Consider the following 120,014-nt stretch of genomic DNA (forward strand, 5'->3'; position numbering starts at 1 on the left):
CGGCAGGAAAGACTGCTGGACCCTCCCACTCCACAAAGTGTCTGGCCGTCAACCGTGAAACACAGAGCTGTCCCGCACTCCTCTCGCAGTGGAGGAGCCCGCCGGCACCTCCATCTCCATCCTCGCCCCCCCCTCCGACCTCCCCCCTCCAATTCCACGCTCCCGGGCTCCCAGCTCCCACTCCCAGTTGCAGCGCAGCGGCGGCGGCAGCAGAGGAGGAGCAGGCGGAGGCGGAGCAGGCGGCTCAGGCCACGCCCTCTGGCGCCGAGGGGCGGAGCCGCGACGGGGCGGCCTCTGGCCTCGGGGCGCGGCCTGAGCAGGCCCAGGCGCCTCCTCCAGCCCGCCCGGCCGCGGCGCCCTGAGGGCCCGAGACTCGAGGCCGGCTTCTCCGGCCCCTCCTCCGCCCTCTCGACAGCCGCTGCCACCTCCCGGGAGCCCAGCCGCGTCCCGGCACCGCCTCTTCCGTCCCGCCGGCGTCCGCGCGGGCGGGCCTTACGTCAGCGCCGCCCCGCCCGGCCCAGCCTCGGCCTCGCAGCGCGGCGGCGGCGCAGGTCCCTCCCCAGACATGGCCCCGGGAGGCGACGGCACATGGCGGCCGCGGCGGCCGTGAGCGAGCCCCGGGCCCGCCCCAGTCCGACCTAGAGGCCGCCCCCGCCCGCCGGCCGCGCCACGGCCCCGCCGCCCCCCGCCCCGCCGCCCCCGGCCCCGCCGCCCGCCCGCGCTCGCCCCGCCGCCACCGCTGCCGCCGCCGCCGCCGCCATGGGCGTGCAGGGCTTCCAGGACTACATCGAGAAGCACTGCCCGAGCGCCGTGGTGCCGGTGGAGCTGCAGAAGCTGGCCCGGGGCAGCCTGGTGGGCGGCGGGCGGCAGCGGCCCCCGCAGACCCCGCTGCGCTTGCTGGTGGACGCCGACAACTGCCTGCACCGCCTCTACGGCGGCTTCTACACCGACTGGGTCAGCGGCGGCCAATGGAACCACATGCTCGGCTACCTGGCGGCGCTGGCCAAGGCCTGCTTCGGCGGCAACATCGAGCTCTTCGTCTTCTTCAACGGAGCGCTCGAGAAGGCCCGGCTGCACGAGTGGGTCAAGCGGCAGGGCAACGAGCGCCAGACGGCGCAGCAGATCGTCAGCCATGTCCAGAACAAGGGCACGCCGCCGCCCAAGGTCTGGTTCCTGCCGCCGGTCTGCATGGCCCACTGTATCCGCCTGGCGCTCATCCGCTTCCACGTCAAGGTGTGCTCGGGGGAACGGGAGGGGGGGGGGAATTCAGGGCCGGGCTTGGGGGCCCCTAGAGTGATTGGGGTCAAGGTTGGACTTGGGGGTTTCTTGGGCCAGGGCCAGGGTCAGGCAGGGTTGGGCCAAGGTTCATGGCAGCCGGGAGGGGACGAAGGCTGGGCCTGGAGGGGGATGGTTCTTGCTTCTGTTAGGGCCGAGGGTCAGGCCGCACCGCCTTCCCGGGTTGCTTTTCTGGGGGTGCAGCGTGTCTCCAGGCTGTGGCGCGTGGGTTCTCTGGAGAGCGGGTCTGATGCCGGCTCGACGGCGCAAGATGGATGATGCCCGGCTGTTGAGGCCGCGCACCGTTGAAGTCCGCCTACCGTGGTCCCTCCTGGTCCGCTTCCTCCGGCCGCGCAGGCGAGTGAGCACACTCGAGGGGTGGTGGAGAGCCCCGCAGCAGAATTCGGCTTGGCAGTGCCATCATCTTGTCCAATCTCCTTCGTGGTTTTTTTTTTTTTCCCCCTTTGGGAGGCTGGCAGGTTACCCACTCGCTTTCGACTTGAACAGTATACTCCCTCCTTCCCTTCCCCCTGCTCCCCGAATTTAAAACGTTATTTCCCAGCAACAAGCTTAGGGTGGAAGGCTGTGGGGGTAAACAGGAATAGTGGAGGGTCGCCAGGACCATGAGAAGAGACGGTTGGACATAGCGTTGCTGCCTCCGTAGCCTTGTGCATGGGCCTGTAATTCAGAACGCGGTGCCCTGCACCAGTGCTTTTGAAAAGGAACTTTTGGTGTTAAGAGCCTTTCAAGGTATTATAAAACTTGAGGGAACAGGATGCTGTCCGTTCTGGAAGCGCAGTTTGTTAGGTCTGAGGCAACGAAGTAGTTCAAAATTAGGGGTACAGGTATGAACTTGCAGGATCTGTTTCTGGCTCTGTGTGTTCAGTGACCTTCAGCGGTGGGTGGGCAGTGAGAACTCTACATTGTCAGCCTTCTGCTGTCCCCTTGGCAGAAGCCTCTGAGGCCAGAATTGGGCCAGAGTGAGAACTTCAGGACCTTGCAGTTGACTGGAAAGATGAACATAAACGATCCCGGACTTTGCTTGCGTTTTCGTTTTCTTTAAAGCGGTTTTTTTTTGGGGGGGGGTGGATGGGTGGGTGGAGGCTGTTTTCTGCTTTTCTAGCACGTGTCACTCTGGCTTGTTCTTTTATTTCTCTTGGAACCTAGCTTGCGTCCAAAGTTTAAAAAAAATTCTCTTCCTGATCGCCCCACAGCCCGTGACGAGATGGTGGTAGTTAAGCCTAAAATGATAGCGGAAGTCCCACCCAGCATCCTGTTGCAATTGGCAGACCGATATTTAAGTCTGAGGGCGGAGGCGGCCGGAGGAGTGGTGATTGGCCCGTGAGCCTGGCAGGCAGACCGGCCGCGTGCCATTCCTCGAGAAGTTCGGGTGAGAGGCCCGTGCCTCACGTTTTCTCAGTAGCCGCGGGCTCTGGGAAAGGGAAAATGATACCATTTTTCTGTTGTGATGCAGAGCGGTCCCAAAAATCTCCCTTTAGTTTTGGTTTGTTGAGGCGAGATGAGCTGCTTTTCTCCCTTGCTCTTGCTAACAGCACAGGCAGTATCTTAAGTCAAATGACTTTAAAGGGAATACTACTACTTCACATTCCATTCAGTATATGTATATGGTTGCAGCATCTTTTGGAAGAACTGTTAAATGCTTTTTAAATTGGAAACAGAATATTTGGGCCTATGTGTATTTGGTAAGGCCCAAATATTTGGAAAGTAGATTTATGCCTCACTCAAGATGATTTATTCCATCTAGATTTCTGGATACAGGATAACTTTGTATATATTTTGCTTTATGCAAATGCGTAATTCCTGATGTGAGATTATAAAGTGTGAATTGCACAGATTAATATTGTAATGACTGTTACCTGGTGGTTCCTTATCTGACCATCTCAACTTCTGTTTTTTGTTTATTTTTGGGGGGGTCCGGTCATGGGCCTTAACTCTGGGCCTGGGTGCTGTCCCTCAGCTCTTCAGCTCAAGGCTAGCACTCTACCACTTGAGCCACAGCGCCACTTCCGGCCTTTTTCCTTTTTGCTTATGTGGTGCTGGGAAATCGAACCCAGGGCCTCATGCATGCAAGGCAAGCGCTCTACCACTGAGCCACCTTCCCAGCCCGACCACCTCAACTTCTAATATGCCCAAGAAATTTAGCTGGTAGAAAATTTTCAGCAACCCAGAGAGAAATCAGGAAGTTCTGGGAAAATGACAGGAAAAAATAGCTTTCTCTTTCCTTACTGAAGAACCTTTATGCTCTCTCACTCTCAGACTACCCTCTTTTTTTTTTTTTTTTTTAAGATGTAATTCTATCAAGCTTGGTTGTTTTTCTCCACTCAGCTTGAGAAGAGAGTTAAGAGGAAAGTCTGCCAGAGAAGCAGAAGTACCTTAATAGCAAGAAGTGACAGGAGAAGTTTTAAAATGCTATAAAAAGCAGACATTCTGAGACTATTTTAGAAAAACAACCCTATGTGTCTATATTGTTATGGGTAGTATATTGTTTATTCTATAAGGATGATTTTTAAAAATTTATTGTTATTATAGATGTGATATGCAGAGAGGTTACATTTACATTTGTCATGCAATAGGCACATTTCCTTTTGTACAGTGTCTTGTTCCCTCATTCTCTCCCATTCCCTCCCTCCCATCTCTACCCACGAGTTATATAGATCACTTTCATCAGTGTCCATTGTGCACCACTGCTGCACTTTTCACTCTTTTCTCATCCTCCTACAGATATGCATGTGAATATACTGTATATAAGATAAAGAATACAGAATCATCAGCAAAAGAAAAAAGAAGTTAAGAAAAGAGTCCTGAGGCCCTGGGTTCGATTCCTCAGTACCACATAAGCAGAAAAAAGCCAGAAGTGGTGCTGTGGCTCAAGTGGTAGATAGCCTAGAGCTGAAGAGTTGAGGGACAGCGCCCAAGCCCAGAGTTCAGGCCCCATGACTGACCAAAAAAAGAAAGAAAGAAAAGAGTGCTTTGTTTCCATATGTTTGGAATTTTTTTCAGTATGTATATTGTTTCTATAAGGATGATTTTAAGTCAGGAAAACCTTATTTAAGTGGTCTCTGTTTAAAGGAGTATACTTATTTTTTTAATGATAGTACTTGGGGTTGAACTTGGGGGGGTCCCCCAGTTGCTAGGCAAGCATTCTACCATTTGAGCCACTCTTCCAGCGCTCTTATAATGCTCTTATTTGTGTTTCCAAGAGTTATTGGGATGACTGATGCATCCCTATGTACTGTCATTGTATTTCTCCCATAGCTTGAGATGACAGTAGCGTCCAGCCATTGGTTGGGGTGGAGTCTTTTTTTGTCCTCTGGGGTGGCCCTAAACCACGATCCCCTGATCTCTACCTCCTAAGTAGCTAAGATTACACGCTTGAGCCACAATGCCCTCCTTACTTTTTTTTTATTTTTAAAATTTTTTTCCCAATTTTTTTATTGTGATTAAGTGATTACATAATTTCCCAAATTGCATAGTATTGTGGGATAGTGATGCTTACTTAAAGTCACATACATATTCTAACTTTCATGGGGCAAATTTTCTATATCATGGTCTATAACATTTATGAGTTCTATGAGCTTTGCAATACAGTTATTTCTTCCACATAGGGTGATATGTACATTTCTTTTGTTTTGCATAGCATCAGATGTTCCCTTTTTCCCACTTGTTCCCTCCCTCCTATCACTGCTATTGAGTTGCTTAGTTCATTTTGATCAATGTCCAGTGCAACTGATGGGTCTCGCTGTTTTATGTTTTTTCCTGATTCCCTCTAGTTCTGTGTCCTCCTCCTGGATTACTGTTTTTTTAAAGCCAGTGTTTAAAATGGTTAAAAATTTAAAACCATAATGAATTTTGGTTTTTATGCATATCTACTAGAAGGAGTAAAATAAAAGAAGACTGAGCATAGCAAGTGCTAGAAGCAATGCTGAGCTGCTGGAAATCTTGCACAGTTCTGTTGGAAATGCAGAATGGTGCCATCACTCTGGAATCAGTTTGGCAGTTTCTTATATAGTCTAGCAAATCTCACTCTTAGGTGTTTTCCTAATGAAAACTTTGTTCTTATAAAACTTGGCACTTTAGTATTTATAGCAGCTTTGTTCATGATAGCCTCAAATTGGAAATGATTAGAATATCCTTTACTAAATGAATGTGAATTCCTTGATAGATCCTTACTATTGAATACTACTTTGGCAGTAAAAAAAGGAATGATTGATTGATAATATATATTCATTAACTTGCATGAATCTCTCTTTCCCTCTCTGTCCCTCTGTCCCTCTCTCCTCTCCCTCTCTGTCTCTCTGTCTCTCTGTCTCTGTCTCTCTCTCTCTCTCTCTCTCTTTCTCTCTTTCTCTCTTTTCCTCTCCCCTCTCTCTGTCATCTGGTACCTGGTCCCTGGTACTGGAGCTTGAACTCAGCCTGGAGCTCTCTCTCAGCTTTCTTTGTTTATGGCTGGAGCTCTACCACCTGAGCCAAGTTTTTAGTTCTAGCTTTTTTTCTGGTAATTTGGAAATGGGTCGCTTGGCTTTATCTGCCTGAGGCTTTTAATCTGTTTTCAGATCTCAGCCCATATCAATAAGTGAACTGTAATATAGTGAGGGACAACTATCTAAGGCTGCTACTTCGTGGATTTTCACCTTTTGCTGGGGTCTCTGGAATGTCATTCCTGCCATAGATGAGGGATCATTGTATTGGCAATGGAATTGACTTGAGCTGCTGGCTATATGTAATGTATGACATTACAAAAACCTTACCTTACTGGTCTTCTTAGTGTTTCGTAAATTTACAGAAAGGTATAATTTCTTGTCACGTTTGCTTAGTGAAATACTTCTTGATGTAGAGAATACTTCTTAGAGTAATAAGCACTGTTTTTTGCTCTTTTGTTTTAAGTTATAACTATATTTTTCTGACCATTTGAAGTTGGCCTACTATATTAACTAGTTTAGGGCATTGAACAGGCCAAACTTGGACTTGGCTTTAGCTGGTAACTGAGAGTTTCCTCTTGTGTGCCTTGAGTCATCATAACCTTTGAAACTTCAGCAAGTGAGTTAGGTTTATTTTAAAATCTTGGTGCCTTTAAATCACTGAAGTTTTTTTTTAAATAAAGACTTGAAGTTCTTCAGATCTTATCCTGATTGCTCCAGTGAAGTTTTGTTAAACTGGTGCTCTGGTGTTTTTATTAAGATCTTACATAAAATTGTGTTTTGTATGTAAGGCAGAAAGAATGTGAGATTGGACCATGGTTTCAGACTTTCGTGGTTAGCCTAATATGTTTGTTTTTGGGATGATGATGATCTCCTGTGTACTTTTTGGGGGAGGGATCTTACTGATATCATACCAGGTGCTTGCTAGGCTAGGCCCTACCTCACATTTGTTTTATCAGTTTGCTGTCAGGGCTTTACTGCCACATTTTAGTGGAGAAACAGGATCTGCTGATTCAGCGACATCTGGGGACAACACTCTTAAACCCAGGCAGGAGGAGCGTGCAGCTCAGATCATTATGTGACAATACTTTGAGGGTGGGCCTACCTACTATTCATCCTGTGGCAGCTGTGGCAGTTGTGCCAGCTCTGATGTCTTATTCTTAAGGACCTTTAATTTATAAGAATTCCGGTTCAGGGCTGGGAAGGTGGTTCAGTGGTAGAGCACTTGCTTTGCATGCCTGAGACCCTGGGTTCGATTCCTCAGCACCACATAAGCAAAAAGAAAAAGCCGGAAGTGGCGCTGTGGCTCAAGTGTTAGAGCGCTAGCCTTGAGCTGAAGAGCTGAGGGACAGCACCCAGGCCCAGAGTTCAGGCCCACGACTGGACCCCCCCCCAAAAAAAAAAAAAAAAAGAATTCCGGTTCAGAAATCAGAATTGGTCCTATCTTAACTCAAACCACTCATCCACTTAAGGTGAGTATGTTTCTCAGGTGTGCCAGTTTTGTACTCACAGTCAGTCATGTCTTGCTTAAGGACAGAGACAGTCTGCGGAATACATCATTAGTCTATTTCATAGTGTATATGTGAACAAAACTAACTGGGGTCACCTACACGTACATGTAAATCTAGGTTACAAACCTTTATAACATGTTCGAGTTCTGAATGCTATAGGCAGTTGTTAATACAGTGGTACTTATGTGGCTAAATATTGTAAAAGAGCAGTAAAAATTCTCGACCATAGGGATTTTTTACCCTCATTATCTTATAGAATCACCATAGTTGATGCAGCCAAACATTGGAATGCTATATAGCACATGGCTGTAATTTAATTTGCTCAGCATAGTGTCTTTGTTGCAACATGTCCCATAATATCTTTCCTTTTTGTAGGCTAAATAATGTTCCATTTGTGTGCAGTGCCACTGAATATTTTGAGTTGTTTCCCCTTGTGAGTTGTGAATAATGAATAGTGCCTCTATGAACATGGTCTACAGATTCCAGTTTGAATCCCTGCTTTTTTTTTTTTTGTTGTTGTTCTTGTTTTTGATATACATTGAAGGATTATTAGGTCATGTGGTAATTCTGTTTAACTCTGTGTGTGTGTGTGTGTGTGTGTGTGAGAGAGAGAGAGAGAGAGAGAGAGAGAGGGAGAGAGAGAGAGAGAGAGAGTGATACTGGGATTTGAACTCAGAGCCACATACTTGCTAAATAGGCACTGTGTTGCTTGAATAGTTCTGTCAACCACTTTTTTTTTTAATTTGGGATCTTTTTAATTTTTATACACATGACAAGATTTTACACCAAGAATAGTCAGTTAAATAGTACAAATTTACATTCATGAGGAATGTTTAAAAAATTCAACTAAAAACCCACTTCTTCCAACATTTTATAGTGCAGGGGCGAGGGCGGCAGGGGGGAAGGGATCCAGAATAAGTCTCTCAAAAGAAATGACAAACATTTCACATTCCCTCTCCACACAGAGTCCATGGTGAGTATATCATTTACAATTCATCTTTTTCAGCTGTAGATTTCTCTGCTGTTTCTTGTTCTTCTTCGTTGTTCCTGCATCCATCTCTTCCTCTTCATCCTGCTCTGTGGTGTCCTGCTCCCCGTCTTCTGCTGTGTTTTCTGGTTCTTCTTCTGGCTCTTCTTCCACCTTTGCTTCAGGGTCAATGTTTAAACTGAAGTGAAGCATTCTTTCTATCTTATCTCCATAGGCTTTGGTGTCTGGTAGAAGATACCCTGATTGGAGAGTTGCTGTTTCAAACAAAATCATGGCAAGATCCAAAACTGTTTTGTCCTCTTTGTCTTCCTTAATTCTTCGAAGCATGTCTCTGATCATTGGATGGCTGGGGTTTATTTCAAATGTTTTTTTTCTGACTGGTATAGTAATTTGTGTAGCTGTCCTTGCTGGTTTGGTATGCGTGTGCCTTCATGATCCTCTCCATGTTGTCAGACCATCCAGTGGCTGGCCACAAGAGCACAGGGAGACTCTGTCAGGTGCTGTGAAATCATGGCCTTTTCAATATTGTCCTTAAGGGCTTTATCTTTCATCCAATCTGTCAGCCAGTTTTTGCATTAGTGTTTACAGATGAATCTTCCTCCATCTTGACTGTGACTTGACTGTGATTCCTATTTGTGCTTTTTCCTCTATGACTGGGATTACAGGCATGTGCTAGTGTCTCCAGCCATCGTGCTTCTCCCATAGCTTGGGATGACAGGGGTGTATCAACAAGACCAGCCATTAGTTGCGATGGACTCTTTTAGACTTTTTTGGCTGGCTCAAACCGCTATCCTCTGATCTTACTTCCTAAGTAACTAGGATTATGGGCTTAACCTACTGTGCTCAGCTCCATTTAACTTTTTTATTTTTATTTTTTAATTGTTGAGGATTGAGCCCAGAGCCTCCAGAGCCTCATACATGCTAGGCAAGCTTCCTATCACTGATCTGTAACCTCAGCCCTATGTTAACTCTTTGAAGATTTCTCTTAGTTGATGTTTAAGCTGTGTGTTTCCTCCCAGGCTTATTTCACTTACTAGTCCCAGCTGGCTTGAACCTTGAACATTGTAGCCACTTACATCAGAGTTATTGCTACTCAAGGGCCATTTTGCCCTATCAGTTCCTACTGTCTGTCCACAATAATGAAATGTGCCCTGCTGGTGCCAGTCATCTTCAGTTGTGCCTCTTTCTCATTCTCAACAGTATAGTACATGAACTTACCAATGCCATCTCCAAGATTTGCTTTGCAAACTCATTAGTGCTTATCAACATTTTTAAATGGTTGTAAATAAATTCATGATGTGAGAAATATACTCAGGACTTATAACCATTTCCTGACTCATCATACTTTAATAACCATTAGAATGGCTATGACTCCTCAACCTATACCTTGACAGAGCAGTTTACTATATCTTCTGCTGAGACTTGGGTAAAGCCATTAGGGTCCATTTGTTCAGATGTGTATATAGATCCTCCTGCAGCTGGAACTCCTCCAGAACTATGTGTTTCATAGTTTTTCCACTGTGCTTTTGAAATCAAACCCAGGGCCCCCTGGATCCAACCACTTTGTCATTGAGCTACATTTGCAATCCATGTATATGTATATACCACTTTAGCCATGCTTCCAAGCCCTTAAATTTTCTTCGTACATATTAGTAAGGATCTTTTGTACATGTTAGTTTTTTTTTCTTTTCTTTTCTTTTTTTTTTTTTTTTTTTTTTTTGGGTCCGGTCGTGGGGCCTGAACTCTGGGCCTGGGCGCTGTCCCTTAGCTCTTCAGCTCAAGGCTAGTGCTCTGCCACTTGAGCCACAGCGCCACTTCCGGCTTTTTTCTTATGTGGTGCTGAGGAATCAAACTCAGGGCCTCGGGCATGCAAGGCAAGCGCTCTACCACTGAGCCATCTTCCCAGCCCTACATGTTAGTTTTCTTCACATGGGTTTTGTTAATTTTTTTACTTTTACACATTCTGTAGTTTTACTATAATCGTTTATTTTTTTCTGTTATTTCTGTGTTCTAGTTGATATTTATTAAGGAATAAAATTCTTTTGATTTAAAAATATTACTTTGCTCTATTATATGGCCTGACATTTCATTTTCTTTTGATATTTGGGCCAATTACTTAAGCTTTTTTTTTTTTTTTTTTTTAAGATGAAGTCTTGTTATGTAGCCCAGACTGCTCAAGCTCCTGTTGTACTGAGTTGGATTACAGGTGTGTGTTACCATGCCTGGCAGGACTTAACTTTATTTTAATTTATTTTTAAAAGTCATTCATTTTATTTATTTTTAATTTTTAAGTTATTTTTGGTAGGACTGGGGATTGAACTCAAGGCCTTAGGCTTGCTAGGCAGGCACTCTACCATATGACCCATGCTTTTAGCCCCAAGTTTCTTTTTCTTTCTTTCCCTTCTCCTTTCCCTTGTGCCTGTCTTAGGGCTTGAATTCAGGGTACTATTCTTTTTTTTTGGTCATGAGGCTTGAACTCTAGGCCTGTGTGCTATCCCTCAGCTCTTTAGCTCAAGGCTAGCACTCTACCACTTGAGCCACAGCACCACTTCTGTCTTTTTCTGTTTATGTTTATGTGGTGCTGAGGAATCCAACCCTGGGCCTCATGCATGTGGGACAAGCACTCTTCCACTGAGCCACCTTCCCCAGGGTACTATTCTTAAGCTTTTGTGTTCAAGATTAGTGCTCTACTACTTGACCTACAGGTCTACTTCTGGCTTTTTTTTTTTTTTTTTAAGTAGTTGATTGGAGATAATAATCTTATGGGCTTTCCTCCCAGACTGGCTTTGAAGTGTGATCCTCAGCTCTCAGCCTTCTGGGTAGCTAGGCATGAGCCACCAGCACCCAGCTCTAAGATCTCTCTTTAAAAAAAAAAAAAAATCAGTGTGGTTTGAAATCAAGGCCTGGACGCTATCCCTAGCTCTTTGGCTTAAGGCTAGCACTTTGATCACTGCTCTACTTTTCATTTTCCATGGTTCATTGGAGATAAGAGTCTCAAGGACTGTCCAGGCTGGCTTTGATCCTCAGATTTCAGCCTCCTGAGTAGCTAGGATTATAGGCATGAGCCACCAGTCTCAGTTAGGATTTAGTTTCATAAACTTTTTTTCTAACTAGTTTGCAAGGGTGCTTAATTCCTTCAGTACACAAGAGCCTGTCAATGCCTAGGCATGGAAGAGTGAACAGAACAGGAAATTAGGGAAACCTCCAGGAAGCTCACAATGGTGGAGGTGGAATATTAATATCATTTGTCCATGTTAACATTTGGAACTTTTCTTTGCTATATGAAACAATGTGCTTGTAAAGACCTGTCAGTAGTTCTTAACTGGAGTTGACAGATGAGATATTAGGCTGTGTCTAACCGCATTTTTGAGTGTCAGGGGACAGCAATGGGTGCGTTAACTTAAGCATTGGGGAGAGGCCAGATACAAGGCCTCTATAGAACAGATCCTGACAGCAGAAAATTGTCTGGGCCAAACACCAGTAGTACCAAGGAAGGAAATCCTGATGTGACCAAATCCAAGAATTCTAAACCTTGGGCCTTTGTAAATTGTGTAAAGTCATCAAGCCATGAGATCTCTAAATATCATGTATATCTATTCTACACACGCGCACGCACGCACACACACACACACACACACACACACACACACACTATCTTTGAAATATTTCTAGGGCTACATTGCTCTTCATTTTAGTTTTCTGAATACTAATGGGAAGAAGTGAATTTATACATACTACATATTCCAACTTCAGCAAGCAGTCAGCTATAGGAATAAATGTCAAAATAGTTATAATATGAAGAAATATTTTTAAAAGTTTTTTTATTGTTATTATATAGATGGTATGCAGAGGGGTTACAATTACATAAATCAGGTAATGAGTCTTGTCTTTGGTTGGTCGTGGGGACTGAACTCTGGGCCTGGGCACTGTCCCTCAGCTCTTCAGCTCAAGGATAATGCCCTACCACTTGAGCCACAGCATCACTTCCAGTTTTCTGGTGGTTAATTGGAGATAAGAGTCTCACGTACGTTCTTGCCCGGGCTGGCTTTGAACCGTGATCCTCAGATCTCAGCCTCCTGAGTATCTAGGATTACAGGTGTGAGCCACCAGCGCCTGGCTTTTTTTTTTTTTTTAAACAAAGAAAACACCTTATTTCTATTTCCTGCAGTTCATTTTGATAAATACTATTTTATATGATCAGAGAAGCACATAGTCATTGTGCCTCCCTAGGAATATGTGTGGATGCTTAGAGACCGTATAATTTATCATGTAGCTCCTCCTTTATTTCACTTTTGCTTATTTTATGTTCTGTCAAGAAAATGAGACCATGACAGCCTTACCTATACCCATTTCTTAGAACAGCACCTGATGTGTATGTAGCAGGTATGCACAGAATATTTGAAGAGTAAGTGCTGTTGCCTCCCCCTCACACACGGCAGTGTTGTGGCAGGAAGTAGAAGTTTGCCAGTCCAGAGTTAGAGTTAATTCCAAAGGTGAAGCCTGGCCACCTGGTGCAGAGGCTTTATCTTTGAATAAGCCTTTTATACTTCTTAACTAGAGATATTCAATGTGTGGAAAGCACAAGGGAGTTCCTACCTAGGTCAGTTGGTCAGATTTAGCTGGCTTTTCTCTTGTTACACCTGTGTTGGTGACATTTGTTTCTAGACACCTTAGGGAAAATGTATCATTGTATATCTAGGTTATGATAGTGAAATGTCTGTAATTTAGAGACAGGAAACTTTTGTGCTCTAGTCATTTGGCATTTCCTGGTTGTTACAGGAATAGTGTTTTGGAAAGAATGGATTTATCATGCTACTGGCATTTTACTGTAGGTAGTAACTATAGATTATACAGCCAAGAGTTGATCCTTCATGGGTCTGAAGTGCTGGGCTCGCCTGCTGAACTAGAGCACATTCACAAAGAGCAGATCCTCCAGATCTCAGCCACTGGTGATAACCAGCACAGACTGCTGATGGTGTCTTTTCTTTTCTTTTTTTGTTTTCTTTTTCTTTTTCTTTTTTTCTGTCGGTGGGGGGTCCTGAATTCTGGGCCTAGGGCACAGTTCCTCAGCTCTTCAGCTCAAGGCTAGCCTTCTACCACTTGAGCCACAGTGCCACTTCCGGCTTTTTTCTTTTTGCTTATGTGGTGCTGAGGAATTGAACCCAGGGCCTCATGCATGCAAGGCAAGCACTCTACCATGGAGCCACCTTCCCAGGCCCATTGATGTCTTTTTCAAGCTCTAGGTCTTATGGAGAATTTGTTACTATCACTATTTTGAAATAAATTGTACCCGTCTTTTTTTTTTTTTTTTTTTTTTTTTGGGTCCAGTCATGGGGCCTGAACTCTGGGCCTGGGCGCTGTCTCTCAGCTCTTCAGCTCAAGGCTAGCGCTCTACCACTTGAGCCACAGTGCCACTTCCAGCTTTTTTCTTTTTGCTTATGTGGTGCTGAGGAATCGAGCCCAGGGCCTCATGCATGCAAGGTAAGCGCTCTACCACCTTCCCAGCCCTTGTACCCGTCTTGAATCTGTTTTCTAATTTGTAAAAATTAAATTTTGATATATTATATTTTGGAGTGAATACAAACATTTATTTTTGGTGTGATAGGCTGTGACCTCAGGGCCTTATACTTGCTAGGCAGGCACTCTATTGTTGAGTAGTCACTCCTTCAGCCCTTTATTGCACTGGTTGTATTTGAGATAGAGTATCACTTTTACCTGTGTCTGTGCATGGACTATGATCTGCCTATTTTAGTCTTCCAACGAAGCTGAGATGACAAGTATGGGCTACCATGCCCATAGATTCTTCTAAGAGGGAAGCTCAACAGATTTTCCACATTTCAGCTTCCCATAGAGCTAGGATGACTTTACTTATTTAGAAATAGGTTGTTGCCATGTTTCCCATGCTAGACTGAAATTTGTGGGCTCAAACAATCCTCTGGTCCTCAAGCCTACTGAGTAGCTGGAACCATATTGGATGCCATTGTATCCAACTTGGAATGAAATTTTAGTAAGAATAATTATGTTATGATTTAGCTGAGTCATTAGGGGATTAATACAATAGGCAATTTAAAACATTCCAAGGGTCTAAGAATGGGGCTTAGTGGTAGAGTGCTTGCCTAGCATGCATGAAGCCCTAGGTTCAGTTCCTCAGTACCATGCAAACAGAAAAGGCCGGAAATGGTGCTGTAGCTCAAATGGTAGACTGCTAGCCTTGAGCAAAAGAAGCTCAGGGACTGTGCTCAGGCCCTGAGTTCATGCCCTAGGACTGGCCAAAAATAAATAAGTAAATAAAACAGATTACAAATACAATTCACATGGATGTCTCCTTTTATCTTTATTTAAATTTTTAAATTTTTTAAAGTTTAATTTGCATTTTATGACATCACTCCTCCCCCCCTTTTTTAAAAAAAAAAAGGGCAATAGGACAGTTTTATCAAGTAAACATTGAACCAGAGTGTAGTTGCATATCAAATAATCCACTGAAGGGGCTGGGAAGGTGGCTCAGTGGTAGAGTGCTTGCCTTGTATGCATGAGGCCCTGGGTTTGATTCCTCAGCACCACATAAGCAAAAAAAAAAGCTGGAAGTGGCGCTGTGGCTCAAGAGGTAGAGTGCTAGCCTTGAGCTGAAGAGCTGAGGGACAGCGCCCAGGCTCAGAGTTCAGGCCCCACGACTGGACCCTCCCCCCCCCAAAAAAAAAAAAATCCACTGAAGAGACTAGAAAGAAAAAAAAAAGAATCTCTCAAGTTTTGCCTGGAAGACACTTTCTGTCATGTACATGCTAATTGTCTTTTCCAAAGGGATCAAACCTGTACTTTTTAAAATGTAGGAAATTACATTTTGGAGCCAAGTGCCTAAGCTTTTGGGAATCAGGGCTGTATCTCCTTCCTTTTCCTCATTTTAAAAGAACTGTGGTGAAATACACACAACATGTAATTTACTGCATTAACCCAAATGTATAGCTCAGTAATATTTACTACACCCCAGTGTTATGTAGCCATCATTACCATTCATCTCTAGAATTTTGTCATCTTCTGAACTGAAACTGCCCTCATCCCAACCCTGAATAATAATCCTTTCTTATTTTGTTCCCTCATTCTCCTTCCCTTCCTTATCCCCTTCCCTCTCTTTATCTCTTTCTTCTCTTTGCTAGAAATCAAGGCCTTGTATTCTTGCTTCGGTTTCTTGCTCATGGCTGACATTCAATAATTCTCGTGTGTGTGTGTGTGTGTGTGTGTGTGTGTGTGTGTGTGTGTGTGTGTGTGTGTGTGTGTGTGTGTGTGTGTGTGTGTGTGTGTGTGTGTGTGTGTGTGTGTGTGTGTGTGTGTGTGTGTGTGTGTGTGTGTGTGTGTGTGTGTGTGTGTGTTGCCAGTCCTGGGCACTGTCTTTGAGCTTCTTTTGCTCAAGGCTAGCAATCTACCACTTGAGCCACAGTGCCACTTCTGGCTTTTTCTGTTTATGTGGTACTGAGGAGGGATCAAAAATTCAGGGCTTCATGCATTCTAGGCAAGCACTCTACCATTAAGCTACATGCCCAGCCCCCTAAATATTTCTTTAAATGAAAGAATTAAGATGGATTCACATTTTCTTCTGATCAGATTAATTTCCATCTTCTAATTCAGGAAGCTGGCTGGAGATGTCTGTAGTTATTCTCTGAACTAGTGTGGAATTATTCTGAGGAAAGGCTATACAAAGAAAAGAAACATTGTTTCTTTGTGTCTGAAAATGTATTTATATCAACCTCTGGTTTTTTTAAAAAAAACATTAAGAAACCTCTCATAGTTTACTTACTGACATGTATCAACTGTTTATTACTTGGTTTGATTCTGATCTGTTTGTTTTGTTTTTTTGTCATCTTGGGACTTGAACTCTGGGTCTGGGTGCTGTCCCTGAGCTCTTCAGCTCAAAGCAAGCACTCTACCACTTGAGTCACAGTGCCACTTTCTGATATGTTATCTGTACAGGAAGGGATGGAGTTGGAAGTATTAGAAGATAGAGTTCACCACCTGGTATTAGGCACTGTACTCATTGAGGTAGTGTGATTTCCGTCAGATTAGGGAGAAACATTTGTGCTGTTTCCATTTAGACAGTGCTGTCCCTGAGCTTTTTTGTTCAAGACTGGTGCTCTACCACTTGAGCCATAACTACCTTGGTCTTTTTGGTAGTTAATTGAAGAAAGGAGTCTCACACTTTTCTGCCCGAGCTGGCTTTGAACCATGATCCTCTGATCTCAGCCTCCTGAGTAGCTAGGATTGTAGACATGAGTCACCAGTACCTGGCTGTAGTCACCTAGGTGATAAGCTTATGATGATTATCTTAAGCTAGATACAAAGTGCTTCCTGGGGTCTAAAAGTAGGGAATTTTGCTGCTAATAAACTTTTCAGCATTAAGTATACATACTTTGTTTCGTTGGGGAGGGGTGGCAGGGAAGAAATTGTTGATAGGTTTTACAGTTCTCTGGCTGGAGTGTTGTATGGGGCACTGGCACTCAGCCAGCAGCTGAAGAGGACTGTACAGGAGTCTTGAAGTTTATTTCCTTGCTCTTCTGCTCACACCACTTTCAATGTGGCAGACAGTCTCAGTGGTTACTAGACTGGGATTCTTATAATGAGGCAGTTTAAACTTTGATTTAAAGCTTAATCTACTTGGAGGTGGTTTTAGTCTTTTTGTGGACTACCAGCAAGTAATTTTGGGGGCCTTTTAAAAGTTGCATTATACTTTTGGAGAGTTCAGAATGAAATAATCTTTTCAACAATATGTCTCACAATAATTTTTGTTGTTGTTTTTATTGAGTTTTAAGTCATCAAGATCTCTGTGTAGTCCATATTGGCTTGGAGCTGTTGATCCTTTGCCTCAGCTCCCTGAGTGCCAGGATTATAAATTTCATGATGCAAGTACATTTTGTGATTTCCTGTTCCTGTGCTGGGCCCAGGAATGTCTGTGTGTAGTGGTATACCAGCAGCTCTGCCCCCTCCCTGTCTGTGTGTCTTCATTGGAGCACCAGTTCCCATAAAAATCTCATGTTAATCCAGAGCCGCCTCCTCCCTTGCTCAACTGTGTCTTCTTCCTCTGCCAATAAGAACCTGGCTCCTGTGCCGTTTGCTTCTGCCTTAGTCTTCCTGCCAAGTGATTTCAGAATTGTCAACTCAGACTCAAGAAGACACACCAAATTTACCAAGCAGAGCAGGGTGCTTGTCCAGCCCTAATATTTCCATTCACACATAGTGTTCAGCTACCCAAAGCAGTCCCTTCTCTCCATCCTGCTCAGTGAGGTTGTGTATACACAGCTTAATACAGTTGGAGACACCTGTCCATCTGTCTTCTGCTTTGGCATCCCCTGACGTACTGGTTAACTTGTTTTTAAATTTCCATACATTTTATTCTTTTTACTGAACAATTGCATGAGCTTTGACAAAGACAGTCATCCTGAACCCAGCTCCATCAACTTTCAACTGTTGATTCAAGCTTTTTGTGGATTTATTTGGTAAATTGCGCTGACACATTCCCCTTCCCCCAAGTAACTGTTGTACCACACTTTTGCTGTTCACTCTTTGAGAAAGCCTTTGTTACTCTCAGGGGATTTTATTTTGTTTTGTAGTATTAGATCCCTTGCTAAGCACACATCTACCACTGAGCTACAGCCCAGCCTTGTGGTTTGTAATTCCACATTGCATTTCCTCTGATAAAGACATAACAAGTTTTAACAGAGGTAGGGGTGGGGTTATTACAGTTATAGCTGCAGAAAGTGAAGAATCCTCCAGATTTTGCCGTGGTAGCTGGACAGAGTGTCCAGTAGATTGGGATGGAAAAAGAGCTGGAGTCTAGACGTTTCTACACTTCCCACTCCCCACCCCATATCCCCCTTGCTGTGACTCATTTAAGTTGGAGAAATTAGTGGAGGCCTGGACAGGTTAAGCTCTGAGCAGCAGGTGTGGTGTCTACACTTATGGATGTGACTTTACCTGTGTTTCTGGACTATAATTCTAGCAAGTAGCTATTTGTTTAATGTTGTATGTCCCTTTAGGGGGAGGATTAAGATATTGTTAATAATTTGCAAAATTTGTAGTGAGTTATTAATAATTTTTACATTAATTTATTATTTTTTTTTGAGACATACTATCTTGCCATGTATCACAGCTGGCTTCAAATTCTCAATCTTGTTGCTTCAACCTACAGAATGCTGGAAATACAGGCATGTGCCACCATCCCTAGCTGTACTCTATTTTTTTATGCCCATGTGAAAATAAATGTTTGGAATAAACAAGCATATCTGTTAGAGTAGAGAAAGGGGTGAACATGGACTGCATATATACCACCTTGCTTTATAAAATTCTCCAGGATATTGGTCACTATTAATCTTTATAGATAACTTAGAAATACTTGGGGAGTTATGTAAGTAAAGAGTATATTTCTTTTTGGTCAGTAGCACTCCTTTCCTCCCTCTCTACCAGTTTTTCCCTTCTATCCTTACCTATAGTTGTATAGTTCATTTTCAACATAGTGTCTAGTGTGTCTATTTCTAAAAGCATACTTTCACATAGTTGTGTATGCACCATATTGTATTCTGAAATGCTTGTTTAATCTTTTACTGTGAAACTTTCCCCAAGTTTCTCCACATCTCTACAATACTCTGGTGGTATACCTATCTTCAATAATGTTAATTTATGTTTTTCCTAAAGAAGGTACTATGATTCTTTTTATGTTTGTAATACTTTTTATTTGATGGTTTGTTTTTTTTAGGTTCTATTTCCTGGACTGCGGTTACTAGGTCAAAGAGCATGAACATTTTACAGTTCTTGAAATATATTGCCCACTCTAAAACGCTCACAGTGTTATTTGAAAGCTGACAGGTTAGACCTGACCATCCCCCGCCCCCCGACTCTCAGACTTCATTTCCTTCTTTGGCTTTTGATCCCTGGTGGAGTTCATTGGGGTTGTTCGTGGCTGGGAATGTGCACATTTGTTTATGGGCCCTTGCACTTGTCCCAGATCTGCATGGACATACTCCTTGGTGACCTGCTAAGGGGTTCTCTTCCTTAAGTTCTATGTAATAAAATTATTTGGGGTAAAGAACGTGGACTGAGAAATTACATTTCTGGAAATCAGAAGATGAAGCAGCCTAATTTTAGAGATATTTATTTATTTATTTATTTTTTTTTTGTGGTCATGGGGGCTTGAACTCTGGGCCTGGGCACTGTCCTTCAGCTCTTCAGCTCAAGGCTAGTGCCCTACCACTGGAGCCACAGCACCACTTATGGCTTTTTTCTGCTTATGTGGTGCTAAGGAATTAAACCCAGGGCCTCATGCATGTGAGGCAAGCACTCTACCATTGAGCCAGCTTCTCAGCCCCACTTAGAGATTTTTTTTAAAAAACTATACTTTCCTATTTTAACTAGTATACAATGTTTTGTTTTTGTTTTTGCCAGCCCTGGAGCCTGAACTCAGGGTCTGGGGACTGTCCCCAAACTTCTTTGTGCTGAAGGCCAGCACTCTACTACTTGAGCCACCACTTCTGGCTTTTTCTGTTTATGTGATACTGAGGAACTGAACCCAGGGCTTCATGCATGGTAGACACGAACTCCACTACTAAGCCACATTCCCAGCTCCAATGTTTTTAAATTTAAGGATGGAATAGCATGTTGTAAGGGGTAGAGTGTTATTTTTTTTTTTTCTTAAAAAGTTTTTTTTTTTTTTTTTTTGGTTGGTCATAGGACTTGAACTCTGGGCGTGGGCGCTGTTCCTGAGCTCTTCAGGTGAGCGCTCTACCACTTGAGCCACAGCACTACTTCTGGTTTTCTGGCGGGTTAATTGGAGATGAGAGATCTCACGGATTTTCCTGCCTGAGCTGGCTTTGAACTGTGATCCTTAGATCTCAGCCTCCTGAGTAGCTAGGACTAGAGGCATGAGCTACTGGCGCTTGGCAAAGTTAAAAAAAAAAATTTTTTTTTTTTGGGTCCAGTCGTGGGGACTGAACTCTGGGCCTGGGTGCTTTCCTCAGCTCTTCAGCTCAAGGCTAGCGCTCTACCACTTGAGCCACAACACCACTTCTGGCTTTTTTCTTTTTTCTTATGTGGTGCTGAGGAATTGAATCCAGGGCCTCATGCATGCAAGGCAAGTGCTCTACTACTGAGCCACCTTCCCAGCCCCAGTAAAATATTTTTATTGAACATTTTACCAAGAGAATTCAGAAAGTTGCTTTTCTTTTAAATAAATGTCTTTAATAGGTTTTATTTGCCTGTCAGGAAGATTGCATTATAGCTAACATTCCAACAATATTTGGAAGTCACTTCTATTATGAAAGTGTGAATGAGATTAACTCATGGCCAGTGAGATTTTTCTGAGGAGATGAAAATGTTCTGTGTCTGTGATTTCCAGTTAGAATGTTAGACATTGGACACTAGAACTTAATTTTAAATGTAATTTAATTTTTTATTCAGTACAACCACAGTGGGAGGAGTTGTAGAAATTTCAGGTTAAAGGTACATGAGTTTCTCTTCTTAAGTCTCTGAAAATTTAATTTTCCCTTCTTAACTGGATCTTCTGATTTTAAGTCCTAGTGTCTGAAGTACCATAGCTATTGTGGACACAAACATCAAGAATTTTTGTTGGACTAAGGAGTATTTGAATTAGTAGGAGAAAAATAGGTGGTCTTGGATTTGAAATATTTTATAATTTTTTAGTGCTCTTGGGTGTTTCTAGGGGATTTCATAAGGAGGGATTTCTTCTTTTTTGTGGTGTTGCTTCTGTACCCGTTCTTTGTTATAGTAAGCTGAGCTGGTGTGCATGGTTTCTTTGCATGTACATGTGTGTAGATTCAGAAGTAAAGAAGCTTTGGCTTAAATTTTCATCACTAAAATGACAGTTTATTTAGAGCTAGTCCAAATAATAGTCCTGATGTGGGCTATGGCAGTTAATTTTAGAATGAGTACACACATCTTTAAATTCCTGAGTTGAACATCTCAGGGAAGTAGGACCAGAGACAGTAGGTGAGGGATATTATCTTGGCCTTGATTGGTTGGGAGGTGGCAAGAGGGAGAACTAAACTGTCATAGAAATTTAATGCATTTGATTTACTTTCAAAAAATTGAAGCCACTGAAGGTGGGTGGCTTGCTTCTCTGTCTCCCTCCTTCTATTCTTTTCCTTTTTTCTCCCCTCTCCTGTTTTCGTGTATTCCTTCCTTCAAAACACTATCAAAAGAGTCAGCCAGCTTTGTGTATTTTTCAGTCAAGGTGAACTTTGATCAAGCATAGAAAATTAATTTGCATTCTAGATACTGACAGATGACTTGAATCTGATTTCCCCCAGAGGTTTCCTTACTATGTACTACACACTTTATTAAAGGTACTTTTGACTGGCCTCTCCTGGATAATATTACCGTTTGTCATTTTGCCCCTTATGTACAAAAATGTCTGCTAGTTGAACATGCTGCTACAGTTTTACCCCAGACCTGATGAAGTTTTGTTCGCATTCACACAGGTTGCCCAGAGCATTGAGGATCACCATCAAGAAGTGATTGGTTTCTGCAGAGAGAATGGTTTCCATGGTTTGGTGGCCTATGACTCCGATTATGCACTGTGCAACATCCCCTACTACTTCAGTGCCCATGCCCTAAAACTGAGCCGCAATGGGAAAAGTCTCACGACAAGCCAATATCTGATGCATGAAGTTGCCAAGCAACTGGACCTGAACCCAAATCGTTTTCCTATTTTTGCTGCTCTATTAGGTAGGTGGAGCAGTGTGAAACTTCATCTTATAAGGGAGTTAAACACTGAATACATTGATCTTTTAAAGATTTTGATGCATTTAAGTTTTGATTGTATATCTTGAATTTTGAAGTACCAAGGAAAGCTCTTCTATAGCATTCTTTATGATATTTTTTTGCAGAGCTGATAGTGTACTGTTTTTTCTTTCTTCTGGGGTTAGTGTTGGTATTTGAATCTCCAGTCCTGAATTTCGTTTAGGAGGGAGGGAGGGAGGGAGGGAGGGAGGGAGGGAGGGAGGGGTAGGTGTGTGTGTGTGTGTGTGTGTGTGTGTGTGTGTGTGTGTGTGTGTGTGTGTGTGTGTGTGTGTGTGTGTGTGTGTGTGTGTGTGTGTGTGTGTGTGTGTGTGTGTGTGTGTGTGTGTGTGTGTGTGTGTTTCCTGGTTATTTTAGAGATAGACCTCAGACATGGTATTTGAATCTCCAGTTTGTTTAGTGGTGTGTGTGTGTATATATTTCCTGGTTAGAGATAGACCTCAGACATTTCTGTCCAGGCTGTCCTTAAACCTCCATCCTTCCTCTATTAGCCTCTAAATAGAATTTCAGATATGAGCCACTGGCATGGCTGCTTTGATTCTTGTTTATGTGTTGTTTTTGTTTTGTTCTTTTTGTTTATGTGATACTGAGGGATCGAACCCAGGACTTAATGAATGCTAGGCAAGCACTCTACCACTAAGCCACATTCCCAGCCCTATATGTTGTTTTATCTGGGCTAAAAAACTAATTTGTGAGTAAAAATTTTAGGAAAATGACATTTCTCAGTCATAGATATTAACATGTCCACTATAAAAGTGTTAGACAGCAGGAGGGGAGGAGGGTAAAAAAAAGTGTTAGAAGTTAAACTTGTGGTACAAATTATATATTTAAACACTAAGAAAAAAAAAAACTTGGTTTTTCAGACACTTGCTACCTGTTTTTGGTTTTTTTTTCCAGTACTGGGGGTTGAACTCAAATCTAGCACTTGAATCTGTCTGCCTTACTCCAACTCCTAGGACACTCATTATTTCAAAACTATTTTAAGTAAATGTATAATATGTATTGTAAATGAATGTATAATCTTTTTACAAAAAATTCTCTTGGAAGAATTTTTGTGCCATACACCCTGAAAGAATGAAATCTTATTTTCATTCCCTGTTAGTACCACCACTCGAACCATACTTCCAAGTCCAAAATACTGTTTTTTTTTGTTGATATTGTTGTTATTGTGCTGGTCCTGCAGCTTGAACTCTGGTCTGGCCATTGTCCCTGAGCTTTTCTGCTCAAGGCTAGTGCTCTACCACTTAAGCCACAACTCCAGCTTTTTTGTAGTTAGGTAGAAATAAGAGTCTCACAGATTTTCCTACCCTAAGCTGGCTTTAAACTGAGATCCTCAGATCTCAACCTCCTGAGTAAAATACTGTTTTAACTAAGATTTTTATAATCAATTTTCAAGGGGTCACTTTATGTCTGACTAGTGTAATTATTTCCTTTTTCTCTTTGTGCATGTCTCAAGCTATTTAATTGTAGCTCTCATTTGCTGAACTTGTGGTAATTGTGCCCAGATAGAAGTTCATATGTTTATGAGTGAGGTATTCTTGTGATTAAACCCTGAGATTCTGGTGGGAGTCAGGGCTGTTAGGGACACTTAGGATCTTTTTGGAGGTGTGCATTCTCTAATGAAGGTGCTTTGTTTTTTTATTTTATTTTTGCCAGTCCTGATGCTTGAGCTCAGGGCCTGGGCACTGTCCCTGAGCTGCTTCTGCTCAAGGCTAGGACTCTACCACTTGAGCCACAGTGCCACTTCTGGCTTTTTCTGTTTTTATGTGGTACTGAGGAATCGAACCCAGGGCTTCTTGCATGCTAGGCAAGCACTCTTATCACCAAGCCAGATTCCCAGCCCAGGTACTGTGCTTTCTATAGAAGTTAGGAGCCCAGTCTTGAGCTGCTTCAGAGGGGAATTACACTGGGTTATTTTCAGAAAAAAAAATTTTTTTCTTTTTTTTTGGTCATGGGGCTTGAATTCTGTGCCTGGGTACTGTACCTCGCCTCTTCAGCTCAAAGCTAGCGCTCTACCACTTGAGCTACAGTGCCACTTCTGGTTTTCTGAGTGGTTTATTGGAGCTGAGAGTCTCTTGGACTTCCCTGCCCAGGCTGACTTTGAATCGTGATCCTCAGATCTCAGCCTCCTGAGTAGCTAGGATTACAAATGTAAGCCACTGACACCTGGCTTTGAGAAATTTTTTTAAGCACTGCAAAATACTATTTTAGGTTTTATTATATAACAGCGAAATTCTGATTTCACAAGTTATTTTTTGGATCTAATTTCAAATATTGTTTCTTAGGAAATGTGATTTTTGAGTTTGGTGGTTTAAAATGAAACTAAATCTATTTTTTTAAATACTGAACGGAATGCTTCTCTGTTAAAAGTATCTGGGTAGGGGCTGTATAGAAAGTTCCATGTTCGGTTATTTATTTGCAAATTATGTAAATTGTGTTAATTGTATGCTGTTGTAGCATGGACACCTTACTAATTTGAAATGTGGAGGATTAAGCAATACTGAGTACATTTCTTGGTAATAATGCCAAGTCATACCTTTCTAGCTAATTATATTGTGAAGATTTAAAATAAATAGAATATTTCATCCAACTAATTTAGGTCTTAGAATCTCTTAAAAGTTTAGGCAAGTTATGGGTAAGGTCTTAATTGGGTTAGCTTTCTATTTAGAAAGGTTTCAGAATTCTTAAATGAAAAAGCCTATTTTTTTCTTCTATAATAGAAAACTAGCTATCTAAATTTTGTCTTAGGAAAGTTGAGAGAATTAACTGATTTAAGTATTTCATGCAAATTTTCACCTATTAGTAGTGTTGGAATTAGCTTAGTAATTTATTAAATTGAATCTTCAACCTCGAACACTTCATTTTTTGGTGGGGGAAGGATGGTACCAGTCCTGGTGCTTGAATTCAGGGCCTGGGTGCTTTCCCTGAGCTCTTTTGCTCAAGACTGTAGTGTTCTACCATTTGAGCCACAGCTCTACTTCCAGCTTTTTTGGTGGTTAATTGGAGATAAAAGTCTCATGTGCTTTTTTGCCCAGGCTGGCTTTGAATTGTGATTCTCAGACCTCAGCCTCCTGAGTAGCTAGTAATACAAGTGTAGCACTGTACCAGTAGCTCACGTTTGCCCACAACTGGCAAAATAAAAAAAAAAAGTGAGTCACTGGTGCCTGGTTGACACATCCTATTTATCATATTTCACAGTAAAATTGTGTAGAATTTATTAACAGAGGAGGGCAGTACAACTCAATCATCTGGACAGTTAAGGCTTGGCTTACTTAGCTCTTCTGGACATCCTGGTAGCTCATAACTCTGTTTAATGTGTTTGGACCAGTATGATGTAGCAATATTCAAATGATCTTAACTTGTTTTGCTTTCTGATAGCAGCTAACTAATGAACCTGCTGTCTTAATGTGGATGTGATTAACTCAGTTATAGAAATCAAAGACTTATTTAGGAAAGTGCTGTTTTTAAATTGCATTGAAATAAGAAACATAGTACAGCTGCTATTGGGCACTGAAATACTTCTGTGAATATAGAATATGTAGTTTCTCAAGTTTAATGCAGTTTTTATTTGAAGGTATGCTTAGCTCCAGTGATAGGACAGAAAGCTGAGTGGCATGTGTTAGTCCTATAGGTTATGTATGCTTTGTTCATTGGTGACATTGATGCTACAGTCAGCAGTCTCTACCATTTAATTTTGTTTTGATTTTATAACTATTGATTCTGTACTTGACAGTTGTGCCTTGTTCACATATTTTTGAGCCACAACTGTTTTCATGAGCAAATCAAACTTAGATCTAGTCAATATGTCATATTCTGTCATTGTGTAACTTACATTTTCAAAAAAGTGGAATTTATTTAACATGGCTGGAAGTGGTTATCTAAAAGCTGTGGGAACTATATGGGGAATTTACATGGTACTTGAGGCAGCTGCAAGGAGTCTGCCTGCTCTAGGTTGCTACATATTACAAAATGGAAAAATATTATTTGTTTGGAAATTGTATGGTGCATATCAGAAAACAACATGTGTGATGCTTCCCTATATTATTTATGATGATTCTTTTATGTTTTGTGCTATTCTAGGAAATCACATACTACCTGATGAAGATCTGGCTTCCTTTCATTGGAGTTTACTTGGTCCAGAACATCCACTAGCCTCACTAAAGGTACATACTTCATTTCTAGTATTCATACTAACCAAGTGTCGATTTTGCTTTTATGTTAGTATATGTTGTATACTTTATTGTAAAATAAGGTGCATAACAGAACACTATGGAAACACACTACCTCTTCAGCATTGTCACATTTTCTCCTCATCTCAAGGTTTGTACTCCCTTAGAAAAAAACTATTAGCCGGGCACTGATGGCTCACGCCTGTAATCCTAGCTACTCAGGAGGCTGAGATCTGAGGATCGCGGTTCAAAGCCAGCCCGGGCAGGAAAGACCGTGAGACTCCTATCTCCAGTAAACCACCAGAAAACCGGAAGTGGCACTGTAGCTCACGACAAAAAAAAAAAAAAGAAAAAAAAGAAAAAAACTATTTTACTCCTGTTTCCAGCACCTGTAAGTAAATTCATAAATTCCTAGAAAATGCCCTTCAAGGAATGCCATGTATGCAAATAGGAAATTTTTTTGTTTTTGTTTTTGTTTTGTTTTTGGGTCCGGTCATGGGGCCTGAACTCTGGGCCTGGGCGCTGTCCCTCAGTTTTCAGCCCAAGGTTAGCGCTCTATCACTTGAGCCACAGTACCACTTCCAACTTTTTTCTTATGTGGTGCTGAGGAAACAAACCCGAGGGCCTCATGCATGCAAGGCAAGCGCTCTACCACTGAACCACCTTCCCAGCCCATGGAAGAAATTTTTATACATTATTTTTAACTTAAAGACAAAAAATTACTAATTTTTCCTCAGTTACCAAGTGCCTGCCTAATAAGATCCAAATTCTGGTCCTGTCAAAACAAAGGATATTTTTTTTCTTTCAGTTGGTAATAAGTCACTTCTCACTTAGATCAGTATCTTTTAGCACAATTTGAGAACTTTCATAACTTTCTTAACTAATTTTATAGTTTTAAAATAATGCATTTTAGATTAGGTAGTGAATTTAGAGATCCAAGTTTATTAGAGAACAATTCCATTTTTACTGTTTTGTTAACACTTAATTGTTTTTTAAGCCTTTCTACCTTTTGATTTCCTCTGTGTTTATGGCAGTGAATGTCAGAAGAGGCACTTCACTGTGATCTCTGAAGTGAAAAAGTGAGGAGCTTGTGTTTGGTGATAACATGATGTAACAATAATGAGTGAAATTGGTATGTGCCAGCAGCACATTTGAGATAGTGCTTGTTAATGACTCCTATCACTGTAATTGTGGCTTGTTAGACACAAGTGCGGTTTGTGACTTGGGGAATTGGGAAGACTTGGATATTCTGTCTGCTTCCAACTCTGGGAGTAGTTTCCTTCCTTACAGTCAAACTGGTGAGATAAAGTGAAAGATTTTTCTTTTTTGTCAGTTGTGGGGCCTGAACTCTGGGCCTGGGAACTGTCCCTGAGCTCTTCAGCTCAAGGCTAGTGCTCTACCACTGAGCCACAGTGCCACTTCTGGCTTTTTATGCTTATCTGGTGCTGAGGAATTGAACCCAGGGCCTCTTGCATGCCACACAAACACTCTACCACTGAGCCACCTTCCCAGCCCAAAGTGAATGATTTTTCAAGGCATGCATTGTTATGAAATTCTGAATTTTGTTAGAATGGACCTCTTGTCATAAACTGATATAATTTGTTTTTACTTTTAAGTGTGTTGGTCCTCAAGGTTTGAGCAAAATTCCTTTGTTGCACCTCTCATTTTGTTTCTTGTTAATTAGGAACTCTTGCCTTCTTTATGTCTTATTGGTGTGATGAAAAAATGTTTTAATAGTTCTTGGTTTGGACTATTTTCAGAGTTTGGTTTTAAAAGTTGGCTTTTCTCTTCTTGTTAGAATTTGTTTTCTTTTGCTTTTTGTCCTTGAGGGAGAAAAGCTTTCTATTTGTTATTGGTGGTACTCTGAGGAATGAAGTGGCAGGATCTGAAATCTTTGCCGTAAGCTCCTGATGATACTGTGATTGAAATACAGATTGAAATCGTAGTCTCTGATTAGCAGGGACTTAGAGTGATGCACAGGTGCTCATTAGAGCTGCTAAGCAGTAGGTTTTTATAAGTGGAGACACTAATGAACACTCACTTATTAGAGGATTGATTTTCTTTGGAAGGACATGATTTAGCATCTCCCAGGGTCTCATGTGTCTCAGTTGCTCCATTCTTGTATTGTGTGTCACTGGCCTAGAAGTGAGCAGTAGTTTGAGGAGTTACTGTAAAACCAGTTCAGTTTGTAACATCCTCATTGTGTTCTTTCTAATTTTTAAAGAAAATTTGAAATATAAAAATGTTGAAAGGACGTAAAGTTGTTATGCCCATCATTTTGGTATAGAGATTGTTGACATTTTGCCATGGAATGAATATATATATATATATATAATATATATATATATATAATATATATGTCTTTGTCTTGTTTTAACTCAAACTATTTTGGATATATATTGTTTAACCTGTGAAAACATTAGCTTGCAATACCACAACCTAAAAATAAGGACATTGTTTCTCTATATTCTCAATCATATTATTGTTAAACACATCAACAATATTATAATGACTTAATATCATGAATTTAGATACATCTTCAAAGTTTTCCAGTTGACACCCAAAGGTTATTGATGGTATCTATTTGTTGTTTCGGGGCTTTTGAACTTAAGATCCATTCCTTGGCCCTTTTATGATTTTGTTTTTCAGATAAGAGTATTGTGCTCATTTTTTCCTGGTTAGCTTCAAGCTTCTCTATCTTCCTGTCTCTGGCTAATAGTAGCTGGGATTATAGGCATGTGCCACCATGCCCTGCCTGTTGCTTTGTTTTCAGGCATTGTCTCAAGTGTGTAGCCCAGGTTGGCTGTATACTGTTTCAATTGCCCAAATGATGACTGAAATGATAGATATATACCACCATGTCCTGCTACAGTATTTTATTTTAGTCCTTAAAATTGGATCCTCAAGTTCTAACCATTGTTATCATGTATATTTTGAAAATCGTTGAGTATTTGTTTGGCCATAATAGCAATCCAAAATAATTTTTCCAATTAATGACTTGTAAAATTTTAATCATATACTGAAATACAAGCACACTGGCTGTGAGATAAGTTCAGAAAGTGCATCTGCTTGCTACTTACATGTTTTGACCCTTTGTGCATACTTCTGTGAACAGTACCATTCTGCGCATAGATAGAGGGAGTTGGGTGTTATTGTGTAGCCCTAGCTACTCAAAATGCTGAGACCTGAGGTTGGAGACTCCAAGCCATCCTCAACAGGAAAGTCTGTGAGCCTCTTTATTTATCTCTAATAAGCCAGAAGTGGAGCTATGGCCCAAGTGGTAGAGTGCTAGCCTTAAGCAAAAAAAAAAAAAAAAAAAAAAAAAGCTCAGGGACAATGTCCAGGCTCTGAGTTCAAGACCTAGCACATACAAAAATAGAATGATCTGTTTGTATTCAGGACAACATGAAACTTTTTAATGTATATAAAGCCTAAAATTCTAGGCTAGGATTGGGAGAGGCACTTCTAAACCTCCTTGAGTTCATTAATAAAAGAGAAAAATAAGGAGTTCTCACAAACAAACAGGTGTGTTCTTGCAAACCTCAACCCCAACATCTTTTAATCTGAGTTTAATCCTGAGTTTTTCTGCTGCACTCTTAGAGGCTCAGTGGCCAGGCTGGCCCTGTCAGTAAGGACTTTGACTGCAGCTGGAGACAGAATCCTGGGGCCAGGGTGAGTGTGTGGAGCTCAAGACAGATCTGGCATCTATACCTGAGGCTGCACTTTCTTGTCTTAGGAAGGTATTCTGTTCATTGGATGTAGAAACCTTGAGATAGTTGGGGTATCTGTCATTGGTGTTATCTTCATCTTTTTCTTCTTCCTCCCCTCTCTCCCTCTCTCCTTCCCTCCCTCCTTCCCTCCCTCCCTCCCTCCCTCCCTCCGTCTTCTCCTCCTCCTCCTCATCCATGTGTGCCACCTCTTCCTCCTTGTCCATGTGTGTGTGTGGGGGGGCGGTTTGAACTCAGGGCCTGGGGCACTGTTGATTTCTTTTGTGTACACTTGAGCCACAGCTACCACTTTGAGTTTTTGGTGATTAATTGAAGAAGAGTCTCAAGGTCTTTCCTGCCATGACTGTCTTTGAACCTTGATCCTCAGATCTCAGCCTCCTGTGTAGCTAGGATTTCAAGCATGAGACACTGGCACTGGCTTTGGAGTGTCCTTCTTACTGGCCTGTTTCTAAATAAGGGAGAAACTTCATTTTAATTTTCTGGTGAACATCCTATCACTGGTGTGTGTGTGTGTGTGTGTGTGTGTGTGTGTGTGTGTGTGTGTGTGTGTGTGTGTGTGTGTGTGTGTGTGTGTGTGTGTGTGTGTGTGTGTGTGTGTGTGTGTGTGTGTGTGTGTGTGTGTGTGACAATTTTATAGTTATGACGAGCCCATATTATATTTATAATAATAAGAACTAGGCCACTGTATCATGGCCCTTTTAGGGGGCTACTGCTACCAGTCCTGTCCTGGACTGCTGTGGTCTGTTAAATCCTGGCAGAGATCAAATCTTGAAGTCTATGGGCTACTTTGCTTGTATTCCCTTCAAGCAATAGTCCCTGAGCTCATCTCTCTTCTGTGCCCTGAGAATATGTTGTTCAGTTTGTCTGGGTCTGAGGATTAGTGACTAGTTACCTCACACAACCCCAGTTTAGCAGGTGCCCATAGAAGGCTGTGAGGCTGCAGTCACTAGCCCTGGCACAAGACTTCCTCCTAGCCATATGCACACACTAAATAAGTGATTTTTAAAAACATGCTTTTGGGGATTCTTTTTTTTTTTTTTTTTTTTTGGGTCAGTTGTGGGGCTTGAACTTTGGGCCTGGGTGCTGTCCCTCAGCTCTTCAGCTCAAGGCGAACGCTCTACCACTTGAGTTACAGTGCCACTTCCGGTTTTCTGGTGGTTTATTGGAGATAGGAGTCTCACGGTCTCTCCTGCCCGGGCTGGCTTTGAACCGCGATCCTCAGATCTCAGCCTCCTGAGTAGCTAGGATTACAGGCGTGAGCCACCAGCGCCCGGCGCTTTTTGGGATTCTTTTGTATATGACTTTATAGTTTTGCATCCTGATTAGTTAAGGAAATTTTTATGTGGGCATATTTATTGCCAGTCCTGGGCTTGTGCGCATGTATTTTGAGTTTCTGACCCTGTAGGTTTGGCTATAACCTTCCAGATTCCCTCATGCCTTTTTGGCTCTGTCTAGACCACCCCTGCTTGCAGGCTTCTTGCTGCCTCTCTCTACCCAGACTCCACTGCCAGTATTTATTTTGTTTTCCACTAAGCAAGTCTCTATTTTGCTCTCTCCATATCACTGTTCCACTCTTTTTGAGAATTCCTACTTCTGTCAGTGTATTGATTCAGATAAGAGATGTCCTCAGAAGCCCCTGATCCTCTCACTGTTTCCCCAAAGCACTCTGGTTTTGTCCTGCATCTTCTAGGAGCTCTTTCAGCTTCTAGTTCTGTCATGCCTTCCTTTTTGTTCTGACTTCGTTTGTAACCATACCACTTCCATTTGCTTGCTTTTCACTGTCTTCCTTACAATCTATGTACATCAGGAAAACTACCCTAACCTTATATTTTTTACATCTTATGGTTTTTAACCAAAGTGTCCAGGGTATGGCAGTGGAGTCTGGCTCTGGGAGTAGCAAGGTGTCTGGGAACCAGGGTTTCTGGGAATAGACAACAGCCCTCAGTGTTGTACTGCAACTGTGTGGGACTGTATCACTTGTAGAGTGCAGGCCCCTTCTCTCTATCTTCTATGTCTTTTGAGATGGATGTCTTGTACTCTTCAACAGGCTGCTCCACTAGTGCCTGTGCCTGGCCCTTGTCCATACAGCTGTGGTTGGAGAAGTGGGTGTGGGTCACTGGCACTGTGAGGAGCCAGCTTTCTTTCAAGAGGAACTGCAAGGTTTCAGGCACATTGAAGCTTTATTGTGTGCCAAGTGTACTGTGTTAATGACTCCATTGGAGCTAGGTTGGCCATGGCTGTATTTTTCTGAAATACTTCCTTAAAATAAAGTTGGATATACATTATAAATAGGAAGATAAGGGGCTGGGAAGGTGGCTCAGTGGTAGAGTGCTTGCCTTGCATGCCTGAGGCCCTGGGTTCGATTCCTCAGCACCACATAAGCAGGAAAAAAAAAGCTAGAAGTGGCGCTGTGGCTCAAGTGGTAGAGCGCTAGCCTTGAGCTGAAGAGCTGAGGGACAGTGCCCAGGCCCAGAGTTCAGGCCCCACGACCAGATCCCCCCCCCCCAAAAAAAAGGGAAGATAAGCTGCTGCTGCTTGTTTGAGGTCTTTTTTTTTTTTTTTTGGGTCCGGTCGTGGGGCCTGAACTCTGGGCCTGGGCACTGTCCCTCAGCTCTTCAGCTCAAGGCTAGCGCTCTACCACTTGAGCCACAGCACCACTTCGGGCTTTTTTCTTATATGGTGCTGAGGAATTGAACCCAGGGCCTCGAGCATGCAAGGCAAGTGCTCTACCACTGAGCCACCTTCCCAGCCCCTGAGGTCTTTGTTTTTTTTTTTTTTTTTTTGAGTTTCACTTTTTTGTTGTTGTTGTTGTGGGACCTGAACTCTGGGCCTGGGTGCTGTCCCTCAGCTCTTCAGCTCAAGTCTAGCACCCTACCACTTGAGCCACAGTGCTACTTGTGGTTTTTTATGCTTTTGTGGTGCTGAGGAGTCAAACCCACGGCCTAATGCATACAAGGCAAGTACTCTACCACTTAGCTACCTTCCCAGCTCTTGAGTTTCACTTTTTTTTTTTTTTAATGATAGCAGGAGAGGGATAGTTTAAGCTCAGTCTATCTTCCAACAAAAGAATTCCTGTTTCTATATTAGTAAAATTAGCTTAATATATATTTCTTTCCCACTACATCTTTCTATAGTTTAGGCAGTAAGAGCAAGAAAAATTGTTGAAAATCTTAAGTGTTCTTGGGGCTTCAGAGAAAATAATATTAGAGGCCTAGAAGACAAATGTATTAAATATTATTTTCTTTTTTCACCCAGCCAAAATGCAGGGAAAGATGGAAATAGACAAGATGTAGTAGTTTACTTAGATTTGATCTTATTAGTCTAACTTTCCATACTTTTTTCCTCCCATTTTTACTGTCTTAGAGGACTATGTTGTCATTTTAAAAACATTTTTCTTACTACAAAAATATGAACAAGGGCCCAAACAGTATAGAAATGAAAGGCACTTTATATCCCTACTTCTTGGTAAATAGCCGTGTGTGTGTGTGTGTGTGTGTGTGTGTGTGTGTGTGTGTGTGTGTGTGTGTGTGTGTGTGTGTGTGTGTGTGTGTGTGTGTGTGTGTGTGTGTGTGTGTGTATCCCTACTTCTTGGTAAATAGCCGTGTGTGTGTGTGTGTGTGTGTGTGTGTGTGTGTGTGTGTGTAACTACCATGTGAATCATGGTGTGTGTTATATCCCTACTTCTTGGTAAATAGCCGTGCGTGTGCGTGCGTGCGTGCGTGCGTGTGTGTGTGTGTGTGTGTGTGTGTGTGTGTGTGTGTGTGTGTAACTGGGGCTTGAACTCATGGTCTTACAGTTTTATTTTTCACTCAAGGTTTGAGCTCTACCATGTGAATCATGGTGTGTGCGTGCCCAAACTGGGGCTTGAACCCATGATCTTACAGTCTCATTTTTCACTTAAGGTTTGAATTCTACCATGTGAATCATGCCTGTACTTACTACTGATTAATTGTAGGTAAGAGTTACTGAGACTTTTCTGCTCAGACTAGCTTTGAACTGTGATTTCATCCTCCTGAGTAGCTAGAATTACAGACATGAGCCACCATCACTCCATGGCTTCAAGCTTTGTCAGGCTTGGGTTTAGTGAGAAATTTATTCTTTGCTCATTTTAAATTTATATATGGAATTGTTAAATGGAATACAAGAATGAACCCAGTGATTTTTTTCTGCTTATTTATACTTTCTGGTCTGAGCTAGAAATCATATAATTCTGAGGAATCAGCTGGAATCTGTTGGAATTTGAGCTCTTCTGGGAAGAGAGGGCCATATGGTTTCTCTTGAGCTTGCTTTTTCATGGAATAGATAGGGCTTCCTGGCAACATGTTTCATGAGGTGGGCACCTAGCTAGCAGGGGCAAAGACATCACAAAGCACCTGCTTAGTCTGAGTCTGCAGTGCTACAGTTCTGAGGCATTGGAATAGACCAGAAGGAGGTGAGCAAGGAAGGATGTTCAGTGATAAATGTTTTACTCTCCCTGCTTATCCTGAAATGTTGTAAGTTCATTTTAAACAAACATCACATTATCAGTCTTTAAAATAGCAACATTTTCTATTCTGTAAGTCCGTAGTTTTAGCTCTGTTCCTAACCAGGTGACTTTTGTCACTTCTTGCTTAGAGTACTTTACTCTGAACTTCATGACAGTGCTGGTGTGGAGGGTATGTTATTCCCTGTACTGTGCTGCACTGGAGGATGATGGCACTGTTATCACACTCAGGCCACTAGAGTCTCCAGGCATTGCTCACCTTGAAGAATGTTACCTTTTTAAGACCAAGAGGCAGGGATGTAGTCCATGGCAGAGCACTTGCTTAACATGTACATGGTCTTAGGCTCCATCCTCCGGTTGGAAAATAAAGATTAGCTTTCACATATGTGGTATCCCCTACCCATTTGGCACTTAGAGACAGTTATTTGGACTAGTCCCTTGAGCAGAAACACAGTCCTAGTTTTGTGTACTTTGTGACTTCATCATGTCTCTGGCTATTAGCTTAGGCCTTGTCCTGTATTGACTTTCCCTCTTGACCTCTTTTGTCCTGTCTTAGAGATTCTGGCCTCTTTTTTTACCTCTGTCTGGCATGAACTATCTTTCTACTTGTCTATTCTACTTGTCTAAACAGCTACTCCAGAGTGCTCCTTACCCTCCCTTTTAGTGACATCTTTACTGGTAATGTAATTAATGTGCCATAAAAATCCAACACTTTGGGGCTGGGAAGGTGGCTCAGTGGTAGAGCACTTGCCTTGCATGCATGAGGCCCTGGGTTCGATTCCTCAGCACCACATAAGCAGGAAAAAAAAGCTAGAAGTGGCGCTGTGGCTCAAGTGGTAGAGTGCTAGCCTTGAGCTGAAGAGCTGAGGGACAGCGCCCAGGCCCAGAGGTCAGGCCCACGACCAGACCGTTTCCCCCGCCCCCCCCCCCCCCCAAATAATCCAACACTTTGCATAGCTTAATGATTTTTCATTGTTACAGAGCTGTGGAATAATCACCAATATTTAACACTAGAAAATTATGTTGTTCCCAGTGCTGGGGATAAATCCAGTACCTTGTATATGCTAAGCAAATGCTCTACCACTGAGCTACAAGCCCAGCACCAACAACAATTTTTAAAAGTTAGAACAGTGTTGGATGACAATTATAACCAAATTTCAAGACAAAATGAATCCATGAAACTGAAACACATCTTGACTGGGGGTGATTTTAAGGGGAGAGGCCAGATGGGAAGATGAATGGTGGGCAAATAGTCATAATAATCAGTGTACATATGTGAAAATGAAACTTGAAAGGCTCGTGAGAATGGGCTAGAGGAGGATAGTCAGCAGGGAGTTACTGATCAAGATGCATAGTACACATTAGTAGGCATGTTAACCACTATAATGATAAATGTTAAAAAGCTTTAAAAGAGTCTTTAGTCAGCAATAATACATGAAAAAGAATCCTGAATTTCAAGTTAATCCTCTAAGTATAGTGGACTTAACAGTTGGAATACAATATGGTGGCTTTATTTAAACAAATTCATAGCTTAAAAAATGTTTTTGAGTTTTAAAATATATAATCTGAGGTCTGAGGATCAAGGTTCAAAACCATCCTGGGCAGGAAAGTCTGTAAGACTCTTATTTCCAATTAAGTACCAAAAAAAAAGTTGTAAGTTCCAAGTGATACAGTCCTAGCCTTGAGTATAAAAGTTCAGGGATAATGGTCTAGGCCCTGAGTTCAAGCCCAGAACTGGTACCAATAAATAAACAAATACAAATAAATATAAATATAATTAAGTCTGAGCTAGATGCCAAAGTCTCAGACCTGTAATACTAGTTACTTAGGAGGCAGAAATAGGAGGATGGCAGTTTGAAGCTAGCCTAGAGAGTCCATGAGACTCTTATCTCCAATGAACTAGCAAAAAGCTAGAAATTATTCAAGTGATAGAGTACTGATCTTTGGTAAAAAAGCTAAGGGACAGCTCCCAGGCCCTGAGTTCAAGCCCCAATGCTGGCCCAGGGGTGGGGGAGGGGGAGAAGGGGGACACAAAGATCTGTATCTGTATCTAAATACAGACTGAGACTACAGATCAAAAAGCAGTGAAATGGGGGAGTGTAGTTGTGGAGGTGGGAGGCAAGGGATGGTAGGGGAAAAACAAAGGAGGAGGTAACAATGTTTGATAGGAAATGTACTCATTACCTTGCTCATGTAACTATAACCTCTCTGTACGGTATTTTAACAATAAAAACTATTTTAAAAAAAGCAGTGACATACTTGAAAAAGAGGAATAAACAAATGCTTTTTAAAAACATTTATTATTTTTATTGTGAACATTGTGAAAAACAAATGCTTTTTATAGCAGGGGCTATTTGTTATTTTGCCTTTATAACCTGGAGGGCATTTTCTTTTTATTTTAATTATTATCAGAAGCATTTTCTTTTTTTTTTTTTTCGGGTACAGTCATGGGGCCTGAACTCTGGGCCTGGGCGCTGTCCCTCAGCTCTTTAGCTCAAGGCCAGCGCTCTACCACTTGAGCCACAGCACCACTTCCGGCTTTTTTCTTTTTACTTATGTGGTGCTGAGGAATCGAACCCAGGGCCTCATGCATGTAAGGCAAGCGCTCTACCACTGAGCCGCCTTCCCAGCCCCTCAGAAGCATTTTCTTTCTTAGCTTTCTTAATGTGCTCCTTGAGAGAGTGAAATCTGCAAAGAATCAGTGATCTCTGTCATAGTGGCCAGCAAGTGTCTGTGGAGGTTTCCATCAAAATCTCCAGTTATGCTAAAAGCTTAGGAAGACCAAGGTTTAGGCCAGCCAGGCAAAAGGTGAGAGACTCCATTTGAAAAATAATGACAGCAGAAAGGATTGGGGAGGTGGCTCAAGTAATCCGAGTGCCTGCCTGGCAATCTGGGAGCCTTGACAAATTCAAACTCTAGTACTGCTAAAAATAAAGTAAATTAAAATAAAAGACAACAAAGAAAAAGAAAAATGGGAAAGAAATGGGAATTTGGTACTAATATTTTGAGTCTTTAGGCTGAAAAAACTTCATTTACATGGTTTGAGTGTGAATTTTATTTTATTCTTTGGATTTTTTATATTCTTGGTGGTACTGGGATTCTGGACCTCTCCCTTGCCACATACCTTGAACCACATACCTAGACTTGTTTTGCTCTATTTTTCAAATAGGTTTTCATGTTTTTGCCTAGAGCTGGCCTTAGATCATGGTCTTCCTACCTGCATCTTCCTGGGTTTTTCAAATAGCTGTAATTACAGGTTGGGGCGTAGGGGTGGGGAGTGGGGGTTAGAGGGTGATCCAACTTTTTGCCTGTGGATAGCTTTGAATTGCCATCCTGTTGATCCTCTACCTCCTAAGTAGCTAGGTTCAGTAGGCATGAGTCCCTGAAACACCCCCCCTACGCCCCCACCCCCACCCCCGTTCTCCAGCCATGACTTCTATTTTTATAAATAGACAAGGACTGTTTCTTTAGTACTTCTATTTGGTCACTGCTGTGATAAGGAGTCTCATGTATTTTAGAATCTTTGTGAAGATTCTAATGATACTTTGTGAGTAGACAGGTCGATGTGGTGTTTTGTTGTTGGTGTTTTTTTTCCAGTTGAAAGTATATTAATAGATAACTGTCATCTACATGTATATGAACATGTATGTTTATTTTTATTAATGTGCCAAGAACTCTTTACACTGGAATATATTTTATGGTAACTTCTTTTGAAACTCATTACATATTTTGACATGATAAAACTATTATATCACGTGTATTAGCAGCTATTTGGTGTGCTCTTAGTGTCCCATGTACAGTAAAGCTCTTCTATACAGTGATCCCTCACCTATTGTGAGAGTTACATTCCAGAAACCCCTACAACAGGTGAAAATCCGTTAAGTAGCAGTGTTAGATAGTTGTCCCTTGCTATGTCCGGATCACTTACTGCTTCTTCATGGATTTTCACCTATTGCGGGGCTTGCTGGAATGTAACTCCTGCAATGGGTGAGGGATCACTGTTTACATATTTTTTTTTAAACCTGCAATACAGTGAAGCCACAGTAAGTGAATAGCAATATAGCGAGGGATGACTGCATGTCCATGTGGCATTGCCATTTTCTTTCTGTCTTCTGGCTGCTTTGCTGTAGGAAGGGTGGGGCTACAGTTTGAACAAGCCCTTAGAACAGGGCCATGGAGTTGTCCTGCACATAAGCAGGCCAGAACTTACTTAATCTGGATTTAGATTGCTGGATTAGGAACCAGCTGGAGGAAGTAGGTGCTGGCTGCAAAGGCTCATGGTTGTCAGTGGAATGATTGTGGAAGATGGAACACTGCACAGTCACCATCTAACTGGCAGCATTTAGCACTCAGAAAGATTTAGGGGACACGTTAATTACAGGTTCTCTGTTCGTGTCCAGGATCTTTTGGCTAGTGTGGTAGATGGGGAACCATGGAAAGGGTATCTACTGGAACAAGAGCAGCAGCTGTCTTTTCTACTTTGGAGTGAGATGGATTAGACAGGGCAGCCTCATTGCTCACTGCCTGGAATAGGCTTGCACCTTGCCTCTGTGGGAATGTCTTTTGCATATTTTGGCCATTCAACTTGAATTCTTACCATGTTAACTGTCATTTATTTGTTTTGTATGCAAAATCACCTACAGTGACCAGCATTTTAAATACTGCAAGCAGCATAAGCAGATAGACTTTTGTTTGTGGAGCATTAGGGATTTGAGTGGTCTGCTACCCACAAGATCAGGCAGAGAACAAGGCTGAGGTTGAGTTATGGCTATCAGGGACAATCCACAGTTGACCTGCCTCTCCTGATGAGCTGTTCCCAGTGAGAGGGTACTTAAGTGTCTCTTAGTAGGAGCATAAGGAAACTGGGTAAGGACAGCTAGGGGTTTCTGTCCTGGCCTTGCTCTTCAGACTGTCATGGTAGCCCCTTGTTTGGCATACTTTGGGATTGTTGTTCCATAACAAAGGCGGAACATGAATGTGTTCACTTAGAGCAGTTCGAGTATGCTTTGTGCTTCCATATCTGATGTGAGTATGTGTGTAGCAGTAGCTTTTTACTACAGACGTGCAACTGGATTTCTAGGAAATTGCCCATAGTCCATGTCCACTGACATTTTTGTAATGTACTTAGGATTTTCCCTTCACCAGATGCTGATAATCAAAACATAGTGTGAGAGTACTGCCCTAGGAGGTAAAGGCAACTATTCAAACAGGAATAGTTTTAATAGAAAACTATTGCAAAGTAAGGCAGAATAGGCAAAAATGTTTTAAAAAGAGATGCATTTCCTGCTCCCTGCATAGGAAGTGGAAATAAAGACTCCTAACCATTTTTCAAAAATATAATTTAATGGGGCTGGGAAGGTAGCTCAGTGGTAGAGTGCTTGCCTTGCATGCTTGAGGCCCTGGGTTCGATTCCTCAGCACCACATAAGCAGTAAAAGCTGGAAGTGGCACTGTGGCTCAAGTGGTAGAGTGCTAGCCTTCATCTGAAGAGCTGATGGACAACACCCAGGCCCAGAGTTTAGGCCCCATGACCGGCAAAAAATAAATAACTAAAATAAATAAATTTATTGTTATTATTAAAGAGTTGCACAGAGGAGTTACAGTTCCGTAAGTCAGGTAATGAGTACAATTCTTCTTGAACAATGTCACCCCTTCCTTCACTTTCCCCCTCCTGTCCCTGCCCACAGTTGTATAGTTCATTTTTTCACATATTGAACACCATGACTGAATTTGTTCACGCTTCCTCCCTCATTTCTGTGCTCTCCTTCCCTCCAAATGACAAAAAAATAAAAATAAAATACCCCAAACCAGACAACAACAATGACAAAAAATATGTTTCTATTTGATTAAATAATACTTTAGATGTTCAAGAGAGTTATGCCTTTGGGTTCCTCCTCTAAGAGTATCTTCCTTTAGTCTGTTGGTTTGTGTGTAAATTCATAGAGCCCTATGTAAGTTATCATGTCCAGTTGTATTTTAGATCTAGCTTCCACATATGAGAAAAAAATACGCACCATTTGTCTCTCTGAGCTTGGCTTACCTAATTTAACATGATTTGTTCTAGGTCCATCTATTTCCTTGCAAATGGCATAATATTCTTTTTTTAGTGGATGAGTAAAATTCCATTGTGTATAAGTGCTACACTTTTCTGATCTACTCATGTGGTATTGTAGGGCATGTTGGGCTATTTCCATAATTTGGCTATTGTGCAAGTATCTTTACGGTATCTTGACTCGTAATGTTCTAGGTAGATGCCAAGAGTCTAATCATGGCTTTTTTAAAAAGGGAAACTTGATATAGTGTTAAGAATCTAGAAGTTTACATAGTATCATCAAATATGTGTGATTTTGTTACTAGGTTTCTTTAGGTTGAGCTTTTCTAATTTTCTCTTTGTGTCCTTCCCTCCCTCCCTCTTTCCCTCAATTTGTTTTTGCTGCTTAAAGTAACTCAATTATGACTGCAGTGTTGGAGGCTTAGAAGCCCCAAATTGACCTCACATGGCTAAAATCAAGATCTTAGCAGGCCTTTATTGATCCTGAAGGTTCTAGGAAAAATTTCTGTTCCCTGGTCTTTTCCAACCTCTAACAGCTATCTGCATTCCTTAGTTTGTTACCCCTTCTCCATTGTCAAAGTCAGCAGTGGCACATCATATCCTTTTCACTCTGACACTAACTGCTTGCATCCCTTCCTGTATTTAAAGGATACTGTGATGGTTACATTGGGTCCATTCAGATAATAAAGAAAGTATTCTCATTCTAAGATCAGCTAAATTCTACTTTGTCCCATAACACAATATTCACAGGCTCTGGAGAGCCTTACAGTGGTGAGATGCTAAAGACTTTAAATAGTTTTGTACTCTTATTCTGCTAATTTATCTTTTGCTATTTTTTTATTTTTAAAATTTTATTGTAAAGGTAATGTATACAGAGGCATCACAGTTACATAAGTCAGGTCATGAGTACATTTCCATTTAACAGTGTCATCCCCTCCCTCATTCTCTTCCAGTTTTTCCTGTTTTCAACTTCTCTCTCAAGTTGAATAGTTTATTTCCAGCATAGTGTCTAGTGAGTGTCCCTGCTGAATTGGTTCATTCTTTTCCCATCATTTCTGTGCTTCTTCTTCCTTTCCCCAAATCAAATAAACTTATATGCAAGACAAAAGGTACAGAAATCAAAAGCAGCAACAAAAGGGAATAAACCAAAGGAAAAAAAAAGAAAGGGGGGAAAAAGCTTAAGTAAGCCAGACCTAAAGAAACACAGGCTGCATAGTTTCCCTCATTTGTAATAATTAGAATATGCCTGTAAATCTAAAAGTAAACCCATTGAGTAGTAAAAGACAAGTAATTACACTTGGACATGTTTAATTAAACAGCTCTGTAAATATTCATAGAGTGAGAACAAAGGAGGCTATTCTTACAAGAGGATCACAACAGCTCAAAAACCATTCTTTTTTTTTTTTGGTCAGTCATGGGGCTTGAACTCTGGGCCTGTGACCTGTCTCTGAGCTCTTCAGCTCAAGGCTAGCCACAGTGCCACTTTCAGTTTTCTCTTGGTTTATTGAACAATAAGAGTCTCATGGAAGTTCCTGCCTGGGCTGGCTTTGAACCATGATCCTCAGATCTCAGATTCCTGAGTAGCTAGGATTATAGGCATGAGCCACCAGTGTCCGGCTCAATAACTTTCTTAAATAATGAGATACTCAAATACTTTTTGTTTTTGTTTTTGTTTTTGTTTTTTTTGGGTCCAGTTGTGGGCCTGAATTCTGGGCCTGGGCGCTGTCCCTCAGCTCTTCAGCTCAAGGCTAGCACTCTACCATTTGAGCCACAGCGCCACTTCCGGCTTTTTTTCTTTTTGCTTATGTGGTGCTGAGGAATCGAACCCAGAGCCTCATGCATGCAAGGCAAGCGCTCTACCACTGAGCCACCTTCCCAGCCCACTCAAATACTTTTATTGCACATTCTTCGTTCTTTACCAGACATACTCTTCAAATGGTCATTAGAAGCTTTATCTACAGTTGAGAGCTGAACTAGGCCTTTAAAGGTAGATCCAGGCACTTGGTAAATGCATTTTATCATTACAGTTTCAGGAGTCCTAACAGATCATGCCAGTATCAACTTTTGCCTGTGAATGTGGAAAGGAAGGAAGCTAATAGTTCTTGTGAGATGCTCTTTGCTTAGCTTCTTGTGGTGTTTAGGACCTGCTCTCAGACTTCTGGAGTTGTGCTTATGCTGTGTTAATATAACAGGATTTTAGTAGCTGGTTTGTATTTTCTCACCTGCAACACTTAGGAAAGCCATAGTGTCACAATCTTACAGATAGGTGGCAAGCAGGTTCTGATGAGATGCTAGCTGGAGTGCTGGAGTTTCTTGGTCCCATGCTGGCTGCTGACATGTGCATTTGTCTCCTAGGTCCGGGCCCACCAGCTGGTCTTGCCACCTTGCGATGTAGTGATCAAAGCTGTTGCTGACTATGTCCGCAACATTCAGGACACCTCTGACCTGGATGCCATAGCTAAAGATGTTTTCCAACATTCACAGGTAAAAACACAGAGTTATGATATAGGGCTTTGTATGGTGATATGGCCAGATTGGGAGGGGTAAGCTGACTGGGTATGTCTGAGAGTTCTTGCTTGGCTTGGCCTATCCACTATGAAGGAGACCTGGGCGCAGGGCCAAAGGATGAGGCTGCCCTGACATGTCCCCTTGTGACTGGGTGGTCTCAGCCTCTTTCCCCTTTTCTAGCCTCACTTTTAGCCAGAATAGGAAAAGAGATTAGAGTAAATTATTGCTGAATCGCTGCTACTTCTACTTTCTGTTAATAAGATCTGTATTCTGGGTTTTTCACAAGATAAACTTATCAAATGGGATTGTGGATCTCTGATTTGTCTACCCTTCTAGTGAGACTCAGAGTTGTTGTTTTTTTGTTTTTTTGTTTTTTTCCAGGAAGTAGGAAATGAAAGCAATTCAGTTTTTGTAGACTAGCTGGGATGCAGCTTTTGGCCAGTTGAACCCCTTGTGAGGATCAGATATAACAGAGCTGAAGTCAGAGAAGTTCTAGAGCTGGTGCCCAGCCCTGCTATTAGCTCAGAATTCTGCTTTCTAACTACATTGCTTCAAAAGAGTTAATTTCATTTTGATTCAGTAGTAATACCTTGAAGGTTTTAATGTCATTCTACATTCTTATCAAACTTGAAACTCTACAGAGTATTATACATGTGTTGAATTGTAAAATATATTCATATATATGACCAGTGGCATAACTAAGGTTTTCCTACATCTGTTTCAGTCTAGAACAGATGACAAAGTTATTCGATTTAAGAGAGCAATTGGATATTACTCAGCGACTAGTAAGCCTATGTCATTTCATCCACCACATTACTTAGGTAAGTAAATAAGGCCTCTCTGTGATCAGTGTTAACTATTTGATAATCCAGAGATCTAAATTTTATTTATTTATTTTATTTTTTTTGTTGATCATGGAGCCTGAACTCTGGGCCTGGGTGCTGTCCCTGAGCTCTTCAGCTCAAGGCTAGCGCTCTACCACTTGAGCCACAGTGCCACTTCCAGCTTTTTCTGCTTATGTGGTGCTGAGGGATCGAACCCAGGGCCTCAAGCATGCAAGGCAAGCACCTACCACTGAGCCACCTTCCCAGCCCCAGAGGTCTAAATTTTTAACCATGAAGTCTTACAGGTTTATTCATTGCAAGTGTGATTTTAAAAAAAATTACAAATAAATGTAGTCCACTTTTCTAGTAATACTTGAGAGTATTAAGGACAAATTCACAGCAATTGTGAGCAAATTCACAGACTAAGGAAAAAAGCTGGGGCCATGCAGGCTGGCAGGTCACAGCAATGTGGAAGTGTTAGTGTCTCTGAACTCCCTGAAGACACAGGGAAGCTTCTGGAACTGTAAATGACTTCTTAAATATAGTAACTTACTGTAATTCCTCTTCTGTTGCTGTCTTGAAAAAGATGAGACAATGTAGAGATTGAAATTTGGGATTGAAACCTGCTTGTATGTGATGTCTATTGAGAGGTTGTACAGCACTGTTCCCTGATACTCTCCTTCCTAAATTAAATCTATTTTGTAAAGATTCAGGGAAATGGAAGCCTGAGAAAAAGTACCCCAAGTCTGTTGAAATTGTGATACTTGTTCCATGTCAACTATTAGGGGAGAAAAAAAGCTGAAAAGTATCCCTAAGAGCTATTATTTACTATGATTGATAAGATTCCATCATGGTTCAAATGTAGGACCATCTGTGTGCCAGGCACTGAAGACACAGATTGGAGACAGCCTGACTTAGGCGGACTAAATTTACAAGCAAAGGGTGGGCAAGTCACTGTGGCCTTACTGTGTATGAGATAGAGTGGATGAAGGAGGTAGACCTGGAAGCCTGGACTGCTGCCTTCCTGTTGACAGTGTGGACAGCCTCATACTCCTATTGGGACACTCTGCTTACTCACTTGTGAATTCTACAACTCATTTTCCTCACAGCCACCAGAGTATTGTTTAAAAATGTGTATCAGACCACATTGAAACCCTCCAGGGGCTTCCCATTGTACTTGGAATGAATTCCTCACTCCTTACCTCACTTGAGCCTTGAAGCAGCTGCTTCTGCCTACAGCATGCCCCTCAAACCTGAGGCCTAGCCTTCTTTCTTGCCTTGCATGAACTAAGCTAGTTTCTGCTTGTGGCCTTTGTACCAGCAATTGTGCCTGGAGCACTCCTTTTCCTGATCCCCTTTGTGTTTGGGATACCTAATGTGTGAGACCAAAGCTGACAGTTGCTGTAATCCCTGCATACTTACCACCTCCCATCTTCACCTCTTCCAGGAGAGTGTAGGGACTGGGACAACCAGGACTTAGTATGCCCAGTGGATATGTACTTGACTGAATGAAATCCACTAACAGTTTTTAAATCAGGGGACTGAAATAAAAAGATGTGTTTGGGATTGTTCTTAGAGAAGGAGAATGATATGGAAGGAGGGAGATTAAGTATACAATTATGTCATTTAACGTCATTCTTCAGTATACCTTCCATATTTAATAATTGGTTATTGAGGTGGTGTAAAGCATGAAGTTGACTCTAGGCACTTCGTATGTCCCATCTGACTCTACCACTCTCTGTCCTTGGGTTTCCTGTTCTCATAGAGTGACATCACTCTAATAGATAGAATGTATGAACATTCAAGAGATAAAATGTACAAATGTGGCCAGGCGCCGGTGGCTCATGACTGTAATCCTAGCTACTAGGAGGCTGAGATCTGAGGATCATGGTTCAAAGCCAGCTCGGGCAGAAAAGTCCATGAAGCTCTTATCTCCAATAAACTACCAGAAAACCGGAAGTGGTGCTGTGGCTCATATGGTAGAGTGCTCGCCTTGAGCTGAAGAGCAAAGGAACAGCACCCAGGCCCAAAGTTCAAGCCCCACAACCGACAAAAAAAAGGTACAAATGTATATGAGGTGCAGTGGATGAAGGAAGTAGACTTGTGTTTTTGTGAAGTACAGTGGTAAAGTTCTGTGGCAGATATTATTGTTATAGATAGAACGGTTTAAGAGGGTACCAAATGATGAAATGTTGAAATGAAAAGTCAGGAAGCCTAAAAGTTGAACACAGAAATGAGATGATATGCATCTTGAAGTGTCTCAACATTCTGTGCCTCCTTGTATCAGGGTTTGTTTGTTTGTTTGCTACTATAACAAAATTCTTGAAGCTGGGTAACTCCATAAAGAAAAGAGATCTCTCTTTAGTTCACAGTTGCAGAAACTTAGGGGCATGTAACAGGCACCAGCTCAGTTGGTGAGGACCTCATGATAGTAGATGGTACCACAACCTACTGATGTACTGGAATGAGAGCTCATATTGCAAAGCAGCTAGACAGAGACTGGGGTTCCATAATCCTTTTTTGAGGGAAGCACTTCCAATAACCTAATGAGACCCCCCAGTGAACTCCATTTGCTCGTTTCTTGTTTTTTCTTTTCCCTGGTTCTGAGGTTTTTAAACATAGGACTTCACTTCTTGCTTAACAGGTGTTAGTTACTTGAGTTATGACTCCAGCATAAGACTTGCCATTTAAAGTTTCAATTACTTCCTATACCACCAAACTGAGGACCAAGCCCCTAGCACCTGAACCTTAGGAAGACAAGAATACATATACACTGTAGCATAAGGAACAGTTGTAATTTAAGCAGTTATTAAAGGATGCAAGAGGAAAAAATTAGAAGAGTAAATGTGAAAAAATAGAAGAGTAAATGTCATTAAAGGATACAAGAGGAAAAAAATAGAAGAGTAAATAGTCAACATTCATATCTGTGGATCTCACATCTGCTACATTCAACCAACCTTGAGTTGAAAACACTTGAAAAAAGTCTGTTGGGGGCTGGTGGCTCACACCTGTAGTCCTAGCTACTCAGGAGGCTGAGATCTGAGAATTGTGATTCAAAACCAGCCTAGGCAGGAAAGTCTGTGAGACTCTTTTTTTTTTTGGGGGGGGGGGGGTCCGGTCGTGGGCCTGGGCGCTGTCTGTCCCTCGGCTCTTCAGCTCAAGGCTAGTGCTCTACTGCTTGAGCCACAGTGCCACTTCTGGCTTTTTTCTTTTTGCTTATGTGGTGCTGAGGAATCGAACCCAGAGCTTCATGCACGCAAGGCAAGCGCTCTACCACTGAGCCACCTTCCCAACCCCAAGTCCATGAGACTCTTATCTCCAAGAAACCACTCAGAAAACCGGAAGTGGCACTGTGGCTCAAATGGTAGAGTGCTAGCCTTGAGCTAAAGAGCTGAGGGACAGCATCCAGGGCCAGAGTACAAGCCTTATGACCAAGACTCCCCCCCTCTTCCCTCACCACCCCCAAAAAAAACATGTACATACTTTCCCCCATCTTCTTAAGTGATACAGTATAACAACTTTTTTTTTTTTTTGCCAATCCTGGGGCTTGAACTCAGGGCCTGGGCCCTGCCCTTGAGCCTCTGTGTTCTAAGCTAGTGCTCTACCACTTGAGCCACAGAGCCACTTCTGGCTTTTTCTGTTTATATAGTACTAAAACATCAAACCCAGGGCTTCATGCAAGCTAGGCAGGATTCTACCACTAAGCCACATTCCGGGCCCCAACAACTCATATATCATTTACATCATGTTAAAGATTTTAAGTAATCTAGGAATGATTTACTGTATCCCAAGAGGATATGCATAGTTTGTATGCAAATAAGCTATTTTATATAAGGGACTTGAACATTTGTAGATTTTAGTATCCGCTGGGGTTCATGGAACCAGTCCTTGAGAAAGACTAAGGTACTAATATACAACTAACATTTGTCATTGATTTAGGCTAATAATAACCATTTTGAAGATATTTTAAATAAGCAAAATAAATTTTAAATTAAGTTTTAAGTTTGAACAGCTTTAAAATATGTTCTACCAAGTGCTTTCATGTCCTTAATCATTAATTAAAATTTAAGTATTTTATAGTGTTGACTCACTTAAACTTTGTTTTCTCTTTTACTACAAAGTGGTTTATAGAAAACGGATATAATTATTAAAGAATTTGGGGTGTGTAGAGTGATTATTTCCAGGCAAGTTGATGTAGGTAGTAACTCCCTGGAGATCCTCCTGCAGAGCATTTCCAGATGCTTCTTACTTTGGCAGACTAAGAAGCAGACAGGACTGCAGTAGGGCAATAGAGCAGGGAATTGGGGACAGTGTAAGCTTCAAAGTGGCTTCTTTGTAGCTGTTGGATGGGAGATATGATGAGAGAGGTGAGGGGAGATCAAGAAGGCAGGATTCTTCCAAGTTGTATGCTCACAATTTTGTAATCCACAAAAATGGATTCTTAGAAAATTGCTTTTTTTTTTTTTCCATCTGATCACTGTTGAGAAACACAAGCAATGTGGAGATAGTACTTGTTGATTTTTATTGTGCCTGCTACCAGCCCCTCCCAGTGAAAGGTCAAGGATGAGAGAAAACAGTGCTAACTTGGGGCGGTGCTTTCTTAACATCCTAAGTCAGACCACAGATATACATCCATAAGAATGTTTTTTTAAGTTGCAGGTAGATCATAAGTGGTCCTTGGTGAACTCTTCTAGAACCACCTATGGTCCATCAAGTTATTTTATAGAAAAAACACTGCCAGTTTTAGAACCGGTCTGCATTAATCAGCAAATTAGGATACATTCAGGGTTTGGAAGACATTTTATGCTGAAAGGGTAGTCATGGGGACAAATGGGTGAAGCTAATTCTAACTGGACGTTTCTGAGCCTCTCCAGGATTTCAGATGGTACTTCCAACTGCTATATCAGGGGCTTGGGCCTCAGGAATCTATACTATCAGTTTTTTGTCACTACTTATGAAATACCCGAAGCCAGCTACATATGAAGAAAAGAAATTTATTTAGCTTACAGTTTTATTTATTTATTTTTTTTGGGTCCGGTCGTGGGGCCTGAACTCTGGGCCTGGGCGCTGTCCCTCAGCTCTTCAGCTCGAGGCTAGTGCTTTACCACTTGAGCCACAGCGCCACTTCCGGCTTTTTTCTTTTTGCTTATGTGGTGCTGAGTAATCAAACCCAGGGCCTCAGGCATGCAAGGTAAGAGCTCTACCACTGAGCCACCTTCCCAGCCCCCTTTTATAAACTTTTTTTTTTGGGGGGGGGGGTCTGGTTGTGGGGCCTGAACTCTGGGCCTGGGCGCTGTCCCTCAGCTCTTCAGCTCAAGGCTAGCACTCTACCACTTGAGCCACAGCACCACTTCTAGCTTTTTTTTTCTTTTTGCTTATGTGGTGCTGAGGAATCAAACTCAGGGCCTCATGCACGCAAGGCAAACGCTCTACCACTGAGCCACCTTCCCAGCCCCCCAGCTTACAGTTTTGAAAGGTCCGAGGCCTGGTACTGGTAGCTGCCCAGCTCTGGTGAGGGCCTCCTGGCTGTATCATGCCAACTAGATGGCAATAGTGGAAGAACTATTGCTTATCCTCAGCTCCTTTTTTTCTCCCCTCCCTTAACCCTGTGGGTCTTTTGTAATGTTGAAAAAGTTTAACAAACCCCTTAGCTCTCCAGAAAGTTACTGAATATTATAGAAGGAAACACAGACACATTGTGCATATATGTTCCCATTGTCCCAGCAGTGCTGTAGGAACAGGCTGAGTAAGTGTGGGTTTTTTTCTGTTTTGTAGTGCTGGGGATAAGAGCCAAGTCCTTCTGCATGCTAGGCAAATACTTTACCACTAAGCTACACATACAGAGTATTTTTGAAGGCTGAATAAAAGAACATGTTCCAGTCCATACTGTCTGTCTTTGTGCCATGGGTCTCAGGCAATATCTATTCTTGCACCTAAAAAAAAAAAATAAGTACAGGTGCAATGAATACTTCCTTTTTATACATTCACTGTTAGAACCATTGTGCCAGGACATACGGCTCTGGGGCTAATAGTGATTTGTCCTTTCTGTTATAGTGCACAGGCTACAGTAGCTCACTAGATAATCATCATTGAACAGAAGCTGCAGTAAAAAATGTCACAGTTGAGTTTTCAAGATGCATGGTTTCCTGGTTAAACCAGTAACTTGAAAAGCATTTACAATTTTAAAGTAACAGATAATACAGGTGCAAGGGCCAACATATGTGGGCATAAGCTAGTGCTAGTGTACATTTGAAAAGCTGCCAAGTGAAGCAGAGGCCCACCAATGCTGAAGAAACAGCCATTGTGTGTAACTCGCTTTCCTTGTGAAAAGTAAATAAACTCCCTCCATGCCTGTGTTCAAATGAGTAAAATATAAACCCCTAAAATGGTGATGAAGAAGTGGAACCCAGGAGCTCCTCTGTTGCTGGTGAGAATGTAAAATGGTACACTTTACAAGACAATTTGATGGTTACTTATGAAAGGTAGCATATCTTACCATGAGATCCAGCAGCAGTGTTTTTTTTTTTTGCTAGTTTTTTTGCAGGGCACTGTCCCTGAGCTGCTTTTGCTCAAAGCTAGCACTCTACCATTTGAGCCATAGCACCACTTTCAGCTTTTTCTGCCTATGTGGTTCTGAGGAATCCAACCAGGGTTTCATGCATGCTAGGTAAGCACTCTACCACTAAGCTACCTTCCCAGCCCCCTAGCAGTAGTTTTTGTGGCTATTTACCCAAAGGAGTTGAAAACTTAGCCATATAAAAACCTGCACTAGGTGTTCATACCAGCGTTATTCCTAACTGCCTGCACCTGGAAGCAGCCATGATGGATGAATAGATAAATTGACACACCAAACAGTGGGGTGTTATTTGACACTAAAGAAATGGGCTGTCTGTCCATGAAAAGATACTGAGGGACCTCAAATATACATTACTAAGGGAAGAAGCCAATCAGAAAAGGCTTCATACTATATGGGACGTGTTTCCATATTTCTATTTCCATATTTCTATTTCCATATTTCTATTTCAAGGTTAGGAGGAAGGAGTGGTACATAAAGGTAGGTAATACACTTTGGGGCAACTAATTTATTCTTTATGATATTGTAATGGTGAATACATGTGTATTATAAAGATCTCTTTGAAGTCAAATGCTGCAGGTTCATGTCTGTAATCCTAGCTACTAAGAAGGCTGAGATCTGAGGATGATGGTTTGAAGCATGCCTGGGCAGAATAGTCCATGAGGCTCTTTATCTCCAATAAACTACTCAGAAAAAAAACAGAAGTAACATTGTGACTCAAGTGGTAGAGTGCTAGCCTTGAGCACAAAGATTCAGGGACAGTGCCCAGACCCCAGAGTTCAAGTCCCAGGACTGGCAGAAAAAAAAAAAAGAAAAGAAAAAAGAAAAGAAAGATCCCATTGATTTGTTCATTCTATGACTGTCAGTATTGCTGGGTACTGGGTAGTAGGGTTAGAAAGATGGCCATCTTTGGAGCCATCATGGAAAAATGTGTAGGTTGTTAAGAAAGATAGACACCAAAGAATCTTTCAAAAATGAGGACTGGCGGTTCAAGGAATATCACCTTTATTGAGCCAATATAATTAGGATTTGGTTTTGATTTTTTAATGTTGGGGTTGAAGTTTGAAGGTTTGGTAGGAATGTGTGGATATGGATATGGAAGGAAATCTAGTCCATGGAGATTAGGTAACATGTACAGTGATCCTGAGGTAGTAAAAAGAAGAGGCTCAGAAAAGCTTAGGAAGTGGGGAAGAATGGTCAGGAGATGCTGAGTGATGTAGGGCAGGGAATTCTTTTTTTTTTGTTTTTGTTTTTGGATCCGGTAGGTCGTGGGGCCTGAACTCTGGGCCTGGGGGCTGTCCCTCAGGTCTTTAGCTCAAGGCTAGCGTTCTACCACTTGAGCCACAGCACCACTTCCGGCTTTTTTCTTTTTGCTTATGTGGTGCTGAGTAATCAAACCCAGGGCCTCAGGCATGCAAGGCAAGCGCTCTACCACTGAGCCACCTTCCCAGCCCCTAGGGCAGGGAATTCTTGACCTAGGATGTGAATGTACGTCATACATTAGAGGATTTCTAACTTTAAAAACTTAAGTGTTTGTTTAGCTCAAGTATTTATCAGCAAAGCATTGTTGATATTTTAGCAATGATAAGATATCTTGCTAAGATATCAGCAATGCTTTGCTGGTCACACTTCCATCCACTTAAGATAAATTTTCTTTCTGTTATGTCTATATCCTCAGATACTGAAGTTTTCATTTGTCTGCCATTAGATGAAATCATGTGTTCTTCTGGCTGATTTTTTTTTAAGCTTAACGTTTATATTACTGGGTTTAATTTATATTGGTATAGTTCTTTTAACTTCTGTATAGGACTAAAATATTATTTTTATGTTATGTATAAGTCAGCAGTTTTGTTTGTGATATGTTGTATTAATATGTAACATAATTAATAAATTCTATAACTTTAAATAATTGAGACATACGATTTATCCATTCTGCGGTTTCTGGATGCTTACCATTGTAGACAGTTTATCCTGGCAGAAGTTTAGTTATTTGACACTCTTCATTTATCTAGTGATTGTGGAATTATATCTGATGCTGGTTTTAGTTTCACTCATCATTGAAACTTAATAATATACAATTCAGGTGTATTACAGATTCATGATTACTAAATATATTGTGTTTATGGGCTCCAAGTGTTTTCCCATTGTAAAATGTGTGAGTTCATGTTGTTTGCCTATGTTTCTGTTGGATTGCTTTTCTTTTTGGGTTGATTAATAGAAATGTTTAATGTATATTGGATACTAATCCTTTGTTGTGGTATATTGCTTGCAAACATAAACTCCCAGTTTCTGCATTTTCCTTTCTGTGCCATATGCTTTGATGCTAGATTTTACTTTTCATGTCAAATACTTGTACTTTTTCTTTTCTTTTCTTTTTTCTACCACTTGAGCTACAGCGCCACTTCTGGCTTTTTCTGTTTATGTGGTGCTGAGGGATCGAACCCAGGGCCTCATCATGCATGCAAGACAAGAGCCACCTTCCCAGCCCCATACTTTAGTTTCTTAATAAAGGCACATATGTTACATTTTGTTAGATATATAGCCAATTATTTGGGGGTGCTGTTATCTTAAATTATATTTTCAAATGCAAAGATTTTGTGTTGAACAGCTGAGTATAATCAGTGTATAATGATTTTATACTGAGTAGCTTTGCTCATTCTTGATAATTTTCTTAATGGGTAGGGTAGTGGTGGCTTATGCCTGTAATCCTAGCTACTCAAAAGGCTGAGCTCTCTGAGGATTGCAGTTTGAAGCTCAGCCTGGGCAGGAAAGTCTAGGCCACTCTTGTCTCCAGTTAAAAAGCTGAAAGTGAGGTTGTGATTCAATACGGAGACTACTATTCTTCAACACAAAAGCTCAGGGATAGCACCCGGGCCCTGAGTTCAAGTTCCAGGATTGGTGGGCTCATGTGTGCACGCGCGCGCACGCGCGCACACACACACACACACCCACACTAATTTTCATAATGGACTTGTAAATTCTTCTGAGTACTGTACTTATTTTCATAATGGACTTGTAAATTCTTCTGAGTACTGTACTTATTATTTTCTCCATCTTTATGACCTAATTGAACCAATTGTGACTTAAAACACAGTATGACCATGTCCTCTTAAGAGGAACACCATTGGAACATCCCACATTGTCTCTGTACCTTTTCCAGACTAAGGAAACCCTCTTGTTAAAGAGTGGAAGCCTAGGGAACAGCCTGCTCAAGGTTGATATAGGCAGGGTAGATGAGCCCTGGCATTTAGTTGGAGGGCTCCATAGTGAAAGTGGAGGAATGAAGAGACTTTCACAGACTTTGAAGAGATAGAGAGCAGATATTAATGCTTAGGAATGGAAGTTCAGAGAGAAATCCAAGAGTTTTGACCTAAGCAATTCCTTCATTGATATCAATTGTAAGATAGAGACTTGAGGAGGAAGGACAGATTTGGAGAATTGCTTTGGACATAAATTTTGAGGTACCTGATAGAGGTGGTACATCGGTAGTTGAATGAATACATTGAAGGAGCCAAGCTAGGGTACTGGTTTCATTATTGTGTGACGCTGGTGGGACTGTGCTGATGGAAGGGTGGAGTGGGCCTGAGACTTGGCCTGAGGCAGGTCTAGGAAGAGGGTTAAGGGTAGTAGTGCAAGAGTAGTACAGCAAGGCTTTCTGAGAATGGCTCAGAACAGATAGAATGTGGACTACAAACTCCTAAATGGAGTTTGAAAAAATCCTATCCAGCCTTCTCCCTGCTTCAGCACTGAAGGACTTAGAAGTAGGTAGTATAGGTGGCAGACACCTCTCAGTACCACATAAGCAAAAAGAAAAAAGCCGGAAGTGGCGCTGTGGCTCAAGTGGTAGAGCACTAGTCTTGAGCTGAAGAGCCTGAGGGACAGCACCCAGGCCCAGAGTTCAACCCCTAGGACCGACTCCTCCCAAACAAACAAACAAACAAAAACTACACACACACAAAACTGGGCAACTCTAATGTAGACCTCATGAGTCCTTGGATGTGGGTCACAGAGCAGAACTTTGTGGTCTCAGGGAAAAGTCACTGGGCCTTAGAGACTGAACAAAGGAAGTCCATAGAATCAAAGAAGTATTTTAAATGTTACCAAAAATTCCCTCAGGAGGAATTTTTTTTTTGGGGGGGGGGTCCAGTCGTGGGTCTGAACTCTGGGCCTGGGCGCTGTCCCTCAGCTCTTCAGCTCAAGGCTAACGCTCTACCACTTGAGCCACAGCGCCACTTCTGGCTTTTTTCTTTTTGCTTATGTGGTACTGAGGAATCGAACCCAGGGCCTCAAGCATGCAAGGCAAGCGCTCTACCACTGAGCCACCTTCCCAGCCCCCAAAAATTCCCTCAGGTAGCAATTGAGTACTCCTCATTCCTTTTCTCCTGTTTTTGCTTGTTTTTCTAACAAAAGCTGTCTTTAGCATGAGTTAGTGAGAAGGGACTTAGACATGAGTAGAGCTGCTTTCACTTAGGGTTGATGGCCCTTCTGAGAAAGACCTTGTCATAGAAAGGGAGACTGCTTCTGCTGAGCATCATGCGGTATAGAGAACAAGAACTGATTCAGAGGAAGGCTGGGTGGCTAGACATTTTCTCAGGCTTTACGAATATGGAGGCAAATGAGTTCACTTATTCTAGGGCTAAATTATGATAGAATAGTGACATGCTTTGTTGAATCACAGAGGTTTAGGGTCATTGATTGCAAACAATAATTTAGAAATATTCTTTCTGTAGAAATTGTTTTGATGCTATAATACTGATTTGTTTTCTTAAAGGAAGGTTTCTGCTTTTCAGGAAAAACATGTGATAGACAAAAAACATGTGATAGACAAAAGTGGAATAACACAGAAATGACCATTTTTCCCTGAAAGTTGTAGATATGTAACCTATGAATCCCAGTCTTTCATTTTTATTATTTAGAGTTAGCTATGGACAGCCAGTTACAAGAACTTATAAGCTGAGTTAAAAAAAATGTGTGTGTATACACACACACACACACACACACACACACACACACACACACACACACACACATTGTAAAGATACTGTACAGATGGGTTACAGTTACATGAGTAAGGTAATGAGTTCATTTCCTGTCGAGCATTGTTACCCCCTCCTTTGGTTTTCCCCTACTATCCCTTCCTTCCCCACTAAGCTAGACTTTTTTATAGTGCCAGTTTTTTTTTTTTTGTTGTTGTTGTTGTTGTTTTTGTTTTTTTTTAAGGCAAGCTAGACTTTTCTTGTGCTAGTACTGGGGCTTGTATTCAGGACTTTGTGTTCTCAATTGACTTTTTGACTTAAGGTTGGCACTTTTCCTACTTGAGCCACATCTCTACTTCTGGCTTTTTACTGGTTAATTGGACATACAAGTCCCATGGATTTGTCTGTCCAGGCTCATTTTGAACTTCCATCCTCTCAGATCTATTCTCTGCCTTCTGAGTACTAGGATTACAAGGTGAGAGCCACCAGTGCTCAGCTTTTACAGTGATTTAAATGATGATATTAGAGCTTATTTGAATTTTGTAATATTCTTTGGTTCAAGTCTGGAAGTTAGAATCCCTACTTGGACCTTTAACAACTGCAGCAACTTTTACCTCATACTCAGAAGTTTGGATCTAATAGAACTTGTGTGATGTGTCTGTCAGTGTGCCCATGCACAAACATGCCAACAATTTTCTTTGTTTGGTCCAAAGGTGGAAGCTGTGCCAGGATTTCTTTCTTAATGAGAACCAGGATTAAACACTGTTGGGATACTTCAGAGTTTGAGAGCCACAGGTTATTGGAGATGGGAATTTCAGATGGTAGCTTGTGAAGTTCATAGCTTCTCATTGGGTAAAAGGAAATGAGTAATAGCTTATGCTTCTCTCCTAGCCTCAATGGGCTGTGTCTTTCCTCTCAGGAGGCAGTGAATCCTTAGGATCAGGACAACATGTCCAATTCAGTATTTGAAGGCCTGGGTTTGCCCTGACGTATTATCTAAGAAGCCTCTTGTCAGCTTGATAGTGGAAATTTGCTTTGAGTGAGTGAGAAACAAGGTTTGGGATGTACTTGCATGTGTATTTACATGGCAGCAGGCGAAGAGATGGTAGTTGTCTAGAGTGCTCTCTTACCCAGTGCTGTTGAGATCAGAGAAGCATTCTTGCTACTTAAAGGGGGAATGTCAAGTTCAAAGAACCCTGGGCTTGATTTTTTTTTCCCCCTGTTTACAGAAAGCTAAGGAAGCTTCTGGTTCTGCTGAAATTGCAGGCCAGGAGCTGCATATTCAGCTACTGTTTTTGAAGATTTCTGAGAAATGGGACAAGTGGTAGAGTCCAAGTAGGATGAGACACATGGGCTATGGTATAGGTCTGGGATGTCCTGGGGAAATGGCATTCTTCTAACAGTTGTTTTCTTTTTTTCCCATGTTGATGAAACAGCCAGACCAAATCCATTTGGAATGCCTGGGATGGTGCCACCATATGTTCCCCCTCAGATGTTCAACATTCCACATAATCCTCTGCAAGCAAAGCCCCTGGTAAGGTGTTCCCTGAGGCAGGTGGGACTTTTTTTTTTTTAAGAATACTAAGTTGATTCAATTCTTGGGTTGCTATGAAATAGATGCCAGTGTTTCTTGATTAAAAGTTACCTGAATGGATGCAGACAGTCCAGGCAGGCCTGCGTCAGGTGCTGCAAACCTCATGTGCTAACTTGTGCCGTGTGCTTCAGGCCCCACAGGTGCCCAGCCCAGGGGGTGCCCCAGGCCAGAGTCCATACCCATACAGCCTCACTGAGCCAGCCCTCACTTTGGATACGGGTGGGAAAAACCTGACAGAGCAGAACAGCTACAGCAACATTCCTCATGAGGGGAAGCACACGCCACTGTACGAGCGGTCCTCACCCATCAACCCAGCCCAAAGTGGCAGCCCCAATCACGTGGATTCTACTTACTTCCCTGGCTCTTCCACCTCATCATCGTCAGACAACGACGAAGGCAGTGGAGGGGCGACCAAGTGAGTGTTCGCAGTCACAGAGTGCTCCCTGGTGCCTGTGATCTGGGGGGCTCCCTTCTGGCCACAGCTGCTCAGGTGTTTGACTCAGAGGCGACTGCTGCAGGTAGGTGCTGCACCCTGTCCACAGGCTAGGACTCTCTGCATAGGGAGAAGCAAGGAAGAGGGGACCTGCTCTGTGAGGTCTCCTGAAGTCAAGTCTGCACTGTCCAATCTCATGGCCTGGGCTGCAGTAAACTTTCTAGGGAGGGATCTGACAGAAAATAGAACTTGAGGATTTATCAGGGCAGTGCTGCTGCTGATCCCCATGGATACCAACTCCTCTGGCTCCTGGATTTCCTTTTCTTTCCAAATTCAACAGCTCATATAACCATTCTTGAAATAGTACTGTTTGTCTAGCACGCAGCATGGAAAATTGCCTGGTCCAAGGCTAGAATTCTTGATGAATTTTGAAATTCACAAATACACAGTTAACATCTTTTTAAAAATTTTTATTTTTAGGGGCTGGGAAGGTGGCTCAGTGGTAGAGTGCTTGCCTTGCATGCCTGAGGCCCTGGGTTCGATTCCTCAGCACCACATAAAAAAAAAAAACAAAAAACAAAAAATTTTTATTTTTATTTTCAAATAGTTATACAAAGGAGTTTCAATTTAACTATTTGTGTGTACAGTGCGTCAGAGTCACACCAGTATCAAAATCCAACCAAGGAAATCTTTTTTAAAAAATTGTTATTGTAAAGATAATGTACAGAGGGGGTTTCAGTTACCTAAGTCAGATAAAGACTGCATTTCTTTTGAACAATGTCACCCCTTCCCTCACTCTCCCAGTTCTCCCTTCCTGTCCCCACCCACAAGTTGTATAGTTCATTTTTAACATAGTGTCTAATGAGTATGGCTACATTTGTTCACCTTTGTCCCATCATTTCTGTGCCCCTTACCCCCCCAAAAGAGATAAATGAACAAACAAAATGAAATGAAAAACAGCGACAAAGAGAAAAAGCCTCTTGTTTCCTTTATATGACATAAATATTATGTCATATGGTGACAAGCACATAGCTTATTGTGCCTGATGATCCTCTCCTAAGAATATCCTCCTTTGGTCATTTTGTGTAGAGACCTGTGTATGTACCAGTGTATGATTTTTCTTTTCCATCCAATGTGTTTACTTATAAATTTATAGGCACATTCTAGTTACCACAAATGAGGGAAACCATGCAACTATGTACGTATGTTTGTTTTTGTTTTTTTTGTTGGTCGTGGGGCTTGATCTCTGGGCTTGGGCGCTGTCCCTGCGCTCTTCAGCTCAAGGCGAGCCTCTACCGCTTAAGCCACAGCACTACTTCCAGTTTTCTAGTGGTTTATTGGACATAAGAGTCTCACGGAGTTTCCTGCCTGGGCTGGCTTTGAACCATGATTCTCAGATCTCAGCCTCCTAAGTAGCTAGGATACAGGCGTGAGCCACCAGTACCCGGCTAATGAAATCTTAAATGTACATTCCTTCCTTCTGTAAACTATCCTGTTCTATAAGCTATCCTGTTCCTGAAAAAGGGAAGAAAAGGGAATTATCTTTCCTTTTTCCCTTAGTTTGACTCCATTTTATGGAGTAGATCACCAAGGTTGGTTAATGCTATGTTAATATGTAGTATGGCTGGTGGACATTATGTCTGTTTCTGATCTCTGGCATAAGAAATTTGAGAGTCCGTTTCCAGACGTAATGTAGGTCCCTGCTGGTGTGTCCCCTTGAAATCTTTGGCCTTTGAGTATTCACCTACAAAATGGGGAGCAGATATCTGCTGACCTGGCAGTATGGATACTGCAGAGTTTGCTGTAACCCAGGGACTTTAGGCTGTCTGTAGCAGAGGAGTAAGTGTTAACTTGTTATATATGCAATCCTAAAGCCATAAAATGAAGCTAACAATTGTAATTTAGTATTTATATTTTTAAAATTAACTAGGACAATCTGGTGACTAGTTATTTGGGAGGCAGAGATCAGGAGGATGATTGCTATTTGAGAACAGCTTGGGCAAAAAGTTGATGAGACTCATGTCAGCTTATAGCTGAGCATGGTGGCATATGTCTGGAAAATTGTGGGTTGAGACCAGCCTAGGCAAAAGAGTTCATAAGACCGTATCTCAACAAAAACAAACAGTTGAGTGCAGTGGTGTGCGCCTGTCATCCCAGCTATGACAGGAAGCTTAAATAGGAGAGTCTTCATTCAAGCAGACCCAAACATAATGGACTGAAGTATGGCTCAAAGACTTGAATACTGCCTAGAAAATGGTATGCCCTGAGTTCAAACCTCAGTACCCTCAAAAATAATTTAACTATGAGGTGATAGTTTAAAGACCTTTTAACTATAATCTCTGAGTGGGGTTACAGAAATTTCATGGTGAATCTTAAGCACATCAAGTCTTAAGAACAGCAAACAGATTGTTGGAAAGTCCCAGAAGCCCTTTCACTCCACATTCTGAGGTACTGCATTTTTTGTAAAAGATTCACAAGATCCACTCCTCTCAACACGATTACAGTATCTGTGTGTGTACAATGTACATTATTCTGCAGAAGAAATATTTATTCTAAGCCCAGTGCCAGTGGCTCATGTCTGTAATCCTAGCTACTCAGGAGGCTGAGATCTGAGGATTGCAGTTCAAAGCCAGTCCGGACAGGAAAATCTGTGAGACTCTTGTTTCCAATAAACCACTCAGAAAAAGCCGGAAGTGGTGCTATGGCTCAAGTGGTTGAGCACTAACCTTGAGCACAGAGGCTCAGGGACAGCACCCAGGTCCTGACAAGCCCCTGGATTTGAGGAGGGGAGGAGAAATATTTATTCTAAACTTTGAAACAATGACAGGCAGAAAGGCAAAAGGAGTAAGCTATATACTCTGAGAACTAGGCTAGGGAAACCAAGTATGGGCCCTTGCTTGGGAAGTATGCTTGGTTACCCTGAATCTTGAGGCTGTTTGGCTACTCAGGATGAGCATTCAAGAGAGCCGCATGGTGCCTCTATCTAGTTAAGGTGGGAGGTGTACTTGGAGCAGGTAGCATTACTGCGAAGTTCCTCTTCCCTCTGTATTCTGCTCTCATATACTCTAAAGTTATGGCTTTTTCTAGACCTTCAGGAATTCTCAAAGCTCTGACTACTGCAGTTTTACTGTTTTCTGGAGGTACATTTTGTTTCTGCAATGGGGGTGAACTGCTCAATGTCTGGTGACTGGTGTTTTGCCATCCTTCTGCTGTGAAGTGCCTTTAAAGGCTAGGTGTACAGACAGGCTCCAATCAAAAGACTGGACTGAATTGTGCAACTCAGTCTGCTTCTACATTTATTATATTCAAAAATCGATTATGTTAGAGATGTGAAGAAGGAAGGCAGAGGAGGTAAAAGTGTACTTGTACCTGAAGACTTAGGGACAAGCTTCCTTATGGCAAGTGCTGTGCAACAATTTGTGCTTAGTTGTATCGTAGAGACTAAGAAGAGGTATGGTGTTAATGGTTTCTAGTGAGAATTCTAGCCTGTTGAATAAATTATGTATGGTATGTATTATGTGCAGCTTTACTCTATGGACACAGAACAGAGAATTGCTTTAGTAGTTTAAGAAGTTCAGCCCAGTGGCATTTGCCTGTGGTCCCTGGTACTCAAGAGGCTGAGATAGCAGGATTGCTGGACCCAGACATTTGAGACCAGGCTGAACAAGGTAATGAGACCTGTTTCTAACAAACACAACTCAAATGAGTAACAAGTCAGGAGTTTAATTTATCTCTGGTGTTGGCTAAATCAGGACCCCCCAAATCTATTCTGTGCTTTGAGAATGGTCTTGAGGGAAAAGAAATGATCCATTCATTTAGCCCGGAGAGACTTGAGCACCCTCACACAGAGAAGATCAAAGGAATGCAACTTAAAACATAAAAAATGTAGCATTCAGCTAGGTGCTGATGGCTCGTGTAACTCTGTTACTTTGGAGGCTGAGATCAAGGTTTAAGGCCAGCCTCATCAGATATATTGAGAGAATCTTCAGTTAACCAGCAAAAAGCTGGAAGTGGAGGAGTGGCTCAAGTGGTAGAATGTCAGTTGTTAGCAAGTGAGCCAAGCAAGAACACAAGGCCCTGGGTTCAAGCCCTAGTATTGGTGCATTCACATATTACCATTCTAGAAGCACAAAAAATTGTCAAACATTTTAAGATAAACTGTGGATGAGCTTTGGATAAAGAGCATGAAACAAGAGGAAATGAGTTCTCCTAGCAGGCATTTCACCCTCTGCCTTGCCTACAGACACTGTCATGGATATGGTACCTACAGGAAGGTGGGTGTGAGTTGTTCACTGCAGTGACATGACATGAGAGTGTCCTTATACTGTCATCAGGGGCTGTCTGAAAGGGTACTTAACCTGTGATGCAGGGATGGACATCTTGATAAATAACAGATACCCTACAAGGCCAAACAGGATGCCAGTGTTCCCAGATTATGCTTGGGGTAGGCAGGGGTAACCCATGCTGCTAAGAGCTGATTAATAGTTTGCACTGGGGAGGCCCTTTATTTTCGTTTACATTTTTTTTAATGCCTTGTGAAGGATTTCTGTTTCTCCACTTGGGAGAATTAGATATAAATCATTGCAGTTATGCAAGGGCCTCTTTACAGTATGGGCAGCTGCCCTGCACAGATACATCTGTTGGAGATGATTTTCCTGCAAAGATCAGAGCCACAGGGGCAGGCCTCTGGAAAGTCCAGACCTGAGTTTAATCAAAAACTTCTGCAGAGAGGCACACTACTCCCTAGCATGTTTTTGTCCTGTGGAGAAAAATAGGCCAATGTATTGGGCAGTAATGAGATCAGGCACTTATCTAGGTCTGTTAACAGTTTAATAGTAAAATAAGAAAGAAATGTGCTTATTTCTAAGCAATACTCTCTCCTGTTGCTTTTGTCAATTAAACATCAACACACCCTTATTTTATTCTTTCTTTAAAAAAAGAAAAATCAGGGCTGGGAAGGTGGCTCAGTGGTAGAGTGCTTGCCTCGCTTGCATGAGGCCCTGGATTCAATTCCTCAGCACCACATAAGAAGAAAAGGCCGGAAGTGGCACTGTGGGTCAAGTGATAGAACACTAGCCTTGAGCTGAAGACCTGAGGGAGGGACAGAGCTCAGGGCCAGAGTTCAGGTCCCACAACTCACCCCCCCCCCAAAAAGTGGCATTCTTTTCTTTACTTCCTGTCAGTCTTTTCTTATTGCGGGGGTGGGGGGTGCTCAGTCGTGGGGCTTCAACTCTGGGCCTGGGCACTGTTCTTAGCTCTTCAGCTCAAGGCTAGCCCTCTACCACTTGAGCCACAGCGCCACTTCTGGCTTTTTCTGCTTATGTGGTGCTGAGTAATGGAACTCAGGGCCTCATGCATGCTAGGCAAGCACTCTACCACTGAGCCACCTTCCCAGCCTGTATTGTCTACTTTTGTTGACTTGTAATTCAAAGGATTAAATTACATTTGAACAGTTATTAGAGGGTTTTGTTATATATTCTTTCCTTTTTTTCTTTTCTTTATATTTTTTATGCCAGTCCTGGGTCTTGAACTCAGAGCTGGGGGTAGGGGTGGGGGGTTTCCCCTAAGCTTGTTTTGCAAAGGCTAGCACTCTACCATAGGTCTACTTCTGGCTTTTTGGTGGTTAATTAGAGATACGATTTTCATAGCCTTTCCCACCTGGCTTCAAACTATGATCCTCAGATCTCAGACTCCCGAGTTGTTAGGATTAATTTGAGCACTGGCACCAGACTTCATATAAAGTCCCTTGGGTTTCTAGAATTTGAATAAAAAATGAAGTTGTACATGTGGATGTTTTTAATTCTTTGTTTTACATCCTTTTTCTAATTAGCATCTGATACAAAGGGATATAGAACTCAAGCTTTGGAAAATACAATTTAGAGAATTCCCCCATGATTACACCTCTAGATAGGTACTGTATTAAAAGATTCGTGAATATTTAAACAGTTTATTTTGTTCTGTATATACTAAAATATGTTTTTATGAGTGTTAAGGTCACCATTTTTTCTTTTTCTTCCTTTTTACTTAATGCACTTAAATTTATATGTATACTTTTTTGTGTAAGTATAAATATATATTTATACTTAGTACTCATGTAGGGACTTAATATTGATTTCACATTTTTACATAAAATTCCTATTCAGAGAGAACATTATTGTGACTTTATGTGTATAGACTTGCTTTAATAACCTGTGTCTCTCCACTTAGAGATGCAACAGGACATGCCAGTTTGTATTGCTGATTTTAAGTTATAAACACGGTAGTATTTCTTGCATACTCTCTGCAGTCTATGCTTCCCTCCCTGCTCTTATGCCAATGACACAGGGCATCTATAAGCTATGAAAGATAAGCTTAGGAAGGCAATTCGCTGTCAGCATCCAAGGGTCTGGCGGGCTTCTGTGTGGTGCCTCTATGACCTACCTGATATCAAGAGCTCTCAGCCCCGGAAGGGTGTGGGCTGATGCTTCTGGCATAGTTGTGTGACTGCCTGCTTACCATACTCTAGCACTATCCCATATGGTTGAGAGGATGAGTTCTACTTCTAGGTTTTTGGTGGTCAATTTGAGGTAAGAGTCTCATAAACTTTCCTGCCCAGCCTGGCTTTGAACAGTAATCCTCAGATCTCAGCATCCTAAGAAGCTACAACTATAGTTGTGAGCATTTGGTGTCCAGTATATTTTGATCTTTTTAAACACCTGGTGGTTCTAGTATCTTCTCATAGAAACAATGTTTAATTCCATATGTTGGGAAAAATTAATTTTAATCTATACCATTAGTGAGAAAGAGTGTGCATTCTCTCTCTCTCTCTCTCTCTCTCTCTCTCTTCTCTCCTTCTCTCCCTCTCCATCTCTCCCTCTCTCCCTCCCTCTCTCTCCCTCCCTCTCTCTCTCTCTCTCTCCCTCTCTCCTTCTCTCCCTCCGTCTCTCCCTCCCTCCCTCCCTCCCTCCCTCTCTCCCTCTCCCTCTCCCTCTCCCTCTCCCTCTCCTCTCTCTCTCTCTCTCTCTCTCTCTCTCTCTCTCTCTCTCTCTCTCTCTCTCTCTCTCTCTCTCTCTCTCTCTCTCTATTGTGGGACTTAAACTGGGCCTGGCCGCTGTCCCTCAGCTCTTCAGCTCAAGGCTAGTGCTCTACTACGTGAACCTCAGCACCACTTCCAGTTTTCTGGTGGTTAATTGGAGATAAGAGTCTCGTAGACTTTCTTGCCTGGGCTGGCTTTGAACCTTGGTTCTAATATCTCAGCCCCCTGAATAGCTAGGATTACAGGTGTGAGCCACCAGCGCCCGACAGTCTGTGTGTTTTCTAACTATCAGTTGATGTATTTAATTTAGGCACTTTGTACTGATCTTGTCATAGCAGACAGTGGATCACTGTTAGGTATTTTGGAACTATCACATATTCCTGAACAAGGTAGCAACTTAGACCTGACAGGGCAAACACTCTTCTAAGTACAGTGGGGAGTTGTGAAAGCCCTGTGAGAGAAGTGCGCGCCTTGTCTTGTTGCCACATGGGAAAGCATTTTCTGTTTCTACCCTTGGCATGTGTGACTCTGCAGCTTTTGTTTGTCATGCTTATGTAGGAAGGTGGCACTCGGTCAGGCTGGGCCTGCTGGAGAGACCTGAGCACTTGTCAAATGAAACCATGTTCAGCACTCTGGTCCCATGCCTTCCTGCCACTTAAAGACCTAGAGCCTTCTTGTTTCTGTGCTCAGCCCTGTTGAGTTAAGGAGCTGCTAGCCATGAAAAATCTACACATATTTGTTGAATCAGCTTTGGTTATGTTGACTATATCTGACTTTATGTGTACATAAACTTAATGACTTATTTCATCCACATTGGTTTTATTTGCCTTTGTTCTTTCCTGTTGACAGAGTCTGCTTTTAGTTCATATGATCTCCTTTTCTGCTCGTTGAAGTCACATGCTGCTAGTCTGGGGAGATGCATACCAGGACATTCCCTCCCAGCACAACCACCCAGCTGTTTAGAAATATTGGGGAAAATGGTTTTCAGGGGCTGGAAATGATTGCTACCTATAGATACCATATAGATATGGAGGGCTGCATATAGATATGACAGGCTTTCATAGCATGCACTTCCCTTGTGAAGTGATGCCTTAAATAGCATGCAAAACCTACCTTAATGGACTCCCCAACTATGACTGGCTTGATGAAGTCAGATACAAAATTCTTTTCTGTTGCATACTTGCTGCATTCTTCCAAGTGTTCAATTTAATCTGCAGCAGGCCTTTTATGCCAGTACATAGCCAATGTTAAAATAATGAGTTGTGTATCCAATTCCTTTGTTTTTTAATTTAATGAGTGATTCCTTCTTTTTGAACCTTATTTTTATTATCAAAGATTTAGGCTAGGTGCTGTTGGCTGACTCTGTAATCCTACCTAGTCACAAGACAGATCCACAGCATAAAACTGGACAGGAGGCAGGTAGAAGAGCACCTGCCAAACAAATAAGCTGGTCTAAGTCGGTGCTCTACTGCTTTGAGCTCTAGCTCTAGCCTAGCCTTTTCTAATTATTTTGGTATTTTGGAGATGGAATCTTGTAGACTTATCTTCCTAGGATGGCTTTAGATGGCGATTTTGCTGATATCAGCATGCTCAGTAGCTAGGAATATAGATGCGAGCACAAGTACCTGGTTGAAATGTGACTCTTTGTTGCCTCATAACCATTTGAGGCAAAGTCTACCTTTTTCCTCTCAGTACCTTCTGTCCTGAGAACATCTTTGAACTGCTTGATCATTCCTAACTTAGTGCTCAGTATTTTTTTTTTTTTTTTTTTTAGGTCTTTTCATTTTCTAGGCAGGTGCTATATCACTTGAGCCAGTCCTGGGGCTTGAACTCAAAGCCTGGGAACTGTCCCTGAGTTTTTTGCTCACGGCTACCACTTGAGCCACAGTTTACTTCTGTGTCTCCCCCCCAACCCCTGGTTAATTGGACTCAAGAGCTTTGTGGACTTTGCTCCCTGCCCAAGCTGGCTTCAAACTGTGATCCTCACGTCTTAGCCTCCTGAGTAGCTGGGATTACCAGGATGAGCCACTGCTGCCTGGCTTCTACCAGTTTTTGTTTCTGTTTTTGTTTTTGTTTTGTCAGTCAGGCTTAAACACTGGGCCCAGGCGCTGTCCCAGAGCTCTTCTGCTTAAGGCAAGAATGATCTACCACTTGAGCCACGGCGCCACTTCTGGTCTTCTGGTGGTTTATTGGAGATAAGAGTCTCACAGACGGGCCGGGCGCTGGTGGCTCACGCCTGTACAATCCTAGCTACTCAGGAGGCTGAGATCTGAGGATCGAGGTTCAAAGCCAGCCCGGGCAGGAGAGACCGTGAGACTCCTATCTCCAATAAACCACCAGAAAACCGGAAGTGGCGCTGTAGCTCAAGTGGTAGAGCACTTGCCTTGAGCTGAAGAGCTGAGGGACAGCGCCCAGGCCCAGAGTTCAAGCCCCATGACCGACAAAAAAAAAAAAAAAAAGTCTCACAGACTTTCCTGCCCGGGCTGGCTTTGAACCACAGTCCTTAGATCTCAGCCTCCTTAGTGGCTAGGATTACAGGCATGAGCCACCTGCACACAGCTACTGCCAGTTTTTTTTAATGTGTTATTTCTTACTAACTTTTTGTCTAGGCTGGCCCCAAACCATGGTGCTCCTGATCTCTGCCTGCCTGGAGCTAGGATTATAAGTGTGAGCCATTGCAGCTAGCCTTCAATACATTCTTTTCCTTAATACGTGGTTATCAGCCAGCCATTCTTTGAAGAAGAAATATTCCTGTAATAGAATTATTTCTGGAGATATATGCTTGAGTGCAACATAAGATTAATAAAACATGAAACACATTACTATTGTTATTACGAATCTGCAGAATAGTTTAAGTCCTTCTTTTCATATGACAGTGGTTTACAATAATCAGTGATCATATTTATTTCATGTTCAGCCACATCACTGGGAACAAGATTGGCTGGGAGAAGACCGGAAGCCACACAGAGCAGCAGGCACGAGGAGACCCAGGAGACCAAGTAAAGGTACAAAGCTTGTACTATCCATTCTTTAAGTATTGACTCAGAATGTTTATAGTGATAATATTCAGGGAAAATCCTTCTTTTTCTCAATCATGCCATAAGTTACATAACACTTTTCCAAAGGGGAAAGAGAAGAGAACAAGAGTTCAGAGCTACCATAGCCTTCCATAGTGAGTTAAGAATGCCCAAGCCACCTACCTATCCTCTGAAACAAGGTGCTTGAGCCTTCCTACCTGTCTTAGTTAGGGGCTTTTGTGAGAATTAACGGAGAAAGTACCTAGGATGTGTTTGTTAAAAAATAGAAATAAACTAAATTCCATTTTTTTTTCTTACCTACTTGTACCTACTTATAGTGATCTCAACAGATACTTGATTAACAAAGCAATGTCAACACCGATGGTCCCTGATTATATACAGCATTGTGAGAATTATCAGTAATTCTTTTAAAGCTCTTCAGTTTTCTTGTCATGCAAATAAGCAACAGAAATACTATGTGAATAGCTATTATTTTCTTTTCTTTTTAAAAATTATTTCTATTAAGTAATCTGAATAACTATTTTTAAAGATTTTGCTTTGGAATCCAAGCACTTTGGCTTGTTTTATAACTGTATTTTATGGAAGAGAGAAAGTACAGAGAACATGAGTTATCCATGAGTTACTCTACCTAAGACTAGTTTTGGCACTTGTAAATTAAAGATTAAAATTAAGTACTTAATTACATATAATTATAATTAAGACATTGTGTTCAAAAACAGAAACCTGTAAGCAGTCCTCATTTTCAGTGTTATTATGATCAAGAAAAAGAGTTTGTTAGAGCTGAGTGTTAGAGCTGAGTGTTAGTGGCTCACACCTGTAATCCTAGCTACTCAGGAGGCTGAGATCTAAGGATCCCTATTCAAAGTCAGCCCAGGCAAGAAAGTCCATGAGACTCTTATCTCTAATTAACCAAAAGAAAACTGGAAGTGGAGCTATGGCTTAAAGTAGTAGAGCACTAACCTTGAGCAAAAGAGCTGAGGGACAGCACCCAGGCCCTGAGTTAGTTTGTTATGCAAATAACAATTGTTCTTAGGCACCTATTCACCTATTTCAAAGTATGCCAGTCATTTCACTTCTGCTCTTCTTAGCCTGGTACTAATCCAACACTGAGTTTAATCAGCTAGGCCCAGATGCTCTTCCATTCTGTATATTCATCTCCTATTTTGGTGGGTTGTTGTTACAGAATAGGTATCTTCCACCTAGCAGTCTTTTTTTTTTTTTTTTTTTTTTGTGGTGCTTACAGATCAGAGCTATTGATTTGGATGGCATTAGCTTGGAGAGGAGTTATTGTGTTTTATCATGGTAATTTTTCTTAATTTTTTCCTCTGTGTAATTAATTAGTTTTATATGGCAATGAAGAGCAAGATTTGAATCAGGCCTGGATATGAATCTTATCACATAGTAGTGGTCAAATTACATAGCCCTTCTCAGAGCTAGCAGACATATATTGATGGTGAGGGCGAGCCAAGCAAGATGGTGATGCAGGTCTGAAGGCCCAAGGGAGGCACACCAATGGTTTGTATGGAGCTGAAGCTACTTACTGAAATGAACCTTCTTGTCATGTTCCCCATTCCAGCAGCACAAAAGCACAAAGAGAGACACGGGGCAGCTGGGAGCACAAGGCTGTCTTCTGTGGCATCGACGGTGTCAATGATGTTTCTTTGTGTTTCTCAGTCTCGGGAGGAATCACAACAGTGTTCTTTGGTGGCCTTGTCTTTAGGTGGACGCTACAGCTGGTCTTTCCAAACAGGAATCTTCTCTGTTCTTTCTGTGGCTAGAAAGTAGTGGGCAAGTACCTAATACAGTTGAGATTGTGGAAACTGGACATTAACTCATTCTTCCTCCTGCTACCCTTTGCTTTGTAGGCAGAAGGTTCATCTACTGCCTCTTCGGGAAGTCAGTTAGCTGAAGGCAAAGGAAGCCAGATGGGCACTATCCAGCCAATCCCATGCCTCCTGTCGATGCCTACCAGGAACCACATGGACATCACCACACCTCCCCTTCCCCCAGTCGCACCTGAGGTGCTGAGAGTGGCTGAACATAGGCACAAGAAGGGACTGATGTACCCTTACATCTTCCACGTTCTGACAAAGGTATTATCCAGGCTCCTGTAGTAGTTATGTTATTTAACTGGTGTTCTGTTCTATTTTTCATTTGGAAACCATTTTCCATCCTACTAAACTCTCAATCAAATTTTAGTTTCCCTTTTCTAATTAAACTAAAGAAGAAAAATTATACTTTTAAGTACAATTAAAATGTACAATTAAAAATAATCTGTGAAAAGTCTCACTTTCCCCTTTAAATTAATGTAAAATAGTTTTGATATGCCTAATGAAGTAATAATACTACATTATTTTATTATGACTTGTAACTGTTTCCTTTTTTCAACTTGAGAATTTCTTATACTATATTTGTGCTGAAATGTCAGGTTTAATTCTGATGTCATACTGATTTCTTTATTTGTTCTTAGGAAAAAGTACACTTAATGCATTTTGACTTGATATACCTTTAATAGTTCTAAGAAAAACAAATGGAGTATAGGATATAAACGTGAAAAGTCAGAAAATGCAATTATCATTTTATTCAGTGTCATAACTTCACTTTTTTAGTGTCTTACCAAATGTTAGATATATAGAGATTGTGGCATTGTTTTGAATCTTGTGTCTCAAATGCATCTGTGTATTTAAATAATTTGTAGTCTTTATGTTGGCACAAGTTACTTCAGTGACAGATTCATATAGAATTGGTTTGTTGCTATCTTGTAGTATTGACATGTTTTTTTCAGCACCTATACCACAACCTTTTTCTGTCTTATTTTATGCAATCCATCTGTGGTTTGTAAAGTGGAGTCAGTAACTTCGTAAGACTCCTATTCCACAGTGCTTGTGAGCTGGACTGTTGATTCTTTAATCCAACATTGTTATTTTATGAACTAAAGGATGCAAACAAAACTATTTTATTCAACTTTTTAAATTTATATTTTGATTGTAACTGCCTTCAAATCTTGTCTAATTGTTTAATATGGGTATGCATAAATAGCATCACATTTCAGATGGTAATTGTAAGGTAATTATCATACTAGAGGGGAATGTACTATAAAGAATGAAGTTTTTGTTACGGGAAAAGAGTTTGATAAGTTTCAGAGGCCAAAACTTTGGGAAGACATTTTTCAGAATAATGTATATAGAGATGGCACCCTTTTCCATGGGCCTGTTTAAGATTTAAGGTGCCTGGAACCCTCTACTGCATCCCTGCTGCCACTATGAATGCCTGGACAGTCAGCTAGATCTGTATGAGGGGTATATGCTATACTGACATTCTTCTTCAGTTCTTACCAGTTTCAAGGGCAAATATTCACAAAATGACTGGTCAAGAAAATTAAACATAACTGTCTTTTTAAGATTTTTCAAATGCTGTTACTTAGACTTTTTTAGTACTTTATATGACAGTGCATACTATTTCCTGTGAGCTACTAGCTCTGGTATTAAATTGACCTAGTTGAGCTGTTTTCAGTGACATATAGCTTCATGGTAATGTAGAGAATTATCAAATCATAAAGCATTATAAGACTAAGAGAAATAACCCTTGATGAGAGTAAATCAGGATGAAAATACTTAGGAGAAGGGGAATGACAATATGAAACTAAACTCGTGAAAATGTTGTACACAATTATTATGAGAATTTATCAAAAAATTTAACAGACTTTGAGGATCATACATGTGTTTTATGTTTATGAATATATGTAAATAAAAATTCTTGCAAAACATGTTGAGATGTATTTTGATGCCGTAAAATACTCAAGGCAGGCCCACAGAAATTTGGTGATGAAAGGCCCCTGCCAGTTAGTTGTTTGTCTTTTGGTAGCATTTTCTTGAGCCAAATAAAGCTCTTGCCACACCAGGCGTTGGTGGCTCACGCCTGTAATTCTATTTACTCAGGAGGCTGAGCTCTGAGGATCGTGGTTCAAAGCCAGCCCGGACAGGAAACTCTTATCTCCAGTAAACCATCAGAAAACCGGAAGTGGTGCTGTGGCTCAAGTGGTAGAGCACTAGCCTTGAGCTGAAGAGCCGAGGGACAGTGCTCAGGACCAGAGTTCAAGCCCTGACTTACAAATACATAAATAAAGCTCTTGCCACATCAGTCTGAAACACTTGCAAGGTGGGGTGTTTTTGTTTTGTTTTTCAGCAGTCTCAATGAGATGTTTATTGAGTACCTACTGCTGTGTAGCAGAAGTCAGTGAATGTTTAAAACAGGGTTCTCTTGGGTAGATCATTTTTGATGTGTACTAATTTGTTATAAAAGAGCTTAGTGAAGAAAATGTCACCATTTTATTTGAAGAGTACTTCATTCCTTGAATTGCATATAAGTCACTGAAAGTGATAAATTTTATGATACAACTATTTTGACTATAAAAGCTATAGGTTTTCCTTGTTTTCTATTCTCTTTGTTGTCTGGTGTTATGTGTCTAGATTGTTTCAATGACTTTGGGTCATTTTTGTGGTTTTCTTTTGTTCTTGGTTTTGGATTAAAAATAAAGTAATAGAGGTTTCGGGTCTTTGAATATTAAGTTGGGACCACTGCCAAACACCTCTCCTAAACATCTCAGTGTAGGCAGGTAATTAAGCCATTGGTTTGAAATAGAATGTCATTAATGGAGATAATACAGTATGTTTCTGTGAGTTTGATGTAAATTCAACATGAAAAATGTGCAATATTATTCTGCTTTCTTCCATGCAAAGGGTGAAATCAAAATTGCTGTTTCTATTGAAGATGAAGCCAACAAAGACCTGCCTCCGGCCGCCCTGCTCTATAGGCCAGTTCGTCAGTATGTTTACGGAGTCCTGTTTAGTTTGGCAGAAAGCAGAAAGAAAACTGAGAGACTTGCTTTTAGAAAGAACAGACTTCCACCAGAATGTATGTACTGTAACAATCCATTGTTTGTTTTCCTCGGTACCTCGTAATCTCTTGTGCATTTTCTAAAGCCTTAGAAGAATCATGACTGAGTTGCCCCAAGAATCTCCGTGGCTCTTGGTTCCATGGTCAGTCCTCGGGGCAGTAGGCCAGGGTAGAGCCCTCAGGACAGGAGGCAAATCCAGACTTTTCTTCCTTAGTAACATTCCATTAACTATGTCTATTCAGTAAAATAATAAAACAGTAGACTTACAGCTTAAACTGAATCTTGATCTGGAAGCAGTCTTGTATGGTTGTCACTCTGTAATTTCCCCATCTTAGCTCTCTAGATATGTGCATCTGTACTCTGGTGTTTGTGAAATGCAGATCTGCCCTTCCCAGCAGTCTAGCAGTCTGAAAAGCAGGTCCTGCAGGGCTCTGCCGCCATTGCAGAGGTCATGGGACAAATGGGTCATTGCAGGACTTGCCCTGGTTTCCCTTGGAGTCCTCAAGTCACAGTGTGAACTTCAGCTCATCAACTTGGGGGAGGGTGAGAAGTCTAAAAAGTACTGTTTAGAATGCTGATCATAGTTGAGCCCTAAGTGTTTTCCTTCATCTTCTAGTGAGCCTCTGTTATATTTTGGGAGAAACAGTGGCTTTCTGTTCTTTATAATTTTATCTCCTAGGATTGCAAAAAAAAAGTTACTATATTTACTAGGAATTGTACAGAAAAAAACTCTCATCATATAGTCTAAAATAAGGGTATTATGAATTATGGGAACTACAAATGCTAGATCACTCTTTAAAGCATGGGCGTTTAGTTGCAGATGTCTTGCTGTGTGGCAAATTCAGACCTCATGATCAGTCCTGACTGGATCTGTGCTAAGTTCCAAAGATGCTTAAATTTTCTGTTTGCATTGCCAAAATTGTAATCAGTAAGCATCTTAACAAGCATCTCTTTCACTACCACTTCCCTAGAAATAGTTAAGCTGCCAGCTGCTGTTGAGTTACTTGTATGACTGTAGTTGACAGAGGTAATGCCTGCCAAACAGGACTACCGTCTTCTATTCCCCTAGGTCTTTGATGGCTAGGAGCATACATCCTTCCCAGAGGTCTAGGGCATTCTTCCTGTACACATTCTCATTCTTTCCTCACATTGTTTGATTTATTAGCTTGTGAAAGAATGGCATGCCTTTCTCTGCCCAGAAGAACTTTAGCCTGCCTGAGACTGAGGGCTAAAAATGCCTATGCTTCAGTGCTGGGGCTGTTCAGTGTCTTCATCTTCTACTTCAGAGCTAGACTGGCTTTATAGTGGAAGGTGTCCTTTTATTTATTTGCAACTGTGTCCCCAAAACAGTTACCTTTGCATTGTAGACTCTTCAAGGAGTTGACAGTGATAAGCTGAACCATGTCATTCAGTCACGGGCTACAGGATGTTTTGCATCATGGTGTACCAAAGATGATGTGAGAATAGTCTTGTTTTCTCATGCCCTGCTACAGGTGGCCAGCACACCTTCCTGGCTGACCTGTGCCTGGGTATGGCAGTGCCTATGAGCCATAGGGACAAGCCATCTGAAGAATGATGTATGTAGAACATAGGAGTAGAATTACTGGGACTTTGGCAAGGACTTAGTCTTGGAAGTAGCTGCTGGTTCATAACTATGTTCCAAGAGGACCAGCTCTAGCGGGGGTTAGCGCTCACAGAAATGAGTCATGAAGGGAAGAAAGGAAAGTCTAAGGTGACTCAGGACAGGTACACGAGGCCTCAAATGGGTGTGCTGTTGATCTTAACATGAGGTTGTATTGGAGTAAAACAGGAATAGGACAATGCAAAAAGGGTTGAAGAGGTAGGCTGCTATGAACATCTTCTCTTCAGATATTGCTAAGATAATGAGAATGCCATGGCTTCAGAAGGAGGATTTGTGTTCTCTCCCCTTCTTCTCCTTTCTTCAATCTCCACTCTACCTTCTCCTCACCTTGCTTCTTCCTTTACATTGATGGAAAATTAAACAGTTTGTCTATTGTTGTGATATTATTTTGAACAGGAGGAAACAGGTAAAATGAATATGCCAGAAGAGAATAGGGGGGAAAAGTGTGGATTTGGATTTGATGTCTAGAATTAGGTGGAGAAGAGGGATGAGCCGATGTTCAGTATTTGTGAGGGCCAGAAGACCTAGTGGTGTAGATACTCAGATTGGTTTTATTTGTGCAAGAGGAAGGAGGTCCTTCCCAGTTGTCTGCAAATTCAGAGTAAGGGCTGCCACTTACCAGGTGTAAAAGTTCAGAAGTAATTTTATAAACTTGTCTATCACTACTTTATGTCACACTGTTAGACAAGTGACTAGCAGGTGAAAATAGAGAAGGAAGGAGTGACAGCTCTGGTTGAATAGAGGGAAGATGTGAAGTTTAGTATGTTAGGAAATTAGTATTTCTGTGTAAGAGGATATGTAATTTCTGAGGTTCTTTGGAGGGTCAGTAAGTAAAGTGCTAAGTATTGCAACTTTTTCTGCTCAGGTGTTTTATGTACTTCCTAGAGGTAAGGGAGCTAGTTAAAAGTTTGATACTGTTGCTTAGTGATATTGGCCAGCTGCACGTAGACTGATCAAAGCAGAGATGAAGCCTTCAAGTGGAAAAGAGTACATTCAGGTGACCTTTGAGTAGACAAGAGTTAATTAAGCCTCTAAAAATTTAAGTTTTTGGAAAAACATATTGTGCATTTACAAATAAAAATTACTTCTGAATTGAAACTGTGTGTAAATATGGACAGATCCTAGTACTATAAATGTAGGCCAGTTGTGGGGCCTGAAATCTGGGCCTAGGCGCTGCTGTCCCTCAGCAATTCAGCTCAAGGCTAGAGCTTTATCACATGAGCCACAGTGCCACTTCCAGCTTTTTCTGCTTATGGGGTCCTGAGGGGTCGAACCCAGGGCCTCATGCATGCAAGGCAAGCACTCTACCACTGAGCCACCTTCCCAGCCCTGTAGTGAGTCTTTTAAATTAATATAATTTTATTGTTGTTATTAAGATGTTATATAGAGGGGTTACAATTCCATAAGTCATAATGAGTACAATTCTTTTTTTTTTTGGATCCGGTTGTGTGGCCTGAACTCTGGGTCTGGGCACTGTCCCTCAGCTCTTCAGCTCAAGGCTAGCTCTCTACCACTTGAGCCACAGCGCCACTTCCGGCTTTTTTCTTTTTTTGCTTATGTGGTACTGAGGAATCGAACCCAGGGCCTCACGCATGCAAGGCAAGCGCTTTTTCACTGAGCCACCTTCCCAGCCCCATGAGTACAATTTTTCTTGGCCAGTGTCACACATTGCTTCCTTCACTTGCCTCCAGTTTTCCCCTTTTGTCCCTGCCCACAAATTGCATATTTTATCTTTTACATAGTGTATACTGAATAGCATGATTGCATTTGTTCATCCTTCATGGGTGAGTAAGGTTTTTATTGGGAGCTGGTAAAACTGAACTTATTTCATGAACTCTTTTCATGAGTGGAAAGCAAGTCTATTAAAGAATGTTCTTAAGTCAGTAATTCATTCCTACTAATAATCACCTTAATCCCCACCCCTACTCCCAAGTCTCTGCAGGGTCATTCTTGTCCTCAGAATATATGTTGAATGTTGAGCCAAGTAACTTACTCATCACTTGCTCCAAATAAACCTCATCTGAGAATTTAGTGTCTATATAGCTAGTGTGATCTATTAATGCTCATTTACAGGTGTGCATAAAAATGCCTGCCCCATAAACTTGTTCCTTAGATTTCAACTGACCGAATACTAACTCCACTCAAGTTATTTCTTGAGATTTCCTTACTTGAAATGTCTTGTTAATTTGTTGCATATTTCAGTTGTATTGCAAAGAGTACTGCCACTTCTGGATTCCCAAAATGAGACAGAGAAGTAATAATCATGCTGTAATGAAGGACCTTGAATGGTCTCAGAGCAGGACTTGGTTAACGTGATGGGAACAATAATTGGATTTCAGTTTTGTTGACATCTGCAGTTTAACCTGTGGTCACTCCTGTACCACCTATAGGGTGGTAGAGCATGGAAAACGAGCCATAAGCCACAGAAAATGTCCTGGGAAGGTAGCCTAGAGGTAGGAGTCAGTCTCTGAAGCCACATCTCTCTCTCTCTCTCTCTCTCTCTCTGTGTGTGTGTGTGTGTGTGTGTGTGTGTGTGTGTGTGTGTGTGTGTGTGTGTGTGTGTGTGTGTGTGTGTGTGTGTGTGTGTGTGTGTGTGTGTGTGTGTGTGTGTGTGTGTGTGTGTGTGTGTGTGTGTGTGTGTGAAAACTAAGCCTCAGGGATTTTAAGTTGAGTATAACAACATATTTTAAACTTTGAAGCCACATCTTTTGAGGTTTCATTTTTGGAAACGGAAAAGCTGGGAGTTCCCTAGATGCAGGTGGCTTTGTGCATTTATTTTCATGCCTTCCTTTTCCTTCCTGAGAGCCTTGGCAACTCCAGGAGGTTTTCCTCTCTCAGCCATTCCCAGTGGTCTCTGGTTCTCAAGGGCAAGTAAGAGGAGCTATATTAATGTGGGACAAGAGAGAAAGGCCTAACTTTTAAAACAGTGTAGTGTCAGGAGCCTCAGCTACTAGTTAAGAGGGCAAACTGCCTTCTGTACAGCTTAATTACTGAGTTTTATAGCTTAATAGATAGCTCTTGTTTTGTTTTTCAGTACCCGGTACTCTTATCATTTGAGCCATTTTTCAAGCCCCTTATTTTAAATTTTAATTTTCAAATGGTTGTAAAAAGAGGAGGTTACAATTTAATATTCATTTATGTTAAGAATGGTATATCTTGATCAGAGTCACTCTTTTCAGCATCATTTCCCCTACCTATCCCTTTGCCCACAAGTCACATCAAGTTTCCCACTTCCATTTTCACATATGTACATTGTGTATTACGATAGTATTTGTCCACAGTTCCCCTTTCTATCCAGTTGCCCCTCCTACCTCCATTCAAAATATGTTTTCAGTTTCCTGTTTGTTCTTTGTTTATGCTGCACTGGGACTTGAACTCAGAGTGCCTCCTACTTTCAATTGGCCTTTTTGCTCATATTTGCTCAACTTCACTTCCATGTGTGTGTCTCCCTCCCCCCCACTCCCCATCAATATTTAGAGATCAGAGTATCTAAAAAGTATTTTTCTGCCCAGGTTATCTCTGAACCTCCATTGTCAGATCTTAGCCTCCTGAGTAGCTAGGATTATAGGTGTGAGCCTGCCTTCTGATTATTTTTGAGGTAGTTTTGCTTTATATATAGCCATCCTGGGATGTGATCTTCCTACTTAAACTTTCCCATATGTGCCATTGCACTTAGATATTGTGCTTTCCCCATGGCTGGGATGACAGGCATGGGCCACCACGCCTGATTGATTGAGATAGTCTTGTCCAGGTGGCTTTAAACTCCACCTCCCAAGTAGCTAGAATTACAGTTTCAGCCATCTGACTTGATTAACTCTTTAAAATTAACATCATTCGCTTAAGCTGGATGTAGGAACACATACATTCAGGAATCTGAGAATTGCATATTTGAGGCCAGCCTGTACTATATAGCAATGTCCTATCTCAGACCAAACCAAAAATTATCCTGTTAATAAAATTAGCAATTCTTTTCTTGCTTTGTGTTTCCTAAGAGGAGTCTTCTCCAGTACCTCAAAATTTACTTAAAAATAGTATTATAAAATATAGATGGAAGACTGAAGGGTGAGTGATATAGCCCAATGATAGTCTTAAAAACACTGCCAAGTATGCATAAGTGAGCTTTTGGTTTCATCTCTAGTCACTAACCTGCCCTCCCCTCCCCCCAAAAAGAGATACTGGAGGTAAAGTTTATGGAAATAGTAGGCAAATTTATAAACTAAGAATGCTTTTCTTTCTTTTCTTTTCCCTCCCTCCCTCCCTCCCTCCCTCCCTCCCTCCCTCCCTCCCTCCTTCCTTCCTTCCTTCCTTCCTTCCTTCCTTTCTCTTTCTTTCTCTTTCTCTTCTTTCTCTTCTCCCTCCCTCCCTCCCTCCCTCCCTCCCTCCCTCCCTCTCTTTCTCTCCCTCTTTCCTCTTTCTTTCTTTCTTTCTTTCTTTCTTTCTTTCTTTCTTTCTTTCTTTCTTTCTTTCTTTCTTTCTTTCTTCTTTCTCCCTTCCTTCCTTCCTTCCTTCCTTCCTTCCTTCCTTCCTTCCTTCCTTCCTTTCTTTCTTTCTCTTTCTTTCTTTCTTTCTTTCTTTCTTTCTTTCTTTCTTTCTTTCTTTCTTTCTTTCTTTCTTTCTTTCTTTCTTTCTTTCTTTCTTTCTTTTCTTTCTTTCTTTCTTGTGCTAGTCCATAGGTTTTAAAACTCAGTAAGGCCAACACTGACTATAGTTGATCCATTTCTGCTCTTTTAGTAGTTACTTGGAGATAAGAGTCTCACGAGCCTGGCACTGGTGGCTCATGCCACCAGTAATTCTAGCTACTCTGGAGGCTGAGATCTAAGTTAAGGATTGCTGTTCAATGACAGCTCGGGCAGGAAAGTCCTTGAATCTCTAGTTAACCACCAGAAAACTGAAAGTAGTGCTGTGGCTTAAAGTGGTAGGGCACTAGCCTTGAGCAAAAGGGCTCAGGGACAGGGCTCAGACTCCTAGTTCAAGCCCTATGACTGACCAAATAACCCAAACAGGAAACAACAACAACCAAAAACGCAATAAAACAAACAAAAAAAACCCCAAAGAGTCTCACAGACTTTCCTGACTGGGCTAGTTGTGAACTGTAATCCTCAGTTCTCAACCTCCTGAGTAGCTTAGATTGTAAGAGACTCTTTATCTCTAACTAAACAAAACAAAACAAACAAAAAACCAACCCAAAGTGGAGCTGTGGCTCAAATGGTAGAGTACTGGCTTGAGTGAAAAAGTGCTAGGACAGTGCCCAGGACTGGCATACGTATTTTCCTATGTAGGCTGATTATCCTTTACTTAAAATGCATAGGACTGAAAGTTTTAATTGAAAACTTAAAATCTGACTCTGTGTGTGTGTGTGTGTGTGTGTGTGTGTGTGTGTGTGTGTGTGTGTGTGTGTGTGTGTGTGTGTGTGTGTGTGTGTGTGTGTGTGTGTGTGTGTGTGTGTGTGTGTGTGTGTGTGTGTGTGTGTGTGTGTGTGTGTGTGTGTGTGTGTGTGTGTGTGTTTTGCTTGAAGATCAACCCCAGGATCTAGCACATACCAGGCAAGCACCTTACCTCTTAGTTAATCTGACTCTGTGTGTGTGTGTGTGTGTGTGTGTGTGTGTTTTGCTTGAAGATCAACCCCAGGATCTAGCACATACCAGGCAAGCACCTTACCTCTTAGTTGTATCCCCATCTCTGAAACTTTTTGGGTTGTCATATCAGTGCTCAAAAAGTTCTGTATTTCTGCCATTTCAAATGTCAGGTTTTTAATTACGGATGTTCAACTATATTCATTCTTGTAATTTTTAAACTCAAGAGAAGCCCAAAACAGTCATGTGTCTGTAACCCAGTAACTAGGGAGGTTGAGGAAGATGATTAAGATCTAATGGGAAACATTGGGTTTTGTGATCACAAATTGCATTTAGGGGAGAGGGGACTGTATTTGTAAAGAAAAGACACTAGATTGAGCTGAAGAGCTAAGGGACAGTAACCAGGCCCAGAGTTCAAGCCCCATGTCTGACTAAAAAAAGAAAAAGAAAAAGGCATTAGAAATTTAGCTTCCAGTCGCGTAGGAAGCAAGTGTTATAGAATTGGTTTTGCCAGGGTGAAAGTTGAGCTTAGTGTAGGATAAAGAGACTGAATTCATTGAGTTTCTTCCTAAATCAGTGGCTTTTCCTATCAATAGAAAAGACAAGTAGTTAATGGTGATATATAGACTTGTTCTAGATATTTAGCTGGTTGTAGCAGCACTCCCATTCTTCTGTTTTGAAAATGCAGTGTGGCCAGGACTTTCTTCAGTGCTCCCAGCACAGAATCATGGATCCTACTGTACTCTTCCCAGGGTATTCTTCTCTCAGCCTGGCACCTTGCAAGTAAACCTCCATGCCCAGAAGTTTATGTAAAAACAAAACTCCAGATTACTCTTTGTTAACTAATAGCCCGGAGATAGAGCAGAGAACAAGAAGATCCATAGCCACTCCTCTCCCATTTTGACTTATAAATCAAGGCTGGCCTTGCTTTTTTTTTGGTCATGGGTCTTGAACTCTGGGCCTGAGCTCTTCAGCTCAAGGCTAGTGTTCTACCACTTGTTCTACCACTTGAGCCATGGCACCGATTCAACTCTGGGCTTGGGCTCTGTCCCTCAGCTCTTCAGCTCAGGGCTAGTGTTCTACCACTTGAGCCATGGTGCCACTTCCGGCTTTTTCTGCTTATGTGGTGCTGAGGAATTGAACCCAGGGCCTCATGCATGCAAGGCAAGCACTCTACCACTGAGCCACCTTCCCAGTCCCAATGCTGAGCCTTTCTTTTTCAGTTCCCAGCACCCTGAAGACTGCGTCAGTCTAAAACTGATGCCTTCTATAATTCTGTAAACTGTCAGTATTATTTTTAAATTAATTTCTTATAAGTAACAGTAATATAAAAGTTGTAACATTAGTAATATTAAGTAGTATGAACTAGTTTTAGAGTTTGCCTACATGGCAAGGGGAATCAGATGCTTTTTAGGTTTAATGATCAGGATTCTGTTGCACAGGAAAATTTTCGCACTTTGTTTTAGTCTTTGAAAGTGGACAGTTCTGAAAACCTAGAGAGACCCATTTCAGCTGATTGATGAGTTGCCTCCCTTATCCTAGCCCTACCTGGCACACAGTAGCCAATAAAATACTTGTTAAATGATTGCCAAAGGTTCCACAGTTGTTAAGTGGTGATGTAGTCAGTTTCCCAGATATTAGTGTTTAAAAACAGCTGAACATCTTGTTAAAATAAAGCCAGTATAGAGTTGTGTTGGGATCCAGCTTTGAGTTCTTCCCAAGCTGTGTTTGTTTTGAGTATTACAGATGGACAATGAAAATGCTTAGCACTGTAAAGGAGGGAACAGGTTCCTTCTTCTTCTTCTTCTTTTTTTTTTTTTTTTGCGGGGGGGGGGGGGTCCGGTCGTGGGGCCTGAACTCTGGGCCTGGCCGCTATCCCTCAGCTCTTCAGCTCAACACTAGCGCTCTACCACTTGAGCCACAGCGCCACTTCTGGATTTTTTCTTTTTGCTTATGTGGTGCTGAGGAATCGAACTCAGGGCCTCATGCATGCAAGGCAAGCGCTCTACCACTGAGCCACCTTCCCAGCCCCCATGGGTTCCTTCTTGACCTTTCTGTGTTTGAGATCTTGCCTGTTACTCTGTGTACCCACTAGAGCCTAGTATGAATTTGAGTTACAGTATTAGTTGAGGCCATTTCAGGCTGCTACTAGTCCTCAGATCCGGGCCAGAGAGTTGGCAGGGCCCTGAAGGTGTAGGAAATGTTTGTGAAAGTGCCTGGTAGGTAGGGCCCATAATTCCAGGCCTACCTAGAATGAAGAAGAAAGCATCATAAAAGGATTAACTGGGGGCTGGGAAGGTGGCTCAGTGGTATGCATTAGACCCGGGTTTGATTTCTCAGCACCACATAAACAGAAAAAGCTGTAAGTGGCACTGTGGTTCAAGTGATAGCCTTGAGCTGAAGAGCTGAGAGACAGTGCCCAGGCCCAGAGTTGAAGCCCCATGACTGACCCAAAAAAAAAAAAAAAACAGGATTAACTGGGCACCAGGGTACATGCCTGTAAAACCTAACAAGACCCTGTTTAAAATAACTAAATAAATAGCCATTGTTACTAAAAAAATGAAGCCATAAAATCTCAGGGACAGAAGGGTAAAAAAAGGGTAAAGAAAATTTGAAGATAAAGATAGATTTCATAATATGCCTGATTTATTAATAATGCCTCTTCTTGAGAAAACCCCAAAGGGATTCTTAGCACATATAATCTGTGCTCTTATGTTTGATAAAATCTGTCCTGGGGAGTTATTTGTGTCTATGTGTGTTTGTGGAACAGTCTTTTGTGTATGTACAAGTGCATTAGGAATGAGATATATGTGCATCTTGTTCTGAAGCTTTGGCCTGCTTTATCCTCTTAGGACCTTTGTTTTGGCTGCTGGAGGGAGGTAGAGAGAGGTGTGGGCTCCCAGGATGGCTGCACGGGTGATGATGATTATTCCATATAGTCTGATGTTGCTGCTGGGAAAGCTTCTGGAAGCTGAGCTGTGCTGGAGCTCAGTGGGAACCAGGTGGGAGGGTGGTGCCTTAGATTGTGCGTCCAAGGACAAGGTCTGCTAGTGATGTAGAGTTTAGTGGTTTTCTATTTGACACCTAAAAATATTAAATAAAGTAAATAAGTATATGTTTATATATACATGTATATTTTTTGCTTGCAATTGATGAACTTTCAAATAAGCATTTTGAGTGTTTTAAATATCCCTTTAACTCTTAACATTAAATATCCCTTAAAGATGCTACCATTTACATCTAAGATAGTAAAGTGTAAACAACAGGAATTTGCCTAATGACAGTTTATATCTTTTTGTAAAAGAAAAATTTTCAGTGACTGTTGGAACTTGTGGAGGGGCATTTGATGTTCCTGTATGTGACACTGCTACCTGACTTGTTGGGGTTGAAATGTGTTTATGTGTTTTTGTTTTGTTTTTGTTTTCCTGTTGCTGATAAACTGTACATCCCAGTACCTGACTCTTTCTTGTTCCATAATGTTTCAAGAGGTCATTGATTGCATCGTCTGACTGTATTGAGTCTTGGAACAAAACTGGAGACTAGCTCCAGAGTTATCCAAGTAATTTTGTCATGGTTTTGGAGTATCCTGAATTTTCCTGTGGCTATAGGCATTACATTAGAGAAAATAAACCGAGGTGATTAATGTTACTTGATTAGAATTAATATGCTAAAGATCAAATTAGAATCCAGAGCTCCATTCTGGTTTCCAACCCCTCTGTGTCCTGGAGCAGCTGTGCTGCAGGGGAGCCAGCAATGGTGCCTTGGGCTCACACTGAGCACATCACTGGGCATAGGGCATTTGAGTCCCTGCTCTGGTTCTGGTGTTTACTGAACCAGAGTGATCTATTTGTACTTCTGAAATGCACACCCATATTTGACCATCAAGGTGTCATCTGAGTGTAACTGATGAGAAGTTTAAACATACAAGTTTGTACCATGGACTGTCTTCATTGTGTGTCCTCAGATTTCCCTTAATTTATTTGAAAACTACTTTTTTGGGGGGGGGGATGGAGAGAGACATGTGCATAGTTCTGTGTTTATAAGAATTAAGTAGTGACCAAACATTTTGGATGAGAGGTCATTGTTTTTGTATTATATGGACTTTGAACGTCTTGCTTCTTTTTTGAAGTTAAATGTTGAAGAATCTTGTATTCTGTCTTAAGTTCTATTGAATATAATTATTTTGTGCTGGCATCGTCCAGGACTCAAAACTTGGAATACTGCTTCTACTGCTTCTATTTATTCCTTTATGACAAGTCTTTAGAGTTTACTGTTGTTCAAGAAGGAAATCCTTAAGTAAAGTTACTAACAAATGGAAGTACTTCTTAATTCTTAATTTATCAATGTATTTTTATAGAAAAAGAGATGCATTGTGTAATTTGAATTTCCCTGGTGAAGTAACCAGATAATCACATACTTCTGTGAGTTATACCAGTTATCACTAATATTACTTTTGAATTGTGCATTCAGTAAAAAAAATCATGATCTGACTGGGAAATTTACATGTGTCCTAACTAAAAATCAGAATAAACCATGAATTTCAAGAAATACAGGAGGTAAAAACTGAGGGCTTTGTGGGTAATAGCTTCCTAAAGTTACCTGCAAGGCCATATCTTCTGACTGGTTGCTAAAGAGCACAATTTTTTTGTTTTTTTGCAGAATGGAATGAAGATGGTGAATGAGCCTAAACAAGTGTCTTTTTTTTTTTTTTCTTATACAGTTTCACCAGTGATCATTAAGGAGTGGGCAGCTTACAAGGGGAAATCTCCTCAGACCCCAGAACTGGTGGAAGCCCTGGCCTTCCGGGAATGGACCTGCCCCAATCTGAAGAGGCTTTGGCTGGGCAAGGCAGTGGAAGACAAGAACCGTAGGATGAGGGCCTTTCTGGCCTGCATGAGGTCTGACACCCCAGCCATGCTCAACCCTGCCAACGTGCCCACTCACCTCATGGTGCTCTGCTGCGTCCTACGGTGCGTACCAGGGTAGCAAGGGGAAAGGGTAACAAATCATGGTGTCTTTTTCGTTTTTCTTTTCTTTTTCTTTTTCTTTTTTTTTGGCCAGTCCTGGGGCTTGAACTCTGGGTCTGGGAGCTGTCCCTGAGCTTCTTTTGTTCAAGACTAGCACTGTACCACTTGAGCCACAGCTCTACTTCTGGCTTTTATTGTCTATGTGGAACTGAGGAATTGAACCTAGGGATTTGTGCATGGTAGGCGAGCACTCTACCACTGAGCCATGTTCCCAACCCGAAATCATGGTGTCTTGAACTCAGAATAATCTAGGCTGTATAATGTAGAATAATGTAGCCTGTATAAATGCAATAAATAATTTATGGTACACAGTGAGTTTATAGAAAGGTATATTTAGTAAATATGCATAGCCTGTAAATACTGTACAATGATTTTAAACATAAATATTAAATAATTTTGATATTTGATTATGGAGAAACTATATTTTATATATTAGCAATTCTTTTGTGGAGTTTGTGTTTTCTTCCCCCTTTATTTAGTCATTTGAACATGGTTATATATTTTTTTTACAGACAGTCACTTGGTTCTGGGTGATGATCCAGCGTGTGTTATCTACCTTATTGCTCACTTTGTCCTGGCTCTAGGCCTCAGGACTTCTCTTGGGTTAGCCCTAGGACACTTTCTTACTTTCTGACTGCTTAGGTGCATCTTGTGTTTCTCTTCTTTGGTGCCAGCCATCTGCAGGGAGCAGCTTGGTTTCCTGAAGCGCAGATGTTTGAACCCAGGCTGGTATGCCCCTATGGCCTTTCTCCTGGGCCTTCTCATATTACAGTGATGGGTGGCTGTGTCATTTAAGATTCAGATTCATTTGAATTTGTAGACATCAGATGTTCACTAGGTTTTAGAGATTGGATGGTTTTGAAAGAATCAAAGTTGCAAGTGCAATATAAAAACAAAAAATTTTTAGTTGCATACTTCAGTGTAGTTTTCTAACAGACTATTTTCTTACTGAATCTCCATGTGATTATCAAAATCAACCACATAGATCCTTCAGTTTGTCCCATGTCAGGCTCATTTCTTAGTTTCCCAGCAGTGTTTTCTGTGATAAGAGACACACTTCAGGCTCTCTCTGTTTGCAAGAAAGATTTCCCCCCCAGGGGTCACACGATTTGGTCTGTCTTGTTGGTCAGGATTTATACCTTCTGTGTGAAGAGCTGCTTTGAAACATCTCTCAATCCAGCCATCCATGTATCTGTCAGTGTGGGCTTTCTCCTGTAGTCTTCACCCATAACACCATTATTTATTTTGGCATACCTTAATGTTGTGGTAGCTAGTATCCATGGTGTCCAACTACCCTACTAGGAGGTAGTATTTGAAAACCAGTTTCTTTCACTAGTCACTCCTTATGCCCTGTCTCTCCAGCTGTATTTATGGATCCACATGACAGCAGTTGTCTGTATACTTCTTTTTTTGTTGGTCGTGGGTCTTGAACTCTGGGCCTTGTCACTGTTCCTGAGCTCTTTAGCTCAAGGCCAGCGCCCTACCACTTGAGCCACAGCACCACCTCCATTTTTCTGGTGGTTAATTGGAGATAGGAGTCTCATGGATGTTCCTGTTGGGGCTGGCTTTGAACTCTGATCCTCACATCTCAGCCTCCTGAGAAGCTAAGATTACAGGTGTGAGCCACCAGCACCTGCCCTGCCTGTGTATTTCTATCCCAGTAAAAACCATGAATTCACTTTGGTCCCCCTTCCTGGAACCCTTCTTGTTCATGTTCCCAGTGTAGCATGGAGCTGTGCTCCCTTTAGAAGTTGACTTTACCCTCTGGCTAGATCTTTTGACGGTCCAGTTGGCTCCACTCAACCCTATACTCACCTCTCCTTATGGGTCCCACCTCTTTGACTTTAGAAAGGAAAGGACCATATTTTTTTTTAAGTTTCTTAAAGTAATCATGAAATTTAAGACCATTTACTTGGTTAAGATGACTTACCTGAATAAAGGTTGATCAATAGAGCATTTCATGCTTAATTCATTAACATTATTTTACTAGGTTTTTGTTTTTAAAGTTTTCTGGTCTCCTCTGATTAAGGTCTATTCAGTTGATTGATTCAGTTAAGGACATCTTTTTATTTACCAAATCATCTATTAGTCAAAATTTAAGATGGAGACTTCAGGTGATTTGAAACTCAGTTAACAAATGGATTTGATCACTTGCATTCCTTCTTCCAAGTGTGAAATGTTATGTAAAGCCTGACTTAACCCAGAGTGTCCTGGAACTGAAGTCATGAATGGAGTACGATATCCACATTTTCATCATGCCACATTCTCAAGTTTGTGCTCCTTGCTGTGGCAGTCCTGGCTTCTCTTGTTGTGTCCTGACCTTTTATTCTTTCAGTCCCAGAAGTGGCTAGTGCCAGCTCTGAGAGGCATAAATACGGGGGCACAACTCCTTCCAACTCTGTGCTTCTGTGTGCTTGTCTCCCCCTTAGGGCTCGGCAGCTTCACTGTGAGCCTTCTCTTCGCTGTTCAAAAGAGGAGACGTAGGCTAGGCATTATGAACAGACAAGAATGTGCTGTAGTAAAGACTATTTACAAGCACAGGGAGATAGCCTGTGACTATAGCTTTTCAACTCCCATATAGGCTTTTCTTTGTTTAGATTTTGTTGTTGTTGTTGGTTTTGTTTTTTGTTTTTTTTTTTTGGCCAATCATGGGGCTTGAATACAGGACCTGGGTTCTGTCCCTGAGTCTCTCTGTGCTCAAGGCCAGCACTCTACCACTTGAGCCACAGCGCCACTTGTGGCTATTTCTGTTTATGTGGTACTGAGGAATCGAACTCAGGACTTCATGCATACTAGGCAAGCACTGTACCACTATGCCACATTCCCAGCCTCTTTCAGCCCTTTTAGTTTAGATTTGACAGGTATGTCTTCATGATTAGATTCGGTCATGCAGGGGAGGGGTGGATAGGACAGGGGATGTGCTTAGTGGTACAGTGCTTGCCTAGCATACATGAAGCCCTGGGTTCAACTCCTGAGTACCACAGAAACAGAAAAAGCCAGAAGTAATGCTGTGCCTCAAGAGGTAGAGTGTTAGCCTTGATCAAAAGAAGCTCAGAACAGTGCCCAGGCCTTTAAGTTCAAGCCCCAGGACTAGCAAAAAAAAAAAAAAAAAAAAAAGCAAGAGATTCAGTCCATGCGTTCAGGCACAATGAAACAGAACATTGGGGTGGTCTTCTTCTTGTACCTGAAGACAGGTTTGCCTTTTGCTGATACTGTGAATCTTAACCTCTTGGTAGGGTCCTGTGGAATATTTCTGTGTTGTTAAATGTTGCCTTATGGCCACAATTGGGATGTGTAAGGGAAGAATAACAAGTCCTTTCAATATCTGGAATACTCAGTAGCAGAAATGAGGAAGAAAGAAATCAGAGCAGAGGGTAGCATGGAATGGGGCTGAAGGCGGAATACATGAGAGACTAGTAGATAAGACTGGACTAAATAAGTCCCGGAAAGACTTAAATTAATGCCCTCCCTCAAGGGTAAGGTCAGAGCACCCTGTTTATAACATCAGGGCCCATGCTGCCCAGATGCTGCTTCTCTGCTCTTGGAGCTCTGGCATTTTTCAGCTTCCATGCTAGTCTAAGACAGTGAAAGAACAGTATAGAAAATTGTAAAACGGTATAGATAAACCTTACCTTTCATAGTATGAAAGTGAAGGTAAGTGAGGAGGTTAAGAGATCTCCCAAAGCCTATTTCTAGCAAACTCTTCATATAGTGTTTTACTCTGCTTAGAACTTTTAAAGAAAAAAATTTCAAAAGTTCTCTAGGAAGATTTGGCAGTGTGAAACATTCATTCTAAATGTGCAAATCAGGATAGTCTGAATAAATGAGTTATCCAAGAGTGAGCTACTGCTGTTCTGTCTGTGGATTTTAGCGTCTAACCCACACATATGTGTATGCTCATTCTCTTACTGTCTGTATCTTAGAAAAGCAAATGGTAACTTTGGTGTGGAAAGGCAAATGGTGGAGACAGACAATCCAACCAAGTAGGCCATGTGTTCCTCCAGCTATGTTGAGTTCTGAGGATCTGTGCTGCCAGAAAAGCAAGAAAAATCTGGGCATGTGGCCAAGACCATCTTTTTCTGATTCAAAAATGCAAAAGGAAATTAGTGCAGAGAGTTAGTGTTCATGGATCGAGGTTGCAGTTTGGGAAGATGAAACACATCCTGTGGATGAGGGTGGTGGGGCTATGACTGCATGACTGTACTAACCTCACTGGAACAAACATGTTAAAAAATTACAGTTATACTTACAATGGTGAATTTTGTATGTATTTTTTTAAATAGAGAAAAAAATAAAGAAGCCTAAAAACAAATATACTTTATGGAAAAGAGTGTTACATATTGAACATATTCTCTTGTCCAGTAAAATTTTTCAAACACCAGTAGGGTATTTTTCGTCCTTTTTTCTTTCTGTCTTCCTGTCTTTCCCTCCCTCCCTCCCTTCCTCCCTTCCTCCCTTCCTCCCTCCCTCCTCCCTCCCAAACATATTCTCTTGTCCAGTGAAATTTTTCAAACACCAGTAGGGTATTTTTCGTCCTTGTTTCTTTTTTTTTCTTTCTGTCTTCCTGTCTTTCCTTCCCTCCCTCCCTCCCTCCCTCCCTCTCCCCTCTCTCCCCCCCTCTCTCTCTTTCTCTCTTTCTTTCGTCGTGGGGCTTGAACTCTGGGCCTGCATGCTGTCCCTCAGCTCTTCAGCTCAAGGCTAGCCCTCTACCACTTGAGCCACAGCGCCACTTCTGGCCTTTTCTGCTTATGTGGTGCTGAGGAATCGAACCCAGGACCTCATGTATGCAAGGCAAGCGCTCTACCACTGAGCCACCTTCCCAGCCCCATCCTTGTTTTTTTATCAAGCTCTAATAAAAATTCAATAAGGCATTTAGGACTTACCGTATTCAGTCAATTGCAAGGGATACAGTTTTTATCATTGCAAATATTTCTTTATTTTTATTTTTGAATTAGTATACATTAATAGTATTGGCATCCTGTGGAGTGAGCCAGGTTGTCACACAAGAGTGTTGGTACAGAAAAGGGAAGCCTGAGACCCTTGACAGAGTTGTTCTAGTGGAAGTTAGAGATTTGGAAATTGGTTTCCTTTTGACTGCCAATACCAGAATGCATCCCATTTGAAGGCTGTAGTTGTAGGGACTGTCCTGTGTGTTATATTCCTTAAAGTCTCTTTTCTTTTGTGGACCCTTCTTGCCCTTCCTCATTGTTCAGCAGCTGTTGGAAAGTTCTTCAGTTGCTGCTCTTCATCTTTTTTATTGTGACCTTAAATCTTTTCTGTTGTGATCCAGGAGGAAGATTATGATAGAAAATCAAATTTAATTATCACAAGCCAGTTATGTGAATTGCTGCTTATCATGTTCTTTGAGGTTTTAAATATTTCACATGAATCAAATTGAAAGGGATTATTGACCAGCTAGTTAGCTTATAGAGTGCAAAGTTTAGCATATTGATTTTAATTACTCTAAAGCATTCTGGTAAGCCCACATGATGATTACATTTTTATATACCCTCATGTGAAAATAGGAAAACTGGAAAGAAAGCCTTAGTATCTTCTTAGCTCCAGGCATTCCTAGTGTTTACTTAGATCCTCCTGCTAGGTTCATCTACTCAGTCATTCTACTTCAATCCTTTCTTTCCCTTCTCAGGTACATGGTGCAGTGGCCAGGAGCTCGCATTCTACGGCGTCAAGAACTGGATGCCTTCCTGGCTCAGGCGCTGTCCCCCAAACTCTATGAGCCTGACCAGCTACAGGAGCTCAAGGTAACATATCAACCCTGTTTCATTGTCTTGGGAAGTCTTGCTTTGGGTCTTGGTGTAACAAAGCTAACTTTCACCAAACAGAATTGCTTCAGTGCACTAAACTAATGATACTAATTTGATGTGAGTTGAGAGCCCTCAGGGCAAAGGGGCCATTCCTGTCTAGTTATAGATTTGCCATCCCCAACAATCAATGCCACTTTCCCCTTGTTTATCACTAATGGATGTTTATTCTTGTTTTTCACATCAGGAAGTAAACTTCTCTTTTTTTGTTTTAGGAGGGGATTCCAGGCCCTGAGAGGGCTTGATCTTAAGAATTTTCTAACATCTAGCCAGGATTCTTTTTCTTATTTCATTCCATTGTTCCTAGCTACAACTTTAGTTTTCTTTTAAAAAATATTCTTTGTCCTTCAAATATTGTAAAATCCCTTTATAAAGAAAAAAAAACACTTGAAGAACGATGTTACACTATCATCCCAACACCGTTTGAGTCAGCATTTATCATCATATTCCTTTTAATTTTGCCTTCTAGTGGTTTCTTTTGTTCTTTGTTTTGACAATTTTTGTGTTCTGTAAGTTGTCACCCAAATTTTAGTGAATATATCTTTTCAGTATATCTTTATTAGTTGATATGTTCACATAATTATAATTGCTTTCTAATTTCTATATTAAATGTTAGTTCAAGACTTTTCAAAGTTAGCTAAATCATAGATCTGCCTTTTCTTTTTAATATCAGGGTTTTGTTTTTCTTTACCATCAATTACATATTTATTTATTTATTTTATAAAGTTTGATTTGCAATCAGTTAATCTCTTTTGACAAAATTACCTTCACTTTTAGATCTTTTTGCTGTTCTTTATGAACGCATCTTTTCATGCAGAGGGATTTTAGGCTTGCTTTATAGATTTTTAGTATTTGACAGGTGATGCTCAATAAATTTCTGGTTTTCCCTAAATCATTGTGTTAAATTTTCTAATTTGGTGTTGAGTGGCACTCACCTGAGGCTTTTGATGACTTTGAAATAAGCTAAGTGCAAAACCCAAATGTAGCAGAATTCCCCTCAAATTGTGTTCTTTATGGATCAAGCTTTTCTATTTGTCAGGCAGAAATTGTTATTGTCTTTAACGCTTTTGTTTTCGGTGTCAGGCAGTGTGGCGGGCCCAGTCAGGTCCTCCTGGGTGCCCGTCACCACCGTCCTCGCCGCAGGCTGTGCTTCAGGGGGTGGAAACACTGCCCTAGAGTGTGGTGCCACCCTCTACCTCTACTCCTGTTTCTCTTGTGTAGATTATTCCTTCAGTATTGACATCCCAGTTCTGAAAATCAGACCGCCAGGGATCAGGTATGCCCACCAAGCCTTATTCACCATCAAGTTACTTTAACCAAAGTTCATCTTATCTCCCATATCCTTTTCATTTTCGGATCCACACACAGAATATAACTTTTGAAAGAAGCTTTCATTTTGGTTCTTTTGAGGTCTTAGTACTTTCATGGTTTTCTACTGATTCTTCATCTAAGGCGAGGTGTTTCTAGAGATATATCAGAAAGACACATTCCATATACAGTTGCCTTCTGTCTCACTCATCGCCGCCCTGGGTCTTCTTGTGTGGAGGTCGATGGTCCCCTTCACAAGCACAGCCCACACCATGAGAGCTTCATTGTCAGGATTAGTGCGTATTTCAAGAGAGCTATGAGAAAAGTAACATTTGCTGAGGGTAAGGCAGTTTTTGGTTGTTGTTTTTTGTTGTTGTTGTTGTTTTTTTAAGATTAAGGATTCTCTTAGTTATCACATTGAGAAATGATAAGAATAATCCTTATTTGTTACCAAAATTCATATGCAGAGCTGAGGGTTCCAAAATTCAGTGATAGAAAACTAAATTGCTTTTAATGCTTTTTCATTTAACCATTAAATGTTTTTGACATACCAAAAGCAATAACAGTGCCTGTCTGTAAAATGCCACTTTACTGTTAAAGATACAGTCACCTCTTGACTGTTGCTGCTGCTGTGCTGGGACCCTTACCGGTTTGTGGATTGCCCAGACCTTATCGCTCTTCTCCCCTTCACTGCCCAGCTCATGCTTTGCCATCAGGGAGGAAAAGAGGAAGAAAAAGACCCACTTCTTATAGTTTGGACTCTTGTTAGCTTTTCTGATGGGAGGTTCAATGGGAAAAAGCATTGCAACCATTAGCTAAAATGAATTTTCAAGAATTTCATTTCATCCATGCTTTCTTCGTCTACCATGTCCATGAGTAATTGAGCGTGTTCTGTGTGATTCCTTAATATCTGTGACGGTGATTGATAATCCTCATTTTTTTCCTGTTATATTTTCAAAGCTGTTTTTCTAAGTTACACTTTGAATGTAATCATTAAGGTAAAATTAGTGCTGAGCTTGGGTTTCAAGGAGGGTGGGTGAAGGACGAGGAGAAGGAACTTTGTACAATTATGATATGTGTACAGTTTCTTCTCCCTTGCTCTTGACATCCCTATAATTGCTTTAAATTCTTTTAACAGTTTCACATGCCAAGTGCAGAATATAAAAGATGGAAAATGAAGAGCTTTAAAGACAGTATTAGGGACGTGCAACATGTCTGTGATACCTGTAAGAATTATTTTGAATATAGGTAAATATGACAAATTAAAGTAAGAGTCTATTGCCCAGTAATTAGAAGTTGGACAAAGTCACTTCACTGAAATTGTTCATAAATTAATTAGGCAGAAAAAAGTACACACACACACACACACACACACACACACACACACACACACACACACACACACACACACACACACACATATTTCCTATAAAATCAGAATATTTGTTTCTCTACTTGAGAAATTTCAATTAATGTTGAATATTTATCTCTTGGCATAAGAGAATAAAATTAGAATGTGAATATCTGATACCTTGAGTTCTGTGGTGGTCTGTCCAGTAGAGTACTATCAGAAATACCTGTGTCCTAGGGTTATTGAGAGCTGGCAATGAGATTATGCATATACAAAATCATTTTTTATTAAGTTCCTCATAAATGTTATATTATACTGTTGTACTATTTCTTGTATAATTAGCATGTAAGGAAAGAAAAATAATTCATTATAAGGTTTTACAATTTTTCTGCTGAGCATGATGATGCTTGCCTTAATCTCTGCTACTTAGGAGGCTGAGGTAGACGATCTAGAATCAATGCCAGATTTTGCTATGCCAAAAGTGAAAACAAAAGGAAGAAATCTATACAATAATGGAAATTTGATTCACATTGTTATGTAGCTTTTAAGCTGTTCGATTAATGGAAGTTGTCATTACTGAAATTACTAATTACCTCAAAACCATAAACATCATTTTTAATATCCATAAAAAATCCAGCCCTTCAACCAGTGGGGAGTTTGTATGCAGTGTATTTTTTTATTCCTGCTTCAGCAAATGCAGAGATGAATAGTTCTAACTACAGTGGTTCTGTGCTGTGCCCATCTGCTTAGCTGTCTTAAACTCAGCATGTGTACAGCAGCTAGTTAGTAGGGCTTTGTTTCTGGACATGACCAGCAGCAGCTTGCCACCAAGAACCTTGCACAGGCTGTTGCATGTGCATCCATAGACAGGAGGTATGACATGTATGCAGAACGTTTGCATAGAAGCAGAGGACCATTAACTTCATCACTTTTCTCCCCCTAATCCTTGACCCAAGTTCTCTAGCAATAGGGTACAGAGGTGCTGGGCTGGAATCAGTGGATACTCACCTGACTAGAAAGAATTTATGGTCACTATCTTTAGAGTGAGGGATCAGGAGACCTGTCTCCTGGGCTTGATCATGTTTACTCATGGGCTCTACCTTCGCTTGACCACTCATTAATAGCTAGTTTTCTCTTTCTGCTGTGAGGAGTCTCCTTCCTTTCTGTAGCTCACAGATAGGGCTAAATAAATGAGACTAAAGTCTAATGAAAGCAGTTGTATTTTTATCCCTTTTGCTTCAGTTGTTCCCTCTTTTTCCACATTGCACATAAATGTGAGAGTGCATGTAATTCCATCCGGCCAGCTTCACCTGCTTCCCAACACTGATAAGGGGGAATGTAGAAACAGTGATACACAGTAGGATCAGGAGGTGTAGAGAAAAAACATTTGTAAATCTCTGAATTAGTACTCTTCCAGGTTTTGAAAGTTTTATTACACTGATTTAAAACTTTAGAAAAGAGCCAGGTGCCAATGGTTCATACCTGTAATCCAGCTACTTAGGAATCTGAGATCTAAGAATTGACAGCTCAGGCAGGAAAGCCTGTGAGAAGCTCATCTCCAAATAACCAGCAAAAAGCCAGAAGTAGAGCTATGGCTTAAGTGGTAGAGTATCAACCTTTAGCAAAACAGCTAAGGGATGGCGGCAGTAGTCAAGCCCTGAATTCAAGCCCCAGTACTGGAGCATACATGTATATATATATACTCAGATGCACACACACACACACACACACACACACACACACACACACACACACACACACACACACACACACACACACACACACACACACACACACACACACACACACACACACACACACACACACACACACACTGGAGCATACATGTATATATATATACTCAGATGCACACACACACACACACACTTAGGCAAGGTTATGAAATAGTATTAACCAATCATGTGACATGTTGGTATGAGTGACATGAAATAGCAAATAATAACTTATTAGGATTTGATATCAGAATGATCTGGTTTTGTCTTTCATGCAAATCTCTTGTAGTGCTATTATGGTGAAGAATTGTTTAGACTAATGTTGCCCAAAGACTGCATTCTTGATAAGCCACAGAAGTGGGGAGACAGAAACTAGAGCAGAATTAAAACTGTCTTGGATAATCCACAAACTGGGTCCTTCACACACAGATGATCAAAAGTTGACTGTACTGGTGTTAGGTATCTTAACTCTGCCATCACATGCATAGGAGTGGGCCCTAGGCACAGCAGACACCAGTTTTCAACAGATTTCAGTGTTATGCTCAGTTGAAACATAGTATCTAGTGTTGCATTGTTGGTTTGCAATCTGTCTATTTCTCCTAAAATACTAAGATAATTTGATTAACAAGTGGCTATCTGGGACATCTATCTCTATATATGTATACATATAATAGTATAAATTTATTCAGAATGAATTATACACAGTTATTTAAAAAATAACTGCTTGAGCCAGGTGCCGGTGGCTCATGCCTGTAACCCTAGCTACTCAAGGGGCTGAGATCTGAGGATTGCGGTTCAAAGCCAACCTGGGCAGGAAAGTCCATGAGACTCTTATCTCCAGTTAACTACCAGAAAACTGGAAGTGGCACTGTGGCTCAAGTGGTAGAGCTCTTGCCTTGAGCTGAAGAGCTGAGGGACAGCGTTCAAGCCCCGAGTTCAAGCCCCACGACCAACCCCCCAAAAAAAAAAAACTCCTTGAAAAGTTTAGCATCTTAGAGCATTCCTTTTTGACCACCCTTTTTGTCAGTCACAGCCTGTGTTCAGATCTGAAATGTGAAGTATTATTTCATGAAGTGATTGTGGAGCTCTGGGCTTCTGAGGATACCCTGGGTGACATTCAGCCATAACACAGTATTACCCATACTGTGTAATAATTTATGAATGCAAACTGGAATATTTCAGTATGTTCATAAAACATGCTCTTAAACTTAAATGTGTCAAAAATAACCTAAGTCAGTAAGAGCAGGTCTAGGTGAGGCTCATGTGATACTTAGTCATGCTTACGTCGAGGTTTTGTGCTCTTTACCTGTGGGGAATTTGACTGGGACTATTGGGAGAGTTAGATACTATAGTACTCTTCTGCCATAGAAATTACTCTTTTCAATTTAAAGATTGAGAACCTAGACCCCCGAGGAATTCAGCTGTCAGCCCTGTTCATGAGTGGAGTAGACATGGCATTGTTTGCCAACGACGCATGCGGACAGCCCATCCCCTGGGAACATTGTTGTCCTTGGATGTATTTTGATGGGAAGCTCTTCCAGTCTAAACTCCTCAAAGCCAGCCGGGAAAAGACCCCACTCATCGACCTCTGTGATGGTCAGGTATGTTGGAGAGTCAGGGTGGCCATCTCTAACTATAGTTAAATCTTTTGTCTTTTATAGTGTATTTGTCATGAAATATACAAGAGAAGACCCAGCCCTGTGTTACCAAATATCACCTCAGGACTCCCACTGAGCCACTTCTTGGGAGACCATTGGTTCTTATTATTTGTGACAGCTTGGTTCTAACTTCACTTTGAATACTGAGTTAGTGAATCTTAACCATTGTTCCTGAGAAAATTCAGGGTTTGGTGCTTGCAAGTTTCTGCTTGTGTATTCTCACATTTTGTTCTGTATGGGGTTCTATTTACAGGCACTCACTTAGTATATGTGATTTGTTGAACTTATTGCCAACCCCACTGTCAACTTATGCCATTAGAAGCTTGTCTGACACATAGAAAGCAAAAACAACAAAAGCATTAAAGCACAGTGTGTATGTCTGTGTGTATTCTTATTTCTAGTATGAGTTAAAACAAGCCAGGCTAATGTTATTCATCTGATCTCTGCTTGGATTACAAGAAGTGAATATCAGCAAGTAGACAAGTAGACACATATGCAAATAGATAGTCAATAAACAATAGTCAATAGATCTTAGTTTGTTAGTGCTCATTCAACTGTAGTTAGATTACTGTGAATGACATTTTTACCTGCCTGGTTCTTGACTTCCAGGCTGAGCAGGCTGCCAAGGTGGAAAAGATGCGGCAGAGTGTCCTGGAGGGGCTCAACTTCTCTCGGCAGAATCACCCGCTCCCCTTCCCACCACCTCCTGCTCTGCCTTTCTATCCCACATCTATGTACCCACGGCACTTTGGGCCCATCCCACCCGCACAGGGCAGGGGTAGGGGCTTTGCAGGTAAGGTATTTGTCAATTTACTCAGGCTGGGACAGAAAGGGTGATGCTTCTAGTGTAGCCATAGCTTACTTTGCTAAGACCGTTATTTGTGGGTCATAGACAGTTGACAGTAGTAATCCTCCAAATTAGGGAGGAATGAGCTGGATTCCAGAGATGATCTGAAAGAGAAAGGGAGCCATCAGCTCTGATGCAAAGACTGAATGCTAAAGTCTGTCAACAGCTGGCTGCAGTGTTCATATTTTTTAAGATTTTTTTTTTCTTCCTTCTGGGCAAGAAATTAAATCCATCGGAGTCAGATCCATTTTCCAGTACTGATGTCACGGTATCCATGGTCCTACTGAATGACTGCTAATGAAGGGTGGCCAGCAGTACTGGCCTCTGGAGATGCATGATGATGAGGGGACGGGAGGGTCTAGGAGACCCCTCTCTCTTCAGCAGCTGAGGAGATGGGGATGCTTTGCTTTGTCTCATACCCTTAAGGGGCCCGAAGCCACATTCCTCATGTTTCTCCCCTGTCTCTTTCTACCCTAAATCCTACAGGAGTCTGTGGCTTTGGAGGCCCCTATGGGGAAACAGTAGCAACAGGCCCTTACCGTGCCTTCCGGGTGGCAGCAGCATCAGGACACTGCGGAGCCTTCTCAGGCAGTGACAGCAGCAGGACTAGCAAGTCCCAGGGCGGTAATTATACCCACACCCTTTCCAGAGCTTCTGCCTGCCAGTACCTCTTCTGCTCCAGTGGTTGGTGCCTGTCTTCCTTGACTGTCCTTGAGAGCCACCTTCTCCACCACAGTGCCCCTTCTCATGGGTCCCTGACTGGCCCTCTGCCTGCAGGTCTCTGCAGTGACTTGGCCATAGCTGTCTCTCTTTTCAGGGTAGGCCACTGTGTGTTCTCCTAGAACAAACCCATCTCATGTTTGGGTCACTTGATCAGCACTTCATGCTCACAGGCTGAGCTGCTGGCTTATCAATTGCATTGCGGGTCTGTTCTAACACATTTAGAGTAATGGCTTAGCCTATCTGTAGCCACAGAAGGCCCATCTGCAGCCTCTAGGACTTTTCCGCCCTGGGACTGGTCCTGTAGCACAGCCTTGATTTTCTTTTTCTTTTTTTTTTTTTTGTCGATTGTGGGGCTTGAGCTCTGGGCCTGGGCACTGTCCCTCAGCTCCTCAGCTCAAGGCAAGTGCTCTACCACTTGAGCCACAGAGCCACTTCTGGTTTACTGAGTGGTTTATTGGATATAAGAGTCTTACAGACTTTTCTGCCCAGGCTGGCTTTGAACCTCGATCCTCAGATCTCAGGCTTCTGAGTAGCTAGGATTATGGGCATGAGCCACCGGCACCAGACTAGCCCTCATTTTTTTGATGTGCTTCAGCTCCTTGTCATGCCAGGGTGCTACTACTGTTCTGTAGTTGGGGATTAGCAGAGAGAGGGGAGGGTACAAGGAACTTGCTTCCCAACTTTACTACTATGGTGTTTGAATCTCCCACCTGTGCTGTCCTGAGTGGCTACCACTAGCCACATGTACATGAAATAACTTCCATCATGGCCAGTAGTATATACATGGAAAAAATTAAAGTAGCTTGTTAGGGTTTTTTGTTGTTGTTGTTTGGTTGGCTTTTTTGGTCAGTCATAGGACTTGAACTCAGGGCCCAGGCATTGTCCCTGAGCTTTTTTGCTCAAGGCTAGTGTTCTGCCACTTGAGACACTTCCAGTTATCTAGAGGTTAATTGAAGATAAGAGTCTTACAGATGGTCCTCTCTGAGCTAGCTTTAGACTGTGATACTCTGATCTTAGCCTCCTGAGTAAACAGGATTATAGTCCTGAGCCACCAGCACCCAGCTCAACTTGTTAGTTTTTTATCTTCATCATATGTTAGATGATATTATTGGGCAAAGTAAGATATGCTATTAAAACATTTTTCCTCTTTCTTTGTACTTGTTCACGTGACGGTTAGAAAACATAAGGCCCATTCTAGATTCTTGGTGGCCAGTTCTGACATAGTTGCTTTAGAATTGTGTAGAGCTCATGATAATGTATTTCCCTGCCAGAGCACAAGATGCTAGAGGCTCTGTTTTGCTATTGGTTAATGATTTAAGAATTTTCTTAGATCAGAAAATTTTAGAATATGCAAACAATTATCAGAAATTAGTAGAGATTGGTGAATACAATTTAGATTCTGTTTAAAGAAATCCTAATTAAACAAAGTAAGAGTTATTGAGCCGAACATGGTGGTTCATGCCTGCAATCCAGCACCGAGGAGGCAGAAGCAGGAAGTTTAAGGCCAGTCTGGGGTACACAGTGAGACCTTGTCTCAAATAAAACATGGGCTATTAATACAGATCAGTCATAGATGTTTTGCCTGGCATCCAAAAGACCTTGAGTTTAATTGAGAAAGAGAGGGAAAAGATGATCCAAGCAACTATATTAGTTTCTATAATGCTTTATTGATTATGGAAACCAATACTGAAAAGTTTTTTGCCTATTTGCCTTTCAAGCTATGTTGTAAAGATTTTGTTTCCTCAGCCTGGCACTGGTGGCCCATGCCTGCAATCCTAGCTACTCAGGAAGCTGAGATCTGAGAATCACAGTTAAAGGCCAGCCTGTGCAGGAAAGTCCATGAGACCAGACCCTATCTCCACTTAACCACCAGAAAACAGGAAGTAGTTCTGTGGCTTAAAGTGGTAGAGCACTAGCCTTGAGCAAAAAAATGTTCAGGGACAGCACATAGGCCCTGAGTTCAGGCCATACTGCCTACCATTTAAAAAAAAAAAAGTTGTTTTCTCATGTATTGCTTTCTTTTGTCTTTGTGTGTGTGTGTGTGTGTGTGTGTGCAGGAGTACAACCTATACCTTCTCAGGGAGGGAAACTAGAAATAGCTGGCACTGTGGTTGGCCACTGGGCTGGGAGCAGGCGGGGCCGTGGAGGCCGGGGGCCCTTTCCACTGCAAGTAGTCTCCGTGGGAGGACCAGCAAGAGGGTAAGCTCCAGACTGGAAAAATGAATCTAACATAAATGCTAAAAAGATCTTGGATTTGCTTTTATATCATTAGGTGCAGTCTTCTTTCATCATTCTTAATAGTTGCACAGAGTCTTATTTTTATATAACATTATATAATCAACTATTATTAAATATGTGTTCAATATACGAGTTCTCTTTTAAAAGTTGTTTTAAAGTATTTTTCAAATCAAATAGTTTCAACTGAATGCTATTGGCTCACGCCTATGATCCTAGCTATTCAGGAGGCTGAGACTTGAAGGATCCCTGTTCAAAGCCAACACTGGTACAAAAGTCCGTGAAACTTCTGTCTCTAACCAAAAATAAATGCTGGACTGCAAGTGGTGGCTCAATTTATTGAGTCTCAGGCATGAGCAAGAAAGCTTAGTGATAGTTCCAAATCCTAGTACCAGCACACACACAAAAAAATGTGGGCCAGATGCTGGTGGCTCACACCTGTAATTCTAGCTACTAAGGATGCTGGTCTCTGAGGATCGCCATTCAAAGCCAGCCCAGGCAGAGAATCATGAGACTTCATCTCCAGTTAATCACTGAAAAAGCTGGAAATGGTGTTGTGGCTCAAATGGTGGTAGAGCACTAGCCTTTTGAGCCAAAGGAGCCCAGGGACAGTGCCCAGGCCCACATTTCAAGCCCCAGGACTAGCTAGCTAGCTAGTAATAAATAAATAAATTAATTTATTTTATTTTATTTTATTTTATTTTTTTTTGTCGGTCGTGGGGCTTGAACTCTGGGCCTGGGCGCTGTCCCTCAGCTCTTCAGCTCAAGGCGAGCGCTCTACCACTTGAGCTACAGCACCACTTCCGGTTTTCTGGTGGTTTATTGGAGATAGGAGTCTCATGGTCTTTCTTGCCCGGGCTGGCTTTGAACCGCGATCCTCAGATCTCAGCCTCCTGAGTAGCTAGGATTACAGGCGTGAGCCACCAGCGCCCAGCATAATTAATTAATTTTAAAAAATGGGCTTGAAGCAGAAAAATATTGATTCCTTTGAATAAATTTTTAGTATGACCATAAATAAACTCAGTGCCTCATACAGCAGACTAGTCCCCATAGTATCTATTTGATAATGTTTTTAAACTGTGGTCTTTGAGAGATTCATGTCTATTTGCTCTTTTTTTTTTCCCTTATTGATCTAGACGTCCAAGGGGAGTTATTTCTACCCCAGTGATTAGAACATTTGGAAGAGGTGGAAGGTACTATGGCAGAGGCTATAAAAGCCAGGGAACGATTCAGGTAATGTCCCCACAAGTGTCACAGTGTTGCTCTGTCATTCCTTATCTGTGTCTCCTTTCTGAACTAGACTGAAGGGCGATGATTGTGTTCTGTAACTGTCAGGCCTTGTAACACCGTATACTGGTCCAAGACTCAACAGATGTAAATTCCTTTAAGCCCTAGTCATTGTCATCATTTGGAAGCCTTTCTGGTTTCTTTGCTGGTAAGACACAAAGGCCTAGGTTTCTGGACATTCCTCACCCAGGGTAGCTGCTTCCTGGTATTTTCCAGAAGTGACATTTCAACACCACAGACTAGGACCCAGTGGGTAATTAATTTCTATCAGATTTATGTCAGCTACTGGATCTTTTTGTTTGTTTATACATAAAAATGCAAACACTACATTCAGAGTTGTTTTATTTTGAAATAAGATCCTCTTGTATTCTTATTGTTTCTAGGATTTTATTTCACCTCTTTTGTCTTATAGTCATGTGTTCATTCTTCTGGATGAGCCCATTTGTGGACTTTCTTTATGGAAGTATACACTAAGAAGAAGCTCATACACTTAAACGTGTGAGTCACATAAGTATACTGTCCTCCCTCCCCAGTAAAATACTTCATCTCTTTGTGTTGAGTCTTCTAGTTCCATCAAAAGACAGGAATTTTATTCACCCTGTATTATAACATCTAATTTTCTATCCTGAGAATCTTAAGAATCTCAGGCTTAGCCAGGTGCCAGTGGTTAATGCCTGTAATCCTAGCTATTCAGAGGGCTGAAAGTGTAAGAATTGAGTTTCAAGGCCAGCCCAGGCAGAAAATTCCATGAAATTTGTATTTTCATTTAGTTACCAAAAAGCTAGTCGTGGAGCTGTGGCTGAAGTTGTAGCTAACCTTGAGTACAAAAACTCAAGTACAGTGCCCCAAGTTCAAGCCCCAGACCTGTCAAAAAAGAAAAATAAAACTCCAGTTTTGTTAGACTTAGAATATCCCACAATGAGACAGAATTCTTGATTGCACCATCATTCACTGAGAACAGTTGAAGGAAAATGTTTGCATTTGCTCTCCCTTCATTTGTTTACAATAGTTGTATTCTTATCAATCTGGACAGTGCACCCAGTCCCCTTTATCTCCCCTCCTGCATCCCCCCCCCCCCCCCCCGGCTTATATGTCCACTTTGGTCTCTGAAGGACTTTGGGAACAGCATTCTATGTGAAACATTTTCCTAATCAGGAAACATACTCATTCATTTTTTTCTTACCTATTTTATGTTCCTTTACTTTTTTTTGTTCATAAAACTTTGCTATCAGGCCGGGCGCTGGTGGCTCACGCCTGTAATCCTAGCTACTCCGGAGGCTGAGATCTGAGGATCGCGGTTCAAAGCCAGCCCGGGCAGGAGAGACCGTGAGACTCCTATCTCCAATAAACCACCAGAAAACCGGAAGTGGCGCTGTAGCTCAAGTGGTAGAGCGCTCGCCTTGAGCTGAAGAGCTGAAGGACAGCACCCAGGCCCAGAGTTCAAGCCCCACGACCGACAGAAAAAAAAAAAAACAAAACTTTGCTATCAAAGACATTGCTAATGTCTTTCTCTTCATAGTCATTTGCAGATTGGCTTAAGTGCCCCAGTTGATTGTAGCTTTTCTGTGCTTTTTCTTAAAAGTTTAATGCTTTGTCTTGCATTCCTGGTGTTGGTTGTTCTTGATCCTCCTCCTCAGTGTAGGATATTCTCATATGTGCACTCAGTTCTCTTTGAGAAAGATGTCTTATATTAGAGGTGTTTGGGTTCTATTCTTTTTCTGTGCTGTTTTCACCCTCAGTGGCTGTTGCCCTCACTCTAGTTTTTCTTTGCCTACATTCAGTGTTTGGTAGACTCTTCGTTTTGCTGTACAACTCACATACTTAAAATTCTCCTGTTTATACAGTCAGTGATTTGATTTTCCTTTTATTTTTTATTTTTTTTCTGGCCTTAGAGTTTGAACTCAGGGCCTGGGCGCTCTCTCTGAGCTTTGTGCTCTAGCTCTCTACCATTTGAGCCACATCACTTCTGGCTTTGAACTGTGACCTTCAGATCTCAGATTCCTGAGTAGCTAAGATTACAGACGTGAGCCACCGGCATCCAACTTAATTTTTAATTTTTTATTGTTATTATATACAGAGCAGTTACAGTTGTGTAAGTCAAGTAAAGAGTACATTTCTTTTTGGACAATGTCACCCCTTTCCCTCACTCTTGCCCAATTTTTCCATCCTGTACCTCCCACAAGTCATATAGTTTTTATTCAACATGTTTGTTTGTTTGTTTGCTTCTCTCAGTTGTGGAGCCTGAACTCTGGGCCTGGGCTCTGACCCTCCCTCAGCTCTTCAGCTCAAGGCTAGAGGTCTACCACTTGAGCCACAGCGCCACTTCCGGCTTTTTCTGCTTATGTGGTGCTGAGGAATCAAACCCAGGGCCTCATTCATGCAAAGCAAGCACTACCATTGAACCACCTTCCCAGCCCATGTTTGGTTTTCTTAAATATTAATTTTTAGAATAGTTTTCAGGACCAAGAGGAAGATATGGGGACACATATACACATGTCTTACTTCTCTTTCTCTCTCCCTCCTTCACACCAAATCTCCCTATTATATCTCCCATCAAAGAGAAAAATTTGTTACAGTTGATGAACTTATGTAACAGAATTATCCAAAGTCCATGGTTTGTGTTAGACTTTGTTCTTGTTATTGTGTATTCTGCAGGTTTGGACAAATATATACTGACATGTGTCTCTCCCTTTGTAGTATCATTCAGAGTAGGGCATTGCCCTAAATCTTTGTCTTCTGCCTATTCATCCTTTTCTCTCTTGGCAGACACTTGATCAACCTCTTTCCAAACCTTTGTCTTTTCCAGAATGTCACATAGCTGGAATCACATAGGATATTGTTTTTTTCAGATCAGGATCTTACACTTTGCAATGTGCATTTTAAGTTCCTCCACTTCTTTTTGCAGATGGATAGCTCATTTCCTTGTAGCTATATAATACTCCTTTGTTTAGACATATCAATTTGTTCTGTTATCATTCTGAAGGATATCTTGATAGTTAGTTTGGACAATTGAAAAAAGTTATATTGTTTTTCAGTGGCTGAATGCTTGTTAGCATATATGCAAGACCCTGAGTTTGATTCTTAGCACCACAGATGAAAACCAGAAAAACATGTGTGTAGTCCGTCCTTCCCTCCCTCCTTCCCTCCCTCCCTCTCTCTGTCTCTCTCTCTCTCTCTGTCTCTGTCTCTGTCTCTCTCTCTCTCTCTCGCTCTCTCTCTCGCTCTCGCTCTCTCTGTCTCTCTCTGTCTCTGTCTCTGTCTCTGTCTGTCTGTCTGCTAGTCTGGAGGTTTGAACTCAGGGCCTGGGCACTGTCTGACCTTTTTTGGCTTAAAACTAGCACTCTGCCACTCGAACTGAAGGATATCTTGATAGTTAGTTTGGACAATTGAAAAAAGTTATGTTGTTTTTCAGTGGTTGAATGCTTGTTAGCATACATGCAAGACCCTGGGTTTGATTCTTAGCACCACAGATGAAAACCAGAAAAAAAATATGTGTGTTGGGCTGGGAAGGTGGCTCAGTGGTAGAGTGCTTGCCTTGCATGCATGAAGCCCTGGGTTGGATTCCTCAGCACCACATAAGCAAAAAGAAAAAAGCCAGAAGTGGCGCTGTGGCTCAAGTGTTAGAGCGCTAGCCTTGAGCTGAAGAGCTGAGGGACAGCGCCCAGGCCCAGAGTTCAGGCCCCATGACCAGACCCCTAAAAAAAAAATGTGTATAATTCCTTACTTCCATCTTCTTCCCTCCCTCCCTCCCTCCCTCCTTCTCTCCCTCCCTCTCCCTCCTTCTCTCCACCTCCCTCCCTCTCTTTCTTGCTTTCTTGCTTTTTTTCTTGTCCTGAGGTTTGAACTCAGGGCCTGGGCACTGTCTGACCTTCTTTGGCTTAAGACTAGCACTCTGCCACTTGAACTACAGGTTCATCCACTTCTGGCTTTTTTGGTGGTTAGTTGGGGTAAGAGTCTGACAGACTTTTTTGCCTGGATGGCTTTGAACTGTAATCCCCAGATCTCAGCCTCAGATCTCAGGATTACAGGCATGAGCCACCAGTGCCTGGCTTGTGTGCGAATTTTTGTGCTAATACAAGTTTTCAACTATATTGGGTGTAAATCCTATGGAACACGATTGTTGCGTTTTTTACTCCCAGTTTCAGGGCTTGAACTCAAGGCCTGGGTGCTGTTCCTGAGCCTCTTTGTACTCAAGGCTACTACTTGAGCCACAGTACTACTTCCAGTTTTTGAGTGGTTAATTGGAGATAAGAGTCTCACGAGGACTTTGCTACCTGGACTGGCTTTGAATCTCGATCTTCAGATCTCAGCCTCCTGAGTAGGATTACAGGTATGAGCCACTGAGGCCTGGCTTAAGATTGCTGCATTTTGAGCTGGGAAGGTGGCTCAGTGGTAGCGTGCTTGTCTTGCATGCATGAAGCCCTGGGTTTGGTTCCTCAGCACCACATAAGCAGAAAAAGCTGGAAGTGGCGAGGTGATAGAGTACTAGCCTTGAGCTGAAGAGCTGAAGGACAGAGCCCAGGCCCAGAGTTCAGGCCCTACGACTGGCAAAAAAAAAAAAAAGATTGGTGCATTTTATGGCAATAATATGTTTAGTTTGTAGGAAACCACCAAACTGTCTTTCATAGTGACTATACAATTTGCATTCCCACCATCTGTAAGTGAGGCTTCCTATTGTTCCACATCCTTACCAGCATTTAATGGTATCAGCATCCTGAATTTTGGCCACATATTTGTGGATAATGGTATTGTGTTTTAATTTGTTCTTGTCTGATGACATATGGTAGTAGAATATCTTTTCATATGCTCACATAATTGCCATTTCTGTATCTTCTTTGGTTAGGTATCTGTTAGGTCTTTGTTGTTTTCCATTCATTTTTTTTTTAATAATTTAGTAGTGTTTAGTCTATTCTCAAGGTCTAGCAATTGGCAGTACTAATTCCAGAATATTCTTATCCCATAAAGAAACACTTTACCCACTGGCACTCATTCTCCGATCCTTCCTTCCCTCCCCAGCAACTGGTACAGTTGATGTATGTTATGCCTCTGGATTTGCCTGTTCCAAGGTTTGGTATAAATGTACTAGTACCACTGGCAGCATTTTGCTCCTCTTCATTACTGAATTATGTTCCAGGGAACATACATCCCACATTTATTAATATGCTGATGGACACATGTTGTTTCCATTTCTTGGCTACTTCAAATACAATAGCTATGATTATTCAGCTACAGATTTGGGGGGGCATTTCTTTTTAGTTCTCTAGGCATACAGCTAGGAATAGAATTGCTTAATTGTATGGTTATTCTGTGGAACTGTTTGGAGACTGTCAAATTGTCTTCCATCATGTCTGTGCTATTTGACATTACCAGGTGCTTATAAGGGTTCCACTATCTTCATGTCCTTGTCAACACTTAAAAGTTTCCATCTTAGCTGGTGCTGGTGGCTTATGGCTGTAATCCTAGCTACGCAAGAGGCAGAGATATCTCTAGTTAACCACCAAAATGTGAGATACAGAGCTGTGGCTTAAGTGGTAGAGTGCTAGCTTTAAGCAACAAAGCACGAGTTTCCATCTTCTTAATTCTAGCCATCCTAGTATGAATGACCTGGTCTCTTATAGTGAGTTTGATTTGTATTCCCTATGTTCATTTTCTTCTAATTTTTAAAATCTGTGATTTTCTCCTTCAGGTATTATGGTATTTACTGGTTATTGTTTTTTTTTTTTTTTTTTTTCTAATTTAGGCCTCATTTTTGGCTTTTCTTTTGAATTCTTAAAATTTTTCTTTCCATCTCATTTACAGGGGCTCTTTTACTTTATTATCTTCACCACTCCCAGTGAACTCAGGGCCTTGCATTTTGGATTTATGCATTTCTGTTTTGTAGCATACCACTTGAGAATTCTTTTTTTTTGGTGGTGTGGGAGGGAAAGTATACTTTGATTTGAACTCAGGCCTTTGCGCTTGGTGGGCAGGAGTGCTACCACTTGAGCCATATCCCTCAGCCCTAGTGTCATTTCAGTCACTGGTTTTGATCAGAGGAGACATTCTTGGTCTTCTGCCTCCACATCAGGGTTTGAACTCAGAACTTTACACTCATCTGGCACTCTACCATTTGAGCCACTCCTTCAGTTCAGCTTTTTGCTAGTTGTTTTGAAATAAAATCTTTTAAACTTTTCTGTTCAGCTGGCTTCAAACCTCAATCCTTCAGATTTCAGTCTCCTGAGTACTAGGATTACAAGTGTGAGCCACCAGTTCCTAGCTCTTGGTGTTTCTACCCCCTAATGTTAGGGATTTAACTCATTTCATTGTTTCTCACTGTATTAAATCCTTGGCACCATACCAGTGGCGCTACTTCTCTGCTGCTAGAAGCATCTAGACAGATGTTCTTGGGCTGGATCCCCAACTATTTTTGTTGTTGCTTTGTTTGCTTTACCTATTTTTTTTAAATAATGTTCATATTTGTGTTTTATCTCACCTTAACAAGAATCCTCCTATTTAAGTCTCCTGCTTAGGTCAGGTGACTAGTATGTGCCACTGTCCTCAGCCTTTTCTTATTGATTGAGATGAGGTCTTGAAGACTGCACAGTTTCACTTCAAACTACAGTCTTCTTCATCTTTGCTTTCCAAGTAGCTAGGCTTACAAGCCTCAGCCACCCCTAAGCCATTTTTAAATTTTTGAGGCAAATCCTTACTAACTTACTTTGGCTAGACTTTGAATTTGTGGGGTTTTTGTGTGTGTGTGTGTGTGTGTGTGTGTGTGTGTGTGTGTGTGTGTGTGTGTGTGTGTGTGTGTGTGTGTGTGTGTGTGTGTGTGTGTGTGTGTGTGTGTGTGTGTGTGTGTGTGTGTGTGTGTGTGTGTGTGTGTGTGTGTGTGTGTGTGTGTGGTGGTGGTAGTGTTATTGGTAGTGATAGTAGCTGGAAGTGCGTGAACCACAACTCTGGCCTAGACCTCCTGATTAGTTGGAGATAGTGTCTTGAAGACTTTTGTGTTTTTGAATTGTGGTCCTCTATCTAGCTTTTAGCCTTCTGAGTAGCTAGTAGTATAAACAGTGCTCTGCTGGATTCAGATTTGTGATCTTCCTGCCAGACCTTGGATCACAGGTGTGTACTAATATACCTAGCTACTTTTGGTCTTTTCTTATGGGCACATTTTACTGAGGTGCCTTGAGGCCTCTGGGGTGTGAATCTATCCACTTGTAAATCTTCCACGGTCCTTTCTCTTGCACACTAGTGAGACTAGTTGTTCACACCTTGAGAATAATTGATATGGGCCCCGAGACTCATGTGCATCTCTTATTAAGGGTATGAAGCCTGCTTACCTAGAAGTTCTAGACTTTTCCTTTCCTTGTCCTTTCATTTCTTCCCACACTTGTCTTTAGTGCAGTGTGGGTCACCCACATACTCAACGAATGACACTGTTTACTATGGTGCTGCATTTACTTGTGGCAGAGGAGCAAGGGAAACAGGTTGTAGACAAACAGTAGGGGAGAACCTGCTATCTTCAGTACCCTCCATCCTCTGTGTGTACCTTACCCTGCAACCCATGGTGCAGTTGCCCTTGACTGCTCCCAAGTCCCTATAGCAGGTGGTGCCCAGGAGGTGGTCTGTGCTAAGTGTTGGTTTAGTCCTGCAGATAGACTGTCTAATTGGGAGAAGCCTGAGCTTTGAAGAGATACACTTCAAATCCTCAGTATTCATTTTCTTTTCCTTCTTGCTACTGCTGTACTGTTATAGTTTGCATCAGATTGGGAATTTAGCTTATTGGTGGAGCACTCATCTAGTATGCACAAGGCCTTGGATTTGATCCCCAGTACCATAAAATGAAAGAAAGCACATTATTGTTTCAAGGTTCCAAAGGAGAATTAAGAGGAGTTGAGGTTTGCTTTTTTTTTTGGGGGGGGGGTCTGGTCGTGGGGACTGAACTCTGGGCCTGGGTGCTGTCCCTCAGCTCTTCAGCTCAAGGCTAGCCCTCTACCACTTGAGCCACAGCGCCACTTCCGGCTTTTTTCTTTTTTGCTTATGTAGTGCTGAGGAATCGAACCCAGGGCCTCAGGCATGCAAGGCAAGCGCTCTACCACTGAGCCACCTTCCCAGCCCCTGCTTTTTTTTTTTTTTTTAAATGAGGTTCACAGGGTATACTCTTTCTCCCTGTTCTTAGTGGAGAGAGTGGACTTTGATTTTTCATTTATTTTATTTTATTTTTTTTCAGCAAGACAAACCCTAGCTAGGGCTTTCAGGAAAGGAGGACAGACAGGAAGATGCTGGAGGTCCTTGTCATCCTGTGCTGAGGGAGGGCATGGGCCAAGGAGCTAGAAGATCCTGTTCTTCTCTAGACCATGACCTTCCTTTGGCTAGGCCAACCATGTTCAGCCCTAGTCATTGATCCCAAGAGACATTTACAGATTTTGATTTTTATAACTTGATAACTGGTGCTATGGCTTCTAATGGGTAGGTGCCAGGGGTGCTGTGGGCCAAAGTGGAGGTACATTGATCTTTGATAGAAGAAGCAATTTATATCTCAGGTGTCTTACTGTCATTTTAGAGAATCTTGTTCCAGAAATGTACTGGATCAGGCTAATTTTTTTTCCAGAGAAAACATGCTGAGGGACAGAGATCCTTCCCAAACCCACATGTGCTGTCTGTGTACACTGGGCTTTCTGAGGTTGCCCAATGGTGCTTGTTGGCCTGATGTAGTAGCTCATGTAATTTGGCCACTCCTCTCCAGGCATCTGTGGGTGATCTGTTCATTTTGGAGGGTACATGGGAGAGCCTTAACTTTAGAGCAGATTTGCCAAAGTGTATTTGTTAGGTTAAAAAATTAAGTCCTGTATGTGGCATTAGATAGAACTCCTGAAATGGGATTTCCCTCATTTTTAGGACATTAACAGCAGAGAAGTTGAGGGAAGGGAACACAGAAGGAACTGACTGGGACAGAAGTTTCACCAACAGAAGGCCACTCGAGGGAAAGACAGTCAGAGGGACCCAGCCATGCACTTTCTGCTTTTGAGCCTGCAGCCCAGTCATAGGGCCAGTCCGGTATCCTCCCTCCCCACCTCTTTATCCAAGGCTGCCTTATTGGTTGTCCTTCCTTTTAAACAGGGCAGACCTCCTTATGCTGCTTCAGCAGAAGAAGTGGCCAAAGAACTGAAGTCAAAATCCGGGGAATCCAAGTCCTCTGCTGTGTCATCAGATGGATCCCTGGCTGAAAATGGAGTGATGGCCGAAGAGAAGCTTGTGCCCCAGCTGAATGGGAGTGCAGGAGACACCAGGGCCCCCCACCCCGAAAGTGCCTTGAACAATGACTCTAAAACGTGCAATACAAATCCTCATTTAAATGCACTAAGTACAGACAGCGCCTGCCGCAGGGAGGCTGCTCTGGAGGCAGCTGTCTTAAATAAAGAAGAGTAAACTTATTTTTTATAGAGGGTGAAGGATGCTGGAAGGGTAAGGATTTAGAAATATCTGGAGAGAAAGAGAGCCTGCAGTTATGTACATTTTGTCCTTTCCGTAAGAGAAAAATGAGGACTTTGGAAATTCAGATCCCTCTTTGATATCAGAGATTTAAACAACACATTTTTAGTTTTAACCAGTTGTAGTCAAAATGCTACAATAAAACAAAAAGAAAGAAAATGAAGAGCATTTGACTCCCGCACTTAAAATGAAGTACACATAAAGTTTAAACTGGTTATGACAAAAGCCTATAGTTGTGTTTCTTGAACTATAAAGAAAAACAAATTTTGGCAGTCTTTAAGTATATATAGCTTAAAATATAATTTCTAGCATTTGGCACCATATGTATGCCATTATATTTGATTTTGCATTACTGTTTCACAATGAAGCTTTGTTTAAGGCTTTGATTTTTATGATTATGAAAGAAATAAGGCACAACCACAGTTTTTCTTTCTTACTTAAATTTCATCACTGTTGATGTGGTTCTTTTGTGTTTAAAAAAGTGCAACTATCGAAACTAAAAAATTATAGAGTAATATTGCCGTTCTGCTGATTTTAAATATACAGTACATCATACATACTTTACAAGCAAGTTCAATGGAGATAAAGTTGAAATCATAGAAGATGCAAATGACCTTTCAAAATCAACACAATATGTTCTGAAACTTTTTGTGACTAATACCATGCATCTGTGATCAATGAACTATGTGGTTTTGAATCGGATGTAGACCATTAGTACTACTACTTGAGCTAAACTTCTGCATGGTTCATAATTTTTAAAGTGTGTAGTTAATATTATGCATGTTATTGTCCTTTCTTCCATTCTTACCAGTACGTGCCCATTTGCAAAACAAAAATGCTAATAATCAGTAATAGTCCTATAAAAATGTTAACTCTGTTTAGTCATTGACTGATCTTGCTCTAACCTTAAAATTTTGTGATTATTGACCTCTGTTGCATTTATTCCAACCCTCCCCACCCTGAAAAAATTATCTAGCCGTTTCAAATATCGACATTACCCTGGTGTATTCACTGCTGTATGCATTATTGTTCTTTGTTGCTGTTTTATGCCTTCATATTAGCAAATATGAAATTCTGTGAAGAAAAAACCCTTTGATCTTAAAAAAAAACACCCCCCCCTTCTGTAGCAGGAAATAAATTGCTTGTTCTTGAGAACTTTCCCATCAAGAATTTAGTAGAAGCAGGTATACTTCTATCATTTTGATGTTTTTGTTAATGTTTCCAAACAACGTACTTTGAAATCCGAATCACTTCTTATCGTTTTCATATACTTCTGATGCTCTTCATCACATTAGTGATCAGAAATGAGGTGTAATTCCCCCACCCCTGCCCGCAAGAGCTAAGTAGGATCTTACTGTAAGTTGAAGGGAGTTCTGCCCTAACTCATGGATTGTGAAGAATGAACTGCTGTTGGGTCTGATTGACTGTTGATGGATTGTGGTGTGGCGTATCTGGAGGCTATTGAATGCAACTTACAATGCTTAATAAAAATCTTTATTCTTTTAGTATAAACTACTGTGTGGCTTTTAAATTCATTTATAAAAGCAGAAACCTAGGGAATTTTAATTATAATTGAGATAGCTCCAGAAGGGCTTGATCAGAGTTTAGAAGCAGTATGCCTTTTCAGCGTAATTCCACTCTTCTAGCTCTAGGGGAACAGTCATGTGTAGTGAATATGAACATCTTGTTCATATTCCTCAGGTTCCAAGTTTGGGCTCCATAGTTAGATTTCATGCAGCCAGAAAAGAAATGCTCTAATAAGTTCCAGGCTGTGCGTCCCCGGGAACATGTAAACTCGATCTTGGTTAAGTCGTGTTTTTAACACTCGGGAGTTAATATGCGTGGACTGTGTTTGGTGCATCTTATTAACCTGAGGCTCTGTTGCTTGACGTAGAACAGTGTCCCGACCTGCGCGGTGCAGTCAGGCAGAGCGCGCGCTTTCCGCCGCACCCGGGGCGGGGCCTGGGAGGAGGGTGGGGCTGGGATGACGCACGGCCTGTCCCCGCCTCCCGCGGAAATGGTGCGCACGCAGCCCGGGGCGGAGCCTTGTCGGTGGCCCTGCCGAGGTGTCCAACGCAGCGGCCGGATGCCTTAATGAGCCCCGGTGACTGCTTGTGCCAGCAGACGGCGCCTGCTGGGTCCTCCCGACTGGGCTGCCACCGAAGCTACCGCTGAGCGCCTCTTATCAGAGTCGGCTGGCTGGGGGTCCTGCTCACCCTGCAGGCCTCTGGGGTGGGCGACCCCAGAGGAAGGCCTTCCCGATGTTCCCTGGGCCCAGCCAGGATAAACAGGGACCCACTCCAGACCAACCAGACCCATCTAGGGCCTCAAGCTGTGCCTGAGTCCCTGGGAGTCCTCATGAGTTTGCCTTTGCAGAAGCAAGATTGATCCAGCCCTCTTCTCTAAGGGATTTGGCTTCCAAACTTGAAGGAAATAATGTCTCACTCTGGCGCCTTTTTTCTCCATAGGCGTTGAGGGATTCTGCCCTTCTGTTTGCCAGCTGTCGGGACGTCAGGCCATTAAGCCCCTTCTTTGCTGGAGAGCCAGGACGGCTCCGTGTGACAAAAATCCCTATCCCACTAAGGACAGTGGTGTGTGAGGAAAAGTTTACTCTGCTTCCCAAACCCCTGGCGGAAGAAACATTGTTTTCGGTCTAACCAACTTTCACCGAGGTGTGTCCCCATGGTGACAAAACATCACAGATCCCACCATTCCTGAGTCCTCAGGTTCACCTCATTTGAGAACAGTCCTGTGGCTTGAAGCTAGAGGAGACAGTGTCAGCAACAAATGCAGTTATCTCAAGGATATGCCCTCTGAAACAAGTGCTTCCTCCTCCTACTCATCATTAGGACAATTGCAAGTGCTTTAGTCCCTGAAAGTCAGGCTTAGCTACAAGGCAGGACTCTACACTGGTTCCCAAAGCCAGAGGAGTTCAGGCCTGAATAAGAAGTCAAAGGAAGGGAAAGGGTCAGCGATGTGGGGCTAAACAAGAAATCAGGACACCATGCTTAGCCAAGAGGAGACAGTGTTGAGATGGACCATGGCTTCCTATGGCAGTGACCCGAGCTCAGGACCAGTTCTCAGGCAGATGTCCTGTAGCTATAGAACATCCACTGGCAGGTCACACTCTCCATTTTTGTTCCAATATTGGGGCTTAAACTCAGGACCTAGGTTTATTTGTTTGTTTTTTCTCAAGGCTGGCACTTGAACCAAACCTCAGCCTCCAGTTGGATGGTTAATTGGAGTTAAGAGTCTCATGGACTTTCCTGCTTAGGCTGGCTTCAAACCAAAATTCTCAGATCTTATTGTTCTGAATAGCTAAGATTACAGGTGTGATCCACCAGTTCTGGTTTTGTTTTCTTCCCTTTTACAAATTTTTTTTTTTTTTTTTTTTTTTTTTTTTTTTTGTCGGTCGCGGGGCTTGAACTCTAGGCTTGGGCGCTGTTCCTGTGCTCTTCAGCTTAAGGAGAGTGCTCTACCACTTGAGCCACTGTGCCACTTCCAGTTTTCTAGTGGCTTATTGGAGGTAAGAGTCTCACAGCCTTTGCTGCCTGGACTGGCTTTGAACTGCGATCCTCAGATCTCAGCCTCCTGAGTAGCTAGGATTACCAGCGTGAGCCACCGGTGCCCGGCCAAAAATAGTTTTTATTGACTTTTTTTTTCATGTTTGAAAAGTAGTGTTTACTGTGAAAAGTTAAAAAAAATAGAGGTGAACAAAAAGAAAAAAGCTGCCAGGAACTCTTCCACTCTGAGGCACTCATTGTTAAGATTGGATTGCTCCCTTTTTGGTGCAATATAGTTTTTTCTTTCTTTTACAGAAAATGGTCATGATGCCCATACAAGTTTGTATCACTTTTCCCATCTAGGATCATGTGATGATCCTAGTGGATCCAGTGGATTCTCTATCCTTGGCAGCAGAGCAAGACATTTCCTTCACTTGTTAAGGAAGTTCTTGTGGAACCTCTTGCTAGACCCTGCCTGGTCCCCAAAGGACTGAGGACTGGAGGACACAGCCCCTCATCCCCTGACTGTGTTTACATTTGAATAGGAAAGTATCATAGGTGTGTACAATCAAGAATAGCAAAGGTGGGTGTCAATGGTATACATCTGTAATCCAAGCTACTTAGGAGGCTGAAATCTGAAGATCATGGTTCAAAGCTAGCTTAGGCAGGATAGTCCATAAGATTCAAATCTCCAATTAACTACCAAAAAAGTGGAAGTGAAACTATTGTTCAAATGCTAGAGCATTAGCTCTGAGTGCAAAAGTTCACAGCACCTAGGCCCTGAAACCCAGGACCAGCACTACCACCCCAGTCCGCCCATACTCCCCCCCAAAAAGCAAATGTGGTTTTAAAAAAAACAGGTAATAAATGATGTGGCTAGTGACAGAGGAGAATGTGTGGAGAGGAGAAAAACCTGAGGCAAGGGCCTGGCGTAGACTTGAAAGGCCATGAGATTGGGTGCACTCAGAAACCTGGTGGTTCCCAAGGGCCTATGCCACCCTGAAGATGAATCCTGTGATGGTCTGTGTCATTATTCCAACTGAGAGCATTTCACCAGGAGCTATTCCTGTTGATCTAACTGCCAGACTGCCCGGTGTTACACAAGTGCCTAGGAGCCATTTGTCTGCATATGCCCAATCACTAGGCAAGGCCAGCCCATTGTATTGGCCTTTGGCCAGTTTGACAGGTAAAAATGGCCTTTCATTTGGGTAACTTTTTCTTTGCCAGTCATAAGGCATGAACTTGGGACCTGGGTGCTGTCCCTGAGCTCTTCTGCCACTTTGAGCCACAGTGCCATTTCTGGTTTTCTGATGGTTCACTGGAGCTAAGAATCTCACAGACTTTCCTGCCTGGGCTGGCCTTGAAACTTGATCTTCAGCCTCCTGAGTAGCTAGGAATACAGGCATTAGCCACCAACACCCAGCCATAACATTTTTTTTTTTTTGGTGGGGGGGGGTGGTACTAGTATTCGAACTGAATGCCTCAGAGCTCTTCTTCACAGTTGGAACTCTACCACTGAGCCATGCCTGCAACTCTACCTTTTTCTAGTTTGGAAACAGTCTGGTGGGCTTTTCTTCCCAGGCTGGCTTAAAACCAAGATCCTCTGGATCTCAGTGTCTTGAGTAGGTATGATTAAAGGTATGAGCTACTGGTACTCAGCTACTGGCCTGGTGGTGGTTTTTGTTTTTGGTCTGTGTGACTGTAACAAAATTTTACTGTGTTCACTATGCAGCATCGGCTAGCCTGGAACTCACTATTATTTTACTTCAGATAGGATTACAGGCTTGTACCACCACACCTAACTTCACTTGGATGACGTTGTTTTCTAGTGAGAGTGAGCTTGTCCCTTCATGGTTAATTTGCTCTCCATTTCTTAAATTTTCATTTGACAAGAAATGTTTACCAAGAGTTACTAGAGGGGACAAAGGCAGGGAACAGATTGTTCCCTAGGATGTCACCTGTAGACTCCTAGATCTAGGAATTCTGGCCTCCAAAACTGGAGATGCTAGGTGTCTGCTTTTTAAGGTTCCAAGTATGTGGTCTTGTTACACAACCCTGAACTCTCATACAACTGTATGCCACTGACATGGAACAGTTACCGCCAGTGGACAGTGACTTAGCTGGGATTCTTTCTTCCTCACTCCCTTCCTTCCTTTTCTCCTTTCTGCTTTTTTGGTTCTGGTACTGGAGCTTGAACTCAGGGCCTGGGTGTTTTCCCTTAGTTTTTTGGCTCCACAGCTCCACTTCAGCTGTTTACTGGTTAACTAGAAAAAAGAGTCTCATGGATTTTACTGTCTAGGCTGGCTTCAGACAACAATACTCAGATCTCAGCCTCCCAAGTAGTTAGGGCTGCAAGTAAGAGCGACCAGTATCTGGGTACACTAATTTTTCCTGACTCCTGTGACTGGAAAACCAAACTATGAAAGATTCCATAGATCTATAATTAAAGAACCCTGCCTGGAGAGCAAGAACTGTAGCTGGTCCTGTCTCTCTGATAAATGGAGGTCATGTAGCAGGTTAAAGGTTTTAACCCTACACAAGTGTCCTTTACACCATATATCTCAAAAGAAAAATCTTAGGTTGGGCTTGTGTGGAGAAATGTGTATTCAAGCTTATCTGTCCATTGGTCATTCCTGGAGCAGGGAAGGGACAGTATGGGGTTTGTTGCAGAGGGAATAGTCCTAGGGCTGTGGAGTTTCACCTGAGTGAGGAAAGGACAGTGATGTGGACACACATCAGGGATCAGGGAAAGCCCTTTAGCACTGACCTGAGGACAGGAAGTATTTAGGCATAGTACTGTACACCTCAGGTGCATGTCCAGAGTGGCCCTAAACTTTTCCACACACACACACACACACACACACACACGTGCGCTCATGCCTCAGAACTAATACATGAATTCAGCAAAGAGTAGGATACAAAATTAGCATATAAAAATCAGTTTGGGCTGGGAAGGTGGCTCAGTGGTAGAGCGCTTGCCTTGCACGCTCAAGGCCCTGGGTTCGATTCCTCAGCACCACATAAGCAAAAAGAAAAAAGCCGGAAGTGGGGCTGTGGCTCAAGTGGTACAGCGCTAGCCTTGAGCTGAAGAGCTGAGGGACAGCGCCCAGGCCCAGAGTTCAGGCCCCACGACCGGACCCAAAAAAAAAAAAAAAAAAATCAGTTTTGCTAGGTACAGGTGATTCACATCTGTACTGTAATCTTAGCTACTCAGGAGGCTAAGATTCAAAGGATATGTTTTGAAACCAGCATAGGAAGAAAATTCCCATCTGCAAAATGCCAGTGGAGAAAGCTCAAGGTCTTGAGTTCAAACTCCAATACTGGCACAAAATTTAAAAAACAATTTCCTTACACTAACGAACAATGTAAAAAGAAAATTAAGAATTCCTTAGAGCCAGGTGCTGGTGGCTCACACCTGTAATCATGGCTACTCAGGAGGCTGAAATCTGAGGATTGTGGTTTAACGCCAGCCTGGGCAGGAAAGTCTGTGACTCTTATCTCCAAATAACCACCAGAAAACCAGAAGTGGTGCTGTGGCCCAAGTGGTAGAGTGCTTGCCTTGAGCTGAAGGACTCATGGACAGCACCCAGGCTCAGAGTTCAAGCTCCATGACTACCACCACCACCAACAAAAAGAATTCCTTAGAGTGGGGTGCTGGTGGCTCACACCTGTAATACTGGCACTCAGAAGGCAGAGATTTGAGGATCATGCGTCAAAGCCAACCTGGGTAGAAAAGTCCCCATGAGACTTATTCCTAATTAACCACTCAAGACCCAGAAGTGGCACTGTGGCTCAAAGTGGTAGAGTGCTAGCCTTGAGCACAAAGGAAGCTCAGGGAAAGTGCCCAGGCTCTGAGTTCAAGCCCAAGGACTAGCAAAACAAAATAAAAACAAAAAAACTCCAAAACCCAAAACAACAACAAAAAACCCTTGTTTCCACTACCTGGAGTTCATTTTGATAAATATTATTTTATATTATTAGATGCACATAGGCATTTGCACCTTTGTGTTCGTCTCCTAAGAGTATCCTCCTTTGATCTCACTGTGTATGAATGCTTAGAGTCCTGTATAATTTATCATGTCCCAGTGTATTTTAGATCTAGCTTCCACATATGAGATAAAACATGCACTGTTTATGTTTCTGAGCTTGGCTTACTTCACTTACAAGGTTTGTTCTAGGTCCATCCATTTCCTTTCAAATGACATAAAATTTGTTCTAATAGCTGTGTAAAATTCCATTGTGTATAGGTACCACATTTGCACCTATCCTCTTTTTACCTGCCATAGGCAAGGCCAATTTGGGTCCTTGGTGGTGATGCTGGGACATGGGGACACTTGTAGGTACCAGCTTGGCTGGTTGGGGATAAGAGAGCACAAGTAGAGGGGGCTACCAAATTGGGGGCCAGAGTGAAATGATGTGAAGGGGGGCAGGATGCCCCCGGAACTTGGAGACCATTGCTGTCCAGTCCTCAGGAGTCATATCCTTCCCTATTCAATACACATAAGTACAGGAAGGAAGGAGGGAAAGGGAGAGGAGCATATCAGGGGAAGAGATGGAGAAAGAGCATAGGGAAGTTATGAGGAAGTCTGGGATGAGGTCTGTTGATGCAGCAAACAGCAGGCAGCCCTGGAAGGGTTCTGAGTACCAGGAAAATATCTGGCTGACATTCACAGGGATAGCTGCAGAGGGCACAGCTGGCTACCAAGAGGAGGGACCAGGGAGGATGGGTAAAGACATCCCAGGGGATAACTTGTGGAGGGAGGCTGGACTTCCTGGGAGAGGGCCAAGGGGAGGGAATACAGGTTGAAAACCTGGAGAAGTGTGGGCCCCTCACTTGCTCCTTACTGCCCTCTTACCAGGCCACTCCTCTTCTGCTTAGACACTTGCTTTAAGCCTCCATTTTCATTTCTGTAAAATGGTTCCAGCACCATGACTCAGGCAAAACCTTGTGAGATCTAGGAAGCATTTGGTGAGTTTTAGGAGCCACCACCACTATTTGTAAATAAGAAAAGTGTTCAGGGGAGGAAGTGCTGTCCATAACCAATGGTGCTCCCTGTATGGGGCTTCCAGAAGTTTCTAGACTTCATGACTGGACAACTCAGAGTGGTCTGGGCACTGGACATATGACTGCTTTAGTACATCAGTAGAGGGGAATGTAACCACACTGTGCCCAGTTCACTAGCACTCATCCTAGGCCCTTTATGTGCAAGAATTCACACCCAGGCACTAATCCTAGACAATGACTTAATAGTTCTTTCCCAGAACTTTAGTGTGTCAAGCACTACTCAGGGGGAAGGATACTAAAGGTTGACAGCTGGAATCTAGGCAAGTGGCCTAATTGTGCTCATCCTAGACAGCTCAAAGGTGTGGAGAGAGTACTCTTCTCTACCCCTATCTCTAGTTTTTTTTTTTTTTTAACACCTTCACCTTCCTCTTCTTCAACACTTGCTCTCAGTAAGGCCCATCCTTGGGCGGGATCCTGAATCTCTGGTCCAGGAGCCACCTGTTTGAAGGGTGGGTGGTGACTCTGAGGACAGATT

The 120,014-nt window shown here is 41.9% G+C and overlaps 1 protein-coding gene across 2 annotated transcripts; it reads left to right on the plus strand.

The window, feature by feature from the left end:
- Window positions 1-520: 520 nt before the first annotated feature.
- On the plus strand, window positions 521-112,479 carry Fam120a (family with sequence similarity 120 member A). Of its 2 annotated transcripts, none has more exons than XM_070033309.1 (18): window positions 521-1,233; window positions 21,689-21,935; window positions 26,088-26,170; window positions 42,794-42,922; window positions 43,671-43,767; window positions 56,757-56,854; window positions 57,046-57,329; window positions 67,280-67,367; window positions 69,266-69,493; window positions 72,140-72,314; window positions 84,233-84,482; window positions 90,187-90,301; window positions 96,145-96,354; window positions 97,021-97,204; window positions 97,745-97,882; window positions 100,039-100,180; window positions 101,353-101,449; window positions 110,600-112,479. In XM_070033309.1, the coding sequence occupies exons 1-18, from the start codon at window positions 760-762 to the stop codon at window positions 110,906-110,908; spliced, it is 3,348 nt and encodes a 1,115-aa protein (XP_069889410.1). In that variant the 5' UTR covers window positions 521-759; the 3' UTR covers window positions 110,909-112,479. The 2 variants fall into 2 exon arrangements, with proteins under 2 accessions (XP_069889410.1, XP_069889411.1); XM_070033310.1 differs by lacking the exon at window positions 110,600-112,479 and adding an exon at window positions 110,378-110,573 and having other exon boundaries at window positions 745-1,233.
- The last annotated feature ends 7,535 nt before the right edge of the window (window positions 112,480-120,014 follow it).

The sequence above is a fragment of the Dipodomys merriami genome, unplaced genomic scaffold (genome assembly GCF_024711535.1).
Source record: "Dipodomys merriami isolate MVZ:Mamm:240054 unplaced genomic scaffold, mDipMer1.0.p SCAF_22, whole genome shotgun sequence".
NCBI classification, from domain to species: domain Eukaryota; kingdom Metazoa; phylum Chordata; class Mammalia; order Rodentia; family Heteromyidae; genus Dipodomys; species Dipodomys merriami.

Bases quoted from the DNA above. Each gene is read 5' to 3' on its own strand.
- Fam120a (XM_070033309.1), top strand. From the start codon at position 760: ATGGGCGTGCAGGGCTTCCAGGACTACATCGAGAAGCACTGCCCGAGC. The intron at 1,234-21,688 runs GTGTGCTCGGGG...GCATTCACACAG, and splicing joins TCATCCGCTTCCACGTCAAG to GTTGCCCAGAGCATTGAGGA. The intron at 96,355-97,020 runs GTATGTTGGAGA...CTTGACTTCCAG, and splicing joins TCGACCTCTGTGATGGTCAG to GCTGAGCAGGCTGCCAAGGT.